At 37.1% G+C, this 144,179-nt stretch overlaps 1 protein-coding gene across 3 annotated transcripts; it reads left to right on the top strand.

Moving 5' to 3' along the window:
- The first annotated feature begins 34,131 nt into the window (after window positions 1-34,131).
- On the top strand, window positions 34,132-131,409 carry STXBP6 (syntaxin binding protein 6). 3 transcript variants are annotated; one of them, XM_066552449.1, is made up of 7 exons: window positions 34,132-34,236; window positions 66,006-66,104; window positions 70,334-70,519; window positions 106,515-106,645; window positions 108,437-108,602; window positions 126,985-127,142; window positions 128,313-131,409. In XM_066552449.1, the coding sequence occupies exons 3-7, from the start codon at window positions 70,366-70,368 to the stop codon at window positions 128,334-128,336; spliced, it is 633 nt and encodes a 210-aa protein (XP_066408546.1). In that variant the 5' UTR covers window positions 34,132-34,236; window positions 66,006-66,104; window positions 70,334-70,365; the 3' UTR covers window positions 128,337-131,409. The 3 variants fall into 3 exon arrangements, with proteins under 3 accessions (XP_066408546.1, XP_066408547.1, XP_066408548.1); XM_066552450.1 differs by lacking the exon at window positions 66,006-66,104 and having other exon boundaries at window positions 34,133-34,236; XM_066552451.1 differs by lacking the exons at window positions 34,132-34,236; window positions 66,006-66,104 and adding an exon at window positions 87,494-87,594 and having other exon boundaries at window positions 70,435-70,519.
- Window positions 131,410-144,179: the final 12,770 nt, after the last annotated feature.

Below are 144,179 nucleotides of genomic sequence, written 5' to 3'. Positions count from 1 at the left end.
GCTGCTGGCTATGATCTTTCAGCCTTAGTCTTGCCTGAACTTCAGGTAATAACAAGCTTCTAAAGTTTGTCTGACTGTAAGGATTTAAAAGTAAGTATATTCCTGTGCTGTTCATAATTCAGCTACTGAGATTGCAACAATGCCTTCAGCCTGGTGTGAAGATGCTGGAATCTATTTATTCTTGCCAGCTCTTAATTTGCTTTACTTGCCTCTCCAAATGCAAGCAGAAAGCTGTCTACTGGAAACTTTGATGTGGATTCCCAATGCATTAAGGAAGAAGAGTAAGAGAGGTCCCCTGAATCAATCAGATGGTGGGAGGAAACTGTGGGAGGACAGAGGGGGATTATGAACAATTAAGTGACTGAACTTTAATCTTCCCTAGGAGAAGGATTTGTTAACGTGAGGGAACACAATCACTGAGGTCCAAAGCATACACTTCCAGGCTTGACAGCTACTCTGGGCTCACAGTGCAGGCAGGCACAGAGCGCCCTCTATGTGAACCCAAGCAAGGACTGAGGCAATATTGGAACTAACAGCACTAGGAACAGACAGAACAAAAGCCAGAATCCCAATGGGATCAATCCTTCTCCAAGGTGAAGTAACAAGTTTTAAATTATTCTATTTCCTCAACTCTGTAAGAAAATTCTCAGGAAAAAGGTGACAGTGCTGGGACTGAAAATTGATGTGTTGACAGAAGGGTGCGTCAAGAAAAAGACAAGGTCAAGGGAAGAACATTTGAGTAAGGCTTTTTTACATACACTTCTATTTCTCCACATCTCACACTGTTGCCTTACACTGCCTATTTTTTCCCCAGCGGCACAAAATAGCCATTGGCATTAAGAACCTATTCTGAGACTAAGTATTAGCTGATGAGCTAATAATTAATTCTGTGAAGCAGTTCAGTGAAAATTAGCTGTAATCTGTGCTGTGGGCTGCCACAAAAGTATGCAAATTCTAATGCTATTTTATTATTTTCCACTACTTTGTTTCCTTATGCTTTGGGAAACTTCAAACAACAAGCTGTATCTTAACTGGACAGTGCTGGGTTTTCACTTAATGGTGAAACTTAATCACTAATGACTCTGTACTGACACTGTCTCCTTATATTTGCACTATTATATTCTGAAAGAATTAATTCCTCTAAAGCTCAATAAATAATGCACAATGAAGTAATCTCTCAACTTTAATTCAAATAATCAAAGAGAAGCAGTCTTGGACAAGATCTTTATCCCACATCTAACTTATCTTTTTATAAGCAAAATACAAGCCAGCATTCAAGATACTGTTCTATACCATTAGTATGATTTTTCCACTCCAGAATGGTAGGTAATTTTCTTGACAAATTGTCTACCAGGAAGAATTTGAATCAGGAAAGTGACTACACAGGTATTAAGGCCTAATATTCAAACTGCTATCTAAATACTAAGTACAATTACTTATTTTCACTGAAACAAACTAATCTGTTTTTTAACCTATAAAAAGAACAAAATTTCAGGCTAAGAAAAGATGATTTTGTCAAAAATATCATAATATTGTACTTTGTTAGGAAAATTATTTTAATTTATCTGATTATATAAAAATTTTTAGTCAAATCACTTAGGAAAAAGCACAGAAATATAAGCAACCTATGATAATCCCAGAGATCTTCAATCCTAACTAGTTTATAGTGCAATGCTTTTAATCTCCAATTGAGCAACTGTTTAAAGAGGTTGAAAGCTTTCTCAGAATTATAATATTAATGTTCTTTCATCCCAATTAGTTCTCATGGTTCATTTTTATTGGACTAGACTAAGACACTGGGTTTGACACTGGGTTTTTGAATAAAAGAGCATTCTTTTATTGACAAAGAGTCCCAGGGGTATAAGTAACATAATTCTTAAGAAAAAAAAAAAAAAAAAACTACCAGGAGTATATAGAAGTAAAAAGTATAAAAGAAGGAAAAACCAGTTGAATTACCATAACTCCTCTATGCCTTTTTCTCTTTTTTTTTTTAATTTAATTCAATGAATGTAACCAGTCACCATCATTATTTTACAGGGGTTTTTTTTTTCTATTAGGGACAATGTCTTTGTTCCTAAGAACAATTCAAATTATATGTGTTCATCTGAGAAGAAATATTTGTTAATATGGTTGATGAATGTGTCCAAACCTCATTCTCCAAAAAGCAAGTAAATCTAGTATCTCTTACAACTGCCATTTAAAATGAAACTAGCACATGTAACATACCTATTGAAATCCATCCTTGAATAGATCTATTCTTTCCATCCTTGTTAAAATGCAAAAGCTGTTTGGACATAGTGCTGGGAAATCTGCCATAGGTGAGAGTGCTTGAGCAAGGTGGGATTAGGACCAAATGACACCCAGACATCCCTTCCAACATCAGCCTTTCTGTGATTCTATGAAATTAGGCTCAAATGCATTTATTTGTTTACTCAGTAGCTCATCTAGTATCCCAAATCAATAATTTGGTGGTCCATTTTCTGTGGGAGTGATAGTTAATGTTTAATTTTAATTTTTGGAGGGGGAACATTTCCAACATTTATTTCAGGCTGAAACTGGCAAGGACAGATGAAATAAACTATTATTGTAATCATCCAGTTCTCCTCATTAATTATAAACAGTTCTGACAAGTATCTTAGTCTTCAAGATATTTTCTAGATTACTAAAGCTAGATAATAGGAATCGTAACCTGATTTAATGTTCTCTGGGGCAGAAAGTCTCCCATGTTAAACAATCAGGTGAGTACTAGATATCCTTTGTCAAAGAACATGGCAGGAGCAATGGGACAGTCTGAGTACTAGAGATGTTAATACTTACACTGTAAACTTCTACAGCTGGGTGAGATCCACATCACTCCTCTCTTTCTACACCTAAATCTTGCAGTCAAATTCCAAAAATGTCTGCCTACTTTCTGATACCTGGTTTCAGCAATGCTTAAGATATGACTCTGAATTTGCCACAGAATGAACTGGGATAATGACACAACAAGGTTTGGAATTCCCAGGAAACACATGCTTTGGAACTGATGGGCGGTCTCACATGAACTTGTAGGAGAAAGGCTTCCCTGAAATGTTTTGGGTGTCTTAGGCACCTCTGAGAGATGTCCAGGTACCTAAGACACCCAAAACATGTACATGTGCAAGATTGCAGTCTACATCATGGAACTGCCTTTTTCACAAGGGCTTTCTCCTCCATGGGATGTTCTCCTGCAAGGAATGTGTGCTGATGTATTTACAAACAATTCTACAGGTGAAGGTACAGGTGTTAACATGTTTGAAATGGGCCTTACTGTCCCTGCTAACTTCAAGCAGCAGGTTGGTTACAAAGCCTGGACAGCTTAGCCCCTGAAACTCCTGTCAAGATTCTGCACAAGATTGAGTTTCTGAACTTTGAGGTAAAATGACAGGTTCAAGGAGTGAATAAGAGGGGAATATGTGGAAGGCAGTTCAGTTCACCTTCCCAATGCTTCAGCAATGGGGAAAGGAAGAGGGCAACGTGCGGCAGAGAGTTTGGGATAAAAAGAGGCTGCGCCCTCTAAAATGTCAAGAGAGAAAACCCCATGGGCATCTGCTCCAGTGGGCTCTCTCCCTTTATTCGAATAAAGTTGTGGGACTCCTGTGTCTCCTATATGGACGCTGGCTTTTCATAATGTGATTTTAGTGGGGGGGGGGGGGTATGTGGTTTCCCTTTGTGAAGTCAGATTTTCAGCTGCAGCCTCTCAGCTCCAGGTGATCTTACCTGTATCCCAACAGCCCTTTAGTTTACACATCCAAATCTCATCTAAAACACTTGACCAGAGTCAAACTTCTCCTCTACATTCCTTTAGGCAAAGGATGATCTAGTTCCATTAAGTATCAAAAGCATCTCAGCAGGATACTGGGAATTTCAACCTTTATGTTTCTAAGGGGTTTTAAGACAAGACAACAAAGTTTTAATAAACTTTCAGGGTTTGACAAAACTTTCTTGGTTGTGAATTTGTATGGATGATTGTAGTTTGATTTAATTTTCAATAAAATGGACTGAAATAAAGAAACATAAAATCTTCTCAGAATTCCAGATAATAATTCAGAATATCACTTATGTCACATTCCACACAAAAGAGTGTCTCAGAAAATGTCAGAAACATGCCATATGTTTTCTGTTCCAATTAACAGAAAATACCTCACAATCCTGCAGTCACCAAAGTGAGATTTGTTGCAATTCAAAGGCAGACATGATCATTCATACCAGTTAATACTGTTGTGCTAGTGTTACAGGATAGAATATGGCTCCATCCTTCTAAATATGAAAGTATGTGAAAACACTTTTAAGACTGAGATGTAAATTGATGCTTATGTAGACCATTAATTCAATATGGCACTTAGGGACATGGTTTAGTGGTGAACATGGTGGTGCCAGGTTTATGGTTGGACTCAATGATCTTATCTGTCTTCTTCAACTTACATTATTCTATAACTTTGTTACTATTTTTAAATGTGGCTAAGAGAATACATGTCCTAAATAATTCATACACAATTTTTCCTGGTCCTGGACAGGGCAGCTGAATTTTTGCAGTACCTGGGAGAGGGCATGGCCAGGAGATGGAGGTTATTTTATACCACCTCACATCATTGCCAGGGGTGGGGGGAAGAGAGTCCCTTCCAGGGAGAAGGAATTCCTTCCAGTCAAGAAAATATAGAGGAGGGAGTTGTTGGTGTTGTTTATTGTAGGGGGATTATTTCCTGAATCCTTCCTGTCTGCACTTTCTCTCTTTAATGCTGTGGCTGTTCACCCTTGTTTTCTTATCTCCCTGTGGTTTTCAGCAATTGTCCTTATCTCAACCTGTAATCTTTGTCCTTTGTGCCTCCAGCTCTCCTCTCCAGCCCAAGGGGTGGAGGAACAGGGGAGTGAGAGGTGCCTCTCTCACTCCCCTGTTCCTCCACCCCTAGGGGTGGTGTTTTAGTGTTAAATCAGACAATATCATTCCTAAACCACCACACAAGTCCTACTGAATACTATCAGGGCTTGGGCTGGCGCTGCAGTGTGCTTGTAAGTTGCAAACTTACTACATTTGACACTAAAAACTCTTGTGATTTTCAAAGAGTTTTAATAAAATGGCAACACATTGTCAAGCACATAGGAACATGCCGAGAATCAAACATTATGAAAGCTTTGATCCTGCAAATGTTCTTAAACGTCAGTTTCACTTTCAATTTTCAGACATATGGACTCAGTGCCTGTTTCTTCTCCACAATTAATGTTTCTATAAGACAGGAATCTTACACTTTCTGAGACTTTCTGAATCTTACACTTTCATCTCCTGTGAGTACAACACTAAGGGAAGATAAAAAGAAGAGAAGAGGGTAATATTTATCAACACTTGAGTTTTCTTCAAGTTAGTAGGCATATCATGTTTGTTCAAACTCTCTTAACATGAACATGCTTCAAGAGAAATCTTGCCTGTTTTCCATCTTCAAAAGTCTCACTCACTGAATATAAGCCAAGGTTGACTCAAAAGCTGATGATTCTTTGCTTCCAGAATGTTCATATGGTACAAATTCTATATTCTGTGTTTTATAATTGGGAAAGTATATTCTGTGAATTATTAGCAGTTCTAAAGGTAAAAGAACAATTTGTGGTTCAAACAAATTTGCAGTAGAAGGACCTGTAGCTTCATATAATTTTGTTATTTAGAAGATCTGTGAAACTTTTCTCCTTAAAGTCAACCTTGCATACTGAAAGTGTTTAAATATCAAATTTATCTTCCTCGATGTGCCATTTTCCCTAATAAAATTCCATAGTTAAAACTTTGACCTCCTTAGACTTTTTGATAATTGCTAGATGCAATTTCAAATAATTAACAACATCACTTTGTTAGTTTAACACAAAAATTCAATACCGGTCTTCCCAAATATACTGTCAAGTAAAAATTAAGGAAAAGTAAACCTACAGAGTTGGAGAGATGGTGAGGAAAATGTGAGGGACTTGTGATTTTGCTGATGTCTGGAGTTATATTTTGGTATAAGAAGTGAAGAAATGTTGTGAGAGACAGATGGATATAATAGGCATTAAGTTTTTACCTCTCTGAGTCTTTTTCAGCTCTGAGGTGAGGTAATATTATCTTTGACTCTGAAGTATTTTGTAGTAAAAACCTAAAAAAATGGGAAATTTATCCTCAAGATCTGTAGACAAGAACAAGCATGATGGCAGCCTGAGTGTTTAAACAGCTAAACATTTAAATGTCATTTTAGGCACCTTCTGAGCACTGGCTTTTTGTTGTTTTTCCTTAGAAACACCACAGAGAAGCCACAGTTCTGTTTTGCTGGCGGTGCATGAAAACCTGCCAAAGTGACAGGCCCCACAACAGAAATCTACTGTCCTCAGAGTGCTGCCTGTGCTTCTCAAATCTGCAGTCACCCATGTTCAAGGACCAGACCCTTATCTGATCAAATCAACTTAATGCTTCCACAGTAAATGCATTATGTTCACTAATATCAGAAGGAAGGACTTCTGTGGATAAAGAAAAATAGAAAATAGTGTGAGAAAAGTACAGGATTTGAAGAATTGCAAATGTAGTTAAAGATTTCCTTGCAGTGGAATTTCTTATGGATTTGCAAGGCATTCTTGAATATAACATTTTGGAAAAATGAGAGAGGAAATCAGTTGGAGACACAAAACATAACTTTACATTATTCTTTGTCAGAAAAATACAGACCTGATCTCTTTCCGAAGATCTTACATTGAGAAGCTGCATTGTTAGCAAAAGCCCCACTCTCAGTAGCAGTAGTTTTAAGTAGCAATTCAGACAATAGATTTTCTTTCCATTCCTTGTACATTACCTTCAGTAGAGATTTATCTAAAAGCCATTTTTGGACATTGTCCCAGAGCCCAGACTTCCTTTTTCTTTATTGGTACTACTAAAAAATAGTACCAATAGCTTCACTACACACCCCATATATTAAATACATTCAGCATTCCCCAAATTTTAATGGTGATAAATGAAACTAAAGACCACAAATGGATTAGCTTGACTTGATTGCAAAAGTTAATTTTAGAGGTTGAAAACATTAATGTCTTATTTCAATGAGCTTTTAAAAGCATGGAACATAATGACTTTCCTGTGCATTGCTTTAGGATGCTGCTGAATATTAAATATAATTTTATTGGATAATAATATGTCTCTGCTATCAAGAAAAGTGACTCAGACTGGAAATGTTTCTACTTAACATAATAGATTTTCTACAATAGTATTTTCTTCAAAAGTCATCACCAAAGAAGTGGTGTTTCTCACACTAGACTACTTCTAGTACATAGCTGAACCAAACTTGCAGGAAATAAAGCATAATTTTCTTGTGAGTCAATAAACAGGATTAACTGGTGCAGATTAAATTATTTCTTTTAGAGATCCATCATGCAGGAAAAAGAAATAAATTACTTTTTAAATTACTCCTATTTCCTCAAGCTGTTTCCTGCTGAGTTACCAGGCCTACAGTCACACCTCACATCAGGGAACACCCAGTTTGGCAGTAGCTGCTATATCTGCTTTTACAGACAAGAATACACCAATATTTTAGATATTAAAATTAAACTGCTGCAGTTGGGCAACAAAGAAAGATACTTGTTTACTAATTCAGTTCATATAGAATTCTGTATTCAGCCTCTCATTTTCATAAGGCCTATGAACCAATAGTATAGTTAGTTAAATTAGTTAAATTAGTTAAATAAGCAGTGGAATAAATATTTTAGGAACTTTGATGAACCTTTATCATCCTAATGAGTTCTATTACTTGAAGCTGCTGCTGACCAGCTGTGACATCAGATTCTCATGCAGCAGTTTCTTCACATGTGTGAGAGCTTGTGATTAGAATTTGGGTGTAGTTATGTGTGTAAAAATGTGATCAACAGCTCATGTCCCATCTGTGTCTACTAATTCCTCCCCTGTCCATGCTCAGTGTGAAGCTGTACCTGTAAAGGTGACAGGGGAATGTGGCTGTCCCTAGAGCCCACCACCTGCCCCTGCACTGTAACGCCTGCATAATGTAGCCCAGCTGCTCTTGTCTATTTCTAAATGCTGTGGTTTTCCTTTGATCTTTTACTCACAAGGTAAAAGATGGGTTCATCACTAGACAATTCAGACAATTCAATGTCTCATTGCTAACTATGAGGCTTGGAGGAGGATTGATCATGCAGCATGCATCCAACATGCTGGAGAAAACGTTTCCTTGATTGCTTTTTGTAGGTATGTTCCTTGCCTTATTTAAATTACGCAAATAAACAGGAATTCTGTTAAGGAACAAGGTAGATCTTTCACTATCTGCTTACAGATTTGTAGTCTATCTTCGGTTCAATTTTCACACAAAAGTTTTTAATAATAGCTATTAATTCATACATATTTCTTTTGGAAATAAATGTCAAAACATTTTTTATCCCACTGTGTAGTGGAGCGCAGAGTGACATGAAGTGATTTGGCCAGTGTCATACAACAGGTATGCCCAGTCCTAAGTTTTGCAACATGCTTTCTTATGCCTAGTACAGAAAAAAGAGAAATCCACCTACTTTGATTCCTAGACAAATGCATTTTCTCTAGAAATATAAATATCATTTTTCTTATTCTCTTCTAGTTCTGAAAAGCAAATCAATTCTTCCCAGATTGGTCACAGATACCTGCTAATAAATACTTTTTAAAAGCTAAGTACACAGATTTTAATAATTAATTTCAAATATAATCTCATGCAAATTTGTTTGCATGCACCAACTACAGTTCCAAACTATCTCATCAAGCAACAAATAAACATTTTCCTCTGATAGTTCAGATCAGCTTTAGTATTCTATGCCTACAGAAAAATTCTTTCTCAAGAACTGTCTATGCCCAGAAACCAAAATAGAATATAATTTTCTTTGACTCAGCTTCCTCTTCAAGCAGTTTCTGCACAGCACTGAACATAGTTCTCTAAATTAAAACATTTATTTGTGCATGGAGGACAACTGCATCAAAAATTATGTGCAATAACACCATGAGCGAATTATCACTATAATATACATATACATAAATCCCAGCTTTCCATTGTACATGTCTACAAAAGAAATTCTCTGTGGAAATGTACCCTGATGCAAATTTCAGGATAACAATATTTGAATCTTTATTTTTAGTTCTAACTGGAGTTTATTAATCAACATATTCAGTGTGTCAATAAATACTCTAGGGAAAATTTTAATGTAGTTGTGCAGCAACCTGGAGACTTATTTCTAATGTTCTGATGTATTTTTTCAAAGGTTTTGTAAGTAGCTGTGATGAGTCAGATGGTGTCCACAAGCAGAACTGTTAGAAAAGTTGCAAACTATGTTCAACTGGTTTTCACATGGTGAGTTAACTTTGGCTAAAGGCCAGACCCCCACTTGGCTGTTCATTCCCTCCTCCTACTCAGCAGGATGAGGAGAAAATAGGATAAGAAAGATTGTAATGAGATAAAGACAGGGACATCAGTTACCAATAACTGACTTGAGGAAAATTAATTTATTTTATTGCCCATTAGAATATTTCAGATAGTGAGAAACAGAGACAAATATTACAACATACTGCTTCTCCCCACTTGCCTATGTTCAACTTCACACCTTCACTCTGCATATGAGCTCTGGAAAATTTAAAGCAACTCAGTTTAAAGAAAGAATCCTTCTTCTATAATGCTAATAACTTACCTTGTTTCTTACATACCTTCTAGAACCTTAGTCTCTAACACATGACCTTGGTAGAATCACAAATTCTTAGGATAAGCTTATGTGGAAGGTACCTACAAGGAACATCAAGTCCAGCTGCTGGCCCTGCACAGAAGAGCCTGAAGAATCACAGCCTGAGGCTGAAAACATTGTCCAAACACTTCTTGAACCTCATTTCTCTCCGTGATAGGTTATGCTAAAAGATAATCAGTATTCTCTTCTAAGGAATGCATCTATTTTTTCCCCCATTCCAGGTTGATGCTTTCCCAGATTTGATCAAACTTTAAAGAGTTTCTTAAATTAATGTGAACTTTGAAATTCAAGTGCATAAGTGTTACTACAGTAAATAGATACCATTTGTAGCACTGTAAATAGAGCTTCCAAGAAAGCAGAACTATTGAGCCACAGACAGATGGTATCTGAAATTCTGTATTCATTTTGCTGGTTACCAGGAATTTTTTTTTTTTTTGTTTTTTTTTCCTGGCTATAATAACAGCTATATGTTAATAAAATGGCAGTTTTGTGATTTCCCTAGACATCAACATTACCTAGCAGATTTTGTATTTTTTTAACTCTCTAGCACTTAGCATCTGTGCTATCTTGCAGCCTCCGGTTTCATGGTATAACAAGGATCTTGTCCTCATTAATTCAGGGAAAAACTTTGGAGTACAAACAATAAAAGGTAAGTTTAAAAAAAAATATATATAACACCATGTGGAATCCAAATGGATTTGTAAGACAATTCAGCAGCTTTAGAAAGCTTTAGGGACTGGCAATGCTAGATGAAAGTTTCCACAGTACAGCTATTTTGTCTTTTTTAAATTTTCATTTGTTTTTCATTGTTAATTATCATTGTATATAATTCATATGTTAATTTTCATTGTTAAAATTTTCATTTTTTTATTTGTGGGAAAAACTATTATTTCATCTGATTTAAGACATATTACATAGAAAAGAGCACTTCTGAAACTTGAATAACTCTTCAAGACTCTAAAATAATAACTGAAATAATGATGCTGACAGCAGAAATTGAGAAGGTTGAAGGTTTAAAAAGAGGAGTAAGAGATTTATATCTGGAACAGTTATACTTTGAGGGGGCTCAGCAGGTAATGTCAGACAGAAAAGAACTTTTTTTCCAAAAAAAGCAGTAAAACCCCTAGAATTCCAAAGAAATTAGTTGTTATTTCAAAATGGGGCAAATTTTCCATCACATATTTTCTCTGATGCAAATTATGCATCATATATTTTCATTGTATATTAAAAGACATGCTATATATATAGTTTCAATATATCAATAATGTTTAGTCAGTTTGGTGACTTATATAATTCATAAGTTTTTACCAAAATATTGCTGAAAATGTATATATGAATAGAGTCAAAGCACTAGTTAAATTTTACATCAAATTTGCTGAAGAGTCAGCTAGGTTGTTCAATAAGACCCTTCAGCAAATGCAAGCTAGCACAGATACTGGAAGAAGCATTCCTTGCCACCACCAAAAACATGCTCCTGTTCTCATTGCTCCCATCCTCATACCAGCACAAATGACTGGGTGTGCTTATACAGTGTGCAGCAAGAGAGCTGCACAGATAAAAATGGAAAGAAGGAGAAGAGGCAAAGGAATCATTTTCTGTCAGATCAGATCCTGCATTCACTACTTTGAGACATGAACAAATTTTGGACACATCTGAGCCTTGAGAGCAGGGAGCATACAGGTAAGGAGTGAGAAGGATTTCTCTGGTGGAAGTGGTGACCTGTAATTGCTGAAATGGCTGCTGCGAAATTTCCTTGTGAGAAGTGCCAGAATCAGATTGTGGTATAAGCTTACTGTGCTGGTTCAAATATTTTTTAAAATGACAGCTAGAGATTTTATTAGCAGCATTTATTTGTTGCAGGATTATATTGGCAAGTAAATCAGACAAATATGCAGTAAAGATCAGAATGAATAACCTACAACAATCTTACTTTTCTCTTACAGTTAGATTTCTTTTCTGCTATGTCACAAGTTTCTTTCTTATACTTTAGCCTGGATTCCATGATTTTTATCTATTAATGATACTCCCATCTTAGGATCTATACCTGGTCATACAGAGAAAGGAGTGATGTGTTATCTTAGGCCATTTACACTGAGATTGGGTTAGTTTAGACTCATTATAGTACATTCTGCTATATGAGGAATGCTCTTTGCTCTGGGGCTTACTGGAGCTGAAGTACTTCTTTAAGTCTGTCTTTTACTACTGGTAGAATGGCTGAGACTTTTTAGGTGAATTTAAAAGAGGATTTCAAATAAAAACTTGGCTTCAGTTTCCTATTCTTAAGTCACAGAGGACATACTATTCTGCTTTTTATAGAGGCTGTGTTTTAAGAGACGTAGAGCCATTTTCCAAATACTTGAAAATACAAAATGCTTCCATACTGCTGGAGCCTCCTTTCAATATCTTTCAGGTTTAGGCTAAAAACAGAATTACCTTCTCCCTGAAGCACAAGGCCTCCTCATATAAAATACTGTCCATGCACATATTTAGAGGTAAAAATGCATTGTAGCCCTTTAAGAAGGGTGGTGAACTTCTCCCTGTACAGCTTGTTCTCTCATAATGTATGAAGTTGGGAAAAAGAATGGTATCTGCTCCTTTTGGCACTAAATCACCATGTTTTTATACTGTCATATTTCAGGTCTACCATGCCTACAACTGAGTATGCTCAGTATGTAAGTCTGCAAGTGAGTGGGTAAGGAGTGGTTTTGTGTCCTGTGCTGTAACATCAACACAAGGACAGCTGCAGCTTGGCCCCCCAGGAGTTCTGGAGATTAACTATCCACTGGTCTTAGACACAGCTGTGTCAGCTGCAATATAAATTTTACTGGTTTGAAGCTTAAATATATCGAAAATAAAAGTACTGGGAAATAGATGTGCTAAAGCAGAGCAGGAGTTTTCAAGGTACTAAACAGAAAATTTGGTGCTTGCAATTAAAACAAAAGCAAACAACAGACATAGTATATAGAGTTTGCAAATGCCATTTGCAATCTATCATAGGAAGTTCATTTCATATAGTGGAAAATTAAAGCCCTAATAATTTTCTATTAATCACACCTTAATATAAAGAAATAATGACAGCTTCATGAAATTTTACTGTGTTCATGTGTATTTTTTTCTGGTTCATGTATATTTTAGTTCTTCCAGGGTTGATAAATGCTTGTATTTTTTATGAGCAAAGGGTAACTGCTGGAAATAGTACTGACACTGATACCAGAACAATTAGCCTGTTCATCCAGATGTTTGCTTTCCAGTGGGGGAAGGAACCATTCACCTCATTCTTCTGACTACTGTCATTTGGCCATTTCTCACACCAAATCAGCCTCTAGTTGAAAGGCACCTCCATCAGCATTTATCCCAGCCCCCTCCTCCGAGCAGCTCTCGTTTTACCAGGTTTCTCCAGGCTAGGTGCAGCCCTGAACACCTTGCAGACTGGGGAGTCTGCAACATCTGGGGCCAAGCTGATCCTCTTGGTAAAAAGGTTTCTTTATACCTAAATGGAGCTTTTCCTGTTCCAGATCTTCCTGCTGCTCCTGGCAGACCCATTCCCCAGCCCCAGAGCCACCGTGCAGGAGCCAGCCCTGAGAGCCCTGACAGCTGTGCCCATCCTGCCTCTGGTGATCAGATAAAGAGGGGGTTGGATGCACAGAGAGGAGAGCAAATTGAATGTATGGCCCTTTGCTAGATCAGCTTTCTCTCCCAAAAAAACCAAAACCTGAGGGCCTTGAAATTTTATATCAAGGCTTGCATTTATTTTTGGTGAGAATAATGAAAACTTGTTCCCCTGGCACTTAGGGAACAGTAAGTGAAATTACAGTATTCCTTGAACAGGCTAAACTTTTTGTCTTTAAAAAAAAAGGTGGGGTCAAAAAGGAAGAATTGTGCATATTTGCAGAATTCTAGCTGTCTGTCAAAGGCTTTTGCTAAACACTGCTAACTTTGGGCTGATCTTACAGTGATAGATGAGCTGTAACTTGACAAAATAAGGCTTGAATTTTTTAATCAGTAAAAATATGAGTTATAAGAAAAAAATTTCAAAATATGAGCTTTATATTACACTAGATGAAGGGCATTTCTGTGTATATGAGAAAGGTAGATTAGTTATAAAACTATTTTTAAAATTGTGCTGACTCCATTTAAATTTATAATGTCTCTTGGAATTAAACTATAAATATTTATGAATTATGTTATTAATTTCTGTAACAAGTCAGATTTTATTTGAATATTTTTGAAGCAAAACTATTTCCTTGGGTAATGGAATCCAAATGAATAAATAAAAATGTTCATTTATAATAAATATCTAACATGAGAATTTGCAAATAGTTGTTTCCTTTGGTTTTTATCCTCTCTTAATACCTATCATAATAAGCTGTGAGCTGAAAAAGGTCATTTGTAGTATGACAAAGCTGTTCAAGTGGTGAATTAAGCTTTTAAATTATATGGAATATTAGAATCATTTTTTATCTGAACAAATCAAGTTTAATCCCCCCAAGAGGGCTGACTTTCTAGACATTAAATAAAACCAAAGGAAATATCTTTAGAACTTGAATGTCTTTTAATCTATTGTACTGAAACCAATGGCAAATAATTTCTTAAAATGTCCTTTTTATGAACTATTTTTGTCTGTGTAATTGGCTAAATGCTATGGAAGGAATCTGCAGAGAACTATTACCAAGCACCAGAAATTTACAATTGATTCATTTCTAAATTACAGCTTAATAGCTATTAGAAGTTAGCTAATACTGCATGAATCTCTGTTCAGAGAAGATATTGAATTGCACATAACTGAAAGTTGTTTATATCCATGATAAAGGGAGTTGATATGAGGATGAAATGCCAATTGTTTCAGAGTCATTCTAGTTCACAGACCTGTGATGCATACATTATGTATTAGTGACAAAGTTAAAAATATAAAGCAGCAGGTCTAGGCAGTAGCCAAATTTTCCAAAATTTCTTTTTTAGGCCTCTTAGCTTCTGTATACAAAGAAGACCAAGAAAATAGGCTTAAAAATGAAAATCTATGGAAAACATTTTGAGGGTGTGGGAGTGTTAAAAAAAAAATAGCTGAATATACAAATGTACTTTTCCCCAGAAATAAAAGGGGAAAATTAACATAAATATATAATGAAATAATCTTCTGCTGCTATAAAAACAAAACATGTTGATATTGGTTTTTTCTGTTTTACCTGGCGGGGTTTTTTGTGTTTTGTTTTTCTGGGTTTTTTTTTGGTGTTTTGGGTTTTTTTAAATGTATCCATGTTCCTAGGAAAAAAAGGCTTTTTTCCTATATGAAGTAATTTTAATAGTAATATTTCTCAACATAAGAAATGGCAAAAGCTTCCTTTCATAGACAAATATTGGTAAATCATGAGAAAAGAAATGACCTTCCTTTCTTGTTTTTTTTTTTTTACAAAACCACCCAATACGTGTGGTTCATCCCGCGTGGTTCAGAAGGTGGCACTGTTCTCCCTGTTGAGTTTAAATGCTTGTGTGGCATATTGGAACAGGGAACAGCTGTCATTTAATGAAGTAATATGAATTCCTTCCCCGTCCATTAGCACATATGTCAAGCAAATGGAAAAATAAAATGTATTTTAACACTTTTCTTATTATTCACTGATATAAGTCAAGTAATATCCTTTTACAATTCCAATTATGTTTCTTACCTGCCTTCTCTGTGCTTATAGTATGTAAATAATTCTTATTCACACAGTGGAATTACAGACTGCAGAATTTCATTATGACTATCTTTTCTTAATTGTTTTTCTCATTGTTAGACATTTGTTATATGGTCTATTTTGTTCATTCTGCCCACAAGTATATGCCAAACACAGTAAAGACAGCAGGCCCTGAATACCTCTTAACTCACCCAAGTAAATTATTTTGTTTTCTCTTATAAAGAAAAGAATATTTACAGTTTTCAGAAAGGGAAAATAATCCACTTTCTAGCTGTATTACATTAACTGAAAAACTGTAAAATAACAGATGTCAGTGCAGATTGGATTTATTTTTCCAATATGCTTTCAAATGAATGAATGTGAAACTGTTTAATACTTGTTGTATCTCAGAAAGTTGGTTATATTTACATGATTTGAATGTCAGTTTTTTTAATGTTAGAACTGCAGTCACGTATGTGGGAGGTAACTGGCACTTTCCCAAAAAAGGCTAGCTGTATGAGCTTGTCATTTAGCATGACAGACATCTTTTCTTTCCTATTTATTTTGTGGTTTCATAAATCAGATCTTTTGTTGTTGTTGTTATTGTTGTTGTTGGGGTTTTTTTCACAGTTAGATACTGAATGTGTATTTCTACTCACAGGAGAACTCAATAATCAGATTGAGTCTAACAATGCTCTATGGGCAATCAGGTCTAACAATGCTCAATGGGCAATGAAAAAGGCTGTCCTTCTCCAGGGAGAAAGACATTGTAGTCTTCTACAGTGGGGTTTCTTGTATTGTTGTTGAAGCTGTACAGAGATGTTTTCTTATTGATGCAGATAAAGAGATAAATTCATTCATGGTTCATTACTTGTTGACATCGTGAGAACGTGACAAAATGGAATACAATAATAAACCAATCTGCAGATCTTATGGTCAGGAAAACCAATAATGTTATTGTCCTGTTACTCTAATCTACACCCTTGGATGCTGTGGAGTCACATGTACTTCCATTAATGATAGAGATTTTTTTTCCACTTCTGTGCTATGGTATCATTACAGTTATGGAAGAATGAGCTGAGCTGGTCTCCAGCTTTCCTTCTACATCATACACACTGTCAGCTTAGCTCTCTGTCTGCAGAGTCCTCATTAAAAGGGGAGTGGAAGGAATGAACAGATTGCTTTTTTCAGATTCCAGATGGAGTTTGTAAATCTGACAGGTGAAGAAGAGAAATGAGTTGGAAAGAAAAAATTTCATGCTTGTGAAATTATAAAAATCTGTCAAGAAATTATTGAGAAAATGAATATTGGACAAATTGGGGTTGTAAATTATACCCTTCCTGAGTATAACAGTATCTGAGGGGTTAATCATTCAAAAATGCTTGAAACTGACACCCAGATAATCTGCAATTGCAAATATGTCAGATGAATACCAGCTGAGATCCTTGTCGATGAACAGATTATTTTGTGTAAAGACTTGTGTTATTAGGTGTTTATTAAAATTTTATACAACTTAATATACTGAATTCTTTTGTGACCTTGTAAGCATGAGGCTGTAATTTTCCAGATATGTGTATTAAATTACACTACACAGGTGTCTGACCAGGTAGCTCTCTAGCTCCAGGTCACTATTATTTGCTTGCTTGCCTCATATCTGACTGTGCTGCTTATTTGAAATGAACCAGACTTAAATAAATACAGCAGTTAGTTTATATGGAATCATACTTGCTATACTTCCATACATCCATTTATATGGAATCATTTTGCACATTTGCAAATATTGCAGGCAATAGAAAAGAAGTCAGCTTGAAAGCTTAAAAGCTAAGGTTTATACTACAAGCCACTAAATTTCTATGTTTTCCCAAAAGGTAAGGAAAGAGCAGGGGGAAATCCAATTAACATGTGATAATGAAATACATAAGACTGAAATACAAATTTTCTTTATCAGTGTGAATAAGTATGTGGATATATCTGACTGGTCTCTGCAAATCCAAGCTAAGCAGCTATGCAATACTACTGGTAGCAGCAGGTTGAGATGAGATATAAACTATTAAATATAAATATAAACATTTTATCCATATTCCAGATTACAGTGTGTCATGGTAGAGTCTTTAGCTGGCTTTTAAGCCTCTCCAGAGTACAGAGAGGTGAAACAAATGCTAGGTAAAATAAATAACTATATGTCACTGGGTTGAGCACTCCAGTACTTTAGAGTATTTAAAGACTAACACTACAAGTAACTCACAGAAAGTCTTTCATATTAATTATGATCCAGACATGGATCATAATTTTATAGAAAGAAAATTAAATATGCTCAGAATATGATGATAAGAATTAAGCTACTTAATTCTGCACAATAATATATGCTTTTATATAATTACTTCAAGATATTAAGAAAACTTACTTTCTGTTAGCCTCTCACTTTGGTATTACACCATTAATTTTAAATTTAAAAAATAAATCTAATTTTCTTTTTGAATTTTTTATTATTTTCCCAGGTTTTGTACACCATTATTCTTGAAATAATTTATTAGTTTTGCATTTTCTTATTGTGAGTGTTCTTATCTTATGTTTCTCTTGACTTTTCATGCAAGAGCTTGAAATAAAAGGAATATTGCATAGGGTCAGTGCAAATGCTTATCTAATCCTTGCAGTGGCTGAGAGTGCATGCAGAAGAGTACAAGAACCAGGGTATTTATATTATTCTTTCTCTTTTGGATTCTGGAAGATCAGTAAAACTGGAGGTTTAAAAGAAACATTTTATGTTTATCAGCTATAAGTGGAACTATCTTTCTAAAGTTATCTTTCTCTATTATATTTTAATACAGGAAAAAAATTGTGTTTATTTTTCATTTACTGTGCTCTATCCTCCAGCCTTTATAGTAGAGACTGAATCAAGATGACTGTACTTTCTCCTGAAAGAGCCCCAGAAGCTGTGAATCCATCAAATGATGTCAAAGCACCTAGAAAAAACTGATATGTAAAAAGCTATTTCTATAGCCTGAAATGGGTTATTGTCAGGGCTTCAAAATCTGGATATAAATTTCTTCTGACCACAGAAGGCCTGAATATGGGTCAGAGTAGAGCAAGTGCTCTCAAGGAATATGAGATTCATGATTTTGCTCTCAGTGGATTGTAAACTGCAAAAGGCTGCATGCCTGCAGTCTGCATTCAGAAGGAACTCTGGCTTCTTTGTATTCACCAAGGGATATCAGACTCCTAGATGTCCTCTGGGGAAAATATATATATATATATATGCTGGGAAAATAAAGGTCTTGTCTCTGCCTCAGGAAAGTGTTACACTGATGCTTTTATAAACTGTGGAAGTATATTTGTGACCTGCTACGCTGTCTTGTACACTAGAAATTCTTCAGGCTTTTCTTACAAGATGTTATTTTTCCTTTACTTTGATTTAGAAAGGAAAACTACCTTTTAGTCTAGTATTTCACACCTCTACTGTCTGCAAAGTATGCAGAAAAAAAGGATTATTTAGTCATTGAGTCAGAGAATTCTAATTTCTCTTCCCATTTTTTATCTTTTTGCCTTAATCTAAGCTCTTTAGGAAGCAGACATATTATCTATTCTCATAAAGGCTCTGGTAGAGATTTATTAGCAACATACTTCTGAATTCTTCAGATTAATATATGACTGAAATGCAAAATGCCCTTACTGATTATAGAAAATGCAGCTTGTATTTCCAGAATACAGCTTTTTTAGTTGACTTAAGATAGAATTAAATTCTGCTGCATTTGTGTCCAGGGTGTGTATTAGTTAGGTAGTAAGAACTACCAGAGTCTCATTTATTTTGTTTCTCACCAAAAAACATGCATTCTAAAAATATACTTAAAATATTACTTGGGCAACCTCTAACAGTGCTTGGCTTTGAATTAGTCACCAAGTATTGAGAGATAATTATAGCACTTAGAGTGAGTGTGAGGAATTGTGGTTCTAGTTGCTGAAGCAGAGATAATTGCTGTGAACAGACTCTCCACCCAAGCCATTCTAAACACTCACAGAGTGTTTGGGAGAGTGGTGAAGAGATTGCTGAATGTCCACGAGTTCATAGCCTAGAGCATTAAGAGGAAATTTGTTTCAGTGAAATCAGTGGTAATTTTTTCTTCCATAGCAGTGTCTTACTCTACCAAACTATCTGAGGCTCAAATGTATTTATCAGTCCATCTCCGCAGTGTTAGTAGCATCCATCTGACAGCAATACCTGCTTTCTGCAGAAGTATCCCCAAAGGGTCATGACTTCCTCATGACCCTCTCTTCTCTTTCCACTTCAGTCCCAGATGTCCTTACAAGCACCAGAAAAGCCACACAAGAACTGAATAAAAAGTCCTCTCCTTGCTGATGCAAACCCCCTTGTTTCTGGTATCTAGCAACTCACTGGCATGCACAGGTCTTTTTTTTTTCCTCAAGATATGAATGCCCTCCATCCCATTTACATGGGAATATTTGGCATGTAATAAGTTTTTAGGTGGTCCCCACAGATGCATTGATTACCACCATACCTTTTTTCTCCAACTTTCACTAAAACTGGAACTGTACACAATAGCAATCTGCTCTATGTAGACTGCAGATAAAAGTGCATCCAAGGACTCTAAGGTTTGATGAAGGTGTTGCCTAGGCTGGTGCCAGAACATGTTCTAGAAAACTTGCTGTTGTTTCTCTGTCCCCTTGTCAATCCCACAAGCTTTTTCATGTTTTTCTCAAGATCTCTCTTCTCTTCTTCCCACTTTCAGACTGGCCAAAACACAACTCTGAATTTGGCAGCAATTCCCTAAGGAAAGAATTCATCCAGACTTATCTCCAAATGCAGCAGAGCATGTGGGGATATTCTGAAAGAATATGGAGAGGGATTTCACATGGAAGGAACTATGAAAAAATGCATACCAACTGAAAAATTCCCAAGTAGTAAGTCATGCATGTGATGACTCAGCTGGCCTAAGGAGCTGAAGCACTCAAAGCATCTCTGTTTCAGGTACAGACACTTGGACACTTATGTCAGATGTCCTTTCCACAACGGCAAGAGAGCAAGAAGCTTGTGAAGAGCTCACTATCCATTCTCACTAGGACAAACACAACAAATTAGTAGATTTTCTGAGACCAAGAATAGAAAATGAAGGCCCTTCCTTTCCTCTTTTCCTATACTTACCTTTCTACCTACCCAATGGAATATCTAACATAACCATGCTCGCTCTTCCAGAAACCCGAATCTACAATGTGGAATTCAGCTACCTGGAAGACCAGCATCTAAACTTCCTTCTGGAAATAAAAATAAATCCCCATAGTCCCCTATCACCATCTAAGAAAATATAAGAAACATTTGCAGAGCATGATCACATACTGAAATTACTTTTGTGTCAGACACAGTAGCCTAGGAAGATGTTTTAAAAATACAGTTCTGATTCAAAGTGCTCTTCATTATCTGAGTATGGACTTTTAACTTTTTTTTTTATGATTTTAGTATCATAAAAAGATTCTATTGTTACACTTGTTTCACCATGAAAACCAAGTCTGAGTTTGTATCCTATCCTCCATTTGATCAGGCGAGTGTATGTTCTTTACTATAGACTCAGTGTGTTTTTAAGGCAATTGCATCTTATTTGCAGATCTCTACATTTTGGAAAAAAAAAGCCTAGTGCTCTTGTGTGCACATTAAATGAACCATATTTTAAATATCTGAGTAAGAGTTTTCATATATGATGTGATATCAGGAAGTAGTTTTTTTCAGCCCAGTCAGCAAAATTAGGTTCTAATGGAGTTAATTATCCCCCACATGAGAAGCAAGTGCTTGCAATGTGGCATCTTAAGAAGCAAAAGGATAAATTTAAATATGATTTTTATATGTTTTTAAATTAAAAATCACATTACATAATAATATTTATTCTCTATATACAATTTTTATCCTAGACAAGTTGTTGTAACACAAAATGTCAATTCCCAGCTGTTAAAAACATGAATTCTTTTTTGTATTTTAAGTTGTTTCCCCTTGAAATGACATTGCAAAAAACATATTTTTGGAAGTAGTTTTCAGTGTTTTTCAATATTATGTGCTTCTGTGGGATTTTTACCTAAAAATAACTACCTACCTTGATATCTGCACGCTCTTCGCTCTATTTTAAATATTATTTGCACACTACAAAGTGGCAGTATATTTTTAAGGAAATACACTTATGGTCCTTTGTTGCTATATTCTGTTTCCAAAGATCTGTAAATAAAAATTACATAAAACTCAATAAGGTGGTTTGAGTTTTTTTTTTAATTTCTTCTAGCAATTATCCAAAAGTATTGACATTAGTATCTGTATATTTATGTAAATTACTTCAATAATTTTGACTTTAGGGAACAAGCTCATTCTAATATTTAATAGCTAAAAGGTCAATTCAAAGCTTCAAAAATTCAAAGACTCTTTGTTCAGCTTGCTTTGAGTTTTCAACAATTAGTTGATCAGTTGTGATTTTTGAAAAATCTAATTACAGTCTCAGAGCTGTAGGACATCTTGGATTTTTTAACAAATCCTTATGTATTGAAAATCTCTTTACTCATCATGAAATCTGAATAAATATTTAATAAAAAATTTATTTTATTATATAGTCATAGAAAAAATTACTGAATCACCTTAACTAACATCTTGAAAATAGAAAGTGAAATAAATATTGACTGATTTTAATGTCACATTGCTTTGGACTGTCAGGATGACTAGCTCTTTAGAAGAATTCCTTCACGAGAGCTTGAGGCATCTATAAAAAACACCAGAACATCTGGGTTAGACCAGTTTTAATCTGAGTAAATTGTTAGGTTTTGAGTTAGTGATTCTTCTTCTTCTGGGCGCTGACTGGTGAAGAATTGGGAATTAAAAAGAACAGACATGACAGGCAGCATCATGTTCATAACCCAGATACAACTGGGGTGAGAAAGCACAAAGATGATTCCTTCTGTATCTGTCACTCACGAAGATGATGGGCGAGAGCTTTTGAACTGGTGGATGCTACCTCCTGAATTGCCTTGTCAGATGATACTCAACAGTAGGCTTTCTGATTGCCAGAAATGTCACCTGTCTACCTCCTCAGCTGAAGGGGGAGCTCAGCACAGATTTCTGTGTATGGGCATCGACTCTCTCATCTGGAAGCTGCTCCTTCACTGATGGCCACACTACAGCACTCAGTCAGTATTGTCCCCAGGCTCCAGACACTACTTGGTGCGGGTGTTTCTGAGAGAGACATCTGGCAGTGAGATGCATCAGCTGCACTGCCAGCTCTGTTCCCTGCCTACCACTCTGCACTTTTTGGAGAGCTGGGAGCTGTTCCATGGCTGCACAGCTCCATTCCCAAAGCCCAGCTGCTCTCAGGTTGCAGACCAGAAAGGTTTCTAAAGGGTACGCTGGAAATCACTGGGCTGAAAGGCAATGCTGTCCTGATAGTGATGTTTCATTATCAGGGGCTATTTTTGCAGGGCAGAGCTAAGAAACAGGAGAGCCTAGGAACCAGCTGCCAAAAGCCTCCTCAGTGTGCCATGCAGATAAGCAGAGGAAAAACACCAGGCAATCTGGAATGGCTCCCACGTGCCCACAGAGCGTGCAGATGTAAATGCCATAGTATGAGCTTTTCTGCACTCCTACCTACTCCTATTCAAATCTGCACTACAAAGTGAGCTGAGGGCATAGGGATCCCTTTTAAATTAACATGAATGTATGGCCCTAGGTACCCACAGAATCCTTTCTCTCCTAAAAGCTTTCCCCTACTTTAATTTAGTTTTTTTCTTATGTTAAACACTCCTTCTAGCTAAAGTTCTCTGATTCAGAGTTCTCAGTATTAACACCTGAGAACAAAATCACAGATCAGTATTTTGAAAACAAATGTGTTCTGAAAACTGTCAGGGGATCCATGATATTTTCAATTTATTTAGTTTAAACTGCATTAACCTCTAAAAGGACACAGTGCAGTTCTTTGTATATCATTCTATGTATTGCTGCAGTGTACTCGGTTATCTTGGGGAGAAGGCTTTGCCATTTTAAATTCTTGTATCTGCACTGTTGCACAGAAGAATATTAAACACATGCAAACAAAAGATTGCAGCCGAAAAGAAAAAATGTCTTGTGAATTTAGTTTACTGACTGTAAGCAGTAGAAGAGTGTTGGGGGTTTTAAAATCCTTTATATATATATATATATGTATGAAAAAAAAACAGCTGAAAAGAAATGGTTTTCCAGTCATAGAAAGATGTTTCACTGGTACACAAGCAAAGTATTTGCTTTCATGAGAGCAAAATGGAGAAAATAAGTTTGAGAAGATTACCAGATCAAACAAGAAGTAACTCCATGGAAATTAGGGAGCTACAAGAACAGAGCAAAGTCAAAGTGCACATTTCAGAGTAGGGCCAGCATATCCTGATTATCAACATTGATATGCAATGGAAAAACACAAGTTAGCTGCAGTAACATTCTCATTCATAGAACACTAAAAAACAGCATTTGGACCTTAACAAGAGTGTATAATTTCACAGTTTTCTCTTCGTCAACTGCCCTTTTTATCTTGAGTATTTTTAGCCTGACTACTTTCTTCACTTCCCTTTAGAAGGAATCAAGCCTCAGGAGGCAGAAGTTGCACAGCATGGATATTTCATTTATTTTTCTTTCACCTTAAAAACAAAAGTTTACCTTTAGATACAAAAGCAAAAATATACAACTGATATCCACACCTTTTTCACTTTTTTTCACTTAGATAGGATGGGTACAATGAAAGCTCATTTCAGAGCTGCTTATTTAAACACTAAAGTGCCCATAAAAGAAAGAATTTATCCTAACTGTTTGCCAGAGATATGCAAGTTAAAAATAGTATGGCAGTGAAGCAAAACACATGATGACACTGTGCCAGATGACAACAAAATGGCCTAACAATGGAAAAGAAATTAATTTTATATACAGTAAGTTTTTCTCAAATACTCTTATTTTCTACACAGATTTTTCTCTTCTCAGTTATCCTGTACTATAGCATGACTCAAAAGCAGAATAGGTAACAAAATGAAGTGTTAACTACAAATTAGAGATATGCTACTAGACCTTGGTGTTTGGGGAGGTGGGAGGGATTATTTTGTAGGAAACGAATTCTAGATTTTATCCATTAAATATCTTCATCGTTATTTCTGTTAAGTAACAACAGAATTTGTTAACAAATTATCAAACAAAAGGCCATTCCAATATTTTGTATATAATTAATTTAAATGCCTCACAGGAAATATTTCTGCTAACAGTACTCAATGTGCTTTGAGAACTGAATTTATTCAAGAGTTTGTTTGGTTTTCATATTATGTTATCTCTTTCTTTTATAGACAGAGGATGTTTTACTATTTTTTTTCTTCTCTTAGTTTGCAGAAATTAAAAGTTAAGGAAGAGATATAGTTTAGAATCCATTAAAAAAAATAGGTCATTATCAGAAATGTTAAACATAAGGCCTAATCAAGACAAAGTTTAAAGTGCAAAGAGGTTCTTCCTAACTTATGCTAAGAAATGTTTACATCAATAATTAAATGAAAGGAAATTAGTCTATTGTTACTATTATACAGAGAATGAAAGCTTTTCAGAACAAACCACACTTTAAAATTACCTGAATATCTAGAAGAGCAAATTTCAATTACTTGAAGAGTTTATGATCCTTCTTGGGAAGTTAACATTACTGGCCATAAATGGGTATGCAATTAAACTAATTTTCTAATACTAAGGCAAAGTATTCTTTTTTAAATCCTCAAGACTATAAATTTTTAAAGTACCTATCCATTACATGTGCTCTGATCCCTCAAATGCAGTATTGTCAATACAGTAACCTCTCCCCAAATTGATTATGTCTGTATATTGGCTACAGATATTGAATCAACATTTTTAGTATTTAAAGAAACCTGATGGTGTTATCAGTTGTATTATTTGGTAAGTGATTTAGGATCAAAACCACAGTATTGATCAGACTCCATCTTTGAAAGAAATAAACAGACTGAACATCTATTGCTTTACCTTTCTGTGCATGTATATGTGTGTGCCTGCATACATGCACAGCTGTTTATTTTGACAAACATGGTTTTATTTGTCCCCAGAGGAAATGGTGCCATTAATCAGCTAATTATGAGTGCAAAACTATCCGTTGGGCATTTAATTATTTGTCAGAGTACACAAAGCCATTTCACCCAACTGATTTTTTAATGGTTAAAGAGGCTGAGTACTATGTTACGTACAGGCTGAAAATTGATTATCTTAAACACAAAATGAAACTCAAAAGTTATTAAGTATTCACACTTGCTGCTTTCTTTTTTTTCTATGCAGTAGAACCTTTTTATGGCTGGAAATGGAGCTGACTGGACTCCAAGGCTCTTCACTCTGAAGCAAGGATTGTGCAATCCTCCAGGGTTGGTGGGACACAGAGAGGATGCACTGGCTTTGCACTGCTTAGGCCCCCCTGCGAGTGGCTTTTTCACCTCTGTTGCAGAAAGTCTCAGGGCACTTGTACTTAATCTTCAAGAACTTTGGTTATTTCAGAAAGGTCCCAGTTTTAAATAGTATCCCCACAGAAATATATGCATATGTAGGATATAGATACATATTTAAACATTAAAAAAAGTTTATTAAATAACTTTTTAATTTCCTTCTTAAGACCTCTGATTTTACTCTTTCTGCCTCTGAATACAAGATTTAATTTACTGTTGATAATTGGGCAATGCATCTTACAGCTTTCAGATTGTAAGTGGGTTTCTACATAATAATCCTTACTATTATAAAAATCATTCTCTGACATTCTCCTACTTTCATAAATCCTTATCCAAGCAACCTGTCCACACAAATTATTTCTAACCTAATTTCAGTATGACCTCTGGAATTGGCAGACAGTGAACATCTTTTAGTGTTAAATGCCTTAACAGGGCCTGTGGCTGATTTTACAAGACTCAAATCTACCCCTGAATTTAATACTATTTCATATATTAAGTCTGTGACAATTTTGAAACTATTTTCAATTTAATATGTCCTCACAAGAGGCAGACATAAGGTCAGTTGTAGAAAAACAAAGATAAAACCCTAGGAAATCTATTTTAATGTTAGAAATCTGTATTAGAAAAAATTGTCAACACAATTCAAAGAGTGATGATGCAAAATTATTTCTGGAATGATTTTTTGTATTTGCCTTCTTGTGTTTTATTCAGACTGGTTGCAGGAAGTAAAATCATTAGAACAACAAATCTGAGGTCTGGAGAATAAAGCCTGGCAAGATCTCGAAGCTTCTCAAAGATTTATGTTCTTCCACTTTTTGACTGATGCTGAATCCACTGCTCTGCAGATACTGATTTTCTGATTTTTTTTATGGTTTAATTTGGTGATTCTTAAAAAAAATAAAATATAAGAAAAAATATTGATGAGTAAAAATTTTTACAGTTCAGTGTGTAATCCAAAAGCATGCCTTTTCATTGAGTTCTGCTTATGATGAGTATTCATAAGCAGAGGTTTCACTTTTTTTTTTACAAGTAAGTGAGTCCTTTCAATTTTTCTTATGACTTACTCCTACTTTGAAGATTCAGAAATACACAGTTCGGAAATCCTTGAAGGATTTTACATGGGATGTTACAAGAAATATAAGAAACTTTCTCAGTCTCTGAGAGAGACATCTGCCCACCATGGTGACAGAACACAGCTTTGCAGAACGTATCGCAGTCCAGGTTCATCTCCTCGTGTCCCCCTTAGGGCTGTGTCAGGATAAAACCTTCTCAGGCAGGTTTTGAATGTCTGTGCTGGCCTCAGACAGATCTCACTCCCAGTTCCTCAGGTGGACACTTGAATCTAACTCAGACATGGAATGACAGAAAATATTATTGGGTTGAGACCTTCAGAGGTAATTTTGCCCAAACTCAAAGCAGGGCTCATTTGAAAGACAGATTTGCCCACTCTAGTGATGGCTATTCCACTTCTCCCCTGAGCAACCTCTCCCTTGGTTCTGAGAGTGTATCATCACTCTCATCCCCAATAATTTAGTTACAGATGTGTCTATGGACAACACTGTAGTTGGGGCAAAATTATTATAGTTACATCAGTAAATCTCATTAAGAAAACAAGTCCCCCTTAACCACAAAGTTACAGAACAAAATGTACTGTTTCAAACCTACCAGCTGCCTTGAAATCATGGCCACAATTTTAAAATAGACTTCTAACTTTAAATTTCTTATTCTTGTATATTATTTCATGCATTTAAGATGGTTCTTAAAGTCTAAGATGCAGTTTTTTGCAAATCTGGCCTTTAATTCTTTACTTGAAAAGGTAAAATATACTTTATAAACTATTATGCATGCCATTTGTCAAAAATTGGAGTAACTCTGTTTATTAGTTTAGAATGGTGAATTTAACCTGTCATTACCTGTGGATTTTCACTAAAAACACTCTTTTCACCTTCAGAATATCTACAACTGCTCTGGAGCATATGTTATCCACATCTCTCATCCATGGCTCCACTTATATCAGAAACTCTGTTAATCTCACAACTAGAAAGTACAGGGTACTCTTCTAATTCTGAGTTGTAATCAGACATGGGATACGAGATGCTTGTTTTTTAGGTATAATGTAGTATTAAATATGAATTCCTTTGTATTGACAATTTTCTGTAAATATTTGTGTTTATAGCTTTGACTGTCTCATAGAATTACACTTTAAACAGAATGTAAGACTCTGCCTAAATTATTTTCCCGTAATTAAAATTCAGAGCGTTTGTGTATGTATATATATATATATGCTATTTAAAAATAATACCTATTGAAGAAAATATATTTCATGTCCATTTTATATTCCAAATATAAACCATATAATGGTTTACACATTAAACAAAATTAGCGTTCATAATCACTGAAATAACACAAAGTAATGGTTTTCCAGAAGAACAAAACTTTCCCAAAGCAACCAGATTTTTCTCTTTTTTTTATTCGCAGCTGCAAGCTGAATAGAAAAATAAACTTGTTTCTTTCATTTGTATTATCTAGTCTTGGACATAATTTAGCAAAGAATACTATGGAGCTGATAAAACATTACACAAGTGCTTTGTACAGGCATCACAGTAAATTATGCAGTGCTATTTGCTTTTTCTCCCCTTCACCATGAAGGGTATTTTTTCAAATAATTGCTGTTAACTTTCTATGAACTCTTGACTCCAAAGCAACTAGAAAAATGTAAAATTTTTTAAATTAACTGTCATGAAAGCATATTTCTAACCTTTCTAAAGTCCTTGGATGTCATACTCAGACCCATGATATTTAACACCACTGTCCACGTGGCCATGATACTAACCATTAAGTGATGATAAATAGTAAGGCATGCTGTGCAAATGATATATAATTTTGTGTTGCATTCCCCATACCCTATTACAAATCACAGCAGAATTTCTGTGGTTAGGTCATATACTGTGCTAGGCCAGGCAGCACATGATGTCACTCCCCTGATAATCATAAACATTATGCACAGATTTTATCTACTGGTCAAAAGAAACCTGTAATTAGTGACTAAGCCAACCAGATCCAATAAAATGACAGGGTCTTTCCAGTCCTATAAGCATGGAAAAATAAAATCCCTTAAAAACTTCCACTGCTGCCTAACTTATTCTATGTCTTTTCAGAAAAGTGCATGTTCTCAAAAAAATTTAGGAAGATATCACAAACATTTCCAAGATGTCTGAGGCTTACTTGTGCCCCTTTACCCTGCTCTGCCTTGCTGTGCCTGCAAGTCTTCTGAGCCACCACTGGTCAATGAAGGCAATTACTCATCTCATTTTCACATAGTTATTTTTAAACTGGTCCAAGCATGTTCTGACAACACAATCCAGTACCTTCATTGCAGGAACTGGGACAATTTTAATGTATCCCAGTAATTAGGGATTTGGATTTTCCACATATAGATAGACACATATCTATCTATGTCTCTGCATATCTTGATGTTATCTTAATTAATTAGAATTAAGGGTTATTTATTTTGGACAGTGCTCCTACTTAATTAAACATTTTAATTTTCAATTGGCAGGCTTAGAGGAGATCTGAGTTTGCAGTTAGAGATAATTCTTTTAGTGTAAACAGAAAATTAATAAACATCAGAAGATATCAGTGAATAAAGAATGAACAGAAAAATGGTGAAATATTTTTTTCTTGCCTCATTTTGTCTGTCTTAAAGAAGGATAAAACCATCTTTTGAATGTAGAACAGCATTCTCCACATGCTGTTCTTTTATTGACATATTGTAATAGTGAAACTTCCTGCTCTTGTTTTATGGTGCCATAAGATGAGAGGCCCATGAACCTCCTTTGCTTTACATGTCCCAGAGATCCTGCTGTGGAATATCCCACAGCCTGACATGGCTTTTTGCTCAGCCTGTCTTGCTTCCTATGCTCAATCCTTGTGGCTGTTCTTTCAGCTGCATAGAAGGAATACTTTCAGGAAGGTGTTTGAGGGGAGAGATATTTTTATTATATGGGAAAGGAAGAGTCCTGAAGATAAGAGAGAAGGAATGCCTCCTTTGCTACCTGCCAATGCATTCTGCTGCTGAAAGAAGTGCAGAATCCCTGAATGCTCCCTCCACAGGTAAGAAAGGGCTAGAAGCAATTTGTGAAACGACCCTACTATCACCAAAAAGTCTCTATCTATTACTATAAACATCAATTTTGCATTGAATAGATACATAATGCTTTTTTTTGCAAACAGTAGTAAATCATATTAATTCTCTGGATTGGGTTGTATTAAATTTCTTTTTGTTTAGCAACACTTGCTAATACTGAGGTCTTCTACAAGAAAATATGACTCAGCAAGGATCATGGGAAGTATCCTTTTATGTTAAAATTTTATTTGTATCTTTCACAAAAATACAGAAGCAAATCTGTCCACTTACTTTTGTACATATGGAGGAATTCTTTCATGATTGGAAGAAACAACACAACTTATTTATTCTGAAGCAAAAAGAAAAACAGCAGTGGTCCTTCAGATGACACACTGGGGACATGCTGTAGTTCTGCAGTATGTATGCATTGGTCACAGATGAGTAGCTTCTGCTTTTATCCACGCTGCACAAGGGTTCACCCCTCCTGCCATCAGCTCTTCAAAGGGCTCGCCTCTTGGCTCAGAGACTGGCTGCTTTCCCACTAGGCAACAGGAACACTGCCTGCCATAGAGACTGCCCTGCCACCACCCAGTCCCTGACTCTCTTTACTTCTAGCCACAGACCTGGTGGATTTGCCATGAGGGGTTTTATGATCTGAGCACTAGAACAATTAGCTAGGGGGGCAGTGTGTGCAGGTGACTCAGAAACCAGTGCTGGCTCCTACCTGAGAATTCCAAAGTCCAGGACACAGCTCCCCTCTCTATGCAGTTCATCAGGAAATTGTATCACACACTTTCTTATGATCCATTTTCTCTGTCTTGCAAGTGTAAAGCACTTAAACTGCTTAATGACTTTGGCTATGCACTAAGCGTGAGGCCCAGCACTTGTCATTTAGCAGCCTTGCACATTCAGTTTATGCTACCTATCTTTAAATAAAACATTTAAAAATAATTTCCTATATAAGACTTCAGGTGTCCTGCCCTGTTAGTGCTGTGAGGAATTGTAGATATCCTGCTTGTTAATCCTTCATCAAGCTGCTTATCAGTGACATTCTGGTAGTTCAACTGCATAACTGTAACAGTCAGACTTCTGCTCTCTAGGGCCACAAAACACTTTCTTTAGTCTTAATTCTGAGGTCATGTTTCTCAGAAACAGTTTATTATCTAAATGTAATTTTAAGTATCTTGCACACAAATCATTTCAATAGCCTTATGTGTTCCTGGAGCAAAGGCTGAGGTTTGCTTTTGAATATTCAGATGACTCTTACACACAGATAACCACCAATATCTTTATTTCATCTCTATTCCAGTGGAACTGATGAAGAGGGAACCTTTCCAAATCTGGACCTCTCTCCTGATCCCACAGGATTACAGGACATACAGGCAAGCTCCGACTTTGTTTCTCAGATCTCATTCCTGCAAACACTATTCCTCTTAGAGATGTGCTTTGGTACAATAATTTAAAATTATTTAAAACACTATCACTACCTCAGTTTAAGCTCTGTCTCCTGGCCAGAGATTGCTACAAGAAATGTTTATGTTAGAGGTGAGGTTTGTTTGTACTGAGATAAAAGACTATGAATTGGGGTAGGAGAGACACAAACATGTCCTGTTCTACTATGAAGAATTCTGGAATACTGCAGTGGGATTAACCTTTCAAGTTCATTCATCTAGCTGGACCCCTTAGGCACTTAAATAATTTTACATGGTTGACTGACACATTTTTTTTGTGTTGCTTATGGCCACTTCCATGTGGAAACCCACTTGCTTTCCTTGCTTTCCATGTGGAAACTCACTTGTAACCCACCTGTTTGGCATGAAGGTTGAAAGCTGCTGGACAGTTTTTGTATGCTAAATCTAACTAACAAATTTATCCAGGCATAGGAGGAGAACAATGGCTGAGCCCAAGCATGCCACTCAGCCTGAAAAGCCCAAGGACACTGAAGACATTTTACAAGCATACATGTCACTGGAAATGACAGGCTATATGCTTAAATATAAACTCAAGGCTATCAATACACTTTACATCAATACATTTCTAGCAACACCAATCCAGTGACCCAAATTAAATACTATCAGTTCAAAAGACAATGGAAACAAAAATTAGACAAATTTGAAAAGTCTGAGTAGCTGCAAGAATAAAAGCTGGAAATTTAATTTCTACTCTTACCTAAAACACATTGCTTGCAAGAACCTACAAGAGGGAAAAAAAAAAACAAAACAGAAAAAGAAGAGGAGAAAATCTAAAACAAAATGAAAAAAAACCAACTAAACAAAAAAATTCCCAAAACCTGAAGCTTGCCAAAATACACTAAAAAGAGAAAAAAAAGGGGTGAAAGGCTGAAGGGCTGAAAAGTGTCATTATTAGTGTTCATGAAGACATATTCAGCTTTTCTCTTGGTTTCTGTAATCAGGCAATACCCATTGTAACTTCAGCATTCCTAGTCTGTATTGCTGCAGAAAAATTAGAAAATAACATTTTAAATGACTCGGTATTTAGATAGTAGATAAAGATGCATCACTTATCTGGATGTTCCCAAGTTTATCTTTCTAAAAAAAGGTCATGCTGAACTCTTTGAAATTTCAATGCTCAGATTCATCAGAAAAAAAAAAATAACCTTGTTTCCAACTTTGCCTTTCCTAACTGTGGCCTGTCCTCTCTGTTTTCCGTTCATAGCTATCTATCTGGCCTGAAATTCACAGATGCTGGAGACACTGAACTCTACTGGCAATCATACTCACAGAAAAAAAGGGATCCATCTTTTGAAAAATTGGTTTTAATAGAGAGGGGCAGCTGAAGGCCACTGGAGGTTGAACTTCTAATATATAAAATAGGAAGACATTTGCAGGAGGCTGTTGCCTACAAAAGTAGATTGACCTATTTCCATTATATCCATGCAAAATTTATTGGAATTAATATGAGTCACTGAATGGATTTCACAGCATTTCTAAGAGAGATCTAAAGGAACAGCAATACAAGTGAGTGTAATGGTCTGAAAAACTGAGGCTGTAGGGAACTGCCACTATATAGCATCAACAAGCATTAGATTAAATGACAGGATCAAAACACACACCCCCTGAGGAAACAGTCCACTTACATTTCTATTCACTAACGGAAGTTGTACCAACTGCAATTCACATTGACAATCATACAAAAACTCAGCGTTAAACATTGTAAAATAAAGTACAAAAATATTCTGCAATGTAGTGAATGTTTATTTTCTAACTAACTGGCTCATTATTTCCAAGCATTACATTCCCAGCATTGCCACAGCGGACACACAGCAATGCGTGTGGCCCAGGATCTGGACACGTCACTGACACCCAATGTAGAAAATACAAAAGCAGAATTTGTTTCCACCCTTATCCTCTGAGTGTGGAGGAACATCCCGCTGTTATTTGTGTGACGCTTTAGCAGCAGACAATGCCTTCCAGGAACGTCGCTGGGGGCCTGGCAGCGATCGCACACCTGACCGATCCCAGGATCTCCGCGGGCCGCTGGGAAGAGCCGAACCCGACTCCCGCCCCGCGGGCTTTCTGTGCCAAGGTGAGAACGCGTTTCTGTTCCCAGCACGATTAGTGCTGCAAAACTCGTCAGAGAGCTGAAAGGGCGCTTTACACGTTCATTTTGGAGGTTTGCCCGTCTAAACTCTTAATTCCGGCGCCGGGCTCCTCCGCCTGCCTCAGCGGCTCCGGCGGGACTCCGGCCGCGGCGGAACCCGGCCCGCGGGAGGCTTCTCGGCCGCGGCGGGCGCACGCCTCTCCTGCGGAGCGCTCTCGCGGAGCGGCGCTGCCGCCAGCCCGGCTCCACGGCGGCCCCGCGGGCGCGGAGGCGGCGCGCAGCCCCCGAGCAGCAGCGTTTGGGGTTCCCTCCCTTCAGCGCTCCCAAACTCCACTCCAAAGCGCTTATTTCCTCCTGCCTCCCAAGCCAGCTTCCTGCCCGCGCAGCCACCGCTTCTCCCCGGCATCCCGCCCGCCCCACCGCGCCACGCCGCCGGTTCGCGGGCGGCCCGGGACGGTGGCGGCGGGGGCGGTGGGCGGCCCGCGGGCGGCCCCGATTGGCGCAGCCGGCGCACGTGGGGCCGCCCTCACGCCTCGGCGCTGGCAGCGCGGCCGCCGCCGCGGGGCACGGCACGGCACGGCAGGGCAGGGCGGGGGAGCGCACCGGGCTCCGCTCCGCGCGGGTCTCCGCGCACCGCACGCGGCGCTGCGGCGGGGAGGGGAGAGAGACGAGTCGAGCCGAGCCTGCGGAAAGGTGGGTGTGGAGGGGGCCAGGCGCCGCGCTGCGGGTCGCGGTGGCCGTGGGGTGGGCGATGTGCCCGTCGGCTCCCTCGGTGGCGCGCCGCGCTCGCCCCGTTGGGGCTGCCGGCTGCGCGGCGCCCGCGGGCGGAGCTCTCGGAGGGAGCGGGCCAGCGAGTTAGTGATCAACTCCGCGGCGGCGTCCCCCGCCCCGGCACGGCGCCGGGACCTCCTGGGCGCGCTGGGGGTGCCGGGCCGAGGCGGCCGCTCCCGAGGGCGGCCGGGGCCGCGGGGCTCCGCCGAGCGCCGTCTGCGGGCGCGGCTGGGGCGAGGCGGGCGGTGCGTCCGGCAGCGCAGCCCTTCAGCCCTCGCCGTCGGAGGCTGCGGGAGCGGGGGAGGCCCGGCCCTGCAGCCCCGGCACCGGTGGCTGTGCTCTGATACCGGCCCCGAAGTCTGCCTGGAGCCGCTAGTGCAGCCCGGCGGTGGTCGGTCCCTGTCGACCGTCCTCGGGAGGCTCTGCGTGTGACGAAGAGCAGCACGGAACCGGCCAGTAAATGTAAAGCTGATGCACTGCTCCCCTTCCAACACGATGTTTCAAGAGTAACCTTGTCAGTCCACCGGACCGACCACCACCACCTTCCCCGCTTTCTGTTTGAGCCAGCTTTGCTAATGGAAAAAAGTAAAATTTACAGTAGCTGTAGTCATTACCCACTTGTGATGGATAATCCTCAGCTGATGAAATCTGAAGTTCAAGGAAATATTTACCATTATTTAGAGAAATGTGTTATTCTTTTTTCATCATATTTTGCCCCCTGTCAAACAGAGGAGCTTATGTTTAAGGAATTGCATCACTTTGCAAATCCCTCTATCTTTCTCTAAATATAAGCTGTCTTAGGATGTCTTCAACTTGGCTGTTTTCCTTTTGTGAGTCAGAGCTAGTGTTACTGCTTTTCATTGCTTGAACGGGCTCCACAGACCCATGACACCTCTCTTCAGAGTTTTAAGAGTTGTTGCTCATGTGATGGGGATCATCTGGCAACTCTGTTTAACGTTACTGAGGCAGACAGGACCTTTTCCAGCCTAAAATACTGGAAGATGACGATAAGGTATCTTGATTTTCTTTTGATTATGACATCTAATCAGTGCTGCAGTGACTAACTGTAGGGGAGGTCTGTAACGTGTCATCTCTTGTAAGGGAGGAGTAAGCAGAGGGCAGGGAAGTTGTGTCTTGCTGGTGATGCATTGCGTTAGCAACTCAGGGGTTTCTTTTTCACATCTGTAGTTTCCAAGCACACTTTACCTCTGATTCTTTCTGTAATTCTAGTAAGTTATTTTAATGAGGCCCTAAGAACTCAAAACATAATGAACACAGAATACTTGTGGTAGTTTGAGTACAAGTAATCGTAATGGGGTGTTGGGCTTTATTTTCTTTTTTTTCCCCATGCTCTGTGAATAGGAATTTTCAGCTTCTTGCCCTTAGGAAGAATGTCCCCCATGGGCCTGATCTTAGTCTGCTTGGTAAATACTTGAAAAAGTCACTTTCAGTGAAATGTTTAAGGCCTTTCTGCTTGAGGAAAAGCAGTTACATTGTAGTCGTGCTACCCTAATTTCCCATCTATTACTCTTGATTTTTTTTCAGGGCTATGCCTTAAAAGTTGCATGGCACCTTTAAAAATACACTGAGGTAAAACAGTGAAAATAAAAAGTACATTTTGAGTGTAGAGTGAAAGCAGCATTTTGGAAGTTAGCCCAATCACCATTTTGTGATAGCTTCCTCCGGTGAAGGAATTTCTAGGTGGAAAAAGAAGGCTGTGAAGAATTGTGCAATGGAAAGTAAGGGGTATCTTTCCCTTGAGTAAGAGTGTTTTTCTGAGATTTCTGTTAACTTGCACATGTTGATTTCTCATGTCTATTTCATTTATTCTCAAGTTTCTGAGTGTCTTCTAGACATGGTCTGGATAGGGACATGTAAAGTCGGGGAAGTGCAATGATAACATGGTGTTATGAGCTATAGAAAGGTCAAAGAGAAGTACTTTATGTTTTTTTTTTCCCTTTGAGATTTGTATTCAGATCACCTCAGTCCTGTGTGGATGTGGGATGTTTGGACAGTGAAAATAATATAATCCATTTATAAAGTCCTCAGTCTGAAGGGGTTTTTTTTTGTCCTAATTGAATATTCTTTCTTTATACTATTTAAGGCATCTTTTACTAGAAGTTCACTTCTTAAGTAAGATGAAATCATCAATAGGTACTTCTTGTGTTTGTAGTGTTGTTACTAGATTAAAGCATACATTTTAGAAAACTTAAAAATACCTTTTTTTAAAAAAAATGCAGCTTATAAGACTATGGGATATCTTCTGTTTTATAATGAATAAAATTCTGTGAAATGCCAGTTCTGCAAAATAGTAGCTGTTAGTTTCCTTTGGGGAGAAGCATTCTGTCTAAGTAATAGTGCATTTGTCCTCTCTTCTTTCCTCCTTATTTCCAGTGTCCAGCTGGTAAGCTAACATTCCCAAGGTTGTACAAAAGTGTAATAATCACAGGTGTTCGGATAATATGGTGGTAAGACAAACTTGCCTTCTGTTTTTAACCAAGCAGGAATGCCATAGCTAACATATGTGCAGAGAAAATCAAGTCCTTCAAGGGAACACCTAATTTTCCTAGTCCTGGCTTGGTGATCTGGTGATGCTGGGGATTTGAAAAATGGATGAAATAAAAAGCCTTGATATTAATTTATATTGTATCCAGACATGCCAGTGAATTCATTAATACACTTTTGCATATGACTGCAGCAGTTAATGCTGCTTTAACTGTATAGAAGCATGTTTAAATTTAGGCTTTTGGTTTGCTTGTTTCTTGTTCTGAGTCAGGAAATGCAAACTAGGATGTATCTAATATTTTATCAGTTCTAATAAACATTGTGTGTTTGTTTACAGTTTCTTGTTGTGTAGCATTCCTTGGTTATACAGATCTTTAATCTTATCCCCAACAAATTTCTTAAGCTTGAAGAAAAGGAGAGGAAAATAATAATAATAATTCAAAACAAGAACTATGTTAACAAGAGAAGGGACTATTGGTTTTCCTGCCTAAATGATGTCATAGAACATTTAGGCTGTAGTGTGCAAGGAGAAAGTGGTTTTAAGGAAGTGGGAGGAAGGACATTGCTTCTTACTACTTTTTTTCCCTCCTCTGGGTAACCTGCTATCACGGAAAGGAATGATGATTTTTCAAAAGCAAATGCATTTCTGAAGCTGTATATAGCAGAAATAGACTCATGAAATATATTCACTGGGTAACTGAGGAACAAAAAGATATCAGACCATTTAACAAAATAATTGTATTCAAACTCTTTCAAAATTGCCAGTATCCTCTTCTGTCCCAAAAAATCTTTTCCCAGTAGTCCATTTTCTTTTCCAGTATACATTTGTTGGAGGCCCAGTTGACTTCTGGTATGTGTTGTTCATTGTGGTGCTCTAGAGCTCATAGTTGAACATTAAGCTGCCTTTTTTTCCATATTAAGCTTAGGCAGACAGCCTCTTCACCTGAGGTTTTTGACACAGACAGTGCTGTGGGGCTTCTTTGTCATAAGTATAAAAGATTCCTTTGTAAATGGGATTGCATGACTATGAGTTAGCTTGATACATTACATATTCCTACTTTCCCTTTCATCATTTTTCTTTGCAGATAGTTTTGGGAAAGGATTCCTGCTGTGCTGAAGTGCTGCAGGTCTGGGAGCAGTTTGGACTGTAATGTTCCTGTGTTCTTTACAAGACAGCACTTGTATTGGATGCTTGGAAGACCCAGTTTCTGTATGTGTGTGTTGTCAGTTTCAGACTTTTATATGTAGATAACAGTGCTAATCTACTGTCAACAGCCCCAAGGGAAAAAAAAGCAGACACTTCTGTTCTGTAGCATTTTGATTTCCTCAGTAAAACAGGAGCATTGTGGGAGTTCAAGGTTGCTCAGTGGGGCACAATTCTTACCAGTGGCTATGAATCCAAGTTACTGAAGGTTTTTATGGTCATGAACTGCGGATTAAAGTCCAGCACTAAAAGCTGAACTTGGGGGTTTTTTGCCCTTTTAAATTGGTTCTAGTCTTGCTGTAGACATGGGAATGGTGCTGGCTCCAGGAATCTTTTTTTTTTTGTTTTTTCTTCTGCCTTTATTGTCTTGTGTGGTTTTAAACTTCAGATACTTTCACTTCATTATCTCTTCCTAGAGATTGCACATGTTTTTTATATATGTGAAGTTTCTAAGTAGTGTGAGACCCTCTGTGTAATTACAGACAGATCCATTAATAATACAGCAAATCCCCAGATTATGTGTATCTGTATGAAACACTTAGGATGGAGAGACTTTGGAAAACAGGTTTCTGGATAGGTTGAGTTTTTCTTGTCTGTGCATAAAACAGTACAATTAAATGTTTAATAGTAATAAATAAACTTGTTTTGGAGTAGATTTCAATATAAGAAATTAACATACTCTTACTTAAGCCATGGTTAAATTATTAAGATTCTGCCACTGTGGAAACAATTCCTTTTTCTTGATGCATCACCATGAGATAAAACTGAAAATGTAACTTCTGTAGAATTTGGTGCTTGCCATTCATCTGCAAAAAAGAAATACTTATAATTTCTTCTTGCAAACTGTGCTGGCCAACAAATTTTTTATTTACACAGTTTGGTTTTGGGTCTCCTTTTCACAAGCCATTCTGTGCTATGTTTGCAGGCTGTTTTAGAAAACACTCTTTGTATCTTGTGAATATTTGCTTGGAGAGCCAAAACAGTAATTCCTTAACTTTACTTACAGGTTTTCTTCAGGGTTGTTGAGGTGCAAAATTGAGATGTAATCTAATATTTTTCCTACCTTTCCACTTGCTAGTATATTTAGGAGGAGGGGAAGAGCAAACAACTGGCCATATGCAGTATTCTAGGATGTTCATGAGTTTCCTCTTGAATTGTTTGCCTTTAATGGGCCATATCAACTTTCTGTATTCATTTAAAGCTAGACAATGCTCAGTTCAACATTGTTAATCATATATGGAAAGAAAGAAGGAAAGAATATGATCAGTTATTGACAGATTTGAATTACACAGACTGAGTTCCTGATAGTTAATTTATTTCCTTGAGCTTGTATGGCAGGTTCCTGACAGTGTAATAGTGTCCAAGAGCTTTGATATACCCAGAGGTTAGTGACTAGTCTGTAAGCACGTCTGTGACTTTAATATAAACATGGCAAATAGTTTTTTGAAGTGGCAATTTGTTCAGTGTAGGTTAACAATCAACTCTACTCTCTAACAGCAAACACTTGTAAGTCTGTAGGATGCCATGCTGGGGCCTTAGGCTTTCAGGCAGCGTGGAGAAAGGATGGATGCTCAGAGATGTGCTCTGCTCATGTGTGACAATGCAAAGGGGCTTCTTTCTGGCTTCCTGCTGGCCATCAGTTCCTTGCTGGTAGGCATCCACTGCAGGTGGGCTCTCTACCTGGGCCTTTGCCACGTTTTTCATTGCATGAAAGTTACAAGATTCAGAGAGACAAAAAAGTGTCTGGTGTCTTTCCACAGGAAAGGGCCAACAAAAAACTTGTATTCATTGTATTCTTAAGGACAGATTTAAAGGTGGGTGTTCAAAGTCCAAATTTATAACTTAGTTTTGTCATTTTAAAATCTAGATCTATGCTGAAGGGGTTGCCTTAAAGAAGCAGTCTGACTTTAAAAAACAGAAACCCCCAAAAGATCACAGAACCATAGAACAGCTGAGTTTGGATGGGACCTCTGGAAGTTCCTTTTTACAGTTTTATTATACCACTCTCTTTAGGAGAAGAGCTGTGTTAAGCTTAGCTTTTTTTGGACAGTGCTTTCAGGTCCAGGGTGTGATTCTTGGGTTTGTCTGTGCAAGGCCAGGAGTTTGACTTCATGATCTTTGAGGGTCCAACTCATTCCAACTCAGGATACTCTATGATTTGTTTTGGGACATACAGAAAGGAAGTTGCAGGTTGTAAATATAGAGGTTCACTAGTATGAGGGGATATCAAACAAAGAAGACTTTGTTTTGTAAGCAGACAGCTGAGTGAACTCAGAGGCACATTCTCAGATGGAATGGAGTTCTTGGTTACTAGAACTGAAATTTTCCTAACTTACATTTTTTTGAACCTTAAATGGGGACCTTTTAAGAATCATCTTACATTGTGCCCAAGCTATTAATTTTTGTCTCGATCAGTACAGAATTTCAGTTTCATTATGAACACATTTTCAATATGTTCTTTGAAAAAGCAGTATTCTTGACTGATTTTAGTAAAACTCACAACTTAAGAAAATTAATGTGTCAATTATTACTTAAAACATTGGTTTTACTGTAGCCTGTGTGCATTTGCAGCTGTTCAGAAGTGACTGTCAGAGGGGCAAAGAATGATTCAACAGCATATGAGGTGCTGGATGCTTCCCACATCATTGGTAACGTATGATCTGTATTTGAAAAATGTAACCAAGACTGAATCTTTACATGTTTTCATGTTTCTTTTTCTGGGCAATTGACTAGTTTGGCTATAACAACAGACTGTGTTTGCTCTAAGTTGGGGTATCTGGATTGCTTTCAGTTTACCAGGGCCTGAAATACACGTACCGAAATTCACAACGGAAGTGTTTGTTTTGAAGATTTGATTTAATTTAACTCCTGTGGAAGCTAAAGGCTGTAGCTGACTTCACTGGGACTTGAAAGAGCAGGTAGGCAAGCTTTGTCCCATAGAGTTGCTTTAATGTTTCTGATTCCTGTGTATTTAGTAAGGCTTCAGATGTTCCTTTATTATGTAACTATAGGGCTAGGTAATGTGTTTCACAGATGCTGAGATGCAGTTACAGTATATAACCTATTGTTTAAATATCCAAATGCAAGATTAAGGATTTGCCATAGATGATCAGTTGTACCTTGCGGAGTTATTAATTAGACACAGATTGTGTTTTTGACTGAGTCTGGGCTTAAAATGAGTCTCTTTTATGTCAGTTCTGCATTGACTTGTGAGTTAATGCTGTCTACTTAGGCACCTGATTGTCTTCTGACCTGAGGTGTCCATATTTCCTGTCAAGTCAGTGGAAGGAGTTGAAAGCCTTGGGGGCATGAATCACAGCATTGTAGTGTTTCACAAAATAGTAATGACATTACTTCAGTAAGCAGTATTAAAAAGCATGAACAGAAGAAATAGCTTTTATATGCGTTGGGAGTAAGGCAATACAATTTTGTCACTGCTGTGTTAGCTGAAGGTAGCTGTGTCTGTTGGGTTCCACCTCATTTACACATTTTGACACGCTACTGTCCCTGCTTGCCCCAGTTTGCCAAGGTCCTACTGAATTGTGGATGGTTCTTGTCCCCAGCCCAGGAAATCAGATGCTTGGGGGTGTCTCTTGAGAAAGTTTTGGGAAGGTAAGCTAATTGATAATCTGTGAAATTTTTCAGGAGGAAGCTAGGACTTAGGACCTCTAACTTACTTTAATGATTTGATGGGATCTGAAATGTGGCATTTAGTGTCTTAAAAGTAAATTCCTTGTGTCCAATATGATCTTTTAATGCAGAGCCCTTATCTGACCAAAGGCTAATGTGACACCCTTTAAAGGATTAAGAAACCAGTGTGCCTATACCTTGATAAAGGAATTTAGTAGATAGGAGCCATGTATAGGGCACCTTCAGGTCCTTGTGAGATTACATAAAAGAGTTTCAGGTTCTGTTTGGTTGCTAAACAATGTTTCATTTTAGAGGACAAGAAGCATGCAATTAAAAAATATTAGACTTCAGTAACTTTTAATTTTTGGGGGACAAACATGATGCATTTTAACCTCCTAAAAAGAAAACTTCAAGGATAAGCTCTGTAAGCTAAGAAATATAGTGGATTTAGTCATGTCATGTAAAACAACAGTGCATTAAACTGCCCTTCCTTTTCTTTCAGCGGTGGTTATTGTGAAATATACAACAGTGTTTCGGAGTGGGAGTATAAGGGCTTATGATGGTTCCGGATGCCTGTGGGTCCAGTTCTACTGCTAGTTACTTCTGTATAAATCTTCTCATTTATTCTTGTAGAAATGATTGCTTATTTGTGAGAGTGGGCAGGTCTGGGCTGAGGCAAGGCTTGATCCTGTTGTCCTTGGAGTGCAATAACAGTGCTTCTGCATTCCTCTTAAGGGGGTGATAAGACCATGTTTGCAACTCTGCTTTCTGTTCCTCTCCGCTAGTTTATTAGGGAGCTGGTTTAGTTTTCTGGATGTTTGGGTAAAGAAAAATGAGAATTCTCCAGTAGTATCAGACACTTGTTTATTTCATGTTTGTTCCCTATGGAAACTTGTGAAGCAGGATATAGTCAAGATGCTGACATAGCTTGTGATTAGTTGCTTGTTTCAGACAGTAATAGCTGATGTCTTCAAATCTTAACTTGGTAATACTGACTGGTTTTGTGTGTGAAAGTAGGCTTGTTATTAATTCAAAAGCTAAATATGCAGTTTTGTTTTTGCTTTTTCTCTTCTATTCAGTTACAGTGGAAAGTGCAGGAATGGATTGTCTTTGACAGTAACCCAGGTACCACTTTGGGTGCTAAGTGAAGCTTCCTTCCAGCTCTCTCTGAGCAGTGATTAAGCTGAAGCATGCATTTTTGCAGCCTGGTAACACTGACCTGGTGGCCCCATAAGTGCTTAGCAGATGCCGAACTCTCCCATACATTTATGAGCTGGGTGTGGTGACCCCTCATTTTCTGCAGAAGGAAATGATCTTAAATGAGTTGTTCAAGTTGATATCTGTAGTAAAACTGTGATAATTCATCTTTCTAGTTCTGTTTTTATAGATTATCAGTGTATCAGACTTTATCTTTTAAGCAATTCAGTAAGAAATTTGTAATCAACTCTGTGTGCATTTGAAGGCCTCTTAAAAATTTGTCAATTTACCTCATGGAGAATCTTGCCCAATGTATAACGCAAACATCTTCCCTTTCCAGCTTATAACAAACCTGTTACTTAGTTTTCTAGAATAAAACAGGCAGCGATGTATATGGACTGTTCTTCTGTCTCTTTCATGGTGCATCTGTTGTGTCTTCCTCTGTGTCTGACATAGTTTGTGCATGTACCCCACACATAGTCTGTGCATGTCTCTGCACAGAAGGAAGTGAATTTTCACAGGTGGAGCAATAAAAGCCACCCTTGTGAAGGTGTAGTGTCTGGATGTTTCGTAGGGAGTTGGTTTGGTGGCTGTGAGCAGTTTCTCACTTCCTGCTGGTGACAAAGCAGTAAATCCCAGGTTGTTTTTCTCTATGTTTCCCCCACTGTGTGGATTTATTTCATGTTCGTACAGCACAGGCTTATCTGAACTTCAGGATGTTCCCAGCTTTGACATGAGCGCTCATACTTACTTTTGCCTTTTCATTTAAACATTTCTCCTCCCTCCATTTTCAAAAGGGTGGCATGAGGTGAGGTTGACAATTGATGTCTGTTATGACTAAAAGGGAACCTTGCTTTTCTTATAGAGGGATAAATACATAATTTAGCTTGCAGTAAGAGGAAAGTGCTTTTCATTTCACTCAGTGAGCTATGCTGAGGAGGGGATTGTAGGGATTCAGAAAAGTGGAATCCAGACTGTGATAGACTGTATTGTAGTATGTTATGCTGAATAAAATTTCCTGAAAATAGAAAAGAGATATTAGAGGACTCCCAGGAAATGCAGCAATTCCCCTAGAAACATGTCTGAGATGGGAAGAAATGAGAGTTCAGTACCACTGAAACACAGAGAGGTGCAATGAGTTGTCTTCTGAGGTGTGGGAGCTATGGGAGGTATTTATCTGATTAATGAACCAGTAGCACTGGTTCAGCTGTCTTCCATGGACGAGGATTATTCCTGTAACATGGTCTCAGCTGTGTCTAAACTCCTTCTAATGTCACTCTTTGTTTTCTGCCTTTATAATTTTGTCTGTTTCTTCTTAATTTCTCACTATTTTTTATCTTAGCATCCTTTGTACATTATTTTAATCATGGGGCTGTTCTCTTTCAAACCTCATTTAGCAGTTCCTAGGGACTTCTTAAGGGCCTTAATAGGTGTGTATTTCCCTGTCATGTGTCAGTTTAAACATTAACTTTGGCATCTTTTGTCAAAGAATGTTGACTAGAGATTGATTTCCTCTATTTATAGGTGAGTTCTCACCTTTCTTCATGTTCTTACTTCCTCATTTAAATAATTACACTTTTCTAGTTTATCTTAGAAACAAGGTAACTTTGGGAAGAGTCAGATGTGACCCAGATGACTGGAAAAGGGGAAGGATTTTGCCCATCTTGAAAAAGGATAGAAAGGAGGATCCTGGAAGCTACCAACTTGTCAACCTCACCTCTGTGCCTGAGAAGGTCATGGAACAGATGCTCCTGGAAGCCATGGTAGGGCACATTGAGGACAGGAAGGTGACTTGAGACAGCCAGCATGACTTCAGCCAGTGCAGGTCTTGCCTGATGAAGTGGCCTTCTATGTTGGAGTGACTTTATCAGTGGACAAGGGAGCTATAGATGTCATTTATCTGGACCTTTGACATGGACCTCCCCAACATCCTTCTCTTTAAACCGGAGAGAGAAGGATTTGCTGGGTGGACTGTTAAATGGATAAGAAATTGGTTGGATGGTCACATCCAGAGGGCAGTGGTCAACTGCTCAGGGACAAGGGACATCAGTGACAAGTGGTGTTCCTTAGGGATCTGTAAAGTGTGTTGTTTAGTATCTTCTTCATTGATATAGACAGAGGGATTGAGTGCACCCTCAGCAAATTTGCAGGTGATACCAGGCTGAGTGGTGTGGTTGACACACCTGAAGGATGGGATGCCATGCAGAGGGACCTGAACAACCTCAGGAACTGTGCCCATGGGAATCTTAGGAGTTTTAACAAGACCAAGTGCTGGTGCTGCACCTTGGCTGGGGCAACCCTGGTATCAGCACAGGCTGAGGATGAACAGCCCCAGAGCAGCCCTGCCCAGAAGGACTTGGGGATGCTGCTGGCTGAGAGGCTGCACGTGAGCCAGCCATGTGTGCTGGAACTTGATAATCTTTAAGTCCCTTCCAACCCAAGCCATTCCATAGTTCTGCAGTTGCGTGACTTACTTTGTAGTTTCCATTTCCCTCTACTTGCAATTCTACTCCCCTTTCACAATGTTTCTTCTGAGTTGCATACTTTAAATGAAACAATAAAGTTATTGACGATAAGGGATGAAAGGTAAGTGTTCTATGAATGCCACTGTGGTATGTTCTGGATCTTTCCAGATATGTTACTGCACTCTGTGACAGGATGTGAAATATTCCACACACATTGAGTAAAATAATAGCTGTTATGAATAAATGCTTTTAAATTAGCAGAGCTGGATAACTTGTTTCTGAACATCTTAAAATGAAAAGCCTGAAGAAATGTAGATAGAATAAGGAAAGACCTGGAATTATGTTAGATATGTAATTAAATGGTTGCTTCTTATTCTGTTGTGGAACAAAAGAATCCAATGCTTTGCCAGTGCTGAAGGGTCACTGAAAAGAAAAAGACAAATTTGAAATTGTAGGTGGTTGTTTGCCTCGGTATGGTGCTGGCAAGTCTAATATACTTTATTATGTGCAGAGTATTCTGTATTTAATTAAGCTTAAAATGTGAGTAACGTACATTCAAACACAAGAGAAATGCATCTGTTATCTTTTAATCTTTCACTGAATGGAGCAATTGATTTCAGTGTAGGATTATCTGTATTACAGGGTACAGGACACGGAAGGGCTGCTTCCACTTCTGGTTGGCATTTTTCATTGTTCTAAAATGTCTGAGCACTTTAAGTATGGGCAATATATATATAATACTTTGAATTTTCTGTTGTGTTTCTTTAAAATTACTGGTTAAAGGTTATCTTTAGTACATAATTTACATAATTTCTAAATTATTACATATGTATGTGTACCTGAGATCTTTGCTTTTTAAGAGATGAATTTGCATCTCTGCATAACCACAATATTTTGGTTTATTTGCTTAGGTCTTTGGCCCACACGGACATCTGAGGCAAAAACATTTTTGGAAGGTTTATTAGCAGTAGATCCTTGCTTGATTCCAGATGGAAATCTCTCAGTTCTCTTGGGGGTCCTATGAAATTGTTCTTTCCTACAGTAATAAAATAGTCTCTCAATTATAAATGGTGCTAGAATTGTCAAGCTGAGCGAGCAACTAAAACTAATGAGTTGCAAAGAATTCCAAGTATGCATCTGGCTTTAAGGCTATACCCACAGTTTTGTGATATCTTTATTTGGGAAAACATCTCTTGCTTTCTTTACTTGCTGTGCAGATGGCCATATAAAAGATTGCTCTTTGAAGGAAGACTAAAACATCAGTAGGCATAGTAGATAAAAGCACAGAATGCACTTAACACTCTCTTTCTTAATTTCAGAATCTTTCTCATGAGAATTTAGAGGCAGCTCTTATAATGATGTAGCTTTTGAGAAATTAGTATCCTTGTAAAAGCTAGATGAAAGCCTTTTAAGAAGTTGTAAGAACAATATTTGTACCATGTGCTATGTGCCTACATTCATGGCTCCTTTATTATAGATCTTGGTTTTTACAGAGCTGCCTGTCCTTGCAAACCTTTCTGTATGAAATTTTCTTGGAGAGACAGAAGGTTCTAAAATACTAATAGATCTTGTAGTCTAGAACACAAGTGTACTTCACAAATGAAATGCTTCTTTCTTTTTTCAGCAAACGGAGTAATGTGAATACTTTTTTGAAGAAAAAACCAAAACCCTAAGCTTCCCCTTCCCTCCTTTTCTCCCTGACCAAAGTATTTTGGGATATTGGCTTTAAAAATGTAGTTGACTCTTTTCATTTTCGAAAATGTTCTAACATGTAGACAAGAATAGTAAAAATTTTTAATCACTGCAATCCTGATAATATCCCACTTTTTAAAAAGTTATTAGTTCTGTTGGACTCTTGGAAGTATATGAACTTGTGGAAGACTTAAGTTCAGCTACCTTAGTGGTGAATGACCAGAAGAAAGCACATCTAAATTCCATTTAGGGTGCACTAAGACCCTAATAAGGATATTGCTTAGTGGGTCTCTTTTTTGAAACTTCCCTTCCTATCTGTATACAGTGTGTTTCATTGGTGGCCTTGCTGTACTTGTCAAGCTGAATAAAGGCTGTTAGTTCATATTGTGACTCAGCATCACCTCTGAAATGTATAGTGTACATCTGCATTGTATGGAAACTCACTAGTAAAGAACCCCAAGCAACTTTTTAGTATTTCTTATATCTACCAAGGCTTTGATTCAAACATTTGAGTTTCTGGGTGGGTTATTTTGCTTGAAGACTGAAACTTACATAGGCAACCCTGAGAAACTGTTGTGATGGTAACATGATGGCTGATACTTACTGGGTAAGGATGAAAATGTTATTTGCAAAGTGAATGTGTGCAGAATCAAACGGATCTGCCTTATCTCTGTGGGGTATGAGAAATTTTTGGTTCATTCGAGGTTTATTTGCCTTTGTCTATTGTTTATACTGTGTTTTATTTTATTAGTGATAACATCTATGATAAAACGCATGGCTGGATCCTTGCATAATGGGAAACCTACTGAAAGATCTCTTAAATATAAGTAATTATCTGTGAGGCTTTACCTGCCTGTCTTGAAGATCTCTCTCAGGGATTTCTCCAGTTGTTGAACATAATGAGCACAGACCATCATTAACTTTAAAGATACTTGTGTGCCTCACAGGATTCTGGGTCCCTATTGATTGGATGACACTTACTGATTTTCTTTGTCTTGGAGGAAGACATTTCTCCTTTCTTTTAAGTCTGTCCTGTCACTGTTGCACATTTGTCTTTATATAAAAATTAGTAGGGATTCCCTTCCTTTTCTTGTTTTCTTCTTTCTTAAGTTTCTTTCTCATTGTTCTGTTGTTACATACTCAGATTGCCTTTCTTTTATCTTCTGTTTCATTCCTTCACCAAATTTCACATAGGTATGGGTGGTTAAAAAGACTCTAGTTGCATCAGGTTGATTAGTGTGAAAGCTTGATATTGAAAGGAGAAGATTTCAAAGATAAGTGTTAAACTACCAGCAAAAATGTACAAAACCTTGATATTTAACAAGGTGTAGAATGCCATGCACACTTCAGTAAAGAATATTGATCACAGTACTCACAGAAGTGTATTAATAATCTGGATAAGATTTTAGCAATCTAGAACAATCAATCCTAGTTGATGCAAATTTGCTTAAAAATATTTACCTTCTGACTTCAGTGTGCATTCTCACACTTTTCTGGCCTTGCCACTGTATTGTAACAGGGCTCACACCCCCTGAGTAAAGCTATTTTTAATTCCTTTTAGGAATTAATAGAGGAGGGAATTGTGTTTCTGGTGAAGCCAGAGCTGTGTACAAGGAAAGTACTAGGTCTGAATCGTTCTTATTACAGTTGTAAAAGGCATTAGAGCGATAAATAATTCTGTTGTATAGCAGGAAAGACAAAAGACAGTAAACATTTGCATTTGATCTTGAATCTGATTTACATAGTTTATTTAACAAGGCTATCTGCTTTGATTGTAGAAGAGCAGGAACTTTTGGTGATAAGGTGAGTCGCAGTTTGAGTCTCCATTTATGCCTTTCCTCTGTTGTTTGTACCTTGGGCTTACTGGGTGTCAGATACATTGAAGCAGTTAATAGATCTGCAAAAGCTAGAAGGAATACTGCTCACATTTGAATGCTCAGCAAACAGATGTATGTTATTTTAGGAAACCTGACAGGTCTTAGAGTAAACTTAAAAGTCACCAAATGTACTGGTACATTGAGAACACATCTCCTCAGTGTGAATACAGCTGCAGTACCCTCCTGACTACTGGGAGATGAGATCCTGGGAAGGGTGAGTTCTCGTAACAGAAGGCAGAGAAAACCTGCTGATGTTTGAAGGACCTAGTTCTTTCTGTGTGTGAAGCGCAGTTAGCATCATCTTTGCAGCACAAGGGAAAAGAGAATGAGGTAACCTTCTTGTGAGAACTTCAGAGTCCACACTGACTGGGTTTGAAAGCACTGTATGAAAACATTCTGTAGTTTTCTGTCCCAGCAATAGTGTAGCCTGGGAGTAGGGCTGAAGACTATGGTTAATATCTTTGGGGTGTTGACAAATTGCAAATGAAAAAAGATTACCTGGGCTAGAAGGGAAGATTGTATTCATCTTCTTTCATTGTCAATTACAGCAGAAATAGCCAGAATAACATGTTAATTTCCAGTAGACTGTTCAGTGTAGATTTAAAAGCTCTGAAATATGTAGACTCACATTTGTTCATGAAACTTGGGTAACTTGAAGCAAGTTGGGAATGTTGTTCTTCCTTTCACCTGCACCCCTCTATTCACATTTTGAAATTATATTGGGATTGTACCACCGATTTCTGTCATGTGTGATTGCAGTGTTGTAGGTTTCTGCCTCTCCTTAAATGAAGGTAAGAAAAATGACATCATTCCTATTGTCATTGAAAGCGTGTTGTTGAGTAATAACAATGAGGGCATTTTATTAAAGCTGTAAAACTGTCCTAGATCTCTCTCATCAAAACATGGTTCTTCAAACAAGACTGAAATACTCCAAAATGTAGTCTGCCAATATATGTGAAGTAGAGGACACAGGCTCAAAGATCAGACACAACGTAGTGTAAGCACTTACTGAAACTAAGTTTATGTAAAAAGTGGTAGTAGGTAATTTCTTTTTTTGTCTTCTTTGGGCTAAAGCTAATAAAAGCAGACTTGTGTGGATCAGAAATGGTAATATTCCACAGGTATAGCATTCAGATCCAACACTTTGCTCCGAATTCCTTTTCTTCTGTATCACCTGCATAGTACTGCTGTCTCCTTCCCCCACAAAAAAAATGTACTCTGGAGATCCATAAATTGGGAAATTATTTCATCTCCTGTAAGCAGCTAAGTTCATTATCACTTCTGTGTATTCAGGTTGTGGTATGAAATTTGCAGATTTGAATTACTCAAGACATTCCTCAAAACTATATCAAAACAGTAAGCCCAGGACAGGAGTTACAGCTTGATGGAGTTGAAGTAGAGGTGTTGAACAGAAAGTAGTACTGTGGTGAATAAATAATGTGCTTGGATTATCATAATAATTTTAAAGGATATTGGGGCTGATTTAGCATAGAGACAAACGTTTTTTTCCTAAACTACATAATGAGAGGAAACATTGCAGTAAGAGACAGACTGTTCCTGCCAGACACTAGAATTATGACTACATTGATAAAGTTAGTTGGGATGATTTTTTTTCCTTTCTAAGGTGGAGGTGGCAATTCCTCTTTTAGAATATGATTTCTGAGATCTTCTGTTAATATGTGCAACAGTGAGACTGCCAGAAAATGGTTTTCTAAAAATGCAATCTCTTAAGTCAACCAAATGCTTCATTGCAAGCAGTTTCTTTTAATCCACAAGTCAGTAGGCATCAATCCTGTTGAGTGGTTTGAGTTTTAAAAGAAGAACATTGATGTCACACTGAAGCTTGCATAATGCCAGTGGTGGCTGCCTAATAAATATTATTTCTATGAGCTGTTCTAAATTCTAGACTTCACTGGTAGTACAGATACTGTACATCATTTTATGGAAATAGAAACGGATGCTCTTCTGGATATTCTTTTCTGCATTGTTTTCCATGTTCAAGATTCAGAATGACCAAAGATGATCTTTTGCCTACCATTTTCCACCAGTGGGCACAGCAATGTTTGTAAATATTTCCAATTTAGCAAAACAAGTTTATGAAGGTAATCAAAGAAAGGTCATTTTGAAATAGAGCAGGAAGAGAAAGGGAACCTTCCCCTGTGATACTGTCCTTCTACTCAGGTGAGAATGGCTTGGAAATCTGACTGTTGCATATGGGTTTGCTTCTTTTTTTCTTTTTTTTCCCCCTGTTGGTTATTAATAGAGTGGGTATACTGGAGATTAACCTATGTTAAGCCCTCTGTTATAGTACATGGAGTGCTGTCTCTGAACTAAAATGGGAAGAGGGAATCTTATATGGGTCAGAAGGATACAATTTATGAATGTGAGTTTTCAAATCTAGTGTTTTATTTCAGTATACTTTCAGTTTGCATCTGTTTATGTACTTGACACAGTATTACTACTCATAACTTTAGGATTGACCATTCAATTGTTTGTTGGTTTTTTTTATTTATTTTGTATTTTGGAGCATTTCCTATTATTAGACCAACTAAAATGTAACAGTTTATTGGTGAAGTTGATATTATCTTTTGCTGCTCTGGCTTGAAGGAAGAGCTGTGCTCTCTGTTCATTGATTACCTCTTTGTTTTGTATGATTGTGTTAGAAGGTGATAACTTGCACCTTGCTTTTTCGTACTATTTAAGGATGCCTTGTAGTTAATATAATTTGCTGTTCTTCAAGGTAACTAATTCACATGTGCAGTAATTCAAAGGAAACCAAAAGGAGGTTACGTGGAATTTCACTTTTGGCAGTGCTTGGTAAGCATGTTTCATCATCCCAGAAATTCTGTTCAGTCAAAGCCTAATTTTGGAAAAGAAGAAAAACTGTCTGTTTCTGTCTGGAACTTGCGTGATACAAAGCAAGCAATTAAGCTTTCTGCCTAAAGACTTGTAATTTGTATTTGAAAAAATTAATAACTGTAAGGGAAAACTCAATAGGAGTGGGAATCTTAGGTTTTTCATTTGATTTCAACTGTCACTAAAGATTTGAGTGGTTTCATTTCTTCACCTAACCTCTTTTTATGAATATGCTCTATGTTTCTAGTTTCCTTCTCCTTTGGGAATGCTTGATGACTGTCATTGTGGATTTTTATTTGAGTGAAAATGACAACTTGAGTGTAAGTGACAGTTTTCAAATCCACTTTTAAATAGATACAAATTTTCCAAATGCTTTGTAGATTATATCAAACCACTTGCCTTTAATGGGTCTGTAGGATCTCTTCAGCAGATGCCAAGGAGTCCATCTTAAAACACTGTCAGGATCACCATTTATCCTTTGCCCATTGTAATATCTGTGGTTTGCTGCAAAAGTGCTGAGCAATCCCAGCATGGATACCCATGATTCATGAGTCTGTTGCATACCTTTATCTTGTGCATAAGCCCTGCAGTTACCTCATGCTTATGTGTCACAAGCACAGGCATGAACCTGGTGTGTAACAAGGAATGCTCAGGTAAGAGAGGAATGCTTGGCAGAGCACTGTAATTAAGCATGGCGCAAACAGGACATGTCCGTCTGTCAGACACGAGCTGTGTATTCTGCAACCAAAATGTCCAAGTAAGTGCTCATCCTTTGCATGGACAGATATGTAGTGTTTTTGATCTTTCCAATGCTAAATGACAGAATTATCATGTGCTAAATGGAAAGCTCTTATTTTTTCAGTTTTAAATTTTGATTTCAAAGATTTAAATCTGTATTTCTTCTAATACTGTTCAAACTAATTTTATCCATCAAGACAGGGACAGTAGTTTCTGATTTTGAAACGTCAGATTACTAGTTTCATTACTACTTTTTAATGCATTTATGCACCCTGGCAGTGTTTGTGAGTTTGAAGTATTATGCAGATGCAGCTGAGGTATAAATTGTATAAATGACATTAGTAGTAAGTTAGACTAAAGGATATTAAAACAGGCCAAGCAATTACTTGTTCCATTTATTTATATCTTGTATGCTTAAGGGGGGTTTCCTTTGGTTTAGACAGATGTAGCAATGACATTTCCTGATTTCATGTCCTTGGGCAAAAAAATACCTTTATACTACTGTATACCTAATACTAGCTGCAGGTGCAGCTAATTCTCTGTTCTTTCTGTTTCTAAGGCCTGCTTTCCCAGCTTTCTGAAAAACTTCTTACCTTTACTGTTTCCCACAGGAGGTTACCTTGAGTTGGTGTTAACTGCTTAGAGAAATATCAGTTCTAAATAATGTATGTTTGAGTTACCCCCAGTAGGGAATGGATCTTTTGAAATACTTTTGAAATCTATTTCCTGAGTTTCCGTAGAGTTTAAACTTCTTTCTGAACAAAAACTTCCTCATTGTCCTGTCACCAGAAATAAGTTGATCCATTGTTTTTGGTGTTCTACTATAAGTAAGTCTTAACTGAAATTATGCCTGTCATTGGTACCTGTTTATTTAGGTTCTATTGATATTTTCTGCTTTGAATTTCAAAACGTCGCTTCCTTATGCAACAGAGAATGCTGTAAAGAATCTTTTTTATCTGTAAGTGGGTATAAGAGTGCTTGTTTACAATGGGCAGTTGTGCTTGTCATTTTATGTATTCACTGACCAAACGGGGAGCAATCCTGTGGAAAATCCTGTGGAAAATAAGCCTTTGAAATTCAGCAGGGTTTATTTTGAAATATTACCTCAAAATTTCTCATAACACTTCAGGGAGAAGTTTCAGTCTTATTTTTTATATACCCAGCATTTTGAAAAATAGAATTAAACTATAGAGGCTTGTAGCCTAGTCTCTTACTGATAGTTACATCTACTAGTATCTGTGAAAGTGCTTTTACTTTTTTTGAACCACTGCACAAATTGCTCAAAAATCTGATTTTAAGTGTTAATTCCTCTGTTATGTGTACACCATAGCAATGCTAACTATTTGAACTTGTTTTTCTTTCTGTTCGGATATGGTTATAGGTTCAAGGTTTTATTTTCTGTTTTAATTTCAAGTTTACAGACTTTCTTAAATTCAGATGACTGCCTACTGGTGGCCCAAATGGAACAGGAACCATTCTTAACTGTGAGCGAGACCATTTTGGGCATAATTCTCCTTTTTGGCCTGCTCTATTTATCATCTTACTAGAATGGGATTATGCTTCCAGGATGTTGATAAATGTTGATGAATTGTAGTTTGAGCACTATTATGCATATCATTTTTGAATAACCAGGAATTTTTATTGACACATAAAGGATGTATATGTCTCTCTAATTATCATAGTGTTGTTGAAGTGCTTATCTTTTTATCTTGACTTAGAGTGGAAGAACTGGCAAGGCTTGGCAGCTCCTTTGCCTCCTGTCTAATTTGGGTTTCTTGCCAGTGTCACTGAAGCAATTTTTAATGTGCTCTTATTAGACTAGAATGGCTTGTATCATTTTTCTTTTCTACTAAGTCTCAGCTCAGAGCTTGTCAGCAGGATTATGTATGTCCTTGTAATGCTGGTGTTTCAAAGAACGTTATCAGTTACTTTTGGCCGTGTGTGTTGAGGCTTGCCTACAAGAGGTGTGGTGACTGAGGGAGATGCTACAGCCTTTTTAGGTCATCGTTAAATCAGGCTGCTGCTGTCATTCTGCAGAAGTTTTGCAGCCCTCCCTCTGAAGATCTCCATCTGCAGTTTTGAAGTCCTTGCTGCCCTTGCTATACACATATAAGCAGAAAGTTTTTGATTCAGTGGTATAGCTTTTCAGATGCATGTTGTCTTCTTTCCCACTGCTGAGCTGGGCAGTCTCTTGCATAATTACCTTTTATTTGAAGAAGAAATAACTCCAGCTGGCTACTGCTGCTGCGTTACTGTGTGCAGGCAATGATTAGGTGTTCTGACTTTCCTTCCTTGTGCTTCTCTACTCTCATTGCTTTGCCTGTCCTTTGCTGGTACCTTCTCTAGTAGTCTCTCTCATTATCTGCCATCCGTTACTTAAAACCTTCTAAAAGCAAGTAAAAATAAGTTTTGTTTGCTTGATTCCTTTGTTTTCCCTTCCCCTGTCCTTATGAAGTTGAAATAACTGCAAAAGGCTTGAGTAAGCACAGGCTTTAGATCCTGTTTGCTGCCTAGTGTGTTTACTCAAGCTGTTGCTGGTGTTCCTTGTGCAAACAGCTGCTGGTGGTTTTAAGTTGATCTTTTGCTTCTCACGTTGGTTAAACCTGCCTAGGTGCCCTGTGTGCTGGAGTTTCCCTGTGGTTGTGGCACCAGGAGTGGTGAGGGCTCCCTGGGGTCCGGGCTGTTGGGTGGCCTCAGCCTGGGGCATGGGACACCTCCCTGGGGCTGAGGTCAAGCCCAGGCTGGGGTATCAGCCCACCAGCAGCTGGGGGGCTGGATCAGAAGAAGTTCTGCTGAGAGGAGCTTTGGTCTCACAGGGCTGTAGGGATGGCCTGAGGCCAGGCTGGGATGTGGGCCCACAGGTTGGGACTGGCTTGGTGGGGCTCATGGCCACCTGGGGGGAGCTGGAGAGGAGCCCTTTAGGAAAGAGTAATGCAGGAATAGGACTGTCCTGCTTTGTCCTTTGCATACAAAGTAAAGCCTGATTATTTTTTATTATGAGCAGGACGTACTGAAGGAATTAATTCATAAACAAAACATCTGTCTCTCCAGCAGTTTTTTTTTGCTGGGATTGGAATGAGTCATGAGTTTGGGAACTGTGCTGGTCTCAGCGCAATGAGATCACCAGAAGACTTAAGGATTTTCACTGTGTTTTCCAGGAAGAAAAAAATATATTGTGAAGTTAGTAAAACTTACCCTCCTTTTACATTTGCACATGGCCACCTACTCTTATGCCTTTATGATATTGGGAACTGTCTTCCAGGAGAGCAGTTTCCTTTTATTCTCCAATAAAGCATTACAGAGACTTGGACAAGACTTTCTATACTAGTAAAAGTTAACAATCTGAATGTAATGAGAGGAAATGAAGAATGTCAGGAGTGGTAAAGAGCAGTATGTTGTTGCCAATTCAGTTTTGGCCTAAACTTAGATGTGGGTAAATACCATTATTGAGGAAAAAAATTGAGTTGACTGACTAAAAGTAGTCCAGAAATGTTTAAAAGAAAATAAGATTTTAACTGTAATTTACTTGAAAAGCAATTTACTTATTATGGCACTAGGAGATAGAAAATAGTCATTGAAAATGAAACTGTGTTCTTCTGCACTTGCCTTTTCTGAGGTTTTATTTATGAAATGTTAGTTTATTTATCTAGCTAAGTTATGATTTACTTACAAGAAGAAATTGAAGTGATCAGTGCTTCGCTGCTCAGTCTAATTGAATTGACTTGGCTAATTCCTTATAACTTTTATAGGAGCTGTAGCAGGTTTTTTAATACTGTCTAGCAAGGCTATTGTATCTGTATTCTCTGGATTTGGTGCTGTAGTTCTTAAGGTGAGAACAGTCAGTAATTTTGTTGGCAGAAATGCACACAGTCATGTTAGCGCAATCACTTTGCACTTGATCTTTCCTTCCTAACACTTTATACAATTCTATAAATTTGATATGTATAGAAATTGATCCAGTCTCAGGCCCTTAAAAGAATCTAGTATTTATACCTTAGCTGCTGGATCCCACGTTTGAGCTGTTTTGTTACCATGGTGGTCAGTGGCGCTGTCTCCATGTCTCTTGCATATATTCTCACTCTGAGATTCTCTATTTGACAAGCTCATTAAGCAGTGGGCTTTTGTGCTCCATTTATTAGTAATAGGCCCTTGCATAGTTTTATTTCCTCTTCAGAGTGGGATTTTCTATGGGGGTTTTAATTTTCAAAGTTGATTTTATATATGTTAATATGTCCTAGATGCATAGAAGTTGAGGAGGAAGACTTTTGGAGCATGAACTGTTACTTTTATCCTTGGCAAGGCTATTAGGGCACAAGAGTGAGCTGCTTCTTGACAGTCTTTGGCATTTTCTTATCTAGCCAGCCCCTGGCATAGCTGTAGTCCAGCACGGTAAAGCCCAGTCCTGGATTTCACCATGGACACTCACACTCTATGGTATGGCCTGTGAGGACCACCTTCAGTGCTTCTGAGTGAAGAGGCTTTGCTTCCACTAGCACAGGAGTTTCTGTAGTAAAAGAAACGTCTTCCTCAGTGCATGAGAGGAGACTTGTGAAGGCTGAACAAAATGACAAGAGACATACTCCCAGTGCTTCTCTTCTGATGTCATCGTAGCATTTTGAGAAGTGGAGCTTTGTCTTTCCCCTTTTTATCATAACCTATGTTACTTCTGTTATTTAATAAATTATTATAAATAACTTATTTATGTTATTAGTTTGTTTCCTCTGGTAGAGTTTGTGTTCTCTCTGCTCAGAGATGATTATGTTATGTGGGTAAAAAGAAGTTTTACCCTTTTGTCTGGAATGCGGAGACATCTTTGTTAATCTCTCGTGGTAAAGTATTTTGTTATTGTGTCGCTTGCCAAATGCTTCATCATCAAGGGCCTCTCGTGCTTGGAGTTATACTTGATTTTTACTGGTATTTCAACAGATATTCTCTGTGTCCCATCTGTTCTTCACTGGAAGCTGGGATTGCTCTGAAGTTTCTTGACTTATGTAACTGTACCCATACTGTTTGAAAAAAAAAGTATTTGTTTAACCTACATCCTACCTTCCTTGTACCTGTGCTCATGGTGCCTATCTGGATAGCTAGTGCTTTAAGGCAGATGTAGTGAGCCTTTTGTTTATTATGTACTTAATGTTGGCAAAGTGCTGTTTTCAATGTGGATCAACAAGCCACAGAAATAAGCCTTAATGTCAGTTTCTCAAAGTACCTTGTCTTAATAAGTTCCTATATACCTTAAACATGCAAGCATATTTTAGGTGTTGGAAGTTGTAAATGTGTCTTGTGAATTTAAAGCCACCTGTGTAAGTTCTTAAGCTTCTTTGCCTGTTGTGTTAGCCATTATGAAATGAATATGTTTGAAGTAAATTGTTAGAGTGATTAAGTCTAATGAATTGCCAAGTATCAGGTTATAAAGTCATGTTTATTTACCTACTGACTGTGTGAAATTAAAAGTAAAGGGTAAAGCGAAGCTTGATTGAATCATTCATGTTTTTAGATTAACCATTCTCTTTTAATGTAGCTGATTTCTAGATGGGTGATTTTGAGGAGTTACAAGTCTGGAGATAATGCTACTGATACCTTTTATGAGTTTTATGGGTTTTGTTGTTACTATGTCTGCAAAATATATGAAAGGAAAAACCTATAGCAAGAACACCACTTGATTTAACATAAGATGTACTTACAAAATTTACTGGGTGCTGTATGTAAGCGGTTAATTACTGAATTATGGAATTGCTTTTAACTACTTATGTTGGTTGTTGGATTACAAAGGCCAAGTAGTTTAATAGCTTTTAAAAAAGTATGGTGTTACAATTAGTAGAGGTTGTAGGTCCTGTTGAGTAAAGAAAGAAAAAGATAAAAACTGCAGTTGAGTCTATAAGTTGATTGTAACAGGGACATATCATTGTCTCTGAAATGGGTTCAGGATTCAAAAATAATAAATTTTAAGAATGTAATTTTAGGACTTGGTTATAGAGGAATGTGCAGAGATGAGGGTAAGGTTGAAGAATGAATTAACCCAGTGAACTGTAGATTACTGCCAAGAGTAGTGCATAGTCCTCCCACAGTCTCACTGTTTTGATACTAATGTGCATCTGCAAATTTTAGTATAGGTTGAGTGTTCTAATGAATCAGGAAAATACTGGGAGATGAAGGATGTTGACCCCTTTATTTGGTAACATCTCACAGTTTATCTGGCATAAGCCACCACTGAAAAGCTTCTTTTGGTTGAGGACAGGACTAGATTTTTTTGTCTTTGAAACAGTATTCTTATCTGTAACTGCAAGTTTCTGTCCTTGAGCAATTGTATGAGTTGCTACTATTGTGTAGTGATGGTTAGGTTTTGTATAGGAGGAGGATTTTCATAAGGCTGTTTATGGTAGAAGAAGAGTGATTTGAGATAAACACATCTGTATCTACATGAATTTGTTTTCTAGGCTGCACACCACAGCCAGGGCTATGTGGCTGTCAGTTGTTTTCCCTTGTATTCAGATGTCTTAGTTAAAGATGTAATATATTTCTTCCTGCTGTTGGTGCAGAATGCATTTGTGAAATAAAACTCAGAATATGTACTTGTTCCTTTCGTTGAATGCCATTTTATCTAGGGGTGTGGCCATGTAAAATATGATGTGGGTTGTATGAAGTTGATTTTGGCACAGAATTGTTGCAGAGGATTTATTGCTGTGGACCTTGTCAGTTACTATACATACTAATCTGATAGGGGAAAATTGAAAATGCCACTCAATTTTAAAATGTGTATTTATCAGTCAAGTATGCATTTGGTGCTAAAATTACCTTTTCATAAGCCTGTGGAGATATACTGAGAGATTATATTATTTCAGGGTCCATAGCTGTGCCTGCTCTTTAGAGACAGCATAAATTATTCATTGCAAAATGGTGGTTGATATTTAAGTTGGAAGGGTGTCTGATAATTGATTGAGCTGGTGTCTTCTGGGATTTTTCTGAAGGAAGACATACATTGTATATTTTGTCATGGTTTTTGTTTGTTTTGTTGTTTTTGGTTTTTTTTTAAACAGCCCTCTTACTTTGATGTGGGAAATTGGTAGATTTCTGGTGCCTGTAACAAGTTCTGCGTGCAATAAGCATGGAACCACTCCTAAATGTACGAAGTGGATGATACAGGGGGTTTGTGTTGTACTGTCTTGCTGCGTCCTCGCTCCCTGGACAGGATGCTTCTTAACAAATGTCGGTGTTACTCCTTCATCCACCTTCTCACCCTCATGTTGTATTGTCTTAGTTTCAAGCATGCAAAATAGACATGATTCTCCTAATGTTTTCACTTCAAATAAAGGCATTCCAGTCTCTTCCTTGGCAAACTATAAAAAGACATAATAGAAGTAGAGAAGGATGTTTTTTGTTTGCTTGGGCTGTCTAGGTTACCATAATTCTTTCATCCTTCACTGTGCTGTTATACTGTTGTTCTCAGAATTTAATGTAGAACTGGAAAATTTTACTATGTGTTTTACAGGTATCCCATACATTGATTAATACCACACTGATCTGTAAGAGATACTAATCTAAAACATAATGGTTTGTCTGCATCCATAAACCTTCCCCTACCTCAAGAAGTTCCTGCTTGTTCCCTGCAAGGAGTGCAGAGGGGACAGTGGTATTTTATTTATATTTTTATTTTGAAAGAACACTGTCTTCTTCCCAAGAGGCTATCACTTGACAAAATTTCTGCATTGCCATGTTTGATGGAAACTTTCTAGCTATTAAAATAAAACAATTCTACCACTGATCACTGATTGCAAATTACTATGAAAATAATTAAGGAGAACTTACTTGAGATGAGAGGAGAAAAGCCAGTAGTTTCCTTTCTAGGTTTTTCTCAGCTTTCTCTAAGATTGAACAGGTCAGTCCTCAAACCCAACCAACCAAAAATAAAAACCCGCACAAAACCCCATAAATTTCAATGTACAAGGTCTGTTTGCAGTCATGGTTTTCTTAAATAGGTTCTGTCAGGAGAGCAGAGCTAAGTATCAAACATAGTGGGGGCTAGAAGCCGTGAATGACACTTTTAATCATTTCTGAGCTGATAACATCCCTTGAGCAAAACACTGGATCAGACCATTTTATTTTTGTTTGTAATTTCTTAAGTTTGCAGAACACTCTGCAATTTTGCAAGCTTTGTTGAACTCACCCATTTTGAAGTAAGTGATCCTTGTAACTGCTGGAAGATTCTTGGAAAGAAGTATGCATCATGTCAGAAATGTGTTCAGGTTGTGTTATTTGCCAGAAAGAAAAACTGTTTATTTAACTGCTGCAAAGTATCAGCACACAGCCAACAGATGGTTTACTACTTTTACAGTGTTTGTTTTCCCTCAAGAAAAACATTCATGTAGTAGTTCATAGAGGTGTGTCTGCTCTTACAAAGATCTTAATATCCCCAGAAGTGCATATATTTCATTCTTAAAAGCATTATGCATTTTGCTAGTAAGTTATTCTTCTTAGGCATTTGGAATGATTGAAAAAACCCCACTATTTATATTTACCAAGGAATGTTGATTCACCTTTGATGGATGAAATAAAATGCTTTAATACCTTGATGTTATCTTTTATTGTCTTGTCCCAATGTATTACTATGCTTTTGTACTTTTCCTCAGCATTAAAGTAATAAAAGGAACATTTTCTTTTTTTTTTCTGGTGTGGGTGTTGCAGGTTGCAGTTTAGAAAATTGAAAATATTTAGCCTGACAGGCCTGACTTTGTTCCCTCCTTCTCTTTTGGGATATTTAATTTAATGGACAACTGCAACTTGTACCAATATCAGTTATGTGAGGAGGAATGGAAATGGAAATGAAACTGGGAGGATTTGTAAAACCTGATTTCAGAGTATACTGAATTATACTAGTTGGAGAAAGCAAGTGGTAGGAGTACTATGTGCCAGTTTTGTGGGTTTTTGTATTTTCTTTCTTTAAAACACCTTCAGCTGATGCTGTAGGAATAACCTGTCTCTCTGGCAACCTGTACACTAAATTATTAATCCATTTAATGTGTTTTTTCAGTTATCAATACTTAATAAGTCAGAATCTGGTTCCTGTGAGATATCTTGACAGAGTAGGTGATATGAGTTAGTGTGTTTGTAGTTATGGGTGCTATATTGAAGTAATAGCTTTGCATCATTTGTTTTGTGTATTCCTATAGGCAACAGTTCTGATAGTTGTGTAACAGAGACAGACTTTTAACCTGACTTTTGCTACCTCTCTGTTTAAGCCAACAAATAATGGAGTCAGTATACCAAGAAATTTTATACTATTGTGAGGCCCATTTTTTTCTTTTCAAGGAGACCCATATGAGCTCCTGTTTTAGCACTTTTTAGTAAGTTTGGTTCTTTTTAGTAAGTTTTGATTTTGAAAAATTTTGTCTAGATTGGCTCCATGCCATGTCTTCTGTCAGTGATTTCAATATTTGATGAAAGTACATGACATTTTGAGTTCTTCTCTCTTTAAAGCACAATTTCATGATCCTTGTAAACTAACACTGCTGGGGGCCCATGAGAGCCCTAATCTTACCACCTGCACTTCATTGCTCTGTACTGACACACAGCTGTGGAGTGCACGGTATCAGGGAGCTTGATCTGAGTAAAACCAAAAGAAATCACTATTTTTTTAAGATAGCTTAAAACTGGATTAATTCTCGTCTAGTTCACTGCACTACCACAGAAGCATTTATGCTGTCACAAGGAAGAGAAGTACAAAAGGAAATCAATAATTTCTGCCAGTACAAGTGCTCGTGGTGGTCATAAGTTCAATGAGAAACAACACAAACTACTGAAAGAAACTGTGCATGTTCTAAACTACAACCCTTTCTACTAGTTCCCCTTTCCTTGAGGAACATGGCTGCTCCTTTTCAGTATCCTTTAATTTCATTTTTTTAGTGATTTTTCTTTGCCAAAATACAGACAAACAATTGAACAAGCAAAAATAGCTCAAATGCAACTTCAGATCAGTTGATTTGGGTTTGTGATAAGGTATTAGGCCATGTGAATAATTTGGAACTGCTTTAATGGTGCCTCTGATGCTGTCCCACGTGATATTAGTCACATTGGATTAACTGAGGAAATTGGGTTCACATGAAAGTAGCATAAGATGTAGAAACAAATTATTTAGAAATGTATTCTAAGGAGTTGGTATCTTTCTAGTTCTTACGGGAGGAGCGAAAGGAAGCTGTGTTATGTCTCAAACCCTTTTAACTGTCCAAAGTGATGGCACACAGAATGTACCTCCTGACTTTTGGTGAGTGTCAGTCTAGAGAACTGCAACTGTTAAAAGACAGAATTGGACTATAAAACTATTGTACAGTAGGAAAAATAGCCTTAAAGCAGTAAATACAAAAATCCCCTATTAAGTTGGAATAATTAGTTATTCAGGTGTCAAATGTCTTTTTTTTTTCTTTCCCACAAAAAGATTGAAGAACATGGTAGATGTTGAAGTGAAGCTCTTGTGTTTCGCTGACTATTTATGGCAGTAGCTGTATAAGGCAGTAGCTCACTCCTTATAGGAGTTTGTAAATCTTGAGTTGGTAGGGGCCCATAAGGGCCACTAAGTTCAACTCCTTTCTCCTCACAGGGCTACCTAAAACTAAACCATATGATAAGGGCATTGTCCAGATGCTCCCTGAACTCTGATAGGCTTGGTAAGGTGACCATTTACCTGGGGAGCCTGTTCCAAAGACCCAACAAATAGTTCTTTCACTTGACTCTGTTACCATCAATGAAGCTGTGAGTCCAGACTTGAGGATTGCATTTCAGAAAAGATGTAGGGTAAAGGGAAAAGGCCTAGAGAGGTGAGGTGTTTGGAGGAAGAAATCTGTGAGGAATAGTAGAAGAAACTGTGGCAGTTCCTCCTGCAAATGAAAGTCTAAGGTTGGTTTTAATAACTGGTCTTAAGATCTAAACACTTCTAAAAGGTCATAAGAATTAAGCTAACCTCTTAAGACTACGATGTACAATGTTGTTATGCAAAAGTAGTAACTCTTACTGTTGTGAATGTCCCAGTGTCCTAGGGCAAATTTTTACAAATGCAAATCTGGTTTCTCTGTGGCTTTGTTATAACATCTGGTAGTTCCTAAATTTCTTGGTGAATCTGTGTGATTCGAAATGTTCCTGTTAAAAAAGGATGACTCCAGCACAGGCTTCCAAGAAGTTCTTGACTGACTTTTGGTAAACAGTTTTGTGGATTGGGGGGGTGCTGTTTAATGTGGTGTTGTCCATCTTTATTTTCAAATTCTTACATTCTTAAAATAATAATGACTTTCAGATTGTGGGATTCTTGCAAGGAGAATCTGAGTGGGTCTCTAACTGTTGCTCTTCACTCAGAAAGACCTGGAGAGGGCTGTACCTCCTCTGCAGAGATGCCTTTGCCTCCCTGGGGCAACTCGCAGAAACACCTCCCGCCTTTCATACCAGTTCCAGGGGAAGGCACATTTAGGGAACACAGCTGCGTTTGGTGGTTAAGAAAATGCTGAAAGAATCAGTGTCCACTGATTCTTGCATTATTATTTTATTAATTTCTTATGAATATAGTCTTGATCCAGTATGCTGTGAAAACATAAGCAGAAATTAATTTTGATTTGCTGCAGTTCTTCAATATATATTTGTTTTCTGCACACCTATTTAAAATAATCTACTAACAGCCTGCAGCTATTCACACACAGAATCACAGTACAGAAATGTTATGTCTTACATTTGAGTTGGATTTTTCCCAGATTGCAGTATTTTACATTCTTTTCAGTATTACATCCTTTTTGTGAGCTGGGATCTATGACACTGTTTACTAGGACCTTAGGTTCTAGATCTGGAATTGCTGTTTTCTTTTCAGAACATGATATATGACCTGGAATATACAGTAACCCATCCCTCAATATGTTTCTGGCACTTTATGTCACCTCCTACTTAATTTTCAGTACCATTTAGAAACAGTTAAGGGGCACAGTCTCAAAAGAATGAAGTGATACTGCATCTTCTGCTTTTTCTGCATCTTCCCTGAGGAAGTACAGGTATTACTTACCATGATGCTCTGTGTATGTATTTCACTCAGCAGAGCAGAGTGCAGAAATGAAAGCAGCTGCTCTGTCTTCCACATGCAAGTGGGACTGGTTCTCATTTGCCCATTTATGGGATTTCTGTGGTGTCCCTGATAATCTGTCTTTGTAAGGAGATGTTTGGGTTTTTTGTGAGGTGATGGAAGAGGGTGTACCAAACTTTTAGGTGTATTTTTTTTTAAGATTGTGTTACATATTAAATAAACTCAAAAGTACCTTCCTTTTTTTTTTTCTGTCTCTATAAATATGTATTCCATTCAGAGCTTTTTATCTCTTTAAATCTGTAGGTCCATACTACTTGCACAGAATCCAAATCAACTTCCCTTGTAATGAAAGGTTATAGGAAATGCCCAGGGCCTCAGGCTGCCTGCCTCAGGTGAAGAAATGTGTGGAGCATTGAGGCATTTACTGCTTCTGTCTGACTCTTAGATCCTATTAATGTGCACTTCTCCTCTCCAATTTTTTTTTCCTTCACTAAAATATCACATGTTCTCAGGCCACGCAGTATGGTAGCCAGTATAGTCTTTCATGTTTCTTTTGCTTATTCTAGGAGCTTTTGAGAAATTCAGTGATTCAAACAAGGCTTCTTGAAGGCTTCAGTAAACAATGCTGCAAAATTCCCATAATCAAACAATGTCTTGATTAAAAACAAAGTTAAGCCTTGTATTCCAAACTTACAGTAAATTCTGCCATGTGTTGGTCTTGGATTAGATGGGCTATGATATAAACCTTCACTTAAAAGACAGAAAGAAGTTACTACTTTAGCATGTAAGATTCAAGTTTTGCGTTTAGGAGCTGCTGCTCTCTGAAGTCTGCCTATGTCCTATTCAGCTTGATTGGGCAGTTTATTTTGTAATTACATATGTAAGTGAAAACACACTTCTTGTTTCTAGTTTGAACTGCTACAAATACAGTTCTAATTTAATGATTTTCATATTTTAGAATTAATACATTATTCAAATGAACCAGTCTTAGCTGAGAAGTTATTTGGAAAAATAAATTGGAAATGTGACAGCCTACAAATAACTCTGGAGAATGATTGAGGCTTTCTCAGTAAATGCTTCTAAAAGTTGTAAACCCGTGTTAATAGGAAGTAATGGAATGTTTCTGGCTGCTACAGTGGCTGCTGCTATTGTCCTAATTTAAATAAATATCTTTCAAGCAAAGTTAGATTTGAAAATGATGACAGATTTGAAAAGGATGACAGAAGATCATTTGATTTATTTTTTATGTTCAAGCATTTTAAAGATTTTACCTTTGCTGTTTCAGAATAAGGTTGATCAACTGATTTGATCCCTGTATGCAGAGCTAATTAAACTTGGTGTTATTCCTCTAGGATAAAATTACACTTAATAAATGTATTGCAAACCAACTTTTAAAACTTGTCTGTTTTAATATTTGTTCTTTAAAGATTTATAAATTAATTGCCTTGGGTTTTAATTTTTTTTTTGCTTTTTTTCAGAATTGTACTAGCTGTTTGTTTGAGATGACAGCAAATACAGGATTTTGATGACCTGTAATATTCAAAGTAGTTTAAACACTTCCAGCAAGTAAATACCAGGCAAGTATCACAATAGCAAAAGCTGGTTTTTTGGCAACAGTGTCGTGCAATTATTTCCTTAAGTAGATGTCATCTTTCAGGATAGTGGCTTTATTAAAAGCAGATTTGAGTGCTTGCTAGAGTTACTATTCCAAGAATAGTTGGTTGCTCAGATGATTTCACACTGCAGGCAGCATTTCAGTGGTTAGCCTGTCCTGTGAGCCCTTCCCTGTTTGTGATTAAACTGAAGATCCTTAAAAACAGCCAGGTTTAGCATACTGAACATTTTTTCCTTTTTTTTGGAAACCTTTATGTCCTTTTCCAGCTATTGCTTTGTATTGTAATTTACTCCTATTTGAATTCTGAATGCTGAGGATTAGTTTCCTTTCTGCATACCTATACCCTCAACAAAGATACTGTAAATCCCCTTTTTTCCACTTATTTGCACAGAGTCCTATGAAACATGTGGGTGTAAAGATAAATTAGCCATTTGCTGGCTGTGTGCCTGAAAACAGTCTGAGATTCTGACTGACCAGAAAACTGTCCAGTTTTTTTTTTGTTATTGAACATGTGGGATGCATTAAGGATTCAGCTTAATTATCTTGGTTTTATTTAATCTTCTTTTTAAGAAATTGCCTTTAATTGTTGCCCCCTCACGTACTTCTAGAGGAATAGTCAGCTGTTCACAGAGGGAGCTTTTAGTGATAGAAATATAGTAGAGAAGAACTGTAGTAGAGGAAGATGTGAGAAGATGCAAATGAGCAGCGCATTGCGGGCACTTTTTCAAATCCACACAGGAATCTTTCCTCTCTGTGTTTCTTCTTTGTACTGGGGCCGCAGTGTAAATGCTGACATTCTGTTCCATAACGCTATAGTAGATGGAGTGAAAAATTGCAGAAGAAAAAGGGGGTCTTTGTTTAGCCTAAAGCATCAGTATAATAATTTGAGTGGAAGTAAATATGTGGAACAAAGCATGTGAGGTAGGAAATGTGGTCTCTCTTTCTGAACTCTTAGGTTTACTGGAACATTTAAATCCCCCTTACCTCAGAGGGGTTAATGCTGCAAGCAGCAATGCACTGTCTGAGAGTGCTCAGAGATCCTCAGAGATCCAGGATTTTATTTTGTATTTGAGTACAAATGGGAGGAAAAAGTTTGTGTTCCAGTGCATGAGTTCATAAGGGCCTTGAGTGGAAACTGCTGATGGTTTGAATTTGTCCTGGAATGTGCACTAAGAGAAAACATAATTGTGTGAAGAAATATGCATATACAACATGAAGTTGTGCATGTACAGGCAAGGGTTTTGTTTTGTTTTGTTTTTGTTTAAGGAAACAAGGGATTTTGTTGGAGAATGGGAAAAAATGAGACTTATTCATGTTCCTTGAGGAAGTGTATATTTTTTTTTTTTAAGTAAAACTGTCAGAGATTGTATTATCTACACTTGTGAAAACAGGGAGCATTGGAAGGCTTTACTTATTTAAACAGAGGTCTTCTGCATACCTCTACTAGTGCATAGGAGAAGGTTGCTTATTTGAATTCAGCTGCTGATTTTTTGATCTATGAAAAACAACTTCATCTAAACTATATTGACATCTCAATCTCAGAAGTCTGTTTGTACACAGGCACAGTTAGTTATTTTCTTCTGTAAACAAAAGGGCTTTTGTGGTTTGTGTTAGTGTCAGTTTTCACATCAGATTTGGCAGTTGTGTCAAGTACACACTGTGTTAGATTAATTGTTTGAATATGGCTTCTGAAGCTGTTGTCAGCCCAAATTCTGGGAACAGAAGGATCAAGGATCACAATCTCTGAAGTCAGGAGTCCACACCTTAGTTGGAGGTTCCAGTTACAGTCCAGGTATCTGCTGTGTCTGTACAGCTTCTGGTAAATGTATACAAACCAACTTAATGTCAAAGCCAGTGGCAGCATGCAGCAATAAACCACTAACGTTTTGGGATACTGTAGGTAAGAAAAACTTGCATCTTCTCTTAATCCAGGAAGCCTTTACATCCCTGAGAAATCTTTGAAGTCATATTTATTTTACAGTCCGTGACCATTAAGAAAATGTCTGAAAACATCTATTCAACAACTCAGTTGCAGAATTAACAGCATCAAATCATTGCAATCTGGAAAGCACTTTTTCAGTTGAATGTCGCTTGAGTGTCTTTTAACCTGACAGCACTTCTGTGTGTTTTCCCAAAAAGCTATTCATTGAAAATTCTTTAGGCGCATGAAGGTCTGGCTTTTGCAAAGATTATCAGTCTCTAGTTCAGTCAGGAGGAGGTCTGTGTGTTTAAATCCATTGTTGTTAACAGTGGCCTTGAATTAAAAAAAGGAAAAAAAATTAACCCAAAAGCTAGTTGCAGTGTTCTAACAGTTTAAATGCTGGTATGATGTACTCTGCAAATATTTCTATAACACAGAAGAAGAGAGAAGTATGTGATGAATGTGAAAACAACACATTTTCTTTCAGAACTTTTTTCTAAGTAACTACCATGTAAGTTTATTCTTTTGATTCTGTTGTCATGTAAGTATTCATTTTAAAGGATGGATAACTAAGATGTTGGGATTTATAAGATCACAGCTTGTCAGGAGGTATGCATTCTTTGATCTCTTGAAATTGATCTGGATTTTTCTTTTGATGGAGACAATTTTTAAATCCAATTCACTTTTTTAAAGGTTCATGTAAAATGACCTGATGCTAAAACATGTCAGAATTCAAATAACTATGTTGGTTAACTGAGGTATGCTGTTACAGATTGTTTTGGCACAGGATTCTGTTTGCATCCCAAAATTAGCAGGTGATGAATTAAGTTTCGACTAAGTTGTGCTGTCTCATGTGTAGTGTCGTTTTTTTTTTAATTTTCCCATTTTTTTAAGATAAGGAAATGTCATAAATAGTGACAACAAAACGTTGAGACTGAAAGTGTTTAGGCAATTACCTTGCTGGTAGTATGTGCACAAAAATAGTGGATCCGTGGCCCTCTTGGGTTTATAATCTAATTTGACTGTAGTTTATTTACATTTATTTTAAATTATGGCAAATATCAAATGATCCCACAGGCAGAATTATCAGGTAGTTCAGGCTTGAGTATAATCATCTTCGTACTAAGAAAACTGAGGATGTCAAAAAGATCTGTCAGTTTTAAAGTCTTAGTAATACAGAAATGTGTAAATTAATAAATGTTCATTGGAGTGTCATTACATTGGGACAATTAAAGGTGTCGTTCAGCAGTTTCAATGAATGGGAGCCTGGGTATGTGTTACAAGAGTCAGTGCAGAACTAATGGGAGTTACAGCTTGCACAAAGAACCTGTTAATGTCCCCTCTCAGTTGTCCCTCCTTTAGTTAGGCCCCTCTGCAGGCTGCGGTGAGGTTTGTTTTTTGGGATGTACATGACTAAGCAGCTTCTCTCCTCCCTCCCTGTTCTCTACAATAATTTTTTCCTATATGAATGTGTATGTCTCTCCTGAAACAAATGTCTCTCCTAAGTCAACTGTGCTGTTTTGTTACGAAACACATTGAGGAACTGACCTGAGTCAAAATGACACAGCCCAAAAGTAGAGGTGTGGTTTTGTCTGTGTTGATCCCAGTGGTGTCTCTGACACTGTTTCCTGTGCAGTTGCCCAGTCAGTAATTCCAGAGTTGAGGGGATGAGGTGCTAAAGCTGCAAGAGATGCAAGAGCTGTGCAATCAGGTGCTGTCACCAGGAGCAGTGCTCCTGAAGGAACAGTCTCACCAAGTCTGAAGCTGTCTCTGTCCTCTGTGAACGTGACTTCTTGTGTGCCAGCACAACCACGGTGCTCCTTCCCTAAGCCCTTGCAGTGCTTTCCCTGTGTATGTGGGACACAGATCCGAGTTTCCCTCAGTTATCAGAGGGGGAATTAATGAAGCTTTTATGCTGCATGAAGTTAAACAGGGTGTTTCTCTGAGAAGATTTTGCAACATACTGAAGTGCTAATGCTTCTGCCCAAAATAAGCTAAGCTTGTTTGAGCAAATTTAAGAAGTGTGGAGAACTTCAGTGAAGACACTTAAATACTTTGAAAATTCTGCCTTTACAAATACGAAATTATTTTCTAAATTCTTTGAGGCATTAGAAACTTTCTTTGAAGGTCAGAATTTTTAATGCCTGAGTAAGTAGACTTTGATATAACTTAATAGTTTCTAATATTGTGGACTTTGATACCACTTAAGAATTTCTAATATTGTTTTATATTTATGATTTTTTTTTTAAATTTATGATTTTTATTTTTAGAGAGCACCAGTCTGCTATACCTGTGATCTACGATGAATGCTAAATCTGCAATCAGCAAAGAGATTTTTGCCCCACATGATGAAAGGATGCTGGGAGCTGTTCAAGTGAAAAGAAGAACAAAAAAAAAGATTCCTTTTCTAGCTACTGGGGGTCAGGGTGAATATTTAACATACATATGCCTGTCAGGTAAGTTTAATGACTTTTGAGATCCAGTTATTTGTTTAGGTTTATCTTTGATTAACTGAGCAGCTGTTGTCTGTAGCCATAAGGAGCTGGATTGTTGAAATCTTCATAGTGTAATGAGAGAATTGTAGCGCTTATACCTTTTGTCTTGAGGAGCCACATGCTCTAGGCTGTTTATATTTATATACTATAATAAATTGAACAAGCGGATTCATTGTTTTAAAACCCCTAGGTGTTGTCACAGCACAGCTGCAGAGTATGAACAAATAAAATATTTGGTAACAGTCTTTCCTTAGTCAGATTAAGATATTTCTTAGAAAGATGAACTTTTCAGGGCATTGAAGTGATAAACAATGTAATTTTTTATGCCATGTTTCAATGACTGCCAGCTGAGTGTGTGTGAGTACCTTTGGTATTTACAGTGATTTAGTCACTTAGGGTTTTAAGCATATCAGTTGCTCCCTTTGAGTGTGTGCATCTTGCTGGAAGTACAGCTAGTGGCCAAAAGCAATGTGCTATGACTCTCAGAAAAGTACAATTATTTTTGAGCTAAATGAGAGTTTCATGACTTTCAAATTGTGGTGTTATTTTTTTAAATAATGTTAAAACTTTCAAAGCACGGGAGCTAAAACTCAGTGACTCTACTACTGTTCTAGCACGTCACACGTCTGCCCAAAAAGTGTACATTTACTGAATGTTATTGAGATGTATTCAGATACATATGTACAAATACTTCTGTTAAAATGCAAGCTGCAGAGGAATTGCACACATATAATGAGGTCAGTGAGACAAAACAGAAGACCTTTGATTTACAGCTGAGTATTTTGCTTGTCATTGTAGGATCATAGAATATCCTGAGTTGGAAGTGACCCACAAGGATCATCAAGGCCAACTCCTGGCCCTGCATTTTGGTAAAGCCAAAAATGGCACCATGTGTCTGGAAGCATTTCCAAATGCTTTGTGAACTGTGCCAAGCTTGGTGCTGTGACCAGTTCCCTGGGGGCCCTGTTCAAGGGCTTGAACACCCTCTGAATAAAGAACCCTTTTCTGATACCCAGCCAAAGCCTTCCCTTATAGAGTTTCATGCTATTTCCTCAGGTCCTATCAGTGTTCATGAGAGTGAAGAGATCAATGTGTGACCCTCTGTTTCCCCTTCTGAGGAAGCTGTAGACCACGTGAGGCCTTCCCTCAGTCTCTGATTTTCTAGGCTGAGCAAGCCAAGTGACCTCACCCATTCTCCCCACATAGAGAGCTTCAAGGAAGGATTTAAAAATTTATTCCCCTAGGCTGTTCCATAGACTTGTGGTTGGAATACTCTGTGTTGATGTAAGAACTTCATGCTTCAGTCTTCTCAAGGTGTAGAGGAAACTAATCTAGGCCTCTCAACTCTTAAAGAAATGTTCAAATCACTAATGTTTTTAAGCAAAGCTAAACTTTTCTTTTGGCAGTCATATTTTTCAAATGTCAGTCCAGTTTCTTTTTTTTAAATCTTCTTGTAAAGAGCAATCGTGTTCTAGGTCCGTGCAGTAAGTTTTGGGATACAGAGATGTTTGATACCTCTGTACCATATTCATGATTAAAGGTTAGAGATGTTCCCTATGCTTACAATTTTCTGTAGGCTAAATATTCTATGGGTGGATTTTTTTGTCTTTTATTTTTTGTTATTTGATATTCTGTAAAACTTAGCCCTCCTTCTGCTTCCCCACCCCATATTCATATGCATCAGTCAACATGGATTTTAAGACAGTGAATGGTCTTAAACAATAAATGCATTTATTGTTTTACTGCCACAGCATATTATGAGTAAGGAAGAAATAGTGGATGTCCTGACTTAAGCAGAGTTTGCCACTCATGATAAGGAGAAGCATTCAGGATCTAAATAAAATTACTTTGTGGCAGACACTTAAAAGCTGCATATTGATATTGCAAGAACCCTCACATATGGCTCACTCTTCATGGTGTTTTGCACAGATCTGAGATCAGGTTTTCTCATATACATTTGTAGTCTATATTATGAGAGTACAGTATGATTGGTAATACCGGTAGGCAACAAAGTGACTTGGGAGAGGACTGCCTGGCTGTGTTTGATGTCACATTCCAAACAGCCTGCTCAGCAAGATGTGCAATTCAGTAGGGTCAAGTGCAGTTAGGTATGTATTCGGGAATCATCAAAGGCACAAAACCACACATTGGGGAGCAAGTGATTCTGCCACTGTGTAAAAGAAATTGTGATGAGGATAAACTGTGATTTTTGCCTATTCCTAATGGCTGTGAAGCAATAATGCTTTTAGTTGTAGCACATTGTAACAGAAAAAGTTTCAGTTTAGTAAGGCTAAGTAATGTAGTCATGGCAATTTAGCTGTGCCCCAAACGGTCCAAGATGGATTGTATCTTGGGACAGCAGAATATACTTGATTACCTTCCTTTTTTGATGTAATATGAAGCAGTGAACAGTGTACGCTGTGAAGCAGTCACAATGGTGGTTGCCTCTGAATTTGTATTTACATTTCAGGCAACATTTCGTGTGCTTTAGTGCTGAGTGTTGTGACCTCTTCCCTGGAAAAGCCTTTTATCAGCCTTTGACTCTTGTCCCAGGTTTGCTATGTATTAGGTAAACAAAGTGACTGGAATATCTCTGTGTTCATAGTTTTCTTGGACTAATTCAGTTTGGCCTTTGCTGAAAGGAATTTGATAATTTACTCTTTAGAACAGAATTTGACAGTTGAAAGAATAGAAACTGACTCCTTATATCCTTAGGGGATATAAATATAAAACATCGTGTCTAGTTGTAGTTTCATCAAAGATATGGTACAGAAAATGAAACATCAGCCACTGTGACAGCTACTTCTATTTGCTGCTCACTTTGAAACTGAGAAATTACACAAATTGATATAACCAGAGTTAAATGTTTTCCTTTCAGTGTTGAACTGAATTTTGGTGTTGAAAAGACATTTTATCATAGTTGTTTATTTGAATTTCTGGAAGCGTGGATAGAGATGCTGAGCAGGGAGAATGCCTTTAGCCTCAGAGATGGGACAGTGAAAAGAATCAAATATTGAGCAGAGTGAGATGGGAGAATAAGGAAGATTCTTCTTTAGTATTGGTATTTGAAGTATGTACTGGGTTTTTTGATTGTACAATATTGAATACTGAGATGTTAGAAGTAAACATTAATGCTTTTAAGAGGTATAGATAAAGCCTGTAATCTGAAACTGGACACAGATTAAGCTAAGAAAGCTGTAGCAAGGCTGCTTGATAGCCTGGTGGTAACCAAGCAGCTGGGTTACCTGCAGCTTTCTAGCCTAGTGTTGGAGCTAGCCAAGTTAAACTGGCAAACTGAGCCAAGACAGATCTTTAAGGAGTTATTTTGCTGAAGAAGAACAAGAAAGGAGTAGACAGATGGGAAACACAGAGGTGGGGTGGCTGTAGGCAGAACAGAGAAAATGAACACTGGGATTTTTGTAATGTAAAAGAGGATTTAACACAGAGAAAAGACAAGAAATTCAAAGCTGAAAGTGGATATTTATCACCTCCTCCACACTAGCAGACCTAGTGAGAGTTATTGGATCAGGTCTAAGTTTTAATTTTGTCGTCATTGTCTTATGTAATTGAAACATAATTGTTTAAAATAGTTCTTAGCCTTATTTAGAATTCTGAATTAAGTATAAAATGCTTAAACAGTCACTTCAGAAATATAGGTCATTGGCCTACTTGCCAATGGCTGGTATTTTCCCCTCTGTTTAAATGTTGTGAGAATGTTACTTCAGTGTTCATCATAATGACTTTCAATCTGACCCACTTAGATGTCAGATTCTATTGCATATTTGAATATATTTATACAAAAAAGGTCATGACTGACATAAGAGAATTGGTCAGCCCAGAAGAGCACACCAGCCAAATGATGGTCTGGTCTTCTGTAAGCTCTGACCTGGACAGCTGTTTGCAGACAGCTGCAGGCCAGTTGTGGTGCTTTGCCCAGCCCCATGAACCCAGACTGGATCATGGCTGAACATCTGGGCACAGACGGGGATGTTCAGCAAGGACTGAACAGAGACCAATACAAGTGTCATATTGTGTTTTGTTGTGAAAATTCAAATTTCTTTTTTCAGAATAGAGAAAAAAACCAAACAAGCTCCTTTCTTCACTATCTTATCTTGGTAATGGCTTCTTTAAGGTGAAGGTTTAATAGTTCAGGTATCTGTAGGGCAAATAATGTCTAGCTTCTCTTGCTGTGCGCTCAGTGACCTAAATTACTGCTTTAAACTGGCCGTAAGTTGGATAATGGAAAGCACGGATGTTTTTCAAATTGTTGCACAGTGTGATTACATTCATGTGCTGTATTATGCGTGTCTAAATAAATATATATTAAATGTACATATACAGCATATAGCTTCTAGTGCTGATATTAACAAAACATAATTGCCTTCATCTTCTTATAATAAATTATTATGATACTGACTATAGTTCTTAACCAAGACTCTTTTCCTTCCTTTGTCAGAACATACTTTGTCTTTGTTAGGTACTTCTGGTATTTTAACTCCAGGTTTCCCATGAGGAGTTTTATAAGGTCAAATATCAGTTGCTCCTAATTTTCAAGAGATTTTAAAATCCTTTCTTAAAGGTCTTTGAAAAACAAGACCTCGTGCATTTTGAGTGGAAGTCAGATTAACCTTCTCCATTATTGATCTTTATGTATATATTGAAATAGAAGTGAAAATGATGAACTACTTTGGAGGGTAGGATGCATTTATTGATTGTATCCTTAATATGTCTTGATGCTCTGATCCCTCCTGATTCTGAGTTGTCCAACGTAATATAACCAGTCCTTTTCCACAAGAATTTTGTGTAGGAGGGCATCTTTTTACAGCAACACAACAGAATTATGTATTTGAAAGCATTTAGTCTTAAGATTGGTGTGTTTTGGTTTGCTTTTTTTTTTTCTCTTTTTAAGGTGGAGGAGGAATGTATGTGTGTTCCTGTGCATCCTCCCAATATCCTACTTGATCTTATTCACATGTAGGAAATATTTTCTCAATGGCAAGCTGAAGATGTGTAGTTATGTGTCTGCTGTTCAGCACTTTGTTTTCCCCCCAAATCCTTCAGAATAGAATTGTAGCAGCTGGATAAAGCTTAGCAGTTTACTGTGCATCAGTATTGTTCCCCAGAGCTCAGTATTGCACCCAGTCCTGATTAATATCTTCATTTATCATCTGGATGAGGTGATCAGGTGCATCCTCAGACAGATTACAGACTACACCAAGCTGGGCAGGAGTGTTGATCATCTGGAGGGCAGGAAGGCTCTGCAGAGGGATCTGGGCAGGCTGGATCAATGGGCCAAGGCCAGTGGTATGAGATTCAACAAAGTCAAGTTCCAGATCCTGCACGTGGAGCACAAGAGCCCCAGGCAGCACTACGGGCTGGAGACAGAGCAGCTGGGAAGATGTCAGGTGGAAAAGGATCTAGGAGGGCTGGTCAACAGCTAGATGAACATGATCCAGGGTGTGCCCAGGTGGCCAAGAAGGCCAATGGCATCCAGATCTGTATCAGCAATAGTGGGGGCAGCAGGACCAGGGCAGTCCCTCTGTACTCGGCATTTCTGAGGCTGCACCTGAAGTCCTCTATTCAGTTCTGGGCCTGTCGCTGCAAGGAAGACATTGAGGTGCTGGAGCATGTCCAGAGTAATGAAGCTGGTGCAGGTTCTAGAGGGTAATTCCTTTGAGAAGCAGCTGAGGGAATTGGGGTTGTTAAACCTGGAGAAAAGGATGCTCAGGGAAGATGTTAGTACAGCTGCCTGAAAGGAAGTTGTAACAAGGTGGGGGTCGGCCTCTTCTCCCAGGTAACCAGTGATAAGACAAGAAAATGGCCTCAAGTTATGCCAGAGAGGTTCAGGCTGGACATCAGGTGGAACTTCTTCACAGTGGGGCTTCTTAAACACTGGAATGGACTGCTCAGGGTGGTGGTGGAGCTACCATCCCTGGAGGTGTTCAGGAGAACCGACTGGATGTGGCATTTAGTGCCATCGCGTATCTGATATGGTGATGTTCAGTCAAAAGTTGGACTTAATGATCTGAGATGTTCTCCAAGCTAAACAATTCTGTGACTCTCTGAGTCGTTTTTAAAAAATCTGTCAATACACAGAATTTCTGTTACTCTTGTTGCTTTCAATTCTATTCAGACTTGATCTCTTGAAATTGTTTTTCCTTCCACCTCAATCAGACATAAACTCCTTGAAAAGATTTCCAAAATCTCAAATGAGAAATCTTGGAAAAATGAGACAGGAAAAAATGTGATCAAAACAAAGACATTGAAAACAAAGACATTGGAAAAATATGAGGCATCAGATCTGTTTATTCAGTCATATGTAAATTTTCAGTAATTAAAAGGAATAAATTCAATATTCATAAATACAAAGCCAGTTTTGATGCAACAAGATTTATGCATAAAACAAATTGGTTGTAAAACTGTAGATTGGAAGTTGTACCATGGGAGCTGCTTGATGCCTCATTCATCATAAAAGAAGCTTGATGATATTATTAGTTGGACTTTGTGGGCTTTTTCATGGAGGTATGCAAAAATTACTACACGAAGTAGTTATGTTGCAGACCCCCTCACTCATCTCCATGTTCCAAAGAGAATGGGGGCTCTCTAGAGCTTTATCCATTTATTGTAATTACTTGTGCTGGGTAGGTTTGTATTCCTCAAGAGCTGGCAGCACCTTACTTCAGTGGTGATGATGTATTTCAGTGCCATGTTTTGCCCAGAATGTGGCAGATGCTTGCATCAAGTTTAATGCCAGGTTAAAATGTTTGAATGTCATGATGTCTTTGGAAACAGTTTGTTCATTCTTGGTCCAAGTGAGGCTTTTGGCAGGATTTGGTGCTATCTTGTATGTGATAAAAATGCAGAGCTGGAAAGTAAGGCTGTACTTAACAAATTTTCATGGTAGCTGTCCCTTCAAGTTGGAGTACAGCAACCATGCACATAAGACCTGTGTGAGTATCCCCTAATTGCTAGATTTGGCAGAAGCTATTCTTGTGGTACCATAACAGTTAAAACTGCTGTGTTTTGCTTTGCAATAGGATTCATTCTGAACAGTCTTCTTAGTTTTTGTAGTGCTGGAGTGTAGTATGTATAATACCCTGACTCACTGCATTATGGATTGTTGAACTTGAATCATACTGGGCAGAAAACATCTGGAATGTTCCCTTGATGTTGCATTTTAGAAAGCATTTCTGTTGATTGCTGTATAGTTCTGCTCTTAGAAGTAATATCATCTTGTGAACAAAACCAGAAGTTCTCTTTCTGCCTGACCAATGCTTACTGTATTAGACTCTTATAGTAGATAACCATCAGATTAAAATCTTATCCTTTTATAGTACTCCAAGCTGTATGAGTCAAAGTCTGTAAGTTTGCACCATACATCTGGCCTTTAAATACTGTACCATGGAATAATTTTCAGCGTGGAGCAGCACGTAAGAAATACTTAACAAAGGAACTGCTAAGCTGATTAGAATACTGCATTAAGCTTCTCTATCATTAGATAGATTTTATTGTTGCCTTGACATAGAGAAAGATGAATAATGCAGTTCTGATGTCTAAATATTTTTGTTTGGGACTTTAATCTGTAAATAATCCTTTAAAAGCAAGTAAAATTGAAAAAGAACAGATCAGAACTGATGATTGATTTTCTGGTGTGTTTAGCCTGTATCCCCCAGTTTACGCAAACTGCTGCCACAGGAGCTCATATACCAATCAAGTAGCAAGACAGACCTGAAAAACACAGTAGGGTGGAATTAGTTAATGGACTAAGTCTGTCCAATCGTCCCTTACTGTTATAATATATGAATGTTTCAGACTGTTGCATTAAAAACAAGCTCATATTCTCATGTATGCATGTATATGTGCTACTGTGAACAAGTGCTCTGCATTTACAGCAGGCATTGTTTTTCCTCCAGCCTACTTACATTTAGATTTTTAGTAACTTGTTTTTGTACTCTGGTTATGCATATCCTAACAAGAAGGAAAAAACAACATATGAAGGGTGGGGAGGCTGAGAGAATATAAACTATGCAAAGTTTTTTTGGCCTTGTATCAGGGAGGAGCCTACCCATTAGTCCAAGTTAAAACAATCTCTAGTAACTGTTTAGTTGGAACAACTTCATAGAGAAAGTCTGGCACACCCAGTCAGCTGCTTTTCTGTTCATTAGAGCTCAGCAGCACACAGTAACTCTCAGATAGCCTCAGGGAATGACAAAGTTAAAACCCTACAAATTCTCCAATGTTACTGTTTTAAACAAAATTTCATTTGGGTGAAATTTTCAGGGCTCGAGTCTGAGAAAACTTTATAACATTGCAGAACATATTTGTCAGGCAGTAAAGTTCCTTGGGCATTTTTAGCCCCTAATTCTAAATAGTTATTAGAAAATTACTTTAAGCATTTCATTCTCTTTTTATATTGTCTACTTAGACCTGTCTTGGGAGGACAGGCTCAGCTGGAAGGGAAGCTGCAACATAAATGTCTTGCTGGATGAAATAACTGGTAAATGCTTTTCCTGGATAATATGATATCAGCCCCTGCTGTGTTAGTTTTCTTAAACCTGTGCCTCATGTCACTCTGTGGAACACAGATAGTGTGGAACACACACAGTAATGGCAAGAGCAATTTTCTGTGACTGGATCAATGACTTGGAAGGGAATAGAATGTTAAAAGAACATTCTCTTACTTCTAGCAAGAGAAGTGTTTACAACATGTATTTAAAGCAGTTACATAAAGTATGCTTTTTCTGAGTGAGGCAAAAAAAGTGGAAGCTGAAGTAAACAAAAGCTATAAACCTTCAGATATTATATTTATTCGCTTGCTTTAATGGCAGATTGCTAAAGAAAACTTGACTGTTTAAGTGTCTGGGAATATCTAAAGTTGTCTAGAATACTATCTGAGAAGACTTTAGGCAGCTGAAATTTGTTGAATTTGCTTAAAAAGAAAACAACATCTAGGTAAAGAATGCTTAAAAGTTTGGAAATAATTTCTGTTCACCTTCATTTTTGTACTCACATATCATGATTTTTTTTAAGAATATTTTTCTTAGGTTTAGCACACATAAGTTTGCCGTACAAATATGCAGACAATCCTTCAGCTGTACTATTTCAGGCAATGCTGCATTTTTGCCCAGTGTCCAATCTGTAATGAAAGGTAGTTGGGAAACAAAACAAAAATTGTCTTTAAGTATGGGGAACAGAAAATAGGTTGAGGAGATGGTTTGAAATTTTTTAGGAACTGGGAGAAAGGGGGGGGTTTACAGTGACATTAGGAAGAGTCTAAACACATAAACCACTGTGTGGATTGGCTGATTATGCAATTCATATTTTATTCATTTGGACTCCTAAATTTTTTTTTTTTAAATTTAAAAGTAGGTTTTCCTTTTGTCTCCTGTTTTCCCCTGACCACCTAGGGATTAAAAAAAGTGTGCAAGTTTGCTTACAAGTTTGCCTTTGGATTTTGTGTTGTACTTTGGAAGTATTGCGAATCACATAATTCCATAAATTCCATTTAGGTTGGAAAAGATCTCTAAGGTCATTGAGTCCAACTTTGACCAGTCATCACCTTGTCAGCTAAATTGTAGCACTAAGTAACATGTTCAGTAATTTCTTCACATCTCCAGGGATATGTTCTGTGATCTGTGTTCATATAATTTTTAACTAAAAGTGAGGTTTGTTTGTGTTCCAGCTAGAACCTGATGTATCCTAATAAAAGATGTTTGTGCTTAGGTCAAATAGCTTTTGTTCTGGCCAGGGAGAAGGGTGAGGAGGGGAAGAGCAGAACAGAAAGAATCAACGTGTACGACTACACCAGCTGGTTGAACTACATACTTCTGTTGCCTCTAATGATGTGTTGGAGCATGAGGTTGCCTTTGTGCAAGTTAGGACTTCCAGTCTGTACTAAGATATTGTGAGGACTAAAGTATGTCATGGTTGTGAGAGTTTGTGATCCGTGTGATGAGAAACAACCTTTCTTTAAAGGCTCTAATTGCCTTTTAAATATGATAAAAACGTTTCCTTGTTTAATAATTTTTCAGTCCTTATGTTACACTAATCAGAGAATAGCAGAACAGCCCGGGTTGAAAGGAACCTTAAAATAATCATCTGGTCCAGTCTTTATTTGTTAAATAATATACTAAAAAAAAATTAGTGCATAGTGAGGCACTGGTGTTGTTCAGACTGTCTGCTGGAATTATCCAGAGCAGCAGCCTAAACAAGTAGAAATGGTGTCAAGAATAGTTTTAACTATTCATTTAAGTAGGTAGCACAGTCTCAAGGACTTGAATGACCAGAGGTGTACTACTGCTTTGGACTGAAAATTTAATGATGTAGAAAATCTTGTAAAAATTACATGTATCTGTGACTATCTGCTGCTCTGCTTTTTCTATTGTAAGTGTTTATCCATAACCCATGGTTTCTCACTGATTCAGCTCAGTCACTTTAAAGAATTTCGTATGGTTCTCAGGTCTGTTTGATGTGGACCTGTTCAAACAGTATTTCTTTTTTTCCATTTGCTTTTTTCTCTCTTTAAAAAACACCTGCATTATTTAGGGCAATCAACTTGGTTTCATGATGTCTTTCCCTTTTTTACATATCTGTAATGCCTTTAGAAGATGGGAAAATATTTGAAATTCCCTCTTTCTGTGAGTAGCTACTATTCTAAAACAAATCAGTTGTGAACAACTTCTTTTAGTGTTCTGACTTGTGCAAGTTTTACTTTGGCAAGGTTTCTGTTTGTTACTTCCACTTCTAAAATATGCCTTTTTCTTTATGATAAATTAATTGCATTATTTAGCCATGACTATTGCTTCTTGGAGAAGTTTCAGTCACTAACCATAGTTGTTTCACTTCAAGTTAATTCTTGTTTTAATTTTGCGCACTTCCTTCCTGAATGTGAATATTCACTAGTAACAAGCCATTGTCCACTCGGCTCTATTTCTGCTTAACTCAATCTCCAGCTGTCCAGCTCTGTGCAAAAATCTCTCCTTTCTTGAAACAAAACATAGCACTAATTCTCTCTGCTTATGCCAACTTCTTCTGTTCCTAACACTAGTAATGTTAGGAACAGCAACAGTAATGTTGCTGATTGTTAACCTCATGTGATTGATTATTCCACCCTCTTTTATCTTCCTGCTCTATTTAAAGAATCCATTTTCTGGCTTTTCCATCTTGCAGTCAAGCTCTTAATTTTCAAAACCTCATCTGCTCTTTTGGACCATATTTTTGTTTTTCTTTGTTTTTCCTTTTGTTTCTAGAATCCTGCTGAAGCTGTAAACCCAGGCTTCCGCTATGCCATTTCCGTGAAAATTTGATATGTTATCGCTTGGCTTCATTCCAAGTTCAGGAGGAAGGAATCACTTGGAGTACATAATTCCTATTTCTTATTTTCCCTGACCACTTTGTCTGCACTTTAGTTGGATGTTTGATGTTTCTGGCAGGTTTTGTGAACTCCATGCTTTATCAGTGATTGGCTAATAGGAGATCAAAAGGTATCCAGTTAATTTGTGTAATATTTGATTAAAGCAGTCCTAGGAATTGCTTGTCAGCTCTGTGCAGAAAGCTTCTGCACATAACGGAAGGGCAGAGAAACTGTTCCTACAGAATGGCTGGAATTTTTTTGGCTATAGAGCTAGGTTTTAAAACTATTTGAAAAAATTAAGAAGCTCACAGAATAGTGAAGAAATAATGATTACTAGAGCAGCCTTGTAAGGCTGTATATTTGTCAGTCAATGAGGGTCCATTAGGACACATTTGTAGGGATGGAGTACTGGAAAAAACTGAGTTGCATTCTTTTAAATGTTTGACATTCATCTGTAAACTCCTGTGGTTGTGCTCTGGCTTCCTTTCCACCTGTTCGAGTGTATTACTCCTTCCCTCTAGGAAAGCTTTTTGGCTTTATCATCCATGCTTCATTCTCTTTCGCCTGTTAATCTCAATGAAAAGAGCATTTACAGCCTCTTCAGCTTTTTTTGTCCTCCACAAATACTGTCACATATAAAAAATAGTCTATTACATTATCCATGTGTTGAGGCTTAAGTAAATATGGAAGAGAGGGGTTTCAAATTGAATTCAACACATACACTTTCTTATGTTTTAAAATTAGCTTTAGACATAGTTCCTCTATTTGTTATAAGTTTTCTCAGAGCATTTCTTGCAAAAGAATACAGATAAAAAAATCAGTAATATGGTGACTTCATTTTTTCTCATAAAATACTTTATATCTAATAGTGTGACATGTTAATAACACAGTTTGTCAAACATCTGCATGTATATAGAAAATGGAAGGAATGAAAATTCTTTCAGCTTTAAAGTGCTGCCTAAGCAGACAATTTTATTTAATCATAACAGGAATGCATCAGTTTGAGGGCTGATATTAAAATTGTTTTCCTAACAATAGAAATGTTTTTTAAAGCATTGGGTGTGTTTCATTTTGAACATATTACAAATATCTCAAGAACTAGATGGAATTGATATTCAGAAAATTCTGAAAATTTAATATAGGCAAATGCAACTTTGTCAAGCTATTTCGTGACTATGTGCTTTATCTGTCAAAGCAGTCTGACTCAGAGTACACATAGAATTTCCTAGAATAGGAGTAACTTGACTGACATGTCCTTTATTTTAAGATGTTATTTTTACTGAATCAGTAGTTTCATAATCTAGTTATCAATATTCTTGAAACAAAGGCAGTTGCCACCAAGTTGCTAAGTGACTATAAGCTTTCATAAGGGGTAATTAGTACTGTAAAGAAAAGGGGTAGACTGCTCACTTTTGATATTTCCAGTATAAATCTAAAAATTCTTGTCTAACTTTCCAGGTTAATTCTTTGACGCTGGTGTGGCTGCAATTTGTACAGAACTTAGTTTTATCATATTGGATAGTGAGTACCAAAAGACATCTTACAAGAACCCTCAAATCATAATGTAGTTGATTGTAGGATTGCATTTCCACAAGGTGTGGTACTTCCTTATTACCCTAAGTCTTGGCTAGTGCTTAGTTTCATTTTTTAAACGAAGTGGAAGCAGGACCTTTGAGAGGTACAGGTGTCTGGAAGTGTCAGGACTAGCTGATGCCATACTGTGCAAGGTGTGCTCAGTACAATGTGCAGCCTGCATCTTAAGGCGCAGCTGTGTAACTCCTCTGCTCATACCTGCTCTCTGGCCACATCTTTTTAAGTAGAATCATCAGCCACCAGTGAATGAGGCTCAGAACCTCTGAGGGGTCTGAGCACCTGTTCATAGGGCACATGTTCATAGATTTGTTATTTTGGCTTTTGGTAGTCATTGTATTGAAATGCAATCTGGATTAAGGGATTAACCAGCATAAATTAGAAAGAATATTATTCACTGAATAATATGCCACAAAGAATATTATTTACTGGAAATTATGATGGCTGCAGAACATCCAAAATGGGATTTGCAAGGCATCAAGATACTATTTCTGGATATTTCAAATACCGTGAGGATCTGCAGGAGTTTCTTCACCAGTATAATACGGTATGAAAAGAGTGAACAGTAGAAGTAGTAGCAGTAATAAATGAGATTGCATTCCTTTCAGTGTTGACAGTAATGAATTGAAAAAGCAAACTGAGGCCTATAAAAGGAGGTTGATGTACTAAACTGATGTTTATCAATAGATGCAAACCATGTGTTGGTAAGGCTTAGAATCTGGAAGGGGTCAATATAATATATGAGCGGGAAACAGTGTTTCTTATGGACATCTCTAAAGAACTGGATGTACTTTCAAAGGAAATGCAGAGTGATGTCATGTGTTAGCTCTTTTCATATGTGCACCTTTGGGATTGCTTTATTGCTCTGAAATGCAGAGAATGTTTCAAAATTACTTTCTTGTCTTCCCTATCTTTTGGGTTGTACCGGTAAATGAGTGATGTACAATTGATTACACTTGTGCAATCTGTAAAACCTCAGTCTATGGGTTAGCATTGTCATAGTGCAGTAATAAAATTTAATGGTTTTCTGCTTATGCATTGCTGGGGTTTTTTTAACTCTGCAGGGTCATTCATATGATAATCAGTCTTGACTGTATCTTGTTTGTATTACATATTCTATAGGATCTCTGTGGGTAGCATTTGTGTAACCTTTCAAGATGCAGCTGCTGCTGATGTTACTGAATCCTTTTCATTATGTATTCATTACAGAAGGATAAATAAACATAGGTTTAATAACAATGGCAAGAGAAATCTACTGCAGTCTGGGATACACAGATGCAATTCGTATAGCCTTTTTCTTCATTTTGTGTTCAGTTCTAAAGTTCCTAATCATTAATACAGCAAGAATCTACTATGAATTTGCTGTATAGTCTCTTAAATTAAATTCAAGGCTGGCCATCATAGGATCAAAGAATTAGTTACTAAAGTCTGGGATTCCTATTAAAGCTAACTGATTAGTATACTGTATTGGTAAAGGAAATCCCTGAAAGAGATATTAATCTGAGAGTAATGGTAGTATGTACCGTATAAGATTCTGATTTGAAAATAATCTGTTAAAAAAATCTCATTCTCTTTGATATGTAGGGTATCAGAATTTCTTGCTTGCTCACGAAAAATCTTAAAAATAGAAGAGTTACCGCTCCTGCAACACACTATTGGTAATACTGTACATTTTTTAACTTCTCAAGTTACAACCCCGCCTGAGACTTGTTCAACACAGGAGCTGGTCTGAACTGTGTGTGTGTAAGGGTAAGGAATTACAGGAACTTGAAGTAGATGTTGAGATGACTGATTTTTCTCAAACAGCTACAAGCGGGGATGGAGAATAACTCAGCCAAGTATCAATATGTTTCTACTCCAGGGACTTGAACTAGCTAATGTTATTCCAGGCCATGGGCTTCTGAATCCATGTTTACTTGCTTCATTGAGAGAAGTACCTGCAACTCTGATAGCTCTTTATCTTTCTCAGTGAAGTATTACTTGAGTGAGATTTTTGCGGTATTGAGGAGGACTCCAGGCATTCTTAAACAGAATTTGTGTGTTTATACATGAAATTTTTAGACAAATAGGTATGAAAGAGCACACACTGGTGTTTCTCAGGATCCTGGTATGTAGCTCAAAGCCCTAGTCTCACCCCTAGTGCAGCAAATTGTGTGGGGAAACCTGCAAATGTTAGAAGTCTTGATCTTATATTTAGGGAAGACTTCAAGGTGGAAAAAAGGAAGGATGTATCTGAGGCTGAACGCCAGGCAGGTCTGTGGCTTAGATTTGTTTTATTTTCAGCTTTCTGACTTGGTTTATGAAGAAAATCCTGAAAAAGCCTTGTTTGATAATGTTAAAATAATTGATCACAGGTACTTAAGTAGAATTTTTGAAAAGTATACTCTAGTATACTATAGTATACTATATTGTGTGTTAGGATTTGGTTATCCAAAGAAGTTGTGGATGCCCCATCCCTGGAAGTCTTCAAGACCAGGCTGGATGAGACTTTAGGCAACCTGATCTAGCCTGCCCATAGCAGAGGGAGATGGAACTAGATGATCTTTATGGTCTTTTACAATCCAAACCATTCATAAATTCTGTGAACAAAGTGTGAATGTATTTGTGTTTTAATTTGATTTTCCAGATTAGAGTGATTTATCTTCTTACCCTGATCTGTAATTAAGTGCAACTGGTGGATCCCCTTCAGGCATATGGGAAACACAGTATCTTAAGCAGCTTCACAAAGCCATGTGTTTGCATTCCTGTCTGAACAGCAGCATCTCTAGCAATAATCCAGAGAACTTGCCTCACCATTAATATAGGTACTTTGGGTGAATTTAGTGATATATCCAGTGGTGCCTATTGTGCTGGTAGTTGTAAGGTTTTAATTATCTACTTCATGCTGTCTTTCTTTTGCAACTCTTACAACCAAGTCTAATTGGCAGTGCTGCCATGGGAGACTGTAGTTAGTGTTCTATTGTCAGTGGTTTTGTTAAGGAGAGAAATGTCTGGCTAATCTAGCAGTAAAAGATAGGTAAGACGTAAAACATGAACAAAATTCGCATGCTATTTTTGTAATGGTGTCACATTGTGCTACATTGTTTGGTGAATTGGAAAGTAGATAGTGTCCTAAGGCATTTATAAAAAAGAAGGAATTGAGTTGCTTGATGACAGCTTCATATTTAATTGTTTGCTGAAAGATATAGACCCTTTCTTTTAATCTCATATGTTAAACTGTCATAATTTCAGATAAAGTTATTAGGTAAATATTTAAATTAATTAAATGTCAGAAGATAGAGTTCAAGTCCTATGTAGTCTCTTGAAAAGTATTATAGGAAACACAGGTCACGAAACTGTTTTAAATTAGTATGGTCTGTTTTCTTTATGAAAGTGAATTAATGTGGTATAACTTTTGACAACTTCATAGCTTCTCTCAAGCTGCTAAGTATTGGTTGTTTTTACTTTTTGACACTTGAAATAGTTTTAACAAGTCTTAAATCAACAGGTGGATGACAGCTTGAACCAGAACTTACAAAACATTAGATTAGAAAAATATCTGTCTACCAAATTGATGTTTAACTGATATTTAGTCAGCACTTATCCAACCTAGTGGGGACTGATATAGTCCAAGTCATGAAAGAAAATAAAGGAATTAGCTCAATAATGTACCAGGAGATGTTTCAAAATCAAAAAAATTACCAAATAGAAAAAAAAAAAACCAAAAAAACCCCAAAAAAAACAACAACAACAAAAAAAAAAAACAACCCAACAACAAAAAGAAAAAAAAACAGAGCAAGAAATACAAGTCTGAAAAAAATCTGTAAAGCAAGTCCTGCTGCATAACTCTTTACTTCTGTTTCTTTGGTGGCTCTTTAGGGAGTTGCCATTCTCTCCCTCTCCAAATGGCACTGCAGTTTGTGCAGTCATATTACTGATCCAGGTCAGGAACTGATTCAACTGAAAAATATTTTTCTTTTCCTGTGTTCTTTTTCATCATGCTCACTCTGCAGTCTGGCTCCACCTGTGACTGAAAGCCATGGCATGGGACAGAGTGAAAGCCAAGGCAATGGGAGGAGGCACCTGACAGCAGTACCTGATTTATGCCATAGAGGTACCAAACTTGTGACCATGACCTCTGCTGCCTCTGCTCTGCTGCCTCTGCATTGTCGCTCTTGTTTGGTGCTGGTACAAATCCCGAACAAATTGATTCCATGCATTTGGCCAAAGCTGTATTTGAATTTATTGAGACCAAATGGTGTCTTCATAAACAAGTTATGCATTTACTAAAAGCAAAAAATAAAAATATTATATGTTAATAATCAAAACAGGAACAAAGTGAAATTCACAGGGCTTATTTACTATGCAAGGGCTTTCCTAAGCAGCAACAAGTGGTTTTACCCCACTGCTTCAAATGTGCTTCCCCTCTTATACTAAAATAGTAATTTCCGTAGGCTCCCCTTGATGAATCAGTTATGTATACTAGGATATACATTTAGAGGAACTGACTGACATAACAGCCCATTATATGAATGAATATATTCACAAGCAGCAGAGCATTCTCAGCAAAAGTATTAACAGCTCACAACCCAAATAAGTGTTTTGGTTCAGTCACCTAAGCCTCACAGATGGCTAGCCCATTGTAGAGAGGATATCATAATAATGTCTTAAAGCATTTATTTCTCCCAGATTTATGTGAAATACATGATTTATTTCCTCAAACCTGTTGTACTTTATTTGTCACTGAATGAAGACTTACTAAGTATCAACATTGTTGATCGTCTCAAATATTCATTTTTATATGCATGGTAATTGATTAACATGTTATGTGTTGCAAAAATAGATGTATAATACATCCTTATCTTTCTAAGGGAAAATGTAGATTCTGATTGGTATCATCAGGTGAGTTGGGAAGAACATATGCAATTTTTTTTTTTGTCACTTTCTAATCCTTGTATCTTATGGTGGGATATCAGTAAAGGACTGCTTCTCTCTAAAACAGAACTATTGCATCAGATAGCACCCTTTGTTATAGGAGTGCAATACTAATGGGTGTGTTCCCATGGGTGGGCACATGCATGGATGACCTTTCTTCAAGGTCTTTTTAAAATTAAATGAGTAACTTATGTCTGGATAATTTGACCAACACAGAAGTGTGGAAATGTTTCTGCCCCTTTTTTAGATTCCTTTCTAAATGCCTGGTATGTAGGGGTGTTGTAGCTGTGAAACATCACTTGGCTCATTATGCACTTCAGCTTTCCTTAAGATACATTGATGTGGTTTAATTATTTGCTTTAAAGTAATCTGGTCCTGGTTGTATTTTTATACTTTTTCTAGTCATATTCAATACCTGTTAATCAGGGAATGTTCCAGCATAACTTGGCACACAAAATACAACTGAAGCAGACATCCCTTTAAAATATAATTAAAACCTAGAGACCTTACTATTCCCCTGTTATTGTCCAGTAATCCTTGAGCATTTGTAAGCTATTGAGATGCTTCTTTTAAAAGTCTGCTCATCCTTACTGTATTTCTTGTGCATCATGCTGCTGAGTTTTACTAGGGAGAGCAAGATGCTAAGATGGAAACCTTCAAATGGGATAAGGCTGCTCTGCTCCCTTCCCCTGTAATTTTAGTCCTCGTACCCTTTTAGTCTAAATGCCTTTGCTTTCTTTCCATGATGTAGTTTCTATAGCTATATTCTGGATCACATTCAACTTCTTGTGTTGGCAGTCTTTGCAATTATACCACATTCAGTAAATCTCTGAAAAGGCTAAATTGACTTCTAAAAAGCCTTTTGAAGGCCTCATTACCATCATTTTTTGTCCTGACATGCTAATAGGGACACACCCCTGCACTTTTAGCAGTGCCAAATTATTAAGTAGTTGAATACCTGTCCCTGTAGCATCTAAATTTTCTAAGGTAGTGCTCTTTTCTTTTAGTATCAAATAGCATATTCTGTATAGCTGTGATAGAGTCAGTCTGTGGGAAACCAAGAACTGAGATGCAGATGTGTTCCCTTAAGAACTGTTAAACCAGCTGATGCTGCAATGTACTGCTTGTACATAGCTGTCTCCAACAGACATAACCTTTTTAGATTCATAGGTAATCTTGTGGATTTAAGATTTTAGTTCATGTAAGAGAAAACCATTTCAGTTTTCTCAAGCCTGGGAGGACCGAAGGGTTCAGTGAGCATCTGTTGCTGATGCCACGGGAGATTTTGCAGTAAGCGTTAGAAACAGCTCTTGCAGTAGTTAGGCAAATCAAATGACAGGTACTAATTACTGTGTCCCAGTGGTTCTCAGGTATTCTCATGTCCCATTTACTGTTTCATGAACAGAGACTTAAGATTTGAAAGACAAGTTATTGCTTCTTAAAAAGCCAGTGACAGAAAAAATGCCAAGGAAGAACTCAAATAGGAATGGTGTAATGATTTCAATATGTAATTTTAATTAAATTTTTTGAGTTCTCAAATGATCATGTGAAAAGATGGAATGGGGAATTAAACCCCTTATAGCAAGGGGTCCTATTCTTGATCTTTTATTTATGTATTTTGGGGTAAAGCACAACAACTTTGGTTTTAGTAGAACATCTTATCTAGTAGCAGAATGCTGTTCTGTATGAGTGTAAGCTGAAATGGCTCTATCTGCAACGGGTCATTAACTGGGAATAACTACCAGATGGAAAAGTAGTGGAAGTTAATATTTGTGAAACAAGGTAAGGTTTCTCATTAGGAGAATCAGCCTGTAGGGTGGGCTGTGGTGTTTTTTTCTCCCTTCCCCCACCCCCCTTTTTAAGGTGCTGTGTCTAACTGCTACTATTAATGTATACTTAGGCAAGTAAGCTATTGAATACTGATAATTTTTAAAAACTTGTGTTTCTAGGAAATTTCTCTTAAATTTCACTCCAGAGCAACTTACATGATATGATAGCTTTATTGCTACAGTCTTGGGATTTGGAAATATCCAGATGATTTTCCGACCTTCACTGGGAGACAGGGTCAGAAATTATGATAGCTGTTGACAATATGCTCGTATTGTAAATTCTTCAAAGCCGTGAAAGCAAGTCTTTAGAGTGTGAAGCAAACCATGTGTGGTTTTTTTTAAGTACAAAGATTTTTGCATTTTTGTTTCAAGCCTTTTTAAAAATTCAATTCTGTTTCCAGCTTATAACTCTAATCTGAAATTGATTTATTCAGTAAGGTTCTAGTATGCAAAGGAAAGCAAAATAAAGATTTGTTGAATAGGTTTGTCTTTGCAGGGATTAATTTTTGATTTTTATTGCTCCTATGGAAAAATAGTAAACACTTTTCCCCTCTCTAACAGAAATTCTTCAGCAGCCATTCTGTTTAATTTTTTTTGTTTCCAAGGAATTCAACAAATACTCTGAGTTTTCTAGAAGGAAAAGGTCTGGAAGTGCACTGTATTTTCTTGGTGGGTAGAGAACAGAGAAACCAGCTATAAAGGCACCACATTTGGCTTGCTTTGAATTACCTCGGTCTCCTTAAGGTGTGTGCTTATCTGAAAGAAACAAAACATTAAAATTATTCATTGTTTACAATTTTCATTCATTCATTCATTGTTTAGAGCTTATTTGTACAAAAAAATGGATACCTAGCATTGAGAGAGCCAACCACAAAGCATAGATCTTAATAATAAAACAGGTCTTGATGCAATGTAGTGAGGTCTTCCAGGCTGAACAAATCAAAGCAGTTATTTATTACTGAAGCAGGACACAGTTTGGCACTGCATGAATGAAATTGTCCTCAATGTATACAAACAAAAAATATTAGCCTTTGGCCATGTGTATAAGACAGTGGTCTGGAGCTGTTTTCTCCTGAAACATTGGGCAGAGACATGAAGCTCTGATCCTGTTCTCTTTTGATGTCTGGGCCTGGCTGGCTGGGAAATGGTGCAGAAGAGAACCATTAGGGGAAAATAGATTGTGGCAAAGCTCCTTGTCTGTTTTCCTTTTATCTTGACTTAGGAAGATTGTCATACCATTGGTGCAGTGCTCTGATAGGAAAGGGAGTGTTAGGAGTCTGAAGTGTGCAGACAGTAGTGGTGTGTAATACAAATGTGTGGCTCTAAGCATTGAGAAACGGTGATAAGATGGGCTGCAGTCCTGCATCTGCCAGCCCCACTTCCTGAAACTGCAAAGAGCTGAGCCCGGTAAAGTAAATAACCTTTGATTTGAAATGAGACTTTCACTAGCTCATACCAGCATGCTTTAGACTTTTACAGTGTTCTTTTTACTGCTCAGTATGTTCCTTTAGCCACCTTGAGTCTGTCTTTGTCAGATAATGATTATTTAATCTTCTCTCTATTTTATATTTCTTTCCTTTTTAGTATTGGATAATATATTTTGTTGAAATGACCAGCAATTCCTTTTTAAATTGATGATAGCACAGTCTTTACAAACCTTTTGTTTCATCTATTGGGTTTAGTATTTCTGGTTTTGCTTCTAAGCTTGAACTTTTTAAGTGGAATTATATGGATTTGTTGCTGTGGTACCAATAATGCCTTGTTCATAAAAGATTCAGCACTATAGCTGGCTTCCAGGCTAGAATAGTCACTCTTGAATATGTAAAATTGTCTCTGCATGAGAAAAAGGTATTACACAGGAATATTGGTTAAAGGGGTTTTTTATTATGTAGATGGGAGTGGTCTTAATAGAGTTGCACTGAGAAAAGAAGCCTCTGATCATGGCTATGCAGTCCTAATAAGTTCTTTAACCATGGCAAGGAGAGGAGAGGAGCATGGGGCAAAAGGAAGAACAGATAATTCAGTGTTAAATTCTCTATATTCAGAAAGAATGTGAAAGGGTGTTATAGAAGATGATGTGTTTCAAGATAAGATATGCATTTTTCTTAATTTTTGGCAAAACTTCAAAAATATGTATCCTTGCCAAAAATACAAAAATAATCTCATCTAAATGGAGATGGTTGGGGTAAGGGGCAGAGGAGAGTAGTCTAAAACCTGTTTACTAGAAATAGCCATTCTTTGGCTTTTATGTAAGTCACTATTCTCTGAAGTAAGTCCTGGTTCAACTCTTTAAGTGGCATTTAGGCATTAAAAACTAGAAATAGGTTGCTTGTAATGCTTACATTTATTTACTAACTGTCTTGTTACACTGTTCTCCAGGACTTATTTTTTGTAAATTTGAGGTTTCTTAATAAGTCTTAAACAACATAAGTCTTAAACAACATTCACTGGGAACTGCTTATGACGCTAAAGTTACTTCTCTTCTTGCTTTGGCTGAACTTTGTTGTTCTTTTGCTTCTTTAATCCATAAAACATCCAATCTTAAGTCCTTGGTATAGACAGTCATGAAAGGATTGGTATTGATTGCATCAGTTGATGAGTGGGTATAAAGGCCATGTGTGTAAATCAGGATTGGACTGGGCCTTACACCTCTTGACAGCCTGTCGAGCAACTGGACAGATTGCATAATATATTGTAGTCTGTGGAGAGGGACTTCATGTCTTCTGTCTTCAGTAAATGCTAAAGTTCTCAGTAAAATAGGGCATCTTAAGTCAGTTTTGCTTTTAATATATTGATAGTGATACACCAGAAACTTACAATTTCACAGTATTTAAATTTTTTATATCTGAGTCAACACTGTCGTATTTTTTCTGTGGAATTATAAAAGTGTTATTCAGTGAGTGCTTTTGAGGGATCAGTTTTGTAATTTGCATCTCTGGACAAAGTTGTTGAAGCTTAACCTAATTGACAAAACCTGCAACTTTAAAGGAAAATGATTTTCTTTGGGAAGTTTTGACTCTTTTTTGTTGGTCAGCTCTCATCATATTGTTTTTGAATTTTAAACTTAAAAAGTAGCTATATGTGTCATTGATCTATAAGTATACCTTTCTCTTTCTTAATGCTTTTAAGCTCAGAAGTCAATACATGTAAATAACGTTCTGAACGTTATGACTTTGGTTCTTAGTTGATTGTTTGATCACATGGAAAATGTAATTTCAAAGGACATTAGGCAGTAAACTTTTTTTCTTACATTGATTTAACATCTGTATCATTAATTGATTTACTAGGGAATTACTAATCTGCAGTGAAAATACAAAGCATTACTAATACTGCTCTAGTATAGAGATTGACAACAAGGAGGAGTAGAATGAAGTAAAATTTTGAAGTATCTTCTAAAATATGTCCTTAATTCATGGAGAATAAGCAGAAATAGTTCATGGAGTATCTTAGGGGAAGTGCTTTGATGTACCTACTGATCAGTGTTCAGAATTTACTTTCTAAATTGCCATAGCTGAGTATGAGTGCATGTGTTGCAGTGATACTGATTTGATTTGTGAAGGTATTACTCAGGATGCAGTCACATGTTTTGTCTGCAGCTATTAATAATTTCAGTAATGCATCTGTATTTTCATTTAAATTTTTATAATAAAATTTTATACTGGACTTTTTTATTTTGGAAATGCCAGTTATTGTCTTTTGAGGAGAACACGGCTAGATACTGGTCTCAGTAGCTACACTATAAAGGTTTTATATGTTAAAGACTTTTGGCAAGCTTAGAAAGAATTTTATTTCACAAAGAGTAATGGCTTAAGGAAACTGAAAAACCTATGGAAGTATTATTGCTACTACTGTAGTTCAAGTTAAAACCATTCTGTTCGTGTCTTTAACAGCAAATTTTAGTGTAGTTCCAAGCCCTTGAAAAACACATTGATACATTTAAACTAAGAAATTTACAGTCAAGATGACAGATTTTTCTTCTTTGCTGCACCATTTGTCTTGTTTTATCAAAGAGTATTTATGGATGATTCTAACAGGTTAATTACAGGACAGCCTTCATGGACTAGGCAGCAGACAAGCCAACAGTCATGGAGATTCTTGGCTGTAACTGTGCAGTGGGAAGAAGCTATTAGCAGCAACTTTACAAGCTATGAGGCTTAGAATAATAGATTATGATTATATTAATACTGCGTATTAGAGAACAGAAAAATCAAGCAAATGCTCTACTATACATAAAACTTCAGAAGAGACAGAGGACCTATTCTTTCAGGATGGGAATTTTCTGTATTAGAGGTATATGAAGCAGAGAATAAAAAAACCTCCCAAGGAGTCATAAACTAACTTACAAAAAACCCCTTTTTACAAAGACAACCGCAAATACAAAAATGTATGTAAGTTGCATAGTAATAAATTTCATGCAAGAAAAATAGGAATAATTTTGCATGTGTTGACAATACTTTTGTTAAACCTGGTGTTTGGAGATTCTTCTCTTTCTTTATATGTTTAATTTTGAATGGAGGGAAGAGAAAAAAATTCTAGTAGAAAAAAGTCTAGTAGAAATACTGGGCATTTTTTCTTTTACTTTATTCCTCTACCTTTAAGTGCTTGCAGTTTTTACAGAGTGGTCGGCACAGTAAAAATGACTGACATAAATGTTAAGAATATAGAACTTGATCAGAAGTAAATGCTGACAGCAAGAGGGCAGTTAAGTTGAATTAACAGAGTTATTTCTGGGTAGTGTGTCATTTCTGTGTATTTTTAGAGTTCATTCAAGCTCTCACTATAAGCTTAAAGAAAAATTACTTAAATTGAAAATTGCAAATCAAATTTAATTTGTAAATCTGCTCAGCTCTACGCCCTTAAACACTATATTTCATCTGATTTTAAGTGTTAGACCCTGAGCTTTCAATAATTAAGTAATGCTAAAGTAAAATATTGGTACGGGTAAAAATTATGTGTTACGTAAAACTGACACTAAAAGACAAAATATCTATAGCTCATTACATTAATGTTCTGTATTACAGCAGTAAATTGATGCTTGTAAAGGAATTTATGAATACCTGAGTAGACCTAATATCACTCACTTAGATGGGAATAGAGTCGTGTAGCACAGCTTTCCCTGTCCTTGTAGGCAGATGGGGTAATTTGTATAGCGAAGCTGGAACTATGAAGTGAGAGGAAGAGCTGAGAGGAGCACACGGGGCTCAGAGCTGTGATTCTGTGTCTGTGCAGTGGCTCAGTGTCACAACGGGATGGCTGCTGGTGGCATGGTGGCTGTGGAAGCTGATCCTGCAGCCAGTCCTGGTTCATTTCCCTTTCCATTACTAAGATAACAGGATGTGCTGTGTCCCTCAGGTTTGCAGGTGATACCAAATTGGAGGGGAGGGAGGTAGGACTTTCAATAACGGGGCTCTAGATGTGGGAATGGGGAAACAGAAAGGGACTTCCTTATGTTTGGCCAAGACAAGTGTGAAATCCTGCACCTGGGCTGGAATAATCCACTGCCTGGGGTAGAGGGCTGCCTCTCAAGTCAGGAGAGGAAAAAAAATCCCCATAAGAAAGTGAAGTTCTTCATTTGGTTTACTATCTTTGGCAATTAAGTAACCTCACTGAATGATAATGTTTGCCCCAATTTGAGCAGGGGTTTGACTAGGCGTCCTTGAGAGAAGTCAGATTCACTTTTGTGATCTTAAATTGTATAAATGAGCAGGCAGCTGTGAAGGAACTCTGGCATGTTTTGACAAAGTAATTCCAGTCTGTCTGAAATCAAGAATGTTTTGGTAATCTGAGTGCTGTGTACACGCTTCTTAAGAGTTTCATGATGGAATTGGTACAAGCAGCATAAACTTTCTGCAGAAAGAGCAGAGTATTAGATTCAGATTAAATCTCTGTCAACAAGCTGGATGCTTTCTAAGACTGTCACGTACCAGTGGACATTTTTTTCCCTGAAGATTGAGTTTGGATATCTCTGTTAGTCCTGAATTGGACTTTTCTTTGAATGACAAGTACAATAAATAAGAACTAGGATGCTGTTAAATGCAGGACATCTAGTGAGAGATGAAAGGTTCTATCAAAAAAAACTAACTTGGTTTTATACTTGCTCCTTAAAAGTATTGCCAAAAGTATCTCTGCTCAGTCATAAATTAGTTGGTTATCTTTTCCAGAATTTAGCAGTGTAGTGTGTCAAGATTGGAACAATATTATGCTGTGAAAGAAATTGTGTTTGATTTGAATTTTCCAGAGTAATATCCCTTGTGAGGAAATCTGAAAGTCAAGTCTTACTTATTAAAGTTGGTATTTGAATCTTACTTTGCTTTTCAGTGGTGGATGTTACATGTTAATTCTAAAACTCTTGGATGGACATGGTTTTATTTGGTGTGTTTCTGTATCCTGCTGTAGAATGGGTGGACCTGATATGTTCTGCTTTAGATTAAGTGTGACAAAAGATGTATGAAAGTGAACACAAATTACCCATTTTCTCAAGATTTAGGCAACAAGTATGGTGAGCCTTCTCAACAGATTATGGTAGATACAAGAAGTAGCCTCATTTAGGGTCTTCCATTTTAAACAAATCAGAATAATTATTTTCATCTGGTCTAGTTTGAACCTTCTAGTGTCTGGCTGGAAGAAATCAAATGCATTTTCCATTTCAAGTGTGTTTCCAGAGTTTCTTGTGAAACATGCAGCATGGTACATATGATCCACTCTTGTTACCTCCAATGCACTGCAAGGGACTGAAAAAAGTTGGTCAAAAGATGATAAAATTTCATGAGACAAAAAAGCTGCAACATCACATTTCATTTTTCAGGCTGTGCTTGTCTTTCAGTCTGCTTGTGTTTAGAGTTCATAAATTCAAATATATAGTTTTAGAAAACCTGCCAATATTTTTGTAGGTTTTTTCACATTTTCACAGTCTTGCCAGGTACAAAATTTGCCTTATCATGTTCTGGTCTGCACCTCAATTTCTACTTTAGAAAAGCTGAAAATCAATTAGAAGGGTTAAGTACAGGGAGATGTAATGAGCAGTTCGTCCACTGTAAAATACACCCCTCCTGTTGCATTTTGCATGAATGCATAGTGACAAAACTAGGAACAAACCTTCAAGGCATTATAGTGTTGCTTGTAGTATCAGTTCTCTCGATGTTCAGATTGTTGGCAATTTTTCAGCATTTCTTCATATCCAGATATCCAGACTGTTCTTATGGCCTTTTTCTTTTTTCTTTTTCTTTTTTTTTTAACCTCTCTTTAAAGTGATTTTACTGTACTTCTCCTAGTCTCCTAGTTTGGAGAAGTGTCTGTCCTCTAAATGCTAATATGGTTTAGGGCTTTTTTGCACTATTGTAACATTGTATTTTTTCTCTCCTGATATATGGAGGAGCTTTTTTAAATTTGACTGCAGTACTACTAATGTTCTCTGTAGAACCACCCACCAAGACAGCAGGCAGCTCCATCCATTGTAGACCTTGTACCAGCATTCACAGCATCGCTGGAAGCTAAGGGGGCATGTCTGGTGTCTCAAGTTCAAACTGCTGAGTCCTAGATAGTGAAACTACTTTAAATATTTGAGATTATAGCTCTCTCTGATCCAGACTTTTTATATGTTTCATGCCTGTTCTTGGGGCATTTTTTTCATCTTTCACAGACGGTCTTTCAAACTGTTGCATTTATCTGCTTCAGGATATCTTTAGTCTTAACCTTTTGAATGTAGGAGAAACCCGGATCTGAGGAACAACTCTTCTTTTTTCCTTCCACCCATTTTTAATTTGGCTATAAATATAAATGTATTTCTAATACTCAAAATCTGCAAAAGAGAATAATTGGATTTTCCCCTCTCAAGGGCTTTATTAGTGTACTGTGTCTAGGAACACTATGGATATTGCTTTAAAAAAAGTATACTTCCCTCAGTGTAAGTTTCCTTTACCTTATCCTTTGTGTACTGTCAACTAATTTGTACTTTCACTGGCTCTTTTCTGGTACGAAATTGGTCCAATTCAGTCAAACAAAACACATGCTTTCAAATAATTCATACTTACCTACTTGGGCAGATACAATCCTATTGTTCAGGTACTTCAAAACAAAATTAACCAAAGCAGTAGTGCTTTTAACAAACATGATTTATTTATTTCTGACTTCATGGCAGTTTTTTGTTTCAGATTAGGTTTTTTTGATAGTTGTTACTTTGTAGAGCGAAATAATAATGTACCTCTAGTACAGTAGCTTCTATTGTTGGCATTTGCAGATTGAACAAAATTAGTTCAGTCCACATAGACTTGTTGAATAACACTTCAGTACTGACCTGGAGCCCAAAATAAAACTTTAAAATGTTTCCAAACTGAAATTTATTTTCTCATTTGGCTTTATATCACATTTCAGCTGTACCTTTAAGTACCTCCCCACTGATATATTTCTGGGGTGTTTATTGGTTTGGGGACGTGTGTATGTGTGTGTTTCAATTTCTTCATAGCTTTAAGTGGTTGAAGTATGACAGACTTTTTTAGTTGCTTATATTGAGATTTAGATGTTTTCATAGCACTTGTATGTGAAGGGTTCTCTAGAATTCTCTCGGACAGTCTGAGTTACAAGTGCATGGAATAATTTGCCCACTGCTCTTCTGACTGAGGCCATTGTATAGCAAAAGCTGGGGATTTTGTCTTGAATGACTGTAATAGCCCTTTCTTACATCTGCTAATGGAAAGTATTTTTTTTTAGTGGCAGTCTCATCTGCTGTATTTTAGGTCATTGATTCAGTGCAAAATCAAGAAAAACACAGTTTTCTAAGTAACTTTAAAAGCTCCAGTAAACCCTCTACCCGCTTATAACAGGATTCTCTTAGAATGTAGGATCTTAAAAGCTGTTGGCCAGTTTGTTTCATAACCTGAAGCCTCTCAAGTTATTTGAGCAAGCTTAGAAACTGAGCACTATTTGTTAAATACCATTCTCCTTGTATGAGTTACTGAGTAACAAATTCAGGCTTTAATTTTCCAGAGCCTCTTCCTGCCTCTCAGGACACTTGCTGTGAAGTTCAAACATTGTTTTCAGGCTGGTGAGGTAATTCCTAGTGTACTCTCTGCTAAGGATGCACATCTGTTAACTTGCACGGGAATTATGCCAAATTCCACTTAAGTTGACAAGTACTTTTGTGCTAATGATTTTAATTGGTTCCTCACAGTTTCAGGTGCTGAAGTGACCAGAATGTGATAAAAGGACGACCCACACATGTATTCACTATGGTTTGTGTCTTGAGCCTTGATTTCTAAGCTAAATTGAAATGAGATTTTCTGCAGTGTGCATACATGCTTACAAGGTGATTTTAAAGTATGCTTGCTGTTAGCAAAGTCTTTGTAGAATGCTGCCTGCCTTTTAAGGAAAGGAGAGCAAAGAAGATTGAAGGTATAAGTGATCCAGAAAAATAGAGTGAACTGAAATTCTCAATCACCAAATATTCTCCAATTAAGAGACAAGACTCTATCATGCCAGGACAAGGTGAACTACTAAAATGAAATGCTCTAGGTCAGGATCAGCTGGAGCTCTATTCTAATTGAGAGGTCCCCTGATGAAGATTTTGGTGTCTGTGTTGTGAGAAATTCATCATTCTTCCCTGGGACATGGCTTGAATATCTGTTATCTACCCTAGAGTTACCCTGCTTTGGTAGATCTGCCTGAGCACCATGCTGTCCTCACAACTAGGTTTTAACTAAAAACACACACAATAAATCTGCTGGTTTTGACTGGAAGTATCTTGAGTCCTCAAATGCAGCTGACTGCGCAGGAAAAAGGAGGTGGGAAAAGTTTGAAAGTTGGCTGCTTTGCAATATAAAGTAGTAAAAGGCAATTCAAACAAAACCTGGAAGTTCAGTCATCATTCTGGAAGTGAAAATGTGTTTAATAAGATTCCTTTGCAGATATTTGCAGTTAAGCAGAAGCTTTCTCTCTGGTGACAAAATGAAGTCTGCCGTTCTTCCCACTGTTACCTACCTTTGTCTATATAACTGCCATATGAAAAGCAGTTTCCTTGATATCAGTAACTTAAACTATATTGCTGTAGTATTTTAAGAATTATTTAAGCAAGTTATTAATTTAAAACTGAAAAAATTCTATATTTATAGCTTTAAAATTTTGATAGAAACAAAAGATGAGTCTTCTGCAATGGACATGGATGATGAGGGGTTCAGGTGTTTGAATAGTCATAAAGTTTGTTTTTAAGGACAATTATTTACATAGTTCTGTTAAAAATATATGGGGGGGGGAAACCAAAGGCAAGGCATTCTGCCTCTAAGCAGCAGTTTTTTATTAATACAGTCATGTTGGAAGACTCTCACTTCAGGCTTATAACACTTCATGGTGTCATATGCATGAACAAAAAAAGTATTTTTTCATTGCAACTCAAAGCAATATTTTTTTTTTCATTTAAAGTCACCAGAACACTTTTTTATCTAGTCCTTTATCTTAGGAAGATAAGAGAAGATAAACCTGAATTTCCAGGTTAACCAATTTTTTTAGTACTTGATTTTTCTTTTACTAGTCAACAGGTAAAGATAACTTGCATGTAGAGAAAGGCATTTCATACATTTTTATCCTGAAGCATGAGGCTGGCAGTGATGCAGTAGAGCTGATTTAAGCAGACAGATGATGCATATTGTTATCTGAACTACTGGGAAGGGCTGTGGGAAAACCAGTATGTGTTTAGACTTAGGAGTAGTTTGCCTCTTTTGTATCTGAAAGCTTCTCTTTCTTCCAATTTGATGTCAAAACATTGTGCTGTGCCTAAAGAAACAGAAGGAATTAATGTTTGGTTACACTGCTATGTATTTAGGGCCATTTACATCCTCATGTCCTATTTGGCAAGTGGAGAAGGTGGGACTGTGCTGCTTGTCCCTGCTTTCAACTCCTTAGATCCCAGATGGTGAGAAAGCAGCACTGTCAAATGAAGGAAAGAAGAAATATGGGGAAAAAAAAAAAGGAGATGCCATTCTGAGAAGTCAGGCCTCAGCTTTCAAACATTTTGACCAGCAAGCGGGAATTTAAACCTGCCCCAGTTTTAGCTGGTTTTGTTTATTTTCAGTGAGGCTAGCTGTCTTTTGCTGCAAACATATATCCTTTCTTTTCTCTGTACCTAAAAAAAAAAATTAATCCTGGAAGTGGCAACATAAGTCTGAATTCTTTTTGCCACAGTCTTCTCAGAGCATCCTTTTGTATTATATATAGATCGTTGAGGTCTAAGAAGTGTGGCAGGTGTGCTAGAGGTGATAGTTGGACAATCACAGTGGGAAGGCTCAAAGTTCTAGAATGAATTCAGACTGCACATTAAATCAGTATTAGTTGAAACTGTTCTGAGAAAACATGAAACACTACAAGTTTTGATGCTCAAACTCAGAGCTGGAATTGACAGGTAGCAAAGCTCACAACCATCATGTAAAGCAGATTGGAAACAGTTTTCCTAAAATTCACATGGTATACTAAGACAGTTTCATGTATATCTGGCTCTTACTCCTCATGACCTAAGTAAGTCAGAATGCACCTGTTTGCTCCATCTTAATTCTCAACTTTATTTCTCTGATTGTCGGAAAGGTATTGTAGGAAAATCTGGAAGTTGCCGGCCAAGACCATACTTTGGGGACCATGTGACCTGAACAGTAGTAGCTTGTAGCCTTGCAGAACAGAGCAATACAAACTTCTACTATCATAAGGGTTAAGGGAATGTGTGAGTGTCCTTTCCCCTGCATAGTCTTCATTTCCTTGCTTTGGGAAGAGTGTAAGATTTTGAAATGAGGGGAAAACAATTGTAAGGTTGTCTTAGTGGCAGAAGGAAGACCTACTTATGCTGAAGGAATAGAGATAGATTATCTTTTCTTTCCTTTTGCTTTGGAGTTATATAGGTAAGAATAGCAAATGGGGTCCAGGCCTCATAGATATCTTAATGCCTTTTCTTTGAGCCTTTGTACTTTGACATTTGAAAGAAAACCCAAGAAATACTTCTTTCTCAAACTTCTGGGGCTTTTCTACAAGTTACTTGTGCTTTGTCCTCTGAGTCAACATTGCAGAATTGAGTAGCAACTGGACAAAGATACAAAAAAGTCACCAATCTCACTAAGTCTTCCATCATAAATTGCTGTAGCTGATTTCTCACATTTTCTTACTTCACTGATAACTCTATGTTGCTTAAAAAGAAGAAATCTTATTTCCATCTATGACATGCAGAAATGCTATATGAACCTACCATTTATTGATGGGTTCCAAATAAATCTATTTTGTCCACACTGCTACAGCTTTTTATTTTGAAGGCACAGTGTTACAGTTTAAAAAAAAAAGGCAAAGCAAACAAAAAACCCACTTAAAATTGAAGCATAACTTAAATATTGGCTTTTATTAAGATAGATGATGATCATGCAAGATCTTAGCAAAAATGCCTAAATGATTTGTTGGAGAGGGAATGTATCTAGGTATATGTAATTACTTCCACACTTTTTCTTTTTTTTTTTAGAAAATACTTTTTACATGTTTGCAAGATAACTCCCACTCAGTGGCTGGTGAAGTTCTCTAGTTTTTTAAGCAATATAATGAGCAGCTAGTGAGGATGGTTTTCCTGGCTGCCAAAGGGTTTCTCAGTAGTTACAGTGACTGCCATATTACTGTCAAGCTGTCATGGACTAAGTGATGGTTTTAAAGCATGTTTGGTGGGTTCGTGAGTAGCTGATTTTTTGAATGCTATAGAAATGCTAACTGTTTCCTAAAATACTACCACACAAAAGGTGAAGTGCAACTAGATCTGTTTGGCTGTGCACAGTAATCATGAGTGTGAGATGTAAAGGAGGAGCTGCTGTTTTCCCAAGAGGATTGCACCATTGCAATCTGAATTTCTGCTTAAGGTGATGACATACCCAAGGTCCTTGTAGGTTCCTTCACAGAGGAGTAGCCCTCTTGGCCTCTCCCAGAGTTATGTGGTGGATGATACAGAAACAGTCATCTAATCAAGATGCTTTTATAGTTCATCAATAATAGGCATTTTAGGGAGGTGATGAAGTTTGGGAATGTAATCTAAATCTTTCGCTGCAGTACAGAGCACTAATGGCTCCAGATGAAGACAAAGCTGCTGTTTATTGATTATTAAAAGTGCTATATAAAGAAGTTTAGAGAAGTAGATTTTGGATATGTCAAGTGAACCAGTTTCTGGAGATGCTGAGATTAGACATTTAGTGTTTAAATATCATCTGTAAAATTTTGTATTCTCACCTTGAAAGATTAATGCCCCCTGTTTTCAAGAGCATTTAAATGTATGTCATGTATAAGGCTTCAGAACAATAGGAAGTTTGCTATATGAAAGTTTAAGGCTATACATTTCATGATTGGTTATCCATGAGACTCTGAGAGGGAAAAACATCTAGTGCTTCCTAGTGTCAAACCCTTTGTTTTGCAGAGCTGATAGTGTTAATTATATGTGTGATTTACATATAGTAGGCACAATTTTTTTCTTTTTAATACATAGCTCATTTAGCAGTAGATCATTGCCCATTTTGCATGGAAAGAGAATAATCCACAGGCCATAAAAGTTGAGCCACTGTTAAATAACCTTCAGTTAGTACTGATTTGTAGAAGATATGTGAAACTTGGTCTAGTAGAATGCTGTAAAGTGTTTGAATACAAACAAAGAGTAAATTTAGGGAAGATAGGCACATAAACTTTTACAGTTTTTGAGTTTGTTTCGCACTCACTACTGTGTAGATTTGAAGTAGAAACAGAACCTCTATATACCCTGTAGGTATAGACAGGTTTCGTGACACCCCTGCTTTGTTGGGATTGTTACATTTGGATGCATGGGCCATGGAGTAAGCAATGAATCTTTAATACTAATCTCACTTCTTAGTAATAGCCGTCTTTGCATTTCAGTAGTCGTTCTGGCCTAATTTTGCTGCTACCTTTCTGATACTGCATTGATCTTCTGTGTTCTGTACCATTTGATGTAAGATTCTATATCACCTACTTCACTATGCACCAGTTTGGCTCTCAGTGCTTCCACTGTCAATGAGATTTCTGGCAACTTGTTTGCTACATTCTTGTCAATAGGCTGATCAATATACTTAGTCCAGCTGTGCCTTCTATCCAAGGTAGCTTCTTAAAAACAATTATCTCCCTTTGGAATGCTAGTATCTCTTTTTTTCTTTTTCCCTGCTAAAATTTCCTTGGAATGAATTTTCTGTTTATCAAGTTTAGTTCTCATAAGGGTGTTTGGACTTTCACAGACACACTCAGAACTGAAAACATCTAAATCTGAGATACTGAAAAGAGATTTTCATATTGATCTTCTTTTGCTAATGTATTCCAAAGTACATTTAACAACAAGACACTGATCTGTCTTTTAAAATTTTCATCCTAAGAACCAATATTAACTTTTTAACTTGATGGAATGATAAGGTATTACATCAGTATTTACTTAGTGTTTAACTCTGTCTCTGGGTGCAGAAGTGTGTGCAGCATGCTTTTTCAGAGCGGGAAGCCTGTTACTTTTCCTGAATATCTGGGCAAATGGGGTGCACAAAAATAAGCAATCTTGCTGTTTAAGTCTTGATTATTTTAGAAGCTCTGACTGCCAGCATCTAAAAGCAGAGAAAAGCAACTTTTCCAATAATACTCTTATTTGGTGGACCATATGGGTAAAATTATTTTTGGAAAGAGTTTAGGTAGGAAAAAAAATAGATGACACACCAGGTTTAGTAGATTATGCAATACAATGATTATACAAATTATTTCTTCACTGAAAGTGGAAATGTGTTTGGGAGTGACTTAACGTACAGCAACAGAAAAGTGACATGTAAATAAAATACACATTTGACTACAGAAAGTGTCTAAAGCTACTTATAGAACTTCCATGGGGTTACACTGATTAAAAGAATATTTGTTTAGAGAAAACATCTAATGCAGGAAGTCAATTTTCCTGCTGTTGAAAAGCTAGCCTTATTAAGTGCTCTTTGAAAACACAATTCTGACTTAATGATACACTAATTTGAGCATTGTATTGCTTTTTTTATTCTTTTCCAAAATCAGAGCAGTCTTCTTTTTTGTGGTTTTTAACATACATTTTGTTTATAATAAGTAATATAATTTTTATTCATGGTTGTTGTTTGTGGTACCTAATATTTGGAAGGGAAGGTGTCAAAAAAACTTTAGTTCCTTAATTCTTATACCTGTGTTTTTCACAGACTATTGTCTGATTTGATGGATATAATAAGTAGTAAGCACATTTACCTATGTTTCTTGGCTGGCAATCAAATGTCACAGATGTTGGTGGTGTTATACAAGCATGACCTACATGTACCATGTTGTGAAAAGACTGGAAAAACACTTTGTTTTTTTTAATCAGCAATATCAAATTCAGTCTAAAGTAACAGGTTTTTTTAATAAGGTGTATATACTTACATGGTCATATGGTTGGGGTTTTTTTCCTTCTCTGTTTTCCTAAATTGAGAAGATGAGAAAGAAACTATTAATACTCAGTGCTGAATATGAGAAACTTCAGCAAATTAGCATGGGGGAAAGAGAACAGTAAGGTAATTGATGGTGCACCTTTCCTATGATGAAAATCTGAGAGAATTGGGTTTTTTCAGCCTGAAAAAGAGAATGCTTTGAAATTACCTAATTGCAGCCTTCCAGTACCTGAGAGCCTACAAGAAGTCTGGAGAGGGACTTTTTACAAGAGCATGTCGTGATAGGACAAAGGGAAATGGCTTCACACTGCAAGAGAGTAGATTTAGGTTCGATGTTAGGAAAAAAAAGTCTTTACTGGGAGGGTGGTGAGGCACTGGGACAGGCTGCCCAGAAAGGTGCTCAGTGACCTGTCACTGGAGATGTTTAGGACAGACTGGGTGGAGCTCTGAGCAACCTGACCATGGCAGGGAGACAGGAACTGGGTGATCTTTAAGGTCCCTTCAAACCCAGACCATTCTGTGATTGTGAGAATGAAATGGAAAGACCTTTGTTGTAGTGCTGGGGTTTTTTACAGGATGTTGGCAACTTAAGTTGATAATGGCTAAAATATATCCAATTTTGAGTACTAAACAGCTTGTTTGGCATCATACCACCATTCTGAGAATAAGGAATATGCTTTTCAATATGTTATCCTGGAAAGATAATGCATTCTGCTGTCAGAATCGGTGACATGTATTTGCTTCATGAGACACTGTAGAAAATACACCAGCAAAACAGCTACTGATAAGTGAAGTAAACAGCATGCTCCTGAATCACAAAGCCCATTTCAGTTATATGTTTTCTATATGTTCAGTGACAAACAAGAAACCAGCCCAAGCATCTATTACAAAGGTGAAGCAATTTGAAGGCTCCACGTCATTTGTGAGGAGAACGCAGTGGATGCTCGAGCAGCTCCGCCAGGTCAATGGCATAGACCCTAATCGGGTGAGTTTGAACTCTTTTCTAGAAAATGAAAATTGAGCTGTTATGTAACTGATTTGGGAACCAGGCATTCTTTCTATTCAAAGGGTATCTGGAAATATAAGATACAGGTTTAAGTGCAAATTCTCAAAAAAGAAATAGTTAAGTGGAATATGTGAAGTAAATTTTAATGGGAAACATGGGAGGAGGCTAAAACTCAGTCATATGGAATTTTTCTTTTTGTCTTTCCATACTTTCCTTACTACTTTCTCTTTTCTTTGTAAAGAGCAGAGTAAGAGCCTTGTTTGCTTCAGCTTTAAGCCTCTTGGGGTCTACTTTGGCATGCAGCTGTGCTATGAGATAGAGCAATAGGTAGAAGTAAGTACAGAGGAGGTTGCTGAGATTCAAATTTGTGAAATCTTGTTAATCCTACATTTTTTCTAGGACAGTCCTTTCCTCAGATATTTCGGCATTCCTTATCTTATACTAGAAAATGTGGTAGTGCCCTTTAGCTGCAAATGGCAAGAGAACACTGATTTAAATAAAAAACTATCAAAAATAAAATAAAAAAATTACCCCTATATTAAATAGCTGTGGAATTATTCCTTTAATTTGGCCTGTGCAGCTCACCTTGAGCTATCTCAAGATGAGGTTGTACGAATATGTCTTAGGCTTATGAATGCAGCTCTCCAGTACTAAAACAACATAATTAGAAGTTAAAAATGTGTCTCATATTATCTGCTCACCAAGTGATTTTGTGTTCTTTTTATAGCAAAATATTTTTGTGACTAGCTCCCTTGTTTCTTCAAAGCTGTGCTCTGATCAGCCACCTAAGCATCTTAATTATGGTGCACTAAATTCTAGCACTACCCAAGTCTTAGTACCTAAGTCCCTAGTACCAAGTCTAGTTACTACCTGAAGACTTGGTACAAAAAAGAAGCTCTTGGCCACTGCCTTATGAAATGCAAGGAGTGGAATTTTATTTTCTGTGGGTAAAGGGACTATGAAAGCAAGTGAAATGACAAAGAGGTAAGGGATAAGAGTTTTAGGTCCTTTTACAGCATCTGCTATGCAGCTAGGTACATAACAGATTGAAAGTCCTGCCAAGCTCTTAAGCTTAGAAATGTTTCCTTCAAGCTCATCTCCTTGTGAATTCCCAGGGTTATCAGCTGGAGAAGAACATTTACTAGATTAGCTTGCAAAGCAGTGTTTCCCAAATATTAAATGTATACCATAATTCTTGCATCAATTCCTTTTATTTTGGCAGCTGAATCTGGTATAGAGCTGCACTGTGATTTGTTCTGGGAGTGGCCTTTTGCTCATGTTATCCTGAGTGCTTTGCAAGACTTTATGAAAATGCATTAAATACAATAACTAGGACTTGTTATTTGCTTAGGACTTAGCTTATTTGTTTGGTTGAGCATGGAGAGCAGATCCACATCTTCTATAACATAGTGTGACCATAGATTTTGTGTTGAGAGACATAAATGCTTGCATAATATAGATGACACAAATAACTATATATCTGAAGATAGCAATGGTTTCTTATGAGAATTTGACTTTTAATTTTTTGATCTAAAATATATTTGTTTTCAGATATTTTTGTCATAGCTGACTATTCCTCATTAAAAATAACAGTAAAAAAGCCTTCCTGCCTGTTCGGTCTTTTTTGTTCAAAAATATGCAGTAATACCAGGATGGTTATTAGGTGCATGACCTTTCTGCTTTTTGCAACGCAGTACATTTTAAAAAATATCTTTCTCTAAATCATTTTTAAAACAGGAATAATAGCAGTCTATTTTTTTTTTCTTCTAGGATTCCCCAGAATTTGATTTACTATTTGAAAATGCATTTGACCAATGGGTAGCAAACACAGCTTCAGAAAAATGCACATTCTTTCAGATTCTACATCACACTTGTCAGCGATACCTTACAGACAAGAAGCCAGAATTTATCAACTGCCAATCTAAAATTATGGGAGGTAAGTGAATAAAAGGTTAATACTTTGCAGCTGGAAATTATTTGCATGTGATCTATTCTGTGTTCAGATAATCTTGCAGCCTTAAGACATCTTGAAATCATGGGTCTGAACATGCTAACTTAGCAGTAAACTTCTAGGCTTCAGCATTTCTCCACCAAGCACCACCTCACACTCTTCTGTTACCTTTTCATTCCTTTTACTTTAGCTACTGAAACTGATACCAGATACAGATAATTTTGTCAATCAATATTTTTCTTTCAGTGTCTTCTCGAACTAAGAAAAATGTGCAAAATTTCTTGTGTCTTCTCTTATTCTTTCTTTTTCCACATGAAGAGAATTTCTTTGTTTTCTTCTTAGTGTGGTGGTGAGGAGGGAGCTGCATTAGTGTTTTCTATTTCATATGTGAAGTGTTGTGTTGGTTATCTGTTTGCTAATGTTTCTCACTTCATCATTCCTGCAAATAAGTTGTTATTAGTAAAGCACAACACATTTTGCCTTTGAACTTGTATTATTCTTCTAAGCTTGACCTGTCCAAAATCGAGTTCCTGATTCAACTGACCCAGTATTAACTTTATCCTAAACAAGTGTCATCAGAGTGGAAAAAATCGCCACTGAGGTTCACAAATATATGCTTAACTTCTACTATTTCAACACACACTAGACCTTGCCATGTCCCATGAAGCACACCCAAATTCTACCTTTGACAGCTTCCTAGATAAAGTGGGAGTATTCAGTAATCCTCTGATAGCAGGTGATGACCATTTCCGTATTCCTTGCATGTCATTCTGACTGGGCACAAGTCTGGTCTGTGTATGTACACACACAGTGCTGCATAGAGATATTGTATAGGAACTAATGAATCTGCTCATGGATACAGTGCTTCTGCTGTTCTTCACACTATCAACTTTTCCCTCACACTGGGTGATACACTGTTGGTAGGTTTAAATTTGACAGAACCCGTACAAACTGTAAACCAAATAATAGTTGACTAAATTTAAGTGACTTGCTGTGTCAGCCTCACTGAGCCAGCTGTTTGTATCAAAACCCATTTAGTCCAAAACCTGAAATACCAAGAGGATTTTCTGGAATGTATGTTGAAATGTGTTGTCAAGCTCAAATTCATCCTGACTAGAGAAATTAATGTCCAAATGTAGCCAAGCAAACCAAAGAACATAGACCTGAGGATATAGTTTGAACTATATTATATCCGGTTGAGAATTTACAACTTGGGGTTTTTTGTTGGTGCTGTTATGTTGGTGTTTTTTGCTAACTAGTCAAAGCAGTATATTCAAATCATACTTAAATCTTCGTGCGGTCAGATTTCAAGGCTTATGACTTCATCCCCTCAGCCAAGGCAGCATAACATTTAAAGTGATATTCTTGTGAACTTTCTGCAGATGTGAAATTAATACTTTTTCTTTTTGATGGTTTGACAGTTTAACTTCTAATACTCTACAAAATTTTGAAAATAAATTATTAGTATATATATATGCATGCATTCACATGGTTTTCTAAGTCATTATATAGATATGCCCATCTACAATAGGCATGTGTGTAATGTGTATCTTGTAGCTAATGCGTATTTTCAAAAATAAAAAAAAATTGCCACCAAAGAACAGTTCTTCCTAAGTGGAACTGAAGATGAAAGAACTTGAAGGGCTTGTTTACAAGCCTCTACTTATCTTATTGAACCTTTTTTCCTTCCTAAAGGATAAGTGTGAAGAAAGTGAAACTCATGCTACTTGTGTTTCTGCAGGAAGTGCTTAGAAGCTTAGCTTTAAGGAAATAAGGGTGCTCTGGTGGAACTGCAGACCTTCTTCATGGCCTTCCTCCTTTTACCTCCTTTCTCTCTCACACACAGATACCCATGCATTTCCCCCTATAGCCCAGAGCCCTGCTACTGACTCTCCTTCTGCAGAATCATTTTTTGCCTTATTTTCATTTGTGTGTCATGTAATTATAGTTTGCAGAGTTAAATAGGCTAGACTGTTTTCTGTAACTTGATTAATGACATCAGTACTTGCAGCAGTAATGAGAACTGACTGACGGTGTGGGTGCTACTTCCAAGAACAAAGAAAAAATTGAAGTTTAGGCAAACTGTAACAAGATTCCTCCTACTAGTGTCTTAAACTAAGTATTTCGGGTTTGTCTTTTGTTTAGAATTTAGGTGAGCCCTGTCCGTAGCTTACATGCATTCTGGATGTTATGGTGGAGAAGAAAGGCAGGCTTGGGGCCTAGAGGCCTTTTTTTGACTGATTTTTCCCCTTGCGTAAATTTATACCATACAGGTTCTGATACTGGAATGTGTGTAATTTGGAGTATCTTTGTGTTATGTTGTTATTTGGTGGCCATGTTAGTCAGGTTGTATTGCTTTTGCAAAGCAAAGTTGGAGATGGCCGGTGTGCAGAAACCCTTAGAGGTTGTGTTCATCGGAACATCTTGGTTCTTGAGTTCTTGACATACCATTAAACTGACATTGAGGATACATTTGGTTCTCATTTCTGGATAGAACCTTGAGATGCAGAAATTGAAACTCTTTAGAGATTAACTCAGGCCCTATAATAAAGAACAAACATTTGCTGCCACCTTAAGATGCATATTAGAAATGCATTTGGTTTTAAGCTTTGTCCTACCTCTACACATTGATATTTAACAATTGTTCTGCTGAATTAATAAAAATATTCTTGGAAACCCAAAATGATGGCATCTTTACCTTTGTGACCTTTTCTGTAGGACACCCTGCAGGAGTTATTAATGAATCACTATTTTTCCTCCAAGAATAAAATGCCAGTGTGGGAATGGTAATGAGTACTTTTTCCATAGAGTATTACTCATCTTGGCTTACCACATTTGAGACCTGCTAAGCGTATAGTGGTGTTTACCATACACAGCAAGATTAATGACTGACCAAAGGAGACAAACAAAAACTTGTGTTAGAAATTGCCCTGAGCATCCTGATCTAGTGGGTGGCATCCCTGTCCATGGTGGGGGTTTGGAAATAGATCCATCTTTAAGGTCCCTTCCCAACCAGGCCGTTATATGACTCTGTGAATTAGGATGGGAAAAAAGACAATTGTTGCCCTCCCTTCTGTCAAATACCTGGTAGTTGATTGTTTGTTTCAGTTCTTGCCTGAAAGACATTGAAAACAGTGTGTATTTGAAATAGTGCTCTTGCAGACATTCACATGTAAATTAATTCTGATAGAAATTAATTTGACCCCCAAAAAATTAAAAAACAAAATAACAACAAAGGTGAGTTATCTGCAATATCTGTTATTTTGGGGTTTTGCTGTTTTGAAATGACCAATGAAATTTAGCCATGTTTCCATACAGAAACTATTTTTTTTTCAGTTTATTAAGGTATTTTTTGCCAACGTATACCAAATACTCTGTTATTGCCATTCTAGAGATTAAAATATTAGGAGTGTTTTCTGCTGCTTAAGACTATTTCGGATGCTTGCTCTTATACCCTGCATATTCATGTCTAGATTAATTCTGCTTTGCAGTTTTACTTAACTATGTGTGTTTTACTGATCTTAAACACATAAGCCATGTACTGAGATTCAAATTAATAAGAATGTTTGAGATATTTTTTGAGATAGAAATTTGGCATATAATCTGAGCTCTAAATTAACTTCTAAAAGAGGAAACTTGTAAGGAAAAAAAGTACATTATGTTCTTGCAAAATCTATAGGGATACATAAATTGAGAAGGGACATTTATCATTATAAAGGCTGGTTCCTTTTTCTGATACATACGACTCTGAGACAAGGTAATGTAGAAAGCATTAAGCAACATATTTGCTTGACTTTCTGAAGACTGAAGGTTTTAAGTAAGGTGTTCTCTTCAAGATGCAGAATATTGCTGTTTGCCATAGAAATTGGATTTTTTTATGTAGTTGTTAGATTTTGATGTTTTCAGAGCCAGACTGGGCTTCTGTGCTTTGTTATAGTTACTGATTCTGAAAGTGTCTGATTAGTTAGACTGTCATTTAGTATAAATCTTAATTATTATTGAAAATATTGCTTACTTAAGTTAGAATTAATTTTATAAATGTGTTAGATTAAAATTTAAAGTTTTACAAGTTTAAATATATTCTTCCATTTGGAAAGCAGGTAAAGATTGTGTTAATCTGAAATTGATCCTAGTTAGGTATTTCCTTAATGTATAACTAATACACATTATACAGAAACAACCTGTCCTGGCATCAATGCCAGTAATTAAGAACATTAATGAGAGAAGATAAGATTTTCTGTAAGGAATTTGTGACCTGTCTATTAATCTCTTAATCCTTGTTCTGTATATTCTCCAGAGCTGCTAGAAATGTAAAACATAATTGCTTTTCTGTTTCTTTTAAGGAAGGAAAAAAAACAGTCCTGGGTGACAGACAAATGAAATCTGTAAAAGTGAAAATTAATTCCTAATTTCAGTAATTTGATTAAATTTTAATACTGTATTGATGTAGAAAGGCAGAGACATCAAATGCTATGATGGTGTTGAACCCTAGAAGAATCTTAAAGTGTGTGAATGTATTTGGCTTGGAAAACTATAAATAACAGCCTTTTTTTTTTTAATTTGAACATTTATTAGTACTCAGATCAGATCATGACCAAAAAAAAAGGTATAAGGAAAATAAGAAAGTCCTTATCTATGAAAAACCTACCTATGAGAAGGGAAACTGGCCTCGCCCCATGTTGTGTTATGGGGAGTGAACACTAGAGATCACATCCTCCAGCTGTACAGTTAAGATGAAATACAACTGCCTGGACTCATAAACTAATGATGATATTGATTAAAAGGTTGCAACATGTTTCAAATGCTCTCTGCAGGTAGATGTTATTTGCTGTGCTTTCCTATAGAAAGTTGATGATAAGTAAGCTGAAGGTTGATGTTTTTCTTCTTTACTCATGGATTGGTCTTAGCTCACCTCAGTTATGACACACTCCGTTTGTCAGTCCTGTCAGCCCACCTCAAGGACTTATTGAGGCACTTCTTAGCCAGAGGTGGAATTTATCTTGAATGTAATTTATGATCATAGTGGCAGAGCTCCACTGCCAGTTTTACCGTGATTTCTTTTACTAAGATATCTTTCACTGTTTTACCTCACCTAGCTTCATTACTTTAGTGTTTTTGATAGATTTTGAAGGTACAAGTCTGATTTACACATACTCAGTATATTTATATTTACATAGATACATTTTTATATGGATAAAACATAGGCTTAGGTTTGAATATATATTTTACAGCATTTTGGAATTCATCAGTTTTTGCCTAAAATGAGATGGATGTCAGTTCTGTTTTGTGCTGCTGAGCATTACTTGATTGGTGAAAGCTATCTTCTGGTCACCTTTGTGTGTAACCAAGCAAGACCAGACAGAGTTTTTTTGTCCTATATAAAACTTCTTTTAATCTAGCTGACCTCTGATGTGGAAAGGTGATTGTCCATGTTCATAATGACTTCAGAACTATTAGAAATGTAAAATAGCATTGCTTTTCTATTTCTCATAAAGAAGGAAAAAAACCAACCTTGGTTGATACACACATTGGTAAAAGAGAAAAACACACCATCTGAATGCCCAGGTTTCAAATGTTTCAAAAACTTGTTTCAAAACCTAAAATCTTCCTTTTCTGTTCCTGCAACCTGGTATTTCCTATGTTTCAATGTTAGTTCACTGTTACATCATTTAATGCAGCATTTTTCCCAGTCTGGAAAGTGAATGCATGTGGTGCATCAGTAGTAATAACTATTCAAAATACCTCTATGGAACATACTTTGTTGAATGAACCCAGATACATTTCTCAGTATTTCTGAACTTCTTAGACCCTTGAGAATAATTTTTGCATAAATTCTCAGGTTACTTGAGTCCAGAAAACTCAAATGAAGCATTAAATAACAGGTTTTTTCTTAATGACATTGCTCTGAATATTTGATCTTGTCTTGTTTGTAAATCACACAGCCACTCGCTCAAATATGTTGCTGAAATAAGCAGACATATATTGTGCTTAATGAATTGCTGCAGAGTTATCATTTTCTTACCTTTTTGAATTTTAATTCTTTCCAGTCTGTCAGAAAGGATCTGTTTAAAGAATCACTTCTTGATCTTCTTATGAAAATCCTGTATACTATGTTTTTCATTATCAGTCCCTATAAAAATCATAAGGCACTGGCATTACTATGTATCAGAACAAAGTCAGTAGGAAGTGTGAATTAACTTGTACTTGTTGTCCAGCATTGTCTCCATTCCAAAAATCATTCTAAACTTAGTACATTGTAGTTCCTCATGACTGGCAGGAATTCATTAGTGTTGACATTTTCAGTCTTCTGAACTTCTTCGGCTGACACAAGTAGGATCAATTCAGTATGTATAATGGCTCTCTTTCTACTTCGATAGCATAGGTCATTGCTCTTCTGAAGCATGTTAGAATTTTCTTTATCTTTCACAGTTCCCATATTGACATAAGAAAGTGGATGACCTTGTTTGGATAGTCTTATTTACTAACATAAGAAACACTATTAAATTTTTTACTGCTGAACAATAAAATACTCCATATTTTCATCTCTTTCCTCCATTTCAATTCTGTGTACATAATTAATTTTTTTAAGTCCGTTGGCAATGCTGATGCTTAAAATAGCCCATTTTAATTCTTACTCTCTTTTCCATCCCTCGATATTAAGTGTCATTCTATCCTAGCTTATTTATATATATTCAGCATCCACATTAGAATAGAATGTTAGTCTCTACTCTTCTTTGAATTCAAACAAAATAAAATAGTTTTTAAGTGTCTAGGATCTTTGATTTGGTCTCCAAATGAACATGTATATGAAAGTTTGCTCCTAACCCAGCTTTGTAAGCTCTTTAGATTTCTGACATTGAAGGGGTAAATATAAAATATAGAACTGTAGGCCATCTGTCTAGGTAGCAGAGAAAAATGTCTTCCAGGCTACTTAAGCCATTTGAAAAATAACTCACAGAACTTAGTTTCAATGACTTGATATTTTGATATTCATGGATTAGCATTATTGTTTAATGTAAAATATTAATAAATAGAACACAGTGTGTAGTCTTGGTGATGTCTTAGGTCGAAGTGTTGGATTTTTCAGAATTACTTACAAAAGGATTGTTTCTGAAGGCCCACTGTAGTATGATAGTAATTTCCTAAGTAGGTAATTTATTGATTTTTCTGTCTCTCTCTTCACAGTATTTAAACTCACTCATAAAATGCAAAACACATTGGATGTACATCACCTTCACTCACTGTGGACTTTATTGAATTACATATTTTGCTTCATTAAAATAATATATAGTTGATGGATCTGTACAACATTTTCTGTTCCCTCTCTACTGCCAGGCAACTAACATCAAATGGGTTTTTTCAATGTTTGCTTTTATTTACATTTGGCAAAGATACAAAATTACTCCCTTGGCCAGGTGCTGTTTTTGGTAATCAGTAGATACCCTCGGTTTGCACACCTGTATTAACACTATTTTTTCTGTTTCCTTCTCCCCTCCTTCCTTCTCCTTTAAGGCTGGTGCTAAGGTGGTGCTTTAAAACTGGTTATTGATTTGGTTACGAAGGTACAGAGTATGAAGTTCTCGACAGTGTTGACTTAAAGGCTGCCAGTTTGGAGAATCAGTGCTGGCCTGGACAGGTTTTTAGTAGCATATGCTTTCATAGCATACCAAATTAAGGTCTTTCACACTCCCTTATCCCCATTCTGGGACCATAGGAGACTTCTCTTTGTTCACTGTGAACTTCAGCTCACGGTTAGTTGGCTGTTGAGTACCTGGATACTGTGATTGCTCTACAATTTTTTTTTCCCCATTTTAAAATGTACCTTGCAAATCTAAGGAGCTGACATGGCTAATGAGAGCAGAGGAAGAAATTTATCTCTGTTGTCAATAAGGCTTATCTTGTTTTGTTGCTTGCTAATGAAGATGCTGAACAGTCAGGATGATCATTTTGCCTCGTATATCCTCTGTAATTGGTAGGACCTTTTTAAAAGTATAATGTTGTGATGCACAAGGTGTTCTTTGTTATTGTTAGAAATAACTTGCAAGCATCTGTTTAACTCCCAAGATTATAGGTATTATTTAACTACTAGCAGGAATAAAATACACGTTTTCTTCATATAAGAGTTGAGATAAATTTTCCCTCTTTTTGTGCTAAAAGTACAAGATTTCAGATACACAAAAATAAATTGTGGGCAGATGTAAATAATGTTCAGAAGCAATGAAGTGACAAACTGGGGTTGTATTAGAACATGCTACAATATAGAATATTATGTGTTACTATGATTGATATTATAGGCTTTATTTCATTGCAAATCAGGAAGACTGAAAAGTATGGGGTCAAATCTGAGGTTTAAAATGCATTTATAATATACTGGGTTTGGGGGTTTTTTTTCCTTTTTCTGTCTTACATGCTTTGAACAAAATACCAGATTAGATGAATTTTTAAGTCTCTTTGCATCAGCATAATACACAATATTTGCCCGCCTTTTTATATTTAAATTTGTTCCTGGCCAGTTTTTGTATTGATGGATATTAAAAGATCCAGATGTGTCAGAAGAAATTGCCTAGCCCACATGGGAACAGAGGAAAGTACTGTAACCAGTTTAAATTTGGGATCACTTCTTACTCTGAAACCTGTATTTCTTTTCAGGGTAGAATAAGATTTTTCTAAAGGTGGAACCATTGATTGTGTCCCTTGGGAGTACAATGATTCTTAATGTTGCATGATTGGTAAAGGCTAAATTCAGTGCAGAATATGTACCACTTACATCAAAATAGTTACCAGGCTTTTTGAAGGCTATAAACTTTCCAGATACAGGTGCAAAGCCTTACAGAAGTGTTTTGTTTACTTTCAAAGAAAGTGAAAGTCCATGGCAATCCTGATGGTCCAGGCTGTGAGACTTCTAGATTTTATGGTCAAATATAATTTCGGAAGTAAGTTATGTTTGAAAGATAAATTGAGAAGTTGATGTTCATATTTAAGTTCAGATTCAAGTTTTCAAAGCTGGAAATCCAGTGAAGATTGTACTTTTTATAAATGTTCTGCCTTTTAGGTCACTCTAGGCATCCTTTCTGGATGATAATTTAAATATTGAAATTATCTAGAGAACATTCAATTTGTGTGGAATTCATTGAGTTGTAAGAATTGTATCATGTGTGTAATTCATTAAGTTGTATCATCTTACAGGATTACAATCAGAGAAGTACTGTTTCTATAATCTTCTACTTATTATCTCAAGCTGTTTAATAAGGCTTTCACATGGCTGTTTAAGAGAGGTCAGTGAGAGATGTTTTTTTCTCTTTGGGTCTTTTTAGTAGCTCTTCCCTTTTTTATTCAAGAGAGCTCTTAACCAAGGCTGTCAGCACAGCACCAATACGCATAAAAGGATGTGTAACAGTGAAGAAGGAGGGGAAGAATGTGTTTGTCCTGTGGACCTTTATAATCACCTCTTGTGTTACAGATGTGATGGAAAGCCTTGGGTTAATGTTAGTCTAGGAAATGTAACTCTGTGGTAATGATTTCAACAAAACAAATGTGCTCAGCAAGGAGAGGCAGCTAATGGATGTGTGAAGTCCACCATCGGTTGAAACTTCATCAGTTGATGTTGATGTTGAAATAAGGTAGCATCCTGAGTTAGAGGCTTAGACTTCACTTAATCCTTTATAATTATTGTGGTGTTTCTTGGGTATCATTCCAGACTAAGTTTTCCTTATTGTGAGCAGTTTCATGACAGTCTTAGCAGTAGAAGAGGTTTGCCTTCATGTTTTCAGTGCCGTGTTGCAGTAATGAGCAGCTCTTAACTTTTTTTTTTATGGCATAATTCTTTCCTCCAACAAAATGTATGATTTTGATTGGTGAATGTAGCTAATGTGTGGGAATCACCTGAACCTTGACAGACTTAGGAGAAACTTTCAGATCAGCAAAACCTGTAATTGCCTCTTGAGCTTTCTGTGGTCACTTGTTTCATTCTAAAGTGTTGTTTTCAGTGATTCAGTACAGTTTGGAGGTGGAGAAAGAGATTGGGTTTTTGTAAAGTGCTGTCTATAAGAGCAATGTTCAGGCTGGTTTTTATTGACAGTGGTTGATTGAAACAGATGAGATGTGCATAATTAATGTGCATAATTAGCAGAAAAAGCTATTCAGACATAAACATACGTCAGTCATACCAGTCTTAGGTGATTGGGATGGTGCTAAAATACTGCCTGTAAACATATAGCTCCTGCATTACCCTGAGGAAGGGCTGGTACAGCTAGTTGCTCTCAGGTCAGATGCTGCATTTTTCATTTTATGGTATGCAGCCATTGCTTTTGACTGATTTCATCCTGACCTTGAACAGTTCTTACTCAGTTTTCATTCTTAATCATGAGCCATAACTTTATTTTCACTTTATGTGGTAATAGAAGTTGGTGATTTTGAATATGCTGCTTAAGTGGCAAACACAGAATTTTCAAACTCACTTACCTGATGAAGAATGTGTTGACAAATACACTGTGTTCCATGCCTCCATTGTAGCAGGTTAATGCATTATGTTTCTCAATAATAATTAACAATACTTAAGCAGAAGCTCAATCAATAGTATTCACACAATATCTGCAAGAACTACCTTTGTTTAAAAGAATCCTGTGGTTCATTTTCAGGGCATGTTGCTGTCTAACTCTCCTACCCATCCTAAAAGAAATGTCAATACTTTGGTGAATTCAATTTGAAACAAAACAACAAAATTGCATCAGGAGGTGTGTTAACACTTTGGACTGCCTTGACAGGGAAAAGTGTGTTAGGCTTTCTATTGATTTTGGCTGGGATGGAGCTTGTTTTTCTTCATAACAGCCAGTACAGTGTTGTATTTTAGATTTGTGACCAAAACTGTGTTGGTAACACACCAGTGTTTTAGGTGAAGTGTGCTTACACAGTGTCAAGACCTTCATGGTCTCTTCCTTCTGCCTTGTCCCCCAGCAAATGGCCTGGGAGGGGACGCAAACCGGGAATCTTACCAAAACTGACCAAGGAGATGCTCCATGCCATGTAACAGCATGCTCAGCAATAAAACTGGAGGGAAAACTGCTTTTTCCCAAGGTAGACATTGCTCAGGGACTAACTGAGCATTAGGCCAGTGCTGAGTGTTGGCTGGTCACTGATTGTTTTTACATCATTTGTACCATAGGCTTTCATTAAAAATAGATTTTTTTTTTCTTTTAAATATTAAATATACTTCTTCATAGTAGTCATTGGTTGGGGGATTTTCTTATTCTATATGAAATCTGCTCCATCATTCTGAATATTCCCTATGGAAAATATTCCACTTTTGAATCAAACTTGTTTGAAAATATCAGCTTGTGGTCATGAAGAAATGTAGTAAGTACAGCATTTTGCTTATGACAGAAATGGCTGGAAGGATTTAACCAAAAAACCCTCGCATTTTTTCTTTATAGAATGACATCAATGTTAGTAAAAATTTACTTGAGAGTTATTCCATTTCCAGTTATTTTACCTGTCAGCTGATCTAAATCAGCAAAGCTGGCAAGTTTTTTCAGTGTTCACAATGCTCACAGCTCTCACTTGTCACCCCAGGGGAGCAGTATTTAAGATTAATATTTAAATTTGCCAGCTCATTCTCAAAAGAAGCTTGCCATGGTGCGTAGCTGCTGTTCTTTGTTTTAATTACACGTTCTGCTTCTTGTCAGGTTGGCTGTAATATGAGATCCTGCTGAATTCCAGAACTTTTCCAGAGTAAGCCTCTTTAATACAAAATTGTCATAATGGGTAAATGTCACTTCACAGTAAGGTTTTTGGACATTATTGATTTTATACTCCCCAAGATAATTACCCTTTCTAGAGAACAAATCAGACTTCCTTCCTGCAGGGTTTTCAAAGTTATTACATAGAAAGTTTTTTCACATTTGGATCTTCAGAGATGAAGTTTTCCCATTTTCTTCCTTCTGGAGATCAGAGGTCCCTTATTGGGCTAGAAGCCCAATTCCCCCATTTAATATTAATCATCATGATGGAATGTAATTTAATACTGATTTTAATTTGTTGGGATATATCTATAAGAGGATGTTTCCTTAGAAAGAATAAATTTGCTAAAAATGCAGTAAAAGTAACAGCATAATCCATATATACCTTGCCCCCACCCCAAGATTAACAACATTTTGACCAGAGTAATGATCAGAGACAAATTCCTATAATACAATGATGCAAAGATAATGCTAAAGTAATTTTTCTGATTCTACTGCTTGAAATTTGACTCTGCAATTAGTTAAGCTGTTCAAAAGTATGAATAATTTACATGATATTGTTGCTGTGGAGTACTGAATAAAAGAAAATCTCAAGAGAGCAGGAGGTATTTTAGTTATCAAGATACCTCATCAATGAAAAAAATCTTTTTTGTTTTACTCTAATGGCGCCTGTATCACTATTTAACATAAAAAGGCACTAGCATCAGAGATAAAACTTCATTTTTCTTATGACTGTAGCAGGAAAGCTTGTGCTACTTAACTGCCCATAGAAGAGCTTTTTCTAGTGCCTTGCAGAACCATAAAAAGGGTTGGTTTTTTTGTAATACAGCTGTTTCTAGATCTAAGATTTTGCAAGCCATACTGAGAAACGAGAATACACTGTGTTTGCTAACCAATAAAAATACTGAACTGTTGAACCCTTAAGGTTATTCAGGTAATTTATTTTGTCATGTTTTGGGGTTTTTTGTTTGTTTTTAAGACCTCATCTTCACAACATAATTAAATTTTATTTCCTATGGTCTGCAGAAATCATTCTGTTCATGTGCTGCTTTCAACTTTTTGTCAGCCAATTGTCTGCTGTGTTTCAGGCTATATTGATTTTCTTTCATTTTCATTTTTTCTGGTTTACATATATTTAAATATGGGAGTTAAAACACCAGAAATCATCCAGATGTATTTGATATGTTTGAGATGATACTTTATGAGCTAAAAGTAGGGGTGGTTCTTTTTTTGGAGAAGTTTATGGAAATAATTTAGTCAAGATACATGTAAAGATACTCTTTGACTCAAGAAAACCCCAAAGCCACGAATAGTATTGTAGACTTGGAAAATATATTAGTTAAGTATCACTATATATTTATTTTGCTCTAAAAATTTTATTAAAAATGTCTGCTGATTCTTGCATTTTTGTAATTTTCATAATTGTCCACTGATTTTTGTTAACATTTTCAGAATTTTTCTTGAAACATAAAGAACATTCAAATCAGATCAGTGCAAAATGTATTTAGTCTTGTATTTTGGTTTTTTATAGCAGCATTGTGGTTTAGGAATGGTATTCCTCTCTCTAGTGCTCCAACCAAAACTGTGACAGCATTCACATCCCCTCCCCCTCCAGCAGAAAGCACAAAAGGCAAAGATTAGTGCTTGAGATAAGAAAAATTTACTGAAAACAATAAGAAAATTAACAGTAACAGCAAGAATACTAATTACAAATAATCAAAGCTAACTGCATTTATTTCCTTCTCAGAAGTAGGTAGTTGCTAAATGCTTAATTAATGCATGTACAATTAAAATTGAATACTCGTGTTTGCAAATCAGTCACTGTAGAGTCTGATCACTAATCTAAAGATAAATCTCTGCATTGAGCTGAAATATATTTGATATGGCTAATAGAGAATGTGGTGAACCTTTTATGAATGTGTGATAAAACAAATGATGCAATCTAAAGAATGGTATCTCTATAGACCAGTTAGTTTCTTTGCATACTTGATTATGACAGTATTCCTGTATCTTTCAGGTATTGGGCATGGTGGCTAAAGGATGTATTTTTCATTGTGCACGATAAAAGTCCTAAAGCTGACTTCTTGGGGTGTAAGAGCCTCTTGATACAGCTTGAATTGTAGAATATCCTGAGTTGGAAGGGACCTGCAAGGGTTATCAAAGTTCAGCTCCTGGCTCTGCAGGGTTACAGGAGTTACACCATGTGTCTGAGAGCGTTGTGCAAATGCTGCTTGAGCTCTGTCGGGCTGGTGCTGTGACCACTGCCCAGGGGAGTCTGTCCAGTGCCCAAACACCCTCTGGGTAAAAAACCTTTTTCTAATATCCAAAATAAACTGAAGAGGTCAGTCAGTGCCTGCCCCTCCTCTTCCCCTCAGGAGAAATTGTAGACTGCTGTGAGTTCTGCCCTCAGTCTCCTTCAGGCTGAACAGGCCAGGTGACCTCAACCACTCCTCATATGGCTTCTCCTCTAATCTTTCAGCACCTTTGCAGTCCTTCTTTGGACACTCTCCAATAGCTTTACATCCTTTGAGTGTTGTGGTGCTGAAAACTGCACACAGGACTCGAGGTGAGCAGAGCAGGATAATCCCTTCCCTTACCTGGCTGTTGCTGTGCCTGATGCCCCCCAGGACAGGGTTGGCCCTCCTGGCTACCAGGTCACTGCTGGCTCAAATTCAACTTGACATTGACCATGGCACTGCTCTCTAGCATCTTGTTCCTCAGTCTATACATAAATCCACGGTTGCTTCAACCCAAGTGCAGAATCCAGCACTTTCCTTTGAAACTTCATGTAGCTGGTGATTACATGGCCTTCTAATTTGTCAAGGTCTTTCTGCAGGGCCTCTCTGCCCTGATGGGAGTCAACAACTCCTCCCAGTTTGGTATTGTCTGAAAACTTAGTATACATCTGATTCCTGCATCCAAGTCCTTTTTGAAGATGTTGAAAACTGGGCCCTGCAGAACCCTACTGGTGAAAGGTCACCAGCCTGGTGTCACCCCATTCACTGTAACCCTTTGCACCTGAGCCATGAGCCAGTTGCTCACCCATCATACGATCTGTTTATGCAGCTGTGTGCTGCACATTTTGTCTAGAAGGATAGTGTGAAAGACAGTATGAGAAGCTTTACTAATGAAATCCTAAAGGAATCCATCAACATGGAAAACATCTCTCAGGATATTTTGAATCAGAGTAGTTACCTCCTGAAGAACAGCTTAAAAGTTTTGCAGGTTGTAGATTATTAGATTATTTATTCATATGAATGATTTTCCAATATGTCCAGTGCAAGGTTTGCTATTCCTGCAGTGATACTAATACAGGGATGAGGCATAGTCAGTCATACCAGCAACCACCTACACATGCTCTAGAAATACACTGATGAAATTCCATAGTCTATTGATATGTGGGTTTCTGAGTTGCTCATAGATGAGTGCAGATTTTTTTTTGTTTTACTGACTTTCCATTGGTAAGGATACTCCAGAAGTAGTTCTTAGGAACAGTCTCAGAAGAGCAGCTTCTCTGCAAGTCACTGCCTATGAGAAAATACAGCAGATCTTACCTGGAGAGAACACAATATTGTGTTCGCTAGAGGGAAAAACAGTTACTGTCACTGTGCCAAACTTTCAAGTTCATTCTTCTGTGCTGAAAATAATGTGGAGTAATAGATCCCAATCTTCGGCCACAAATCTATAAACAGTTTTAGGAGTATAGAAAATAAGGAATATTTTTAGGAGTGCAGAAAATGAAAAATATTTTTGTTCTGTAGTTTCCTATTGACATGACAGAAGGTCAGCAATATGTTAGTCTGCTCCGCAACACATTTGAAGACTTCAGAAGATGCTTAGTTTTATAAGTTTGTCCATGTAGCCTGCTTTCCTTGAATTCAGCAGAGGCTTTGTGATCTTGTAAAAAACTGATTTAATTCAGTGTTGGGAGCTTTTAAAACTCTTGTCCTAGAGAACTAACACGATACAGGAGGCCAAAGCCATTAGATCACACCACCAAAAAAGGAAAACTATTTCCAGTGCAGTGTTGCTCAGTACATGTGTTTATTTGAAAAGCTGCCTGAACAGAAGCCAAAATAATAATCTCCTTTAAAAAATTATGAACAAAATAGCAATTGACTGAAAAGTTTCAAAGTAAGAAAGTGTGCAGGAAGTGAAGTTGTTTGGTTTTACAATCAAACTCCTCAGTGTCTGAAGGGAGATCACTTGAAAAGATTAATTTCTGTATCTGCAAAGTTCCAGCTCACAGTATTGTTAGATATTAATCTCCTCAACAAGAATGCCAGCTTTCCTTTTCTAAATGCAACAATAGAAAAAAAAAAAACCCCAAACCTGTAGCAGTTCCACATCTACTTTTTTTTTCTTAACTCCTGATGTGCAAAATGTAACAATATTGGTATTTAGGAGGCCAGGATGTTCTTTTATGGCTATTTCTCATATTGACTCATCATCTGTGAGTCACTTTGTGTAGGTTCTTAAGTCTATCCCTCACCTCCATAGTTTAATACTAGTTGAGTTTTAGCTTAAAATTGTAAGGCAGTTTTCTTTATCTCAGGAATTCCTGCATATGCAGCTTGTACCGTGCTTCACAGGCTACTCAGGGCAGCCTTTAGCTTCACTATTCATTGTTTGTTTGGCCTTTCTAAGGAAAGGATTATTATTTGAGAACTGAATCTGAAAGGATTGTTTGTTCTTTTTTCTAATGAAACTGTGAGCTAGTTTCAGCTGTGTTGATTTTTTTATCAGTGGCTGGTACAGGAGAATGTGATAGATTTGTGCTGAACATGGGGTTGATAATATGGAGATGTTTTTTGTTATTGCTGAGCTGGGCTTGCACAGAACCAAGGCCTTTTCTGTTTTTCGTACTGGCCATGCTGGCAAGGAAATTGGGCCTGCATGGGAGGTTTGGTAGGAGGAGACACAGCTTGGACAACTGATCAAAGGCTATTCCAGACCATATGACACCATGCTCAGTGCATAAAGTGAGAGGAAGAAGGAGGAAGGGGAGGAAGTTTGGGGTAATCACGTTTGTTTCCATGAGGAGCTGTTTCTGTGTGATGGGTGCCTGCTCTCCTGGAGATGGCTGAATCCCTGCCTGCCCATGGGAAGGAGTGAATTAATTCCTTGTTTTACTTTACTTTAGTGCTTAGCTTTTGCTTTCTCTATTAAACTGTCTGTATCTCACCCCATCAATTTTCTGATTTTTTACCTTTCTAATTCTCTCCACAGTCCTGCTGGTGGGAGAGTGAGCAAGGGGCTGTGTGGTGCTTGGTTGCTGGCTGGGGCTAAACTACAACAAACTAGTAGCAAAGTAGCCCTTTAAATTGATGTTTGGATTTGATTTTTTAACCCGAGGATACACGTCCTCAGATTAATGAGAAACGCAGTCAGTGTGTTTGTGTCTGTTTTCACTTGTCTTTGTATGCTGGTAAGAACAACAGAGTTTAACAGCAGATTTGCTGTAGTGCTCGCTTTGACTGTGTTGAATTTGTTTCATACCTTTACCACAATAACTCATTTAAGAGCATTATATATTTGGGTTTATTGCTGTGGAAAAAATGACGACAGCCAGGACTACCAGGGTATCAAGCCCAGCCAACATGGATTTATGAGAGGAAGGTGCTGCTTGACTCTGCTGATGTCCTTCTATGACAAAGTGACCTGTTCAGTAGATGAGGGGAAAGCAGTGGATGTTATTTATCTAGACTCAGTAAAGTGCTTGACACCATCTACCACAGCATACTTCTTGACTAACTGGCTGCTTGCAGCTTCAATGGGTGGACTCTTTGATGGATAAAAATGTGGGTGGATGTCCAGGCCCAGAGAGTTGTAGTGAAGGAACTAAATCCGGTTGGTGCCCTGTCGCTAGCAGTGTTCTCCAGGGCTCCATTTTGGTGCCAATTCTGTTTAACATCTTTATTGATGATCTGGATGTGGGGATTGAGGGCACCCTCAGAAGATTTACAGTGATACTAAGATGGGTGGGAGTGTTGATCCCTGGAGGGAAGGAAGGCTCTGCAGAGGGATCTGGACAGACTCAGTCAGTGGGCTAAGGACAGCAGCATGAGGTTCACTAAGGCCAAGTGCCAGGTCCTGCACTTGGGTTGCAGCAATCCCAGGCAGTGCTACAGGCTGGGCAGAGTGGCTGTCCAGGAGAAAGGGGCCTGGGGTGCAGGTCAACAACACGCTCAGTGTGAGCCAGTGCTGGGCCCAGGTGGCCAAGAAGGCCAGTGGCATCTTGGCCTGTATCAGCAATCGTGTGGCCAGCAGGACCAGGGCAGTGACCATTGCTCTGCACTCAGCACTGGTGAGGCCACACCTCAAGTACCACGTTCTGTTTTGGGTCCCTCACTTTAAATATGGCATTGAAGTACTGGAGTGTGTCCAGTGAAGGGAACAAGGCTCTGAGAGAACTTGTCTTTTGAGGAACAGCTGAGGGAGCTGGGCTTGTTTAGTCTCAAAGAGGCTCTGGGGAGATTTCATTGTTCTCTACAAGCACCTCAAGAGATTATAGTGAAGTGAGGCCAGTCCAAATGGCAAACCAGCTCTAGAACATTATAAATTAAATTACTTGTATTTATTACAAAGGATATATATATACTGAGTACTCTAATGGCTTCTTGCTGTTGCAGGAAACAGCATACTCCATTCAGCAGCAGACAGTGTGACAAGCGCAGTACAGAAGGCAAGTCAGGCCTTGAATGAGCGTGGTGAAAGGCTAGGTCGTGCAGAAGAAAAGACAGAGGAGCTGAAAAACAGTGCTCAGCAGTTTGCAGAAACTGCACATAAGGTAAGATTTTAGTAGGATAAAGTCAGACATTTGGCTGTCATAGTTTGTTGAATGAAAGCATGTATCTATACTTTGTTGTATAAAGGCTTGAACTTAGCTCAGGGTAGGTATCAAATCCTCTTCGTGACACCTTCTTCACCTTCTTTGCCTCTAAAAAATTCCTTCCATTTGTTGGTGACTGCTCAGGATCTCAAAGTTATAAATTCTGTAAAATAAAAACTTCTCAGAGTTGCCTGCCAAAGACACATTTAAAAAACAATTCTGTTTGAGGAAAGAAAGGAGAGTGTTGGTTTAAGTTCTTTAGTGCTTAAATGCAATTCTAGTATATCACTACAAACAATTATTTCTTTTAAAATTATGTTTTTAACCATATCCTTGAGTTGCAAAGGTTTATGACAGTTTAGTTTGAGTCATTTATTGGTTATCATTTCACCGTTAGCAAATGAGTGAATTTTAACTGCTGCTACTAGTTCTGTTTTCTAGGTGATTTCCCAGACAGCTCACTCATCTCAGTTTTGTTACCATGCTATTATCTACAGATAGCAATTTTTTATTATATGGAACCTAACCCTAAGCTCTCTGCCTGGTTTGCCAAGTACGTTTGTCTACGCATTTTTTACAGGTTTTAACTTGCTTCATCTCATTCTTCTCCCTCTCATTCCCAGTTAAGTGCATTTTTGAATTATTTGAAATGGAAATAATTGGTAATCACAGAGGTGGAAAGGCAATCAGTCCTTTATTTTTCATCATTTTGTAGTGGCAGAGCTCCTGAATAGGTGTTTTAAATTACTTGTCTGGAATTTCTGATTGTAGTTAATAATCAAAATCATTGGGTCAAAATTACTATTCTTCTAAGCACATCTTTGTTTCTGGTGTCTTGCTCTAGCCTTCCTCACAGACAGCAAAATAATGGAGCATAGGGAAACAGAGCTGGGAAAGCAGATAAATCCTGCCTCCTCAGCATGGCAGAGAGAGGCTTTGCCTGTGTGTCCCAGGAAGGGGAATGACTGGAATGACTGTATAGCTCTATGCAAAGAAGTTAATGGATTTCAGGCATCTTTTGAAGAATTTGTCTTACAAACTCCTCTTATCCACACTAGCCACATTAGGTTGATACAGCTGTCGTTCTTGGCGATATCTCTTCAATTAATTTTTTTATTTCTTTTTCAGCTTGCCATGAAGCACAAATGCTGAGATACTGCCCAAAGTTGAAATCTTCTCAAGAGAAGCTGAAAAGGCTACAATCAGCAACTTTTACAGGAGATTCAGTCTTCTGTGTGCTTTTTCCTTCCCGTTCAGTGGAGATGCATTCTTTCAGTTTCTGTGCAGGAAAAAGTGTTGCGTTTCTACTTTTCTGACTTCCTTCTGTTCCTCTTTTTTAATATTGCTACACAGTCCTGCGGTACTTTCTACCTGTGTTTCAGTTGTTACAGGAGTGAAAGCAGACATTGAAAAAGGACCAAATGACAAGCTGATCAGGATTAAAATAGTAATATTCTTCCATGGTTGTATAAAAAGAAAGATTGAACTGATTGTGGACATGTGTGTGGAAATAAAATCCAAAGAAGGGGTATAATTTTCTTCATTTAATGTAGCATCAGCAGAATGTGAATGAATGTTAGAATTAAACATCTGGGGTTGTAGCTATAATGGAGGACAAACTGCTTTGTCCTGGGAAACAGAAAAAAATTGTTTCTTCTAATGTAGGAAGCGTTGCATGTGCACCAGCATTCAGAAGTGCATATGTCAATTTCATTCATATCAGCATTTTACATGTTTCTATTTTCACTTTCAGACTGATTATTTGAATAGTATGCTGAAACCTAGAGAATGTATGCTTGAGGTTTCAAAATAGAGGAAAAAGGTAATTTTTACATCTATACGCACATAGCTGTGCCTCAAACACAATCTACAATTCAGCAATCTTGATATAAAATAGCATTTCCTTTTACCTGTGATTGTGTGGCTAAAGGCCCATGAAAATGAGAATGCAAAGGCCTGGGAAGATGAGAGTGCACTATTTTCAAGACATCTGTTTTTCATAAATTCTACAGTTTTTGGAACACTTCAGAAATGTGTCTGATTTTAATGCCTTCTCTGTTAGCAAGTTGTCTGATTTTTTAATATAGAGGCTTTCAGAAAAGCATGTCTTGGTACACTAGAATCAACTTCTAGTTTGAGTCTCAGTTTTCAATATGTTATCACTGGAAGGATGACTCTATTTCATCTGCATTCATTATACGCAATATATGCACTGTGTTTCTCTTACAAAAATAAGTAGGTTACCTTTTTCCTTCACAGCTGTTTCCTTAACATTTTTAAGATGGTCTAATCTGCTACAAGAATGAAAAGAGAAGAAAAAGGAGAAAAAGATGTTGATTTTTTCTTTTCTTAAACCAGTAAGCTAGAAAATAAGTCCTTGCAGAAGGTACAGCCTTCATCTTCTGAAAATGCCTGCTCTTCGTTTTCACCCTCATCTTACCAGAGAAAAGCTGGCATTATATGAATGTACTGTATTCATTGTAGAATATGATTTTTGCATTATTAATCACACAACAGTCTAAAATCCTCAGAGCAGTGCGTGTAAGAGAGATAAAAGCTACTGTAGAATTGAGAATATTTTACTTACTGCAAGCTGAAGTAACTGAAAATTTCATGGAAATGCCCATTTCATAAAAAGATGCTTGCCTTTAGGAAAGTATTCTCATTTGAACTAAGGACACTGTCTAGTTAGCTGATTGCATTCAAACTTAACATCTGTTTTGGTTTTGGGGTTTTTTCCCTGTAATTTAAACAGTTTTGTATGAAGCTTTTTATTTAATTTCACATGGGGAGTTGAGAGAATGGGTCATTTGTGTAGTACCATAGGATCATTTAGTTCTATTTAGCACCAGCCTCAACAGTTACCAAATCTAGCACCTACTGAAAGGGAATTTGGCCACTTCTGTTATAAATCAGAACAGGTTCATTAACAACACAAGTTCTGAACACTCTGTTGAGCTGTGTGTAAGTAATGGTTGCCCTGGAAATGTCTGAATGCTATTGTAATGACTGGGTATTTCTGCAGTTAACCAAGGAAAAAGTCTCTGTTTTTTAAACCAAAATTAAACTTCTGCTAGATACAAAATGTTAGGCTAATTTTTTTTTTAAGATGGATCCATTTTAAGATGGATCATAGGTCAGTCAGGGAGAACATTTTTGGCCACACAGCTATCTTCTTGTCATATTTTCCATTCTTTTAAAACTATATTCTGCTGCTAACCTCACAAGTCTCTCTTGAGAGATGGAAGTAGATTCTGAGCTGCTGTCATCAAGCACTTGCAAATAATTAGAAGAAATGCCTAAAACCCAGGTCAGATAAACCTGAAAATAACTAATTGTCTAAATTTAGATTAAAAGGCATATATTTTTGAGTGTTTACATAAATATCAGCTGGACAGGACAAGATCATAATTGCACTGCTAAGTTCCAGACCTCTTGTGAGCTGAACTGTACTAAAACATTGCTTTAGTCTCACCTGAGTTTTTCAGCATTTTGGGTTGTTTTGTATCTTCCAGTTAAGAGTATGGTTTTTATCATAACTCAGGACTTTAATCCAACCATCAAAAGCCATTTATATGGGAGCTTTAGGTAACCTAAGTCTTCTGAATGAAGGATAAGTGGTTTGTCTGTTTACTTTGTTCTTTCTGTTCATTAAACTACAAGGTTTGGTAGTTTTTAGGAAAAAAATCAAGATGTATAAATGTTTATCCAAAGGTAAATCTTAGAGCATTGCAGTTTCCTTCTGAAACTTAGCTTGTAGTGTATAGAACCTAGTATTATTAGTCATGTACATAACATATAATATGATTCAGGTTAATGTTTCATATGAAAGAATGTATTTGTAAATTGTAACAATATTATTAGTTTCTTTATCTTTTTAAAGTTCTAAACAGAATAAAAATGATGTATTGTTAGACTTGACTGCTGTACTGCAAACTCTGTCTTAAAAGGTTACTTTTGTGTCTAGCAAAAGTTGTGTATTATGTGAAATATTAACAAAAATATGTGCTCTTTAAACTGATCTTAAAGGTAGGTAGGTTTTGTCATGATTTGCCAGAATTGTAATACTTGCTGATATCTATTGTAACCAATTCCTTGGAAGTTCTCAAAGATGTAGAAATTATTTTGTGCCATTCTGGGGAGAGAAAAAAAAAAGTGGGACCTGCTCTCGACTCACTACTGGAAACCCTGATTTTTGTCATTAAATACTTTACTGTGATGAAAACTGTGTTTGGATTATTTGAGTTCTCTATTCAAAATATGAATTGTTCTTGAGTTAGGTTTTTGTATTTCACTCTAGCAAAATTATATTGAATCTTAGCAAAACTGAATAAAAATTATTTTCTGCTATAGTGATAAAAATTTTCTCTAGAGTACTGTAATTAAAAGAGAACTAGTGGAAACTAGGTTAAAGCATTTCCTGTCTAAGCAGATTCCAAAAAATAATTGCTAGAGGTTGAAGTTAGCACCCTACCTAAAGGCTGTGTAGGTTAAAAAGAATCCTGTTAATTTACTTTGCATTCCTATGAAATGCTTATTCTCAAGTTGTTAATATCTTCTTTTGGCTATCTAATTTTATTTTTTTTTTTTTTTATCAAAGCACAAGCAATTTTAATTACCCTATAAGAATAAAACTATAAAGGTGGTAGAATTCTTCTACACACAGAGAAGCAATCCCTTGGATTCAAATGAGGTCTACTTGCACAAGAACCATATCCAATACGAACTGCCTTTGCTGCCATCTCTTTTCAGGCTTAAATGTGATCCCTGTGATCGTAATCTCAAAAATTTCTTGTTGACAAGTACTGTCAACTGTTCAATTACTCTAGTTACTAGGTAAGTTTTGCTTGAATTCATGTTATCCATTGATGTTGAGTACCATACATCTCCAATGCCTAACCTCTATGAACCTCTTGGTAAAAGAAATAGATCTCTGGTGGATCAGAAGCTAATTTGATCTGGACAGCATTTTGGTGTAGATTGAGCAAAATGTTCCGTTCATTTTTGAACATTCTCGTAGATCAATTTCACTATGTCATTTTTTAAATTTATGTTACGACTTTCATAACTTACCAGCCTTATTTGTTGCTGTGTATAAATTAAGGAAAAGATAGGGCTTTGTTTGTCATCTTTGATTCATGGAAGAAGTTTAAGCATGGATGTTTGCTGATTCAGTATGTTTGGTTTCCTAAGTAAAATATATGTTAGTATGTTCCTGAAGGGATAATATTTGACTGAGAAAATTGTTCTTCAGCTACAAGTCGTGGCATCTATGAAGATACAGATACACACTACTTCAGGTAGTGAGCAGGGTTAGATTTAACAGTAGATTGCTGCATTTATTTGAGGATTGTAAGAGACTAGTCAAAAGCATGGCACTATTACTTTTTAGGAATAAGAAAGTGTAAGCACTGTTCATGCTGCCAGTCTCCTGAACCTGAGGAGAGGTTGTGCAAGATGAGGGACAGACTGGAGACTTGTGCATCACCAGGTAAGCAAGTCAGAGGAGATGATGAGGTAACTTCTCAGAGAGTCCCAGGGAAGAGGAGAAACATACCCCTTACTTGGGAGGACACTGCCATCACTCCCAGTGTGTGTCTTCCCCCCCACTTCTTTCTTGCCCCAGCTTTAAATGCTGAGCACAAAACTGCATGGTGTAGGATTATCCCTCTGGTCAGATGGGGTCAGCGTCCTGCTTGTGTCCCCTCCCAGTTCATTGTTTAGCCTCAACCTCTTTGAGGTTGAAGAAACAGAAAAGGCCTTGACAATGTGCAAGGCCCGCTCAGCAATAACTAAAATATCCCTCAATTATCAGCACTCCTTCTAGCACAGATTTAAAACACAGCCCTTTACTTTGTTACCATGAAGAAAATTATACCAGCCAAAAGCAGCAGACTGTTCAGTGTTTTCTCACAAATGAGTAAAGAGCCATTTGCAATTTCCTCAGGGCAGTTCTGAGGTGTTTTAAACCTACATAGAGAGAAATGTGAGTGCCCTTGGTCTTTTATCTTACCTGTTCTTTTCTGGTGCTTCCTCACGTGCACTTGTTCAGTATTTGAGACAAGCTGAAAACAGGCCTGTTAAGAGTCAGAGCAATGAAACTGCATGACAGGTATTATTCCTCACTGAGGCCATGAACAATTGCTGAGCTTCCAGTGTCTGAGTGAAATAATAGCTGTATATATAGGATCATTTGTAAGACAGATGGCTGAGAAAGGTACAATTCACAACTTTTGGCCTCTATTCTTGTCAAATGCATCATTAATGGGTTAGCTATTTGCTAATCACCTAAACTTAGGAGATGTTAGATGAGAATATTTTTTTTTCCTCCAAGTCTATTCCAGGTGGCAATCTCTGCAATAGCACTGAAAAAGGAAAGGGAGGTGGGGAGAAAGAGATCATGTGTTTAGGTTCATTGACTGGGTAGGCCTCATAGAATCTGTTCCTCTGTCTAGCACAGTACTTTTGCAAGGTTATTTATGGCTTCCTTTAATACCCCAACTGTCCTTCCTAGTTCCCACTTTTGAATAGTCTTCAATATTCAGTGTTGTGTTTTTGCCATATTGCTCACTTGAAAGTATCTCGTCCTAAGGGGTGGCTCCACAGCTGAACTCTCAGGATTTCTAAGGCCAACATGAAGTACAATCTTTAGTGTTTGCTCTTTGGTGTTTGAACAGCTCCTCTTGCATTATTTATTAACTGCAGATTGTTGCTGTTTGCAGACGAAGATGTAGTAGGCATGTACTGCACATGAAATGAGGATACTTCACATCACAAGGGCAAATTTGTAGTGAAGGTGTTTCAGCATGCCTGAAAAATTTAGGACAAGATTTTGCAGTCAGAAATTCAGAGTGCTGGATTACCAGCTGAAGTGTTTCTTCCTTATTCTTGTGAAAGGCTTTTTTTCCAAAGTCTGTGATGAAGCTGTAATAAATGATACAAGGTATTTATCTTAAACATAGCAAATTTCACCCTACAAGATTTCAAAAAGAAATATCAAATTTGTTTCATATAAAACAAGCCCCAGAAGTAAGTAATATACAGTAAATTCATGGACCAAAGTAGAATTGAGATCTGAGAATATAAACTTCAGTTTCTCCAGTCCTAATTGAAAATTTCAGGATTGTAGTGGAAATACTTCTAGTTTCTGGATTTGTTAAAAAAATCAGATACAAAAGCATGCTTCTCTTTGTCTTGCTTGAACTCCTCTTAGCAACCAAGCACTATGCAGCCACTCAATCTTCCTCCAGTGAGACTGGGAGAGAACCTGAAGAATAAAAGTTAGAAAACCATGGGTTGAGATAGAGGCAGTTTAATAGATGAAGTAAAAACCACACAAACAAGAAAGCAAGACAAGGAATTATACACCATCACTTGTTGTCATTTATATTGCAAGAGTTCCATATTGTTGTCTCCTTAGCGCAAGAGTTCCATACCTCCTTGATGTTTCTTGTAGGCAGCTCCTCTAAGCACTGACTCTTTCTTCTTCTCACAGCAGCCAACTGACTCCAGTTCCCCCTCAACCAACCAATCCACTCTTTTATAACACTCTTCTTATTGGCTACAGCTGTGGCCTGTTAAAGTCAGGCCTGCTCCTAATCTTTAATAATTACCCCAGCTGCAACTCTTTCGGGGTAAGTTTACTTTAAATACGACCTTTATTTTCTTATATTCTGTCCTCCTACAATCACTCCAAATGTCCTTGCCTGCTCCTATGTTGAGTGTAACACCATATGGTCTGGAATATCCCTGTGGTCAGTTGGGGTCCCATCTGCGTCTCCTCCCAACCCCCCCACCAGCCTGGCAGTATGAGAAGCAGAAAAGGCCTTGGCTCTAAGCCCTGCTCAGCAATTAAAAAAACACCTCTAAATTATCTACCCCATGTTTAGCACAAATCCAAAACACAGCCATACACTAACCATTGTCAAGGAAAACAACTCTACCCCAGCCAAAACCAACACACAGACGTTTGTTCTTCCTGCTCTAGCAATAAAGTACCTTTCATGGCATGCAGTATAGGCTGTTTGCAAGGATCAATCTGTTGCTGCAAAACATATCTGGAAAAAGAGAGGCACCAAAGGAAAGCGGAGAAAAAGCAGCAATAAAGTCTCATTACTACTCTACTTGGATTTTACACTGCAAGAGCAAACAGTCAGCTTTGAGGCTGAATGCCTTTGTATTAATGAAAGAACCCATTTTAAGGTATTTTGGGGAATGCTATGTCTGTATGCCTCTTCTCACAGGCTTCAGCAGCTGTGAGGAAAAAATGTCTGTTGCCTTGTGCTCAAACAGTTCTCTGACATTCTCTCATTTAGTCTAAGGACAAAAGGATCTCTGTGTGAGAGACACACAGTGTTTAGGCAGTGTCAGCTTCCATTAAACTGCCATTTTGAAACACATAAACCCTCCCTCCTGAAAGCATGGGAAAAGTAATTCAAGGAAAAGGAGATACATCATAATAAAGCATAAGAAACACATTCTACAATGATATTTGCTATAAGAATTCATACTGCAAAAAGTATTTCAGGTAGCCAAACTTGAGCAGTTTTCTCGTCTCAGCAGAATGCAATTAAAACATGCTTCACAGTATTTTCTGTCCCTTCATTTGGAATTTAGAAATCAAGCATTGCGATTCTCAGTTGAAAGGTATATTACAAAAGAACAATATGGTACAAATAGGAGTACTCATAAAATCAAGACTTACCACTATACCCATGGATGTGACCCATAGGGGAGTCATTTGGTGAGCACTGGAGGCAATAGAAACACCAGTCATGCTAAAGAAATAAGGATAGACTGGGCCACCTTGAACCTAAATGAGCAACTGAAGTCAGCATATCAGAATGTGAAAAATATGTCATTTGTGGCTGTCGTGAAGGAAATGATCAATGCATTCATGTAGAATGCATGATCTTATAGAATTTATGAGAAGTTATGATTAGAAAATTAGGGAGACTTTGTTTTTTAACACCAGTTTAGCTGTCTCTAATTACCAGCATAGGTAACTTCATTTTAAGATATGCTCATAATGGCTTTAACTCAACCATTTTCAAGTGTAATGCACAAAGCAGTAAGCAACTTTTCATTCCTAATTAAATGCTAATGTAATAGAGTTTAGTTTAACCCAAATGAAAAGCAAACAGATGTCCTAATTTTCCTTCCAAATAGTCAGAAAATAAAGCTGGTACATGGTCATCCCTTCCACATGAAAGATCTTTGCCGTGTTGACAGTTTAATATTTCAGCAGCTCTGCTAAGATTCCTTGTCCTGTAGTGGGGTAAAATGAAAGCTTCTAGTATCTGCTGTCTTCACATCTGGACTTTTTCAGTTCTGAGATTTTTTTTAATATTACTACTGAAATAACACAAAGTCTGTGTCTCAATTTTGTTATTATAGAGCATAGTTTCTATCTGAAATACACCATCACGGATTTAGTGACTGACAGCTTATGCTGTGAACTGCAATTACTTGCCAAACCAATGTAATGTTATCAAGTTCTAATCAAACTCTTTATATTGGTAAATATTAATTCCTCTCTTACTAGAACTTGTATTAAAATCTGTCATACCTTTGAATTCCAAGGATTGTAAATCAACAGAGTAGCATTTTGCCAGTCAGTGATTCCCCAAGTCAGACTGCAAAGGCAGCTACTTGTGCCAGGGGAACCTAGAAATCTCTCCAAATAAAATAGCTTCAGGAGTTTTCTTGCTAAATCAATGTAAAACAATGATAGAAATGCTTAGGGAATGGTAGTAACAAGGTCTTTTATTTTTTTAAATTGAAGAGAAGGGTTGGCTGGAATCCCCAGAGAGCTCAGGGCAGGGGCTTTCTAGGAGGTGATGATAGGTAAGGATTGTTTGTATCATCATAAACTCCCTTGTTGTGTTGTGTTTGTATAAGTTGGACTGTTCCGTTTCCCTTTTTTATGTAATGATTCTGCCCTGGTTCTCTCCTCCCTCCCTTGTGCTGCCAGTTATCCCAACTCCTCCCTAGTTGTCTTGGAGACTAATGTATCCTTTCTCAAATCCCTCCCCAGTGCCCTGTCCATCACTCAGACGCTCCCACCCTTCTCTCTAAAAACTTCCTGCTAGAGCGTTGAGTGATTGGCTCAGGGGCCAGGGCCCCACCCTCAAGTTATCCCCATTGGTGTTTTCCCCACTTCAATCTTTTGTATCCCACTCCCCTCCAAAACTCTATTTGCCAGAGGATGGACTCCTCCCCTGTTTCCCTCCCTCCTTATAAGCTGTTGCAACTTCCCCCTTCTTCTATTCGGCCCTTGGTTCCCCTGGGACACAATGAGCCTGGATTCACCGCAGCTGGAGAGCGCTCTCTTCTTGTTTCTGCTGACTGTAGCCACAGGCCAAGCCACGTCCTACCACAGGGCAGCGCTGCTGTCACAGCACAGAGCGTTTGCCTTCGCTGCTGTCCCGAGCCACGGAGATTGGGATGGTGCCCCCGTACTGCTCGCGGTGCTGGATAGCCAGCCGGGCCATCCGAGAAGGACAATCCTTCCCCAGCCTGACCACTTCACTCCCTAGGCAATTTCTGTGCCCCAGCTTCAGCTCTGAGGGTTTGTGAGTTGCAGCACAATACATTAAGCACTTCTGAAGAGGATGTACAGAAAACAGTATGCTGTCCAGAAAATCTTTCAAAGATTTCATATGATACGTCTAAAACAAAGAAGACACGCAAATACGGTGTCTTTTTATGCAGTAGCACTCTTTCAGAGAGAAATTCTCAGAAATTGTTTTATTTATTGCAGTGTGTGCTTAATTGGTTGGTTTTGCTGCTGCTCTTCTCTGTGTATTAAGCATATTTTGTCAATCTTCCCTGTATGTCTTAGTAATTAAGACATAAATATGGTGCATTTAACACTACTTGAAGGACAGTTTTGCTGAAGTACATGGAATTTTGTGATGGTCTTTTTTGTAGTGTTGCAAGTTCATTCAATGATACAGAAAATAACTTTCAATTTATTAATTTGGCCTCTTAATTGTTGCAAACTACAAATACAGTACGGATTCTATAGTAAAATGTATATTGCTCTAGGTGTTCTTAGCATGATAGTTAAAATTGACTTGAGGTCAAGGATACACTTGGACACCTCTGGATTTGAGATTTCAGTTTTTGGAGTGGAACTTTATGGTGGATACAATCCTTGAGTTAGGTAACAAATGGTCCTTCTCCGCTTTTGCCTTTTCTTTGTTTCCCTTGGAAAGAATGGAACCTGGCCACACAGGATGGCACTGAGCCTTTTGAGATGCCCAAGGAAAAGAGCAAATGGGATAAGTGGCACAGCCCATTTTTCTTCAGTGTTGACAAAGCAGAGAGATTGAGACTACCCTGCCCAATATGATAAATTGTGTTATTTAGAACTTCTTTAAAAACAAAAAAACATTTGTTTATGTCTCAAAAATGTGAGTTACAGGAAGTAGAACCCAAGAAAGAGATTACTTCTGAGATCACCATAGAATGGTTTGTGAAGCACAGGCAAGGAATGCAAGAAAGAATAAAGAAAAAAAGAAAAGAAGCAGATCTTTCTGTTCTAGGATTAAGATCTGAAAAGTAAGGGGTTGCCAAATTGTAATTGTTATAAGAAATAAAAAGGGGTTTGCCAGACTTCCTGGAGCATCTGAAGAAGAGATACGAAGAAATCTATTTTCTTAACTGCAGTGGTTGTTAAAGTTAGAATTCCAATGTCCATTTGAAATCAGAGGAATTAAAACTCAAATGTTTTGGCCAAATAGCTTTGGGTCACAATAGAGTTAGACATGGCAATGCATTCACTGGATCAACTTATCATGATCATTAGCCTCTGCAGGCACAGCAGTTAGTTTCAATTTCTAATAAATTACATCTTTACTGGTTTGCAAACAGAACTATGCTGCAACAACACTGGCATGAGGGAGCCTCTCTTTGGATGTTTAGAGGTTTTTTTGTTTAGATAGGTTTTTTTTCCCGCATCTCCCTGGTTTTGTATTCACTTTTTTCAATCAAAATTACATCAATTTTTTATGCAAATGTTTATCTCTCAAGCACTGTCCCTGGAGTTTGGAATTGACTGCAAACCTGTACAAGTCTCATTCCCACCCAGCTAGTACTTCTTCATGGCTTTTTATGGAAAGGAGAACAATTCACAAATGCACAGAATGAGTTCATAGATTTTCCATTACATATGCACATGCAACATCAAAACCATATTCCAATATATTATATCTCTAATTTGTAATATGACCCCAATGTGACTCATTTTGCACATAAAAATCTTCTAAATTCCTGCAGAGTTTTTTAACCTGTATCCCAGTTTTTCATTTGTATCTCAGTAAGATAAATGATGAGGTCACTTGAACCAGGAAACTCAAAAATTGAAAGATTGTCTAAGAAAATTATTTCTGAAACAGTAGGTATTTGTCTATGTGACAATAAGTATTTAGCAGTCAGCTCTGTTATTGATGCACTCATCTATTAAGTCATTTTTGTTTGCATATTATAGCAATATTAATTTTAATTGAAAAGAGATCTAAAATCTTTAACTCTTTAGGATAAATTGTCTTAGTCTTTACAAAGAATATAGGAAGTATTAATACAGAGTTAATGCATTACCAATAAAAAATAAAGTAGAAAAAAAGAAAGGAATTTTCCCATCAGAATTTAATTTCAGATGTGTTTCTGAACTACAATGTTTTATTAATTGATCTTTAACCTGGGATAGCTGGTTGTTGGAGATAATTCATTCTTTTTCCTTAAACATCCTTCACAAATAATGTGCCTTCTCACCTTGCTACAGTACATAACTGCTATTGATTACCTGCTCTCTGTTAAATTCAGCTTCTGTTCAGCACTGAAGGGCACATAGAAGAGTTCTGACAGATTGATCAGGACATGCAGAAGGAAGTTTAAGGAGATGATAACTCTGACCTTCAAATAAGAAGCCAACCCAAGCTGCCATGTGAAGCATGTCCTTTAATTACCCAAGTCTTTGCACTGCTATTTTCTCTGACTTTAGAAATATATATTTACAGTATTTGTGAATGTTTCTATGGAAACACACTAAACAAAGGTACACAGAAAGGTGTTAATTATGCCTGGACAAAAAGAAAAACCGAAAAACCCCCCAAACACTAACACAAACAACAACAAAGAAAAACAAAAGCAAAACAAAACAAATCAAAAAATCCCAACCAAACAAACAAAAACAACCCTAAACAAGCCCCCTTCCCTCCTAAAAAACTAACCTTAATTTTGACTCTTTGAATTTTAGATTCTTTTTAGTACTTGAGTTCCTAGAAATAATATAGTAATAGAATGCTGTTATGGTTTAACCCCAGCTGGCTGCTGACTATCATGCAGCCACTTGCTCACTTCCCCTTCCCTGACACACTTGGTGGGATGGGATGGAGAATGCAAGGCTGAGCAGCAAGAAACCTCTGTGGTTTGGTCTGTTATTAGATGCCAGTTACTGGCTGGTGCTGTATTGTTGGCAAAGATTATTCCAGCAAATTTGAAGCACGGCAGCTTGGTAAATGTAGAAGAGGAGGCAGGAATAACTCCTCTTTCTGCAATAACTGTTGTCTTTATCCAAAGAAGCCTTCATGTGCACTCAGGTTGTCTGGTTAGCCCAAAAAACAAAAGGCTGGTAAAGTTGTTCAGCTTTTGCAGTTTTATTGTAGTCAAATGAAAGGACCTGGGACATTGTACAGGGAATTTTGCTCAAGATCTGATAAGCACATCAATTCTTTAAAATAACATCTTTCTAACCCTCATCCAAACAGCCACGTTGTCTGCATCAAATATATTTTTAAGGAGCTTGCCATGAAAGTTTGTTTTTTAACAAAGCAGAAGTAAAATTTGTGTGTTAAAAAGCTGTCTCATACTCATGTTCTAGCCATATGTTATTTTTGCTGGTCAAATACAGCTGTCAAATACTCTCAGCTGTATTTGACCAGCAAAAATAACATATGGCTAGAAAATACCGCAGCTAATGCCTCACCATGACAAGAAATATGAAATAAAAACCATCTGGGGTATTAATTCCATGTGAACAAATTTCTTTTTCCCTGCAGAGAGTAACAAATTTGTTCAAATAGATGCAATTTTCTCTCAGAGTAGTTATGTTGGCAATTTTTTAACCTCTTTTGCTTTTTTTTTTTTCTGATATCTTACCTGAGCAATAATTTAGTTTTTCTGGGACAGTTCCTTTCACCCAAGTGTATGCAACATTCATTCTATCAGTGCTGGAATATGCTACTATTATCCTTATTACCATCTCTTTTGCTTATTACAGTTTTGCTATCCTTTAATTCCCAGCATGCTCCTCTTCATCATTTCTCTTTCCCTACAATAGAGACTGTAAAGCTCCTATGGTTTGGAGTTTGTTTTTTTTATTTTTTTCCCCAATTCTTTACTTTTCCAGGTAAGAAACTCCAAACATCTTATTGTTCACAAAGTCACTAAACCTGTCTGTTACTTTTGTCATGTAAAAGTAAAAATTTTCAATATTGCTTTTGCACTCATTCTCTCTTCCACAAAAAGAGGTCTGACATGAGCAAAAAGTAGCCTGGAACTGCAGGATAAGAAAAATTATCTGTAAAATGTAAGCAATGGGGAAATTCTGAATGTATTCAAGTAATTTATTTTAGCAAAGAAAATCGGAGAATACTTGATGGCTTTCAAATATATGAAAAGAGAACATGAAGAACAAAAGCAATGAAGTGTTTCATAATAGATAGCTTTAGAAGCTATGGTATTACAATTCAGAAAAGCAGATTTAAGTTAGACAATAGAAAATATTTCTTAATGATGCAAAAACAGTAGAATGGGCATTACTACATTACACTTCTGAAAACCAGAAATGACGGCACTATGATTTATTTTCTCTCGGGGCAGATAACCTCAATATCCTTTCATCCATATCATTAATGGTTCCATGACTTCTGATCTCTTTTCTATTAACTGTTCACTTAAATAGACTCAATCAAACTGGATTTCACATCATCATTATCCTTGTACTGGCTCCCCAAATGTACTCATTACATCATGAATTAAATTAGATTGTAAGTGACCTTTCCTTGAGGACTGCTATAGAGTGTCAGTTCAGTACATGCCACTGTAGAAAAATCTATTGAAGTTATTCTGAGCTACCTCTCTCTCTCCAAGGCTTCTTGGAAATTGGGAGGAAGGAATGAAAAGTATGAAGATCAAGGATGAGGGGGAAAAAAAAAATTGATTGGCTGGTCACACTTCTGAATAATCTTGGACTATGTCACTGAACACTGTAAGCAGGATCCGAAGTCCACAAGTTGCCTTTAATCAAAACTGACTTGTTAAGATCCTTGTGAGTGTAACTGAACAGCTAAGTTGTAACAGTACAAAACATGGATGTGACTCCATGCCTAGCAGCATTAGTAGGTTACTTTTCTCTACTTTCCTTATCTAATTCACACATAATAGTGAGCATGAGTGTAAAAACTTCTGTGAAGTTTTTTCTGAATGTAAAAAAATGTCAAAATTCTCAGTAAGGAATTGCTAGACTGCTTTTTTGTTAACTACCTATAGAGCATTTAGTGTTTTGGGTTGTATCTCCAAACATCAAGAGGAGAAGAAAGATAAAAGAGTGAAGTGCATACATTTCTATTAAATACCTCTACCTTACCCTGTGTGCAGTTGGATACATTACATAGCTTTAGAATTCATGTTTGAATTAGATGTTTCACATGCAATTTGTGCATGCCAGTGTCTGATGATGCCTAGTGGGTCAAAAGTAGTGACCTGGAGATTTTGATCTACAAGATTTTCAGATATTAATTTTTTCAGAAGCCAGTGATGGTAAGGAACATCTCGGTATGTCCCACTCCCAGCCATGTTATCCCTGAAATGTATCCCTTAAATATGGGATAGTATCTCAGCTAACAGATAAGGTGAAGATCCTGGTAACATTGTCAGGCCTTCAGGAGCTAAGGTACATGGCAAGTAGGAAAAATTTCCATTGCTGTTGCTTCTTATGTATCTGCTCCTTAGCCAAAGCAACTGGCTTCCTCCTGAACCTCTGATACTGCAAAATGAGCTTTAGTCACTTTTTAAAGTAAATTGACAAAAATTTAAATGTTGTTCATTAAAAATTAAAGAAAATAGGCAAAATTCCAAACAATACTAGCATTATTTCTTAATTTTTTAATACGCTTCAGATGGTTTAAATCACAAATATAATTTTTTAATGAGTAATTGTTGATTATTTTTACTAAGTCCTAGAGACATCAATCTAAATCTTGTGCATTTATTTCCTACATTGTTTAATATCGAGTTTTAGAACTAGTTGATGGTCAAATATATACGAGATTAACCTTGCAATGAAACGTGTTTCTGACCTGTTATCCAATGCACTGTATCTTTAACTCCTGTGAATGGAAGTAAGGGGAGTTACTGAATGCCAAAAGATTAAATTCAATTGCTATTAGCTTTATTTTACAAAAACAAAAGTGTTCAGAAATGAGTGGCTGTGATTGGCTTCTTTTCACTTTCCAAGTAAAACAAGATTAATTGTCTGATAAGATAGTGCATTAAAGAATTATTCTTAAGTTTAAATATTTGAACTCTATGCTCCCTATTTTATGCATTTTTCTTAGCTGTATTTTAACATAAGAATTACTTCATCATATTTTTCAATTTTAAACAGAAGGTCATGCTTGGTAAAGGTCTACTTTAAATCACGTCCATTAAAATGACTCCTACTGTTTTGCAAGTGATTGGAACAGTGGGTACTTTTGCTGGAATCTATTTCTCCTCTTTCTGTTAGAATGTATCAAAGAATCAAGAGTAAAAAAAATTGTCCTTTCTACCAAAGGTGTTCAAATTTAACAGGATAACACTTCAAAGCTATTTTCAGAAATATGCTTAAGGGGTTACATTTCTACCTGATACAGCTCTGTGGCTGATGGTGGGTGATTTTGTCACATAATACTTACTGAGTTCAGGGTTTCTGGATTTTTACTTGTCATT

Source organism: Molothrus aeneus, chromosome 6 (genome assembly GCF_037042795.1).
Source record: "Molothrus aeneus isolate 106 chromosome 6, BPBGC_Maene_1.0, whole genome shotgun sequence".
In the NCBI taxonomy this organism is placed as follows: Eukaryota; Metazoa; Chordata; class Aves; order Passeriformes; family Icteridae; genus Molothrus; species Molothrus aeneus.
The sequence above is the reverse complement of the archived record's forward strand: the minus strand, read 5'-3'. Positions and strand labels throughout refer to the sequence as shown.

Excerpts from the sequence above, each read along its gene's own strand:
- STXBP6 (XM_066552449.1), top strand. The coding sequence starts at position 70,366 with ATGAATGCTAAATCTGCAATCAGCAAAGAGATTTTTGCCCCACATGAT. Across the intron at positions 70,520-106,514 it reads AACATACATATGCCTGTCAG|TGACAAACAAGAAACCAGCC; the intron begins GTAAGTTTAATG and ends CTATATGTTCAG. Across the intron at positions 106,646-108,436 it reads ATGGCATAGACCCTAATCGG|GATTCCCCAGAATTTGATTT; the intron begins GTGAGTTTGAAC and ends TTTTTCTTCTAG.